This window comes from Temnothorax curvispinosus, unplaced genomic scaffold (genome assembly GCF_003070985.1).
Source record: "Temnothorax curvispinosus isolate PA1 unplaced genomic scaffold, ASM307098v1 QBEX01006657.1, whole genome shotgun sequence".
Classification (NCBI taxonomy): Eukaryota; Metazoa; Arthropoda; class Insecta; order Hymenoptera; family Formicidae; genus Temnothorax; species Temnothorax curvispinosus.
In genome coordinates this window covers 762,281-906,459 of record NW_020216437.1, presented here as the reverse complement: position 1 = coordinate 906,459, position 144,179 = coordinate 762,281, and the positions used below count along the sequence as shown (strand labels likewise).

The window sequence follows — 144,179 nt, the reverse complement described above, 5'->3', positions numbered from 1 at the left end:
CTCTATATCTTGATTTCAAATTTTTCCTCTAACAACATATCTAATGGTGATTAACATACGTAAGTCTTCAACAAAGCGATATCGTCTTCATCCAGTGCTGAAAATCGAGAAGACGAGCTTTTAGGAAATAAGAATCATGATAAAGTGAACAATAAAGAAAGTCGCGAAATGGAACTCACATTTTATCTCCTTTTCTTCCTTCTCCTCCTCGTTCTTCACCTTCCGCATATCTTCTCCTAAATGATCCGGCATCTTTCGCTTTTGTTAAATCGTCTTGTTTACCGCAAACCACACTTTTAACGTTCGTTATTCGTTAACAGTCCGGATTTTGTCGCACTTTTTTGGGGTTATGTTCTAATTACAAGATTACAAGCGAAATCGGGGAGAACCTGCGAAGCGACATCTGCAACCGAGTGCAACGAACGATCAAACTCTTTTCATCCTTGTAATGAGCAAATGGTAAATCTGAACTTACCGATAAGAAGTCAGTGATTGATAATTACCTCTGCGTTTCAGAGATGGCGCTTAAAGAAACTCCGAGAATGGAAAAAAGAAAGAAGAAAAGAGGAGAAAGAAACGGGCCATTTTCTTATGTGGTCAATGTGTCGCTTCAGTGAAGATTTTTTCTAATTTGTGCGTGTTAAATAATATTGTTACGTAAAATATACAGCTGCTCGAGCGATATTGTTGCGTGAAGGAACGTTAAACCTGCCGCAGCGTACGTGACCACTACGTGACTCCGAGACCGACTGATGCGGCCGAGGTACGTCCTGTTTTGTTTTATGTGTTTGTGATTTCCCGGGAAAAAAATTTTCATGTAATAATTGTATATAAAATATGTCCATGTATGTTTTCTTTCTCTTATACAGGGTGCGATCCACCAGACGCTTTAAACGCTTCAGAGTATCATTTTGTCCTTGTTTAACATTTGATAAACAAGGATGAAATGTTTCCATTGTTTCAAAGAGCGTTTTGGAGCACCAAGTGGATCGCACCTATAATCTTTGTTCGTAGAGATAAGAACTATAAGAAAAATTTAAAAAATATATAACTATAAAGGAAAATGTTTGCATTGCTTTTTTTTTTACAAAAAAGTGAAGTTCGAGGAAATGAGAAAATATTGTCTATATGTAATTATATATGTATATAAAATATGATTATATATAGAACATTGTATAATCAGTTATTTAGTCATTCAAGTTGTCGCGTCTCCGTTTGTTTCTTTTATAATAATAAATAAATAAATAAATATATGTGTATATAATATTTTTTAACTTAATTAAAATTTTACTGTGTGTGGCGATTAGAAAAGATGTGCACCAGAGTCCCTCTAATCAGAGTCTGGCCAACTTGTAGTTCTTGCAAAATTCTGCGAAAGTATGACAGAGATTATATATAAGAGAAAGAAAACATACATATCTTATAATTATATATATATAATTTTTTCCCGGGTTGCCTCAATTTTTCGTGTTTAATTTACTATTCTCTGCGTATCACGCACATGTTTGTTTAATTTATTATTAATTAGCGTTATAAGTTTAAAAAGGGGGAAAAACAGGTAAAGATTTGAAAATAAATAACAGCACACATGCGTTGGATTAAGTCGATATTTATTGCTGTCGAATTAAAATTGAAAAATTGAAATTAGAAGCGTCAGTTGTTGACGGATTGCACACTCCGTCACGTTTATAAAATCGAAATGCTACTCGCTCTTGCATGCTTGTTCAATTTCTCTCCCCCTCCTCTCTCTCTCTAATCTTTGCGTTTCGCGCGATAATCGGTCCGATCGAACCTTTCAAAGGAAGTGCAGAACCGCCCAAGTCACGCCGCATGCGCCGGGCGGACAGTCCTTGACCGGGATGATGCGTGGAAGAATGCGAAGTAACGAAAGAGAGGCCGAGATGTGCGTACAATAATACTTTCACCTGCACTCGTCCCACCCTGTTTTGCTCGTTATGATTCATTTGAGGTGCATTTGTGCACACCTCAATCACGATGCGCAATATTTCTTCTTTTTTCTTTTTCGTATATTTTTTATTTTACTGAGAAAAAAATTTCTTCATTGATACTTGGAAAGTTAAATAATAATTTATAATCTTATAGTCTTTAAGAAGTAGAACTCGAACGGTAAGAGACAGATAGAAATTCAAGATAAGAGAGTTTCTCGATGGTGAAGCAATAATACGTGATGGAAGAAATATGAATTTCCTCTGCTTTTAATTTCTGTGGATTCACCGATGACGAATCCATATGTTCGCTACATCATAAACGCACCTTCGCACAAGCGCTCGCTGCAGGCGTGGTGCACGCGAACTTCAACCGTATGCGCTCTCTCATCCTCTCGTGTTGCATATTAGAGAGGTCAGGGTACCTGTAGCCTCGTTATTGCAAACCTTTTACGTCGCGATTTGTTTTCGACCTGTCCGGCTTTCGACAAAATTTTTCATCTAGGCGTGAAAAATCAATCAATGCACGGAATTTTTTCGCGAAAACAATCGACGAAACTTATGGATTCCATAAAATTGCATTTTTCCTTTAAATCGGTTATAAATCAATTAAAATCCATTTTTCATAAAATATAAAATGTATAAATAAACATAATTTAATGCAATCTGTGCGTATACATACATTTGTTGTATATATAATATAATAAAATTATATATTACATTATTTTCTGTAAACCATATTAATTGTCGCGTCACAAGTTTGAATCTAAAAAATGAGAAGAATATTAAAGTCTCACGAGAAAACGAGTATGAAGATTGTATGCGCGGCGTGAAAGGTTCAAATGTTTCAGTTGATTTCGCTGTGGATTTTTAAACCGCCGTTGGCGGAGTTGAACTTCACATACCGCCTTCACTCGCGATCATAAAGGTAATAGCGAAAATTTACGCTCCGCGTGCACCATTCCGACTGAGATAAAAGTTAATAATTTTATCGTTAATGATTTTACGAGGGTTTGCCACCCATCACAGCGTTTAATTACATTTAATTACGATAAGCGTGTTATCGCGATCTCGTAGAGGAGCAATCGAGATATAATGACCTTTAACGAAATATTTTCACGTTCATTGATAACATACGATCGTGCGTTTCTTTCTCGCGCAACGCTATAAAGTATTATAAATACACAAAGCGGTAGCACCTCCTTGAAAAGTATAATCGCACGTTACAACTAATTACGGTTATTAGATCCCAAGTTTTGCGGCAAATTATAGACAAGTAAGTGCTCGTACCTCGCACGAGATGATGCAACGGCGTTATACACAGCGGCGTTACATATGCCTGTAAAACTGGCATGTAACATTTTCTCGCCGTCGATGTAAGTATGTCACTGTGTCAGGTCAGGCGGACGAAAAGCGATTTCGAAGCTGTCGCTTCTTTAAACTGGATCGCGTCCCAAATGAATTCTGAATCGCCCGCGCGACTCCGCTCTGTTGCTCCGAATGAAAATTTGCGTAATATATGTCATCACCAGCCAACGTGGGTGGAGATTGACATTAAAGCGTTCCTTCCTTTGCTGGAACCACAATCTCATTATTATTCCACGTCATCCGCCATTTTTCGTGGGAACGCGGTACGACGAACGGATGGGTGCATGCAGCTCGCCATAAAAATCTCCCCATCAGAATGCGAAACATTCGCGCGGCGCATGACTCTTCCCACGAAGAATCATCTTTAAATAACAATTGAGTACACGATCCAGCGAATAACTTCTTTCGGATTGCGCACGTAAAGCCGTCATAAAGTTACATTTGAGGAAAATGAAGAGACGATGAATCGACATTCTTTTCAATGCCAAGACGAACGCAACGAGCAGGAAGGGCGGAGAAATAAATTCGAGGGCAAATAGAAACAATATGTATATTGATTTATTGCGTAACGGCAGTTATATTTCTTATATAGGGATCGATACTGTTTTGTTATCCACCATACTGTGTCCTATGTACACGTATCACTTCGCATTAGAGGCTGGGGAGGGAAAAAAATGACTCAAAGCCGTCACATGTATCGATATCTAGCCGAGCCTCCCTCCAACGAGTTCGTTGGACCGTGCTGGTCGTGGAGGATTTTGCGGATCTCATACGGTGAAACTAGAATCTTCGGAATGGATTGGGATTGTACGTCTGTCCGCCGAATCTCTGCTGGAAGGGTTGTCGGTCGTACTTTTCGTCATCGGGCCCAGGCGGATTTGCCGCGAGCGCTCTTCTGATAGCTTCCGGGATGGGGGGCGGTGTGGGAAGGTGGGCACCCTCAGCGTGGAAACCATTCTCATCGGCCGTATACTGAATGGTGATCGGGGTTCCGTCGGGCGCTTGGTAAGAATAGCTGCCCTGGACCACCTATATGAATCGATTAAGAGATAGATGCGATAATTAGAATTTGAAAAAAATGTCTTTATGTTTCGATCGATTATAATTGTAAAGTTGCAATTTTGGCCGGAGTTTTCTACGAACTTGAGAAAATTAAACAGTTTCTCAAGTTCTTGAGAAGTTGAATTCGACCGCTGTGCATCAGTGAAACAATTCTTTAATTAAAGACTAAAGAATGGAAAAAATGAAAATTTTTGCTGGTAGAAAAAATGTAGCAGAAAAATTATTATAATAAATAGTGAAAATAATAATAGCAAAGCTGATTAACTACTGAAGAAGAAAGGAAGTGAAGTTTGATTGAAATTATAGTGTGGAGAAATGAGATTTGCATATTACATAATACACATACGTAATTAATTTCTATTAGATGATGTAACACTCATAACATCTGGCGATATACAAATTAAGGAATTTAACGGAAATTCCTAATAAAATCCGAAAAAAATAAGTTTTCTATATATTGCAAATTTTCATATAAATATAAATTCTTAAAAAAAATGCATCAATGATATTAATTCTTTACACGACATTAGTAACCCTAAAATATTATTAAAGCATAACAGTATGTAATAAATGTGTTCAGAACTTAATGATTATACAGAGTAGTAACTAATTATAAAAAATTTATAAAATTTTAATTAAACCTTTAGTTTAATTTTTGATAAACTTAAAAGTAAAGTACTTCGTAAAAGTAAAGAATCAAAAGTTTCTCTCTCTCTCTCTCTCTCTCTCTCTCTCTCTCTTCTCGTATATGGCTTTACAAATAAATCTTTTGAAACTAAATTAGATGTGTTAGAACAATACGGATTATACAAAACAACAATATGGAATAATTGTTTTACCTCCGTTTGACCCTGAGGCCCAGCTTGAGGGTATCCCCTTTCAGAGACTGAAATTCCGTTCTCGGTTTCATAGCCGAAGGTGTAAGATCCGTCCGGTGATGTATCCTTGTGCTGGCTTCGAATGCCTATGAACGGCTTTGCGGCAGACCTACGGTAAAAAGTTGAAACCGTATCATTTCGCGTAGCCTTGAATTCTAAACGGTTTCATTTATAACGCAAAAGTTGTGTGCGTGCGTGCTTGAGTCTTGCGTCTCCGTTTATATTTATTCCAATGCTAAACAGCTATTAGCTCAGAAATCGGAAGCAGTAGCAAAGAAACAATATTAAAGATCAGTTTTACTTAATTATAATTTGTAACGATACCTTTTTTTAAGAAATATAAATCTGTAAAATTTACCATTTATGCAGTTATTGATTTCAGATTTATCAATTCTTTTTTACGATTAACGAGACGTATTATAACCTAGTAATTTTATATGAATACAATTCTTGACGTATATTAATTTACTGTAATTTCGTAGCGAAAATTTATGATAACTGATAACAGTATATTTTAAACAAACGATTTTGGGATAAGATTATCATAAAGAAATAAAGACTTTAGCGGCTTATCGTATACAAATTTCATACGTGTATTGCGGTTGCGTGTATTGCGGTTGCGGCTGCGGCTGCGGCTGATAGGGCCTCGGCGTTGGTCTATATGCATTTTGGCTGGGAAAGCCGCGGTACGATCCAAATTGTCCGAAGACGCAGCCGAAGATGGCAAAAGCCAAGATCTGTAATCATACTGTTTTTATCCGAACCAACACACAAAAATAATTGAAAATATATAGATATTTTTATATTTATTTATAAAATAACATTTATTTTATAAATATAAAAATATATTTTTCATACATTAATACGTTTGTAAAGCTAAAGATTGAAGTGTTCCTAAGGACTTGATGTGATTCTAATTTTCGAACGTTATATAATTACAAAAACTCGCGCATTCGCGATATATTTTTCTCGTATCGTTATTTGAGATTTAGAAGCATCACATTTCCCAACATTCGTCCAAGTCAGAAACTCATCATTTAGGAGGTTTATTAATTGAAATGCTTGTTCCATCGCGTAATTTCACGTAAAATTACCACCAACTGCGGAATGTTTTACTACCGAAGTACGATTCTTGCGCAACGCAATCAGAATCGCGATTTAGCAAAGAAAAGACATTCTTTTCGTCCACTAATACGTTCACCGATTATCGCGCGTCCACCAATGAATATAAAAAAAATAAGGAAGTTAAAAGAAGAAAAAGAACACAAAAAGCGAACGTGATCGCGGAAGGAGAACGAACGAACGATATCCAGAAGATCGTCGGCGATTTCGACGAGGTAGATCACTCACTAGATACTGCATGACGACGACGACGATTGTCGGCGGTTCGTGTACGGCTTTGTCGATTTGAACGAGATCGAATCTGTGATCCCGTGCCGCGAGCACCACCGTCATTTATATGAAGACGCCCAAGAGGATCTTCCCTTCCCATTCTCCCGATTTCTGCGTAGAATCGCTCGTTCGTTCGCTTGCTCGTGCTCGGGAGAGGAGCATTCTCCTCCGTCGGGGATCCCTCGTTCGCCCTCGCATCCTCGCCCCACCTCGCAACCCCAAACGTGCATGCAGCACGGCATCCCAGCGGCCGGCGGCTGCTCCTTACGTGATCGAACGGGTTGTCGACGTGCCACCGCCGCTGCCGCCGATCGTTCGCGCGAATTCGATTCAACCAGCGAGCCAATTAATTTGTTGGTATTCGCGAATGCCCACGCCAGCTACTGTTTTCAGTTTAATAGAGTCATTCGTTAACGTATCGTTAGCGTTGTCGCTATGAGACGACGATGTGGGTGTCATTGTATGTAACGCGATGATATTGGGTGATAAATATGTACAGTTTCATACTCTTTGCGTATTCTCGATGAAGGCTACTGCTCATTTGTCAGCAGCTGTTTAAATAGTTTGTTAAACAAGCAACATTTTTATAGCCGGATCTTCGATTTAATTTCCTAATCGTAAGCGTTACTTCTGCAATAGAAGATTTAGGCTGCTGATTATCGTGCATCTATACTTTTATCGAAAGAGATTACATAAAGACGAATATCGAGTTCATTAAATTTAGTTACTAATCATGTGAAAATATCACACAAAGTTTATAAATAATGTATAGAGCATTCGCCTTTGTAAATGTAAAAGGAATATAGGCGGGGAGTAGCGTTTTCTCTTGATCGTATCACGGCGACTCCCAATAAATTTAAATGTTATGCCGCTCATGACAGTTAGTATTGTGCGCATTTGCATTAAAGAAATGCGGGACACGGGTACGCTGTGCATATGTGTTTAAATCCCACGCGACCGCGCCGGGGACAACATCGACTGACGACACAGATGCGACGAGCGTCCAATTCGAGTTCGAGATCATCGAACGGGCGCGACCGACGTAATCGGCAGCGATGATTTCATTTTTCTTGTATTTGTCACGTGGCTCTCGCTCCTCGCGGCGAAATCCTGAATATGTAATCGCATTGCCGACATTGTCCTCCGATTACTTTCAAAACGATTAATAAGCGTATTCACCTATCGATTCGTGCGCGTGATGGCCCGCAATCGATGCCTGCATCTATACAACAGACTTGCGTGTGGCAACGCAACTACAAAATGGACAAATCAGAAACAATGCACCATAAGATACCCATTCATGCACCTGATTTCGTCACGTGTATCGGGAGCGTTACGTAATAACGACTAGATTACCGATATGCCCCGCGAGAAATCTGACGCGCTCAGATTCTCCCTCGCAACCTTGAGAATTCACATCTCCTCTTTACACATAACGTAAATTCTTTGATCCCAGAAAAAGAAACAATAGCACTTTGCATAGACAGTCGATCTTCATGAATACTGCAGTAATAACTATAGGAAAATTAATATCTAAAGAATTTATATATTAAAAATTAAATAATGTTCATCCTGCATGGATGGTTTTAGTCTTCTTTATTATTATATTATACATTATTTGGTAAACTATGCACTATGTGTACAGAAAACAATCTCTCTTTTGTTTTATAAACACCCGTTTGGTCTCTTCTCTACCGCCATCGCTAGTCGTTTATTTTTCACGCGAGTATTTCATCTTTTCTATACGTCCGTCGAAATTCCGAAGAGTCACGAAGTGTGATTAGTGTGATTACTCCCAAAGCAGTGCATTCTGCAAACGCTTCCATCCGTGCAGAGATCGCAGCGTGCATAATTGCTCGCGAAGTCGTAATATCTCCTAAATAAGACCGCAATCCGCGATTCGACTCGATGCACACGCGATTCGCCAGCCGGCGAATCGATGCAGACATAAATCAAATCGTCGTGCAAGAGTTGATGCGATGCATACGTGATATGGACGCCGCGCTTATCCGCGGCAACGCACAATGTAATGTGTCGACCGATGCTCGCGGAAAGCGGCTATTCATCATTTTCCACCGACTATTATCGTCCGCCTAACCGGTTGAAAAGTGCATCGTTACCTACCGATTTGTTCTGTCATCTAAACGGGGGTAAATGTCAACTTATATCATCACTGCGACGACTAATCTCTTGCAGTCGAGTACTGTAGTACATTTACCGCATTCAATATTGGTATTCTACGAGACATTAATTGATCTATATATTATAACAAAATCGAACTCTCGTATCAATAAATTTGTAATAATAATAATCCAACATTCCAATCTATGTATATGTATATATTTTCTTCTCATCTGTGGTTTGTTACACATTAATTCTTCGATCGCTGCATAGTGTTTTATACATAAATATAATTCTAATTAAAGTTCGCCGCTGTACATCTTGATTGACGCAATTTATTTTTATGCAGACGTATACACTTATTTTCCCGGATGCATTTATTCTTTTAAGTAATCGCGCATCTTTATAAATAATAATACGGCAACGTCAAATTAACTAGCTCACTTTGTTGTCGCACTTGCAAAGTACGTGCGTACAAAGATGGATAATTCTAGCGTTCGTCGACTTTTGCGCAATACACGTAATATACGCCAGGCAGAAAAGGGACGGTGGAATCTAGGAATCTCCGAGATTATGCACGTCGGCAATTCTACCTGGTCCTTAGAGCCCGAGAGCTAGGAACGATACTAAGTGTTGTGTGTGTTACAAAGTAATATCTGCGCGCACAAGATAAAACTCTACTTCCTCCGGAGTTTAATGCGCGTTAGGTAAACTTGGCGCTCGCCAAGCGATTTTCCTTGCCGAGTACCGTACGGTAATACGCCGGTAATACGCGCGAGTGCACAGTGTATACACATATTGTAGTAAATAACACGTCGAAACCTGCGAAATGCCGTCGAGTAAGTGGTATTCACAATTTTCATTAAGCGCTCGCCGCTGGACGGGAGTAGCGTCCTCTTCTCCGGCTCCCTTTCGTCGTAAATACATCTGACTGCGCCGCATACCCCGGAGTGTGCAGTGCGAAATCATAAATTTGCACGTTCCCGCCGCGCGCTTTCGCACGCGGCGATTAATATCAGCCGGAACGTCGCCAGCACTCTATCGCGCGTGCTGATTTATCGGGCGTTAAAGTCCCTCGTATCCGTCATTTGTCACTGTAACGCAGCAGGAATATTACTCCCTTCAGACGTTATCTCTACGTATCTATTCGCTCTAACACTGTAAGATAGCAGCTGCGGATACCGCCAGTTTATTGCACAGTGCGTTGTGCATGAATTATCCTGTAGCAAGTAAAACGACGTCGAAGACGTAATGGATTGTCATTAATCGTTCATCGACCATAGACACGATTACATCGTGATTATTTTGCTCCGGCTGCACTGTTTCCTGTCTCTATTCCTAGACTTACCGTTATTGTATATTCTAATTCCTCGCGAATAATATTTTTCAAGATCATCTTTTACGAGTTCGAAAAAACTCGCTAGACATCCAGTTTCAGAGTCGTTTCAATAATTCATCAATAATTTCGAAATGATAAGGAACAGCTTCCTATATCTGCGTTCCCTTTATCTGGGAAACCTATATTTCCAAAACGAGTATTGTTTTAAATCTTTTATTATTATAGTGCGAGAAGACACTTAAAAAGACAGTAGCACTTTTCTAAAATTGTAAACTGTAAAATTAGCTAACGAATTTTGCTATTCCGAGAAAAAAATTAATAAATTAAGAACTTACAATTAGATGTGACAATTGAAATAAAACATAAATCGAAATTTCGAAATAAAACTGAATTTACTTTGTGTAAATCGTGCGGCAGTAGCAGACGACGAGTAGCGTATTAATGATCCATCTTGACCCGCGCGGAGGCGGTGTAGCGGAGCAATTTCAGCAGCCGACTGGAGATCGCAAAGCTCGGATCGGTTTGCACAATTCTCGGATAGGAGGATACTCGCCTGGGAGGACCCCGAAGGTATGCGCCTTCTCGAACACGCGCACGAGCGTCTTTGTGCCTCGCCGTATGATGACGAGGCATACCTAAGCTAACATAGCTAATAAAACCAGAAAGGTCAGACACGGGGTTCAAGTGGGTCTCGTACACCCCGAGGCGAGCAGGCCTCGGATCTGGAGCCATCCTGGATGAGATTTGTGACCGACGGGAGAGAGATCCTCCTCTCATCGAGACGTTCGAGCCTCGAGGCGATTCCGCGCCCAACCGCAAGTCCTCAACGACGAAATTCGCCGTTGTAGTATCTCACCTTCGGTTTCGATCCAATTCCGCTTCGTGATTCATTCGCCTACCGTGCTTGTCGTGCACTTCGCAATCCGCGTCTACCGAGCGAGTCGAATTTACTAGATGGAGAAAGAGAATGAGAGAGAAACAAGTTATACTTAAAGGTCAGTTGATTGACGAGTACTTCCTCCCTCTTAATAAACTTTCTCCTTTGGGATTTCGTTAGTTCTGCCAAATTATTAGAAATTCTGACATTTGAAATCGACGATTTTAATATCTGAATTTCTAATTTCCAGAGACTTTTCTCATACATATCTTCTTCACTTTTACTGCCAGAATTTCGGCACATCATAATCACGTAGGATACGACGAGTAATCTCTATTCGCAAATTTTTAACATTCTCTGTGCGATGCAAGATCTTTCGCTATGAGTGTTCATCTTCCCTTTATCGCGATCGCGTCCCATTGTGTTCAACACAATTAAATCTTCCTCCTCCCCCTTGTTCCGTCTTTCACCATCACGAAAGTCTTTCAAGGTCTCCGATGATCAGCACGAAGGGTGAAGTCGCATGTTTCTCGCGCCGATTTGTCGGAGAGCGCAATACATTATGTCGATGATGTCACGACATGACTGCGAGGATGTAGTTACGATCGTGGGCACATGACGAGGTGCTTATTAGGGATCGTTCCTATCGCGACTATATACCCGCGACTATACCCGGATCAATCCGCGAGCGCGAACGAATTGCGAAGCGTTGGCATTCGAAGCGTCTCCTTTCTTCGCTGTGCCATGCCCTTCCTTTCTTTCCGTTATAAATGACGAGCGAAGAAAGGAATTCATGCCGAGAGACTCGTGTCTAACTGTCATCGCGGAGATCCATCCATCATGATGATCCCACGACCAGAAACATTCGAGGAAACATTTTAATTCTCGATATTGGTCATTAATTAGCTGACTCCCGTTTCCGTATTTGTTTTTAAATATTTACTGATGCGTCATTCGTATTCAGGATGTTGCAAACATGCTATTTTTTTTCTTCGTTTTCTGTTTTTTCTATTTCTTCTATTATATTTTCTTGATTCAATTGCATTCAATAACATTTCTAACTCCAATTTTGCTGTTTTATCACATATAATTGTTTTGTTTTAAAATTCAAAATTTCTTAATTGCAAGAAAGAAAATCTATGGCAGAATACACATGTAAAAGGCGCGACTTTAATTAGCAAATTTATAGTAAAATAAAACCTTGATATATATCGTTAAACGTTAATTACGATATTGACGGAAATACGAGAACAATTATGAAATTCCTCGAAGTAAAAAGCAATGTATGCAGAATATATATTTATAACTTCATGGCTGACTAAAAGAAATCAAAGTAAAAAATTGAAATACGTTACATAAATCGAGACACGTTGAAAACAGTTCTGTTATTGAATATGAATACCATTATATATATATATGATTAGTTTCATTAGTGTGCAAATCTATAAGTTTAGTTCGTCCACGCACGTTAGATCGCAAATCCCGTCCTTCCTACGAGATTTTCTATTTTCCTACCAGCGAATACGCATTCGCAAGCGAGGACGAGCTGTCAACGTTGTTGTCAGAACAATAGTGGCGTATCGCTAAGTTTTCTTGCGCAAAAGCGCGATGACTGCGGACGATCGGCGACACACTGCGGTGCGATCGCGATTTTTGCGACAGGGTACGTCCGGTCCAGAAGTGTCCGATTCCTTGACCGACATCACTGGTGCGAGACTCGAGCCAAAACTTTTCACGATTGTATGCAAAATATCGATTTCGTGTATCGCGTGTTCTTGCGATAGTTACTAAAGTCCACTTCTTTCCGTGGCATCTTTCGGTCGCGCAGACCCGACAACCTCGTTAACGAGCGAGCGGTTTGCACCTCACGACTTGACAGGCAAACACACACGCACGATTTTAGCTGTTGTGATAACAGGGAGAACAACAATATGTGTTGTAATTTGTCATAGTTATAGACCACTCGTCAAATCGTAGTATAATACAAATAAACGTATAATGTAATCCTAAATATCGATTTTAAAATTACTGAAGTTGTAAACTGATATAATTTTGCAGAAAAAAGAGAACATGCTTTGAAAGCAATAATAATATACAATAAGATTTATTAGAAATATATGTATATGTTTATTGATATATGTAAACGTTTTTTACATCTATCAATTAATCAATATGTATCAATAAATTATAATTATTTTAAGTAGAAAGTTAGAGATTTATTAAATGTATCCAGCTCTTTAGAAATTCATTTCAATCATAATTAATCGACAACATTTATCCTTGGATGAATTGCATAATGATATGCGAACATAACTGTATAATTATAATCAATATTTATCTAAATATCTATCGCTCTTAAGTCGGCTTGCAGAGCATCTAAGAATTGCAACACGAGGGGACCTTTCGATCTCGATATTTAGAAATAAGCATAACAGTTGCACGCATGTGCGTGATCTTTAACTCGTTTATAATTCCGACTCTCAGAAATAATATTAAAGTTATTCGGAAATGCTTTTAAGGTTACTCGATATCAGACATAATAATTAATTAACCGCATTCTTCTTGAAAACGAGCAAATACAAAATTTTATTCGCACTCGCAATACGCTTCGCGTAAGTATGTAGTACACACGAGAGAATCCGATTGTTTTAACCGCGATAGTTAACCATCGCCATTAATAACTGTCAGCTGGTAATGACTAACTGTCAACTGCTGATTATAATTTTCAACAATACGTCACCCTCGCGCCGCGCCAGTCCACGTATTAAATAGTCTAAACTGACCTTTCGGTTTGCATGCACGTCGAGCTTGCGCGTCGAGCGAGCAACAATTTACACTCGCGGTATCACGTAATTTGACATCGGCTTCGTAAATCACAACAGGGTTGCCAAATTCATGGATCATTCATGTCTAGCGATCAGAAGGAATACCGCAATATTCGCCGTCCTGCTCTCGACCGGTATTTCAATTAGCGTCAATTAATTTCAGAAACGAAATCGAGCGGCTGACCTTTTCCAATAACTGCAAATGCAGTTCAACTTGCAAATGCAATTTGCGTCTCGATAAGTCGCTCGTATTGTGAAGACGTGCCTGCAATGTAGTTAAAATATGTACATCGTGCAACCATGCGAGCTAATTATCGACAATTATCGCGCGATCGTATCGCGTAAGCAATAAAATTTGACTAGAGTCTAAAATCTGCCAAAGGCTTCACGCTCTCGCATTTCTCGCAACTATACGCGATCAATTTACGACCCACCTGTTCCATATTTCCTAAGCTCTACCGTGTGACCATAGAAAGTTTCGGAGAACCACTAAATTCGATACCCCGTCATTTCCATCTCGCGGATAAACCGTGGAGTCTCGAGAGATGCGCTCGCTCGCTCGCTCGCTCGTTCACGCGTTGTGCAATGGACAGGAGACCGATGATTTGCTTTCACTGACTCACCTTTAACATGATATTACGATTACCATTAACATTAATCCGGATGGCATTTCCACGGCCGGTCGGTCCGCCTAAAATTTCGCGCTCGTGCTCGGGCGCGCGGCGATTAAAACCCACGCCGCGGCAATATAATCACCGTAAAACCGCGTTAAACGGCCATTTATCGGCGCGAGCCGTCGCCGAACGACGCGAGAATCGATTTTAATTAACAGTTGTTAGAGCCAGCGTCCTTTCGCGGCGACGATCGCCGCGGCTCGACAGCCGATAAATGAATCCGCGATCAATCGACGCGCAAAAAAGGTCGATGCGTGTACAAGTAATATAAGATTATTACTGTGTCCAACAATAAAGTACGTAATATGATACTTTCAATAGGGTAGACGTAATCCTAGAGGACTTCTGAGAGACGATCTCTAAGAAGGCGCTTTATGTTTGCCGACACGATAATCGGATAATTGCGCACATTCAATCTTCCAATCGTGGAATTTGTAATCTAAAATTGTTTGAAATTATGATATTTTAATGCGAGTACGCTCTTCCAGACAGAAAATTAATATACACTTGTTCGCTCGATCTTTTACAGTCTACAGATAAGCGCTTATGTCATGACGGTCATGACGGCACCGAGAAAGCGGTTCAGGCTCATTTGCCTAATTGCCATTATTTCGACGCGTACGTTGTTTCACCCTGGATCCATAATGATGCTGCCGAGATCCTCACGTGACCGTCGGCATCGCGTGCCACTTAATAACCGCTAACCAAAAACGGTTATCGCCAAAACGGGAAAGTTAAATGTTGCGTGGTGTCGAGAAGATTTTTTTACTCGGCGAACTCGGTTTTCGCCGGCTGAAAAGAGTTGAGAAAGACGTACTCTCGTCAAATCCAAAACGGGGCCTGGGAGGTACCATCCTTTCTCCTCCCCGCGCTCGTTCTGATGTAACGCGTTAAGCAATCCGCGACGTTTGCGATGTAGCGCGGCCGGGTCGTAAAGCATCCTTATGTAAACAAATCAATCCGATCCGAGCCACCGTGCGATCGGACTTCGCCGACTTCGACCCATGTCTTCGCGCGTAATCCTGAAAAATCGCCGAGCGATCTATCGAGCACATGGCGATCTGTAATTTATCCTAAGGTCGCAACATAGTCTCGAATCCATTCTCCGCTTATTATACAAGTACCGCTATTTCTGAAATATGATGCTGCGAGTTCAACATTTATCACACAACGTGAACAGTGAATAGCAAATAGCTCGCGCACGCGCGCGGTCATCGTTGTAAATAAACATTGTTATTGCTGAACAAAAGGATAGTATATCTTGCACATTAAAATAATTTATTATTGTACGTTGGTCATGCCCGGTTCGTTAAGAATCGTTAAAAGGCACAGGACAAGAATGAATCTTTAATGGATACCTCGGGGGCGCGTTATAATCATAGGTACGTGATTACGATATTCAGAATACATGGAGAAGCATGCGCAATTAAACGATTTAATAGCCATATAGCATTACAGCACAATTATGGTATGACATATTGTCGCATCGGGCACCTACACCGCGATTCTGTTCCCTCTTATCGTCTCCACCACTTTTCGCCGACCGGAGAATGTGGAGGAGCGAGACGCTCGCGAGGGATCATCGCTCGCAGGATACGCAGGATCTCGATCGCGTCAGTTGGACGTAATCTCTTCGTGTTAGGATCAAAGTAAAGCGAAGCGATACACTTCGTATTCGGCAAGTCTTCCAGAGACACGGAATATCGTTGATTAGTCGGCTAACCCTGAACAGTATAACAGAATTCTGATAATAGAATCTCAATTTTTCTTGAAATTATTACACATAAGAGATTGTTTTATCTAAAAAATTTTATACTGACAAAATTAATTTTCAAACTCCACGACATGATGTTTGTTGTTTTAAGGTACGTAAGAGTTCTTTTACTTTTGTATTTTCACATAAGTAACGTAACTTATACTGTTTAGGGTTTAAGGCACGTTCAGGCGACGAGCGAAATCCTCAAAGACGAGTACGAATTCCGGTTAATTGCGGCGCGCAATAATTATGCACCAATATAATTTTTTTACAAGTCTGTTATAAACGTAAGTTTTCAAGTCTCATCGTTACAGAGATAAAGAAATGATTCGATCTGCACCGCTCGGCGGTGCAATTAATATAAACTCCCGTAATATATTGATCTCTCTCGAATAAGGCACGGCGGTCTTGCGTAATTCATATTTAAGATACTATCGTGTCGCGTCTTATATAATAATGCTGAACTTCACTGAACATAGCATGTTGTGCATAGCACATGCAATATACAATAATTCTGTTCAACATTTTATTTTACCTCGAGCTTTGATGGCAGTCGTATTATCGGCCGTATGCATAAATTACACCTCCAGAACGGTCTTACAGCTTCTCGTGTCGCTGCACCATCGCGATTTCTTAAGATATTAATGTAAAACAAGTTGTGCTTCAATAGCAATCCCCGTTGCATTTCAAATAAAAATAAATTTAAAAAACGCGAAACATCCCAGAACTGCTAAAAATGTTTTCTTTTTTTTATTACTGTTACATGTGTTGATCGAAATTTCGTGATCATTAAGAACAAATAAAATTATTTACTTATTAAAAATACTTCTATGTCAATTAAAGAACAAAGAATTTATTTCTTTCATTCTTTTATTCTCACTTCGCTTGTACTCATCGATCTCACGTTCCGTCGACTCGCCTAATCGTGCCTCGTCTTGCACGAACAAAGTAGACACTAGTATTGCTCGACAAGCTGATCATCGATAAAACGATCATAGAGCCACCGTGCGATTAATAAATATCGATTTCCAGAAATGAAGAGCGCGTAACATTTTTCTGCTTTAACGTTTGTTCCGGAATTAATAGCCAAGATCGAATTATCCGCTTCGAACCATCCGCTTCGAAAAAATCTTTCATATATGAGTAATATGACAGAAGGATATCGTTGGTGTCCATGTCGATATATCGAAGCGTTGGGAGCAGTCCTAGCGTAGATATTTCTAATATCTCCTGTAGGGGTCTTCCTCTTCGGGATGAGCCGCATTGTGCGCCAGGGCACGTTGTATCTCTATCGGTATCGGCGGCGGTGTCGGCAGGTGCGCCCCACTCGCTACAAAGCCATTCTCATCGGCTGTGTAAGTGACCAGGATCGGGGTGCCGTCCGGGGCCGTGTAACTGTATTGACCTCTGACCGCCTCGATCTGGTTCGGCCCAATATTCTTCGGCTGTCCGGTCTCCGCTACGGAGATACCATTTTCCGTGTCGTAGCTGCAATAGAAGTAGATTGTTTAAACATATTGCAAACTACTTTTTATGAGAAGAGAGAAATATTGCGGTTTAATAAAATAAAAAATAAATAAAATAAATTTTAAGTTATAAATATGTGTTAAACTTTTGATATTAGTCCGCAAATAAGATTAACAAGATTTGCCTGAGATGGTTTATTTTTCGAACCGAAAATCTCAATATTTTATTTAAAAAAAAAAATTAGCGTGTGATTTCGTATGAGAATACATTTGTAAAATCTGAGTAAATCCAATTAAAGTCCATCATGAAACCGTTTAGAACGACAATCATCGGCTCTATGACTAACTCATTTCGTATCCATTTTCCCACCGACCTGCCATTGGGAAAACCAGTCAGAGGAAAGCGCTACCACCTTCGAGATGTTAGGTGGAGCCTGGCCGAGTCTCAATATCCTAGAGACAGGTGTCACGGGAGGGGCCCGAGTTAGGTGCGAACTCCAGGGTAGCGAGGATGGGTGAGGAAGGTGAGCGCGTAGGTGGGCAGGCAGGCAGAGGTAGGCAGGTAGGTCGATTGTAATTGTTCAATTGCGCAATTATTGCGAGCTGTGCAGCCGAGTGGCGCGCGTACGATTAACATCAAAGCCAATTATGTATCCTTCCTTCGGCCGAGACGGGTTCACGGTTTTTGCGATTTCGATTAAGGCGACTCTGGTCGCCCAAGTAGCGCCTGGAGAACCGTCTGGTGACTTGACCCGCGCGTAAATGGTCCGCGACCTCGGCACGCCCGAACGATTATCTTAAATGACTTAAATGATACAGTCACACAAAGTCCCGGAGTTAGAAAGCGTCGAAAGATAATTGATTATTACGGAGGTATGTCGGCTCGTCGGAAAACTATTTGTGAGGACCATTGAGCTTGAATGAAATATTAGGTCGCCCAGGAATGAGTGCCCAATAATGCGGAATGGATGTTGCAACGGTAATCGCAGGATTTTAGTCTCTAAAGTCGATTGTTGCGTTCGTTAATTGCATGCAACGCGAGATGCGCCGTGTAGATTTAGCGCGATGTAAATATCACGACGCGAGAGATGATCGCATCACCTAATAGATAATTCGATAATCACCGACCTATACAATCTCGTCGCGTTTGACTAATTATAGCGAATTATACGATCTATGTTAGAAAGTCAGAGTGGGGTGAAAATACTTCGACACCTCTTTGAGATGGTCGACTTTTCTTACGGACTCTCGTGTAGAATTTTGCATAATCATTGATCCCAGTCTAGTCCGATAATTATCCGATAATTCAAGATAATATTTCAGGTAAAGAGAGAGAGAGAAAGAGAGTGTGCACATGTTGCGGAACTAACGTAATAATTATTGATGCTTACATTTCGTGCAGAGTTCTGCAAGCTTGAATATGTTGTAAGCCTGTAATAATTATCATTCGAGCTATGACTAATCATTTTACGCGCAACTCCATCTCCATTACCTATTTAAATAAATGAATAAGTAAATATTTAACGTTTCTATACTATTGAATCAAATTTGATGTTAATTAAGTTTAATCAGCTTTTTTTCATCGTGCGTGATGATCTTGCCATATTTGCATTATATCGAAATATTTTTCTCGTTAGGAAACGTAGTTTTTCTACTGTTGAACGCGGGAATATAAAATTTTTCTGAAAAAGTTTTCACTTTCAGATATCTTAATCTCAAACGATTTCTATAATCGTCTCGCAAATTGAGTTGTACACATGACAAGCAATTATGAAAATTAATTGCTTGTAATAAAATATGATAAAATCAGATAAATTTTATCGCATTCTTAAGAGAGTCGTAAAAGAATTAAGCTAATCGGAAATTTCTTTATTATTATTGAATCGCATCAACTTTATACACGATAACATAAATTCGCAATGCACGCGTGATTACTGCACCGGCATACGAGTCTGCATATTTTTTTTCGTGTGTCTAATTACGGTTAATAGAGCATACCGTACTCAGAAACATTCCCAAGCGACCGCGTAAGATTATTGGCCTTCGCACGATTCAAATTTTCTTTCTCTTCTCATTTGAACGCTATTTCCGCCGTACACATCGCGAGATTCGAGAATTGCTTGGGTGGGCGGGCAATAAAAATAACTGCAAACCTGACTAATAAACGTTGCGCGAGCACGATCGACATAATTGCAACGTTCAAACTCCTTTTTTGGATGGTAAAAGGATGTCGGCACTATCAAGATTAAAAAATAGCAGCTAAACAATGCTTATATAGATACGTACTACTGAGAAATGACTCGGCGCATCCCACATTTTTTCAGACAATCATATCGATTCTTCTCGATCAACTATATACATTTTATCCTTAACGTAGTACTTATGGCATATATATTTCTGGAAACAAAACTTTTTTATTAATAAAGTAATCTTCCTTTGAAGAGGATCAATTTATGTCAAAATTCCATTGATAACTGATAAATTATATTACTAATTGCTTTATATAAGGCAAGAAAGTTTTTAATGCTCTTTTTCTTTTAAAATGATATTTTTAATTATGTATTATTTTCTTAGTTTTATCATATATGAAGAAAATGTCAGAAACTTGGGGGATAGTATATAAACATTTGTTGAGAAATAATATACAAGTTCTAATCATCAAAACGCGTCACCACTTTCGTACGTTTCCGGTGCATTAACTACACTTCCTTCCTGCCTATTAATCACTCCTCGATGAAAACGCAGCACGATGGAAGGAGAAGAAAAAACGGACGGTCACGCCGAGCGTGTTAACTTCGCGATTGCATCGACCGAATGGCGCGAGCGTGTTTTCATACATTCGAGGGCATCCGCGGTTCCTCGAGCGTGTCGAGATCGTTCTCTCGACGGCGACGTAACGTACGTATACACTTCGGCGCCGGGACGATCTCACCTGTAAGAATACGATCCGTCCGGCGAGGAGTCTTGCGTTTGTCGCAGTATGGCGTAGAAAGGCCGGCCGTAGTAATTGGGATTGTAATATTGCGTCGGTTGTGGATATGGAGTCGTGAACCTGCTGTTGAGCTGTGCGTATGCCATCGTCGTCAGACCGAGCAGCAATATCTGCGAAAATGATTGATTGGTGCAATATCAGTTAGAAATTAACATATCGAGCAATATTTTCCTAGTGTAGTGTACAGAAATTATTTAACGGTCCAGAAGTTTCCCAATATTGGAATAATTATATAATTATACTAACTGATAACAGTAACTTACTCCTAATTTACTTTCTATTGAGTCATTTTATAGAATTAACGAATAATAGATAATGCAGTTGTTGCAATTGCGACTGTTATTGTGCACCTGTACTTAAAACATTCAACTGCCATTCGATATTATTAGATTAGCCACGACGAACTGCGACAAGTCACGCGGAATTATATAACCTTACGTATTACTTATGCAAAAGGGCCTGCTAGATAGGTAGGTTGAGATGGGTAGGCAGTTCGGCACGCAGGAAAATTTCGATTCACCGCAAGAGCCGGCGCGGTTATGAATAATTATATGTTATTCCATGCGTCATAATCCCCGTCTCACGCTCGTCGGCGACTTCCTCCATTGTGTACTGAAAGCCGAGGAGAGTCAAGTGATTTGCGACACAGCGCGTAATATTTTTCACGCGGGCTAACGAGTAAAACAAATGCTTACAATAAGCATAACAGGTACTGGAATCAATTTGTGTAATAGTGCGCGCATAAGGGTGCCGTCTTCTCGACGTGTCTCATTATCAGTCCGATCGTATAATACAATTATACCGAGAAAACATTTATGCGATACGAATGCTGGATTTGCGCGATATCGCGTCGCAATTGTAACAAACAATCGCAAAGGTCATCATTTTTCCAAGAATACTATGGTCATCGTTTTGCGCGCGCCAAACGGAAATAACGAAATCGACTCCGATAAAATCGTCTTCGTTGCAACCGATACGTTCGTAGAAACTTATCCGACCCGAATAAAATGTGAATTTATATAAATTTGCACAAGCGCAAGCGATTGGCTAATCCGTACGTTCGCCGTTCATGACAAATCTTCCACTATCGTAAAGTTTCTCTGTATCTAATTGCCACAATTTCGTCGTGCTCGATCAACCTTTCAGTATTAGGGATTTTAGACATAGTCCTAGTTTAACAAGAGATTTATATTAAAAAATTGATCTTGTTATGTTTGTCTCCTTCTAGCTAAGTGTAACATAATATCAGACTCCTTGTCCTGATAAAGTAAACTGCAGTATTCGCGATACGTTGGTATTAATAATGTTTCAAGACACAGTGGTAAACTTCTAAACAATTTTCAATTTGAAATGAGACGCGATTAATCGAAGTCATTCTCCTGTTCTTATAAGTTCCTCCCAATTTTTAGTATTTGCTTGGAAAACGGCGGATCAATCGCGAACGTGTGGAGAAAATTAACAAGATCACACTCACGAGGATATTCATGACGATTTTTGGCGTATTCCGAAAATCAGACGACGATTCCTCGATCTCCTATTATCGGCGAATCGGTGCGCACTTGCGTGGCAGCGAATAATCACACTGTGTGCGAGACACACTCAGATCTTCCGAAAAATCACGTACGAAACTCTTGGGCTAACTGCAGTTAAAGACACAAGAGCTTAGGTGGTCACGGTGAGGCTTTATAGTCACCGAGACGATCTGCTTGTGCCCCCTTTTTGCCCCGCCATCGACCGTTTTCTGGAGGTTGAAGGGGAGTATAAATCTTGGACGTTACTCGCGTAATCCGCTAACGAAGCAAAGGGTGGTGGATGGTGGTCGGGGCTTTCTGGTTAGACGATAGGTAGGTGGTAACCGATGGTTCCCCTCGCGTGCACTCGCGCCTCGTGTCTCCCGTGCATCCGCGTGCGCATCTGCGCCCACACGTATCGCGGTATCCTCCGCAGGTGTGTGTACGCGCGCAAGCTTATTAAATTATACACACGCCAGCACTCGCGGAACAGATACAGACAACAAAGCAGTCAGAAGCTGGAAGGCGCCGCGAGAAACGTACGTCAAACGCGAAACCCGAAATCACGGTGTGTCTATCCTAGAAAGCATGGTTCGTGCGTAAAAAGACATTAAAAAGCGACGAAGTACTCGAAATATATTTGTACAAGTAGAATATTAAGGGTGCGATTTATAGGCAAAATAATTATTCTAACAGTTACATGCTGAAATGCAGAACGAGATGGTACTTATCTATTCGGATATTTGTGTCAACTACAGGTGTTCGCAATATCATCCATCCCAGGCACGGGTATATATTGAGCACACGTAATACGTGTCGCCTATTATAGCTATTGCTTACAACTCGCACTTACAATTAGCATTACGCTTTTTCTCGCGGTTCTCACACGCCTCGCGCGTATCTATATCGCTTAGGAGGTCGAGATGCTTAAACGCATGCCATTTCTCTATGAATTGAATTCATTGCATATATTAGCATGGTTCTTTTGCTCGCGCAAGAGCTGCTTATACCATTCTCGTGTGATGTATGCACATGCATATCACTTGTCACGGCGCGTGAAATATACGTCTGTGCAGTTTTTACTCTTCCCTATGCAAACAATAATAAAAACATTGAAGAAGTGATAAAGCACGACGGCAAGTCACATTCTTGCATAAGAGACGTTTGCCTCGAAACTTTCCGCACATAAATAATAACCTAATATTTTATTCATATATATTTTTCAATTTTTATTTATATACATATATATATTATACATATATATAATAAAACTTAATATGCACATATTAAGTTTGCTTGTAACGGAAGATCCATATTAATAAAGCGAAAGATGCATATAAGATAATTTACGATACAAATTAAAGTTCGATAGTATTTTTTTTTATACGATCAACTCAAACAAAATTTCAATTGAGGTGTGCTCAAACTTAGAACCTATCACGCAATTACTTCTATACATGTAGTTATACAGCTCGATCTCTGCTATAGTTAGCTCTCTGCAACTCCTACATCCGCATCGCATCTAATGCGAATTGGGCTAATTCGCGCTTGTAGACTCATCCTTGCTCACTGGGGTGGAACCACATGCACGTATATCCACACGTGTACGTGTGCGCGCGTGTGTCACGCCCACGTACACGCTACGAATCCGCGCGGTGAGATTGAACTTAACGAGGATGCATTGCTCGTCGCCGGGAGAACCGTCATCATCTCGCGTCTCGTAACGTCTCGTATAATGCGCGCGCGTCGGGCATCGCCTCGGGATTCAGGATCGCCGCCGCCGGATTCGCCGCGGATCATCGCAGGGCGTATTCCTTTCACTGCAACGAGCCGATGCAACGCGATTCGCCGCGCCGCGCATCGTCGCGTCGATCCTTGCGACATACCCCGGGCGTAACACCTTAGCACATCCTTCGGTCCTTCGAACGATCAGGATCGCTTGGCGATGACTTCTTCAGGAAGAGACCTTCCTGGTCACTCGGGCTCAGTTGTGCTGCATGGTGTGTCGCCAAAATAAATTAATTGTTTGACATATCATCACTGGAGTGAGATTACACAAGCGTCCATAAATATGATTCAATAATAATAAAAATGAAACGACAGTAATATGAGTGATATCCTGATACCGCATATTTGAGCATTAATATTAACATAATACAGCTTATGATAATATTATATATAGCTACATGTTATATAATTAATTATTAATTGACTGTATTACTATATTTGATATAACTTTTACATACAAGATATTATAATTCGTATGGTGTATAATATTTTCTCTTTTATTTTACCTTTTTCCTTAATTGCATGATTTAACGTAGCGATTTTTCCTTCGAAAAAGTTCATCGATCTGGGATTAGAACGTTGAGTTCACTCGATCTATTGGTCCATCATAATGTCTATTAAAACTGGGTCGCACCCTACACCTACTCCAGCTCGTAGAAGGCAAAAGATTTTAAAACGAAATAACAAATGTATGAACATAATTACGTGTTTGTTCTGCATTCTCTGGAGATCTCATGGATAAGTTACGCGTGGGTACCTTGCGACTGAGTATAACTGAGTATCTTGCGACGCATAACTAATAAATAATTATAAGAAAATAATCGCTTAATAAATATTGCATACGTGACTTCTGCAATGCGCCGTCGATAATCAAAAGATATCGCTATTATGCTAAAAGATTTATTTTCTTTTGTATTCTATTAATTAAAAAGGCGTTATAACATATAACAATCTTAAGAGACAAATATCTATCAATTTTACTTCATTATTCAAAAGTTCAATGTTTAACAATATAAATAAAACATATTGTGTCCCGATTATTAATTATTTCTATATTTTATAGTACGTTTTATATAATCTTTTTACATAATTCTCACATATTGCATTAACAAACTCACCTACACTTCGAGCAAGCTGAAAGCAGGATGCATCAGGATATAATAGTGAATCTTCGTGATATTTCTCGAGCAAGAAATCGTGTATTAACGCGTTCTTATCCCTTGATTTGTCAGAATATCTCTCCCATCTCCGGGATGAGCCGAGATACATATCTCTTTGTACAAAAGGGGGTACGTAAAAATGCGGCTGAGGAACAAACATGCGGTTGAACAAAGACATGACAAGCACAAGACGGCGACTGGAATGAGTCGATGCTGCACGTTTGACAGGTGGTATTTAAACTAGAATAGGAGAAGAAGAATCGCGCACGTCGTTCGTATTTTCCCAAACACGTTGGTATAACGATGGTATTTGCAGTTTCGCCATTAAATCTCACCGTGTCGGGCTTGCAATACACGCGCGCGCGCGTAGGTGTAACGGAGACAACGTACAAGTCAATTCCGCGGGATTTGTGTTAACTTTTTTTTATCAGCGATATCTCTAATTACACACGGGACATCGGCGGAAACATAAATGCCCGTGGAACGTAGGCGAAACCGCGGGATTGCGAACACCCTTTGCTAGTGTTTTCCGCGAAAATCGAGAAAACACTATAATCATGTATGTATTGTGCAAATCTTGCAATAATTGTGAACAATTGCAAAAACAGAGAGTATGTAGATAGCAAAATTATCAAATCTTTTCTTCTATTTCATAAAAGGATTTTAATATGCTGAATATGTTAGAATCAAATAGATATTAGAATTGATAAAATCCGAACACTTAGAAAATATTTGTAATTTGCTTCAATTTTTTCGATCTAAATTGATTATTAATTTATTTTCAAAATTAAACTAATTTTTACATTCTTAATTCTGTATAATATTAATATTAACTTAGATGTTACCTGTGTGACATTTCAAACATGTATTTTCGCATGCATTTAAACAACATCTCTTATCGTCAATTACAATTATCTGCTAACTCACGCTGCAATAAAATGCGGACCTGCATCGCATTCTAGGGCAACCCCGGCCAAACAATGACGGCCTTTTTATTTACAAGCTCAAGCACATCTTAGGATGAATCCTATCTTATTGACGCCGAACGAGCCCACCCTTTCTTTTGTCTCAGTGCTTAGCATTAGCGAGCGAGAATTGTTGCATTGTTTAGTGTACCATGAAGAGGATTACGCTCGCAATTCACTCCGTGAATTACGGCATCAATCTCGCTTCTCGATAAAACAATTTGTATCTCTGTGGAAAATGAGATATACGCATCATAAACTCACTCCTCGCCTACGATTGCCGTCATGTTGAAAAATTTATTATGCGCGTGCATATGACTCTGAATATAAATGATTATATATAAATTATTATTTAAAATAGTTCTTTTTGAAAATCCTAGTTATCACTTATATATACAAGTTAGATCATTTTCTCTCTGTTTCCAATGAAAATTGCATTGAGGTGATATTTAATGTGACGCTCGTGAGAAATTTTCGCAAAAGCTTAGCTATTATCAGACGCGCGTCTGACATTTGATTCGTTGAGTAGAACATTGGGTGGCTTCCAGTCGGGACATTTCGACAACGCGTTATTCGCGATACGACGCGCCTCTTCCTCGCCTAACTCTGGCCCGAGAGCGCAGAAAGGTGTTACCGGAGAGAGCCTCAACAAAAGGCGGCGCCTTGACATTAAAAACTGCTCTTCCCGCGAGAAACGCTGGCTTTATTGTGCGGCCGCGGACGCGAACGATGGAGCGCCAGAACAAGAGCCAGATGAAGAGAATAACCTGCCAGTTATGCCGCTGCGGGGTTACCCAAGAGGAGGTATAACCCGCCCGCGGATTTACATCTCCGATTCCTGAAAGGGACGCGTTCCTTACCGAGGCCGAAACATCTCCGCGTCTTGCTCGTGGCGCGCAGCATCTTGCTCCTATCAGGCACGAAATCTTAAACCCGTTGCGCCATTATTCGTTCTTCTCCATCGGTCATGGTCCCACTTTGCAATCTTCGACCCAAATCTATTCAATTAAGTTTCTGTGTGATAAGGTCCTCTTAGAATTTAAATTTTTTAGGCATAAATTTCATAAAATGCAGCACGGTCGTGGATCTGATTTTCATTTTAGAAAAACTTTAAAATGGAGAATCTCTTTTTGATTTTCGACGAAAAATTTCACGGCGGATTTCGCAATGGCACTTATAGGAACCATGTAAGAGTACATGATGAACACGTAATCTAACAAGACTGGGAGATAGAGCAAGACGTAATCCACCAGTTACGCGGGATTACTCAAGAAACACGCCCTCCGATCTACACTCCGTTCATTCGTACTCTGACTTAAAAAGCTATTATAGACCATTTCTCCCTAGACAATTGTAGGAATCTATCCTCGCTGCTCGCGTACCTGATAATTCTAGTTATGAGCCGCATACGTTGTTCCAGTAATCACTATCTCAGGCGCATCTGAATCACACTCGCTCTAGCACTGACTGAACGATAGAACACGAAGAACTGGAAGCTAAAGGAAATGTTTAATTCTTTCTCAGCAAAGATTCTGGTTTGCTTTTCAGTCTTTTCACGCTACAAACGTAACAAATATTTAAAACGATTTTATTAATTATTGTAAAACAAACCTCGATCAAATATTTTAGAAACGAGTCGAAAAGATTAATAATTTTCCACGCAAATAAATTATTTTGCAGTAATATTGAATCCATAAATTTCGGTCTAGAAGACGATGGAAAGTTCATAACAACTAACGATTGAAAATTATGGCTTGAAGGTACATAGTACCTGATGGCGGTTCAATCGTATATTACGCAAAATCGATCTCTCTTCCGACTCGGACGTGAGACCGCCGTCATGCCGTCGCTATCGTGACGTCCAGTATTTATAATACGTAATGAAATATAATCAGGTAATAACGCGCGATTTGGTAATGGCGTAAATTCGCGCCTGCCGCTAAAGAAAGGCCCATCAATATAATCTGCCCTCGATATGATCTTCAATTACCGCTTTATACAGACCCTTCTCCTTTCTATCTGAAGGATTTCGACCATCAGATCTCTCGCGATCTTCCCTCGTGAATCCTTTGACTTTATCCCGCTCGCGCTATTATGAAATGAGCCATCTATTAACGGAATGAAACTTGGAGATTATTTTTACACCGAAGACGCTATTTTATTGCTCAGCAATTTTAGCAGCCACTCTGATGTGTTTATGCGTTTTGTGATTTTGAAATCAAATAGATTCGAAGTCGTAATTGATTCATATAGTTAGGTAGTTTAGATAAGTATTAATAGATTTAGTAGATTTAGTATTAGTATAGATGTCTAATATAAGTGGTTCCAAAAACATATAGTAGCGTAGTTGTCATTTATACTAAAGGCAGAACTACATTTTAAAGTTTAAACATAATTGTATTGAGTAGAATATCTGCTCGTAAATTTAGCATAAATTAATGAAAAATTATTCTCTCTCGTGGGTTTATTAACAAAGATAATAATCTTTGTTAATAAACCCACGAGAGAAAATAATTTTTCATTAATTTAATCTTATAATCTTTATGAAAAATTTAGACTAATGATTATTTAATATAATAAATAATCCATAAATTTAGCGCTTCTATATATTATCCTACATATCTTTCACTCGTGTCAGCGTTGATTTATTTAAACGCATTCACGATATTAAGCCGATAATGTAACGCTATTGTAATCGAGTGATAATAAGAATAAGATGCGAGCGATCACGTTCATCGATCCCGATAGAAGTCTTCGCGCACGACGGTAAATAGCCCCTCGATTATGAGAGAGGGTTACTCAACTCGCTCGGCATAATCTGTCGTTAACTCTTGAAAGAGTTTCATCTCGAGTCGGCCATCGCGGATTTCTTCTTTCTTCCACATTGTACGGCGCGATACATCGCGATCGACGCATCTGCGCCCACCGACATGTGTCTTTACTTGTTCCCGCGGTCGTGCCTATCAGGACCGCCCACTGAGGATCCAATGATTAAAGACGCTCGTCTCGATATCCGCGCACGAGAACGAGCAGGGAATTCCTTTCCTCTCGAGCCAGCCAGCGCTTATTATCGCCAATCACTTTTGTTCCCGCGGAGAATCTCAAAGACCAACTCAGTTTTCTCGTTCGTTCGCGAAAAAGAAATCGCCCGGCATTCGTTAATTAACATACTGCGCTAAGAGAAACATCGGTTGATCACGGTAGTAATGGCGGCCTTTTGAAATGATCGTTCGCGGTTAACCATATTAATTAATTTTTAAGACTCGCGATTTCGCGATCCTGCACGTTTGAACGTGATGTGTATGTTTACTGCTTTCGATTATGTCAAGTAAAATAATAAATATACCAGATAACACATATTTTAATATGTATTTAAAAACTTCTCGGTAAGTATCATCGTATTCAATTTGATTACGTTACGATTCAGTGTGTGTGTGTGTGTGCGCGCGCGCGATAAAAGTAATAAATACAATAAGAGCTTGCAAAATTATAACTTTCTTGAAATATTTGAAACGAATTTATCAATGGTAAAAAAGGTTATTATGCATAATAACTTTGCAATTAAACATTATGGTTGCAATAAAAATAACGTAGGAAAATCCTTATACGTTTTTAAAATGTTTTTATAAATCGCTTATTTGTCATGTAACTTGTACAAAAATACAAATAAATATTTTTTGAAAGTTGTTAAAAAATTTGAGAATAAAAAGAAATAATTATTATTATTATTTCGTTGACAGTTAATAGCAAAAAATCGTTGACTATAATATAGCAATACATAATAATTATTTATTGTTCAATTAAAGATACTTTTCTCATCAACGATTATTTCTTCAGCCATAAAAATTTTCAATTATTGAATTATTATTCAATTATCGGTTCATCTAATATCGATTAATAGCGATATAGTTTGCACGTTACGCTCGTGAATCGCGTTACTGGTAATAGGATCGAGATAGCTGGCGGGATAAGAATCTCAATGGATGATTTCCCACCTTTGCGTGCCATCATGAGATGGACGTCACACGGAAAACAGAGTATTATCGAACATCGCGATCTCGCCCGTTGTTTCCTACGCAACATTACACTAGTATCTAACGATGCACGCCAGTATAAGCGCAAAAAATTGTTGCGATTTTATTAACGAACGATGCGCGCCGTAATGGTCGTGAGATTTCCTAGAAAATATCTTCCATGTTGATTGAAATGATGCCGCGATACGGCCGAGAATTTTACAGGGGAATTTTATTACGTCGCGCTCGAAAATTACATCTTAATCGTCGGATCGACGTTAATCAGCGCTAATTGCACTCCTCACGCGAGGACAATAAACGATGGCTGTTGTATAAACGATACTACTACAATTAATCACGCTATTATTGTTGCTATTAAAACGATGCTATTTTTGTTATCGGAGATCTATTACAGGATGAAGTTTTCAAAATGTGGACACTGGCATTCTTTACCGAACATTACATTGCATTCAATTCTTGCAATATATCTTCAAACACAGGAAACTCTGTTCAGCGTAAGCACAATGTAGCTTTCTTGATGCCTCTATTCACAGCTTACAACCGCGTAACAATAGATCCATAAATCATACCATAATTCATCGAGCGCGCTATGATATACTCTATAGCCTTGATTATAATTTTGGGCGATAATGAATTTTGCCGTCATTCTCTCGATAACATTAATATTTATCGTCCGCGCCTACATCTTTTCCTTCGTCGCACGGATCTACCGCGTTTCCTCGTCCCGATTCCAAGGCAGTCGCATAGCGATACGCAAAATGTAACGTTAGTTCCTTGAAAGACGCTAATTTCCTGAGAGGAATCGCGAAAACGACTCTCCGAGCTCACGTAGGTCATATCTTTTACCTGATCGCAGCATCCGCAGCCATTTCTATTCACTCCACACCTCCACAAATAGAAACTCCGGTCGTGTCGTCGAAATTGCTAAACTGGCATGGTGGTGTAACGCGGCTGTGTACTCGTTGCGTAAGAATAAATGCCAGGGTCTCCTGGCCGGAAATATCTGGCGCGTATACATGAGAAAACATCGTAAAATATCCCGTCACAACCTTCTTACAGAATCCGCGGAATCCGTGTGACCTAGAGAGTTACGATATTATAAATTAAAAGTAGCGTGTCTGCGAGAAGAATGCGACGAATTGATTAGTGCACGAAATCAAATTAAAATCAATATCTTTATAGATATCCCTCTCTCCTTCTTATATACAATATTATACCTAAATATAATTCTAGATGAAGGCAATTGTGACTGTCTACAAACATTACATAACTAATTATTTTATCATGCTAATTAATTTCTGTCTTACTATAGTTGAAGAAATGTATCTCTAAAAATAGCACCTTTACTAAAATATTCGTATACCTAAAAATAACACGTTTTGTTACCTTGGGCAATAAGTTGTGGTGGATTTATCGGGTCGGCAAATGAAAATACGCCGGGTTTTTTTTTATATTTATATAATTAAACACTTTATATCTACAGTTTGTGGCTCGAGAGGTAGGCGCTTTGTCCGAAGATGTTGCTAAATGTTATCGATCGTTTATTGTTGGTTTTCGGGCTGCGGATGGGCTAGAACGTACGCGACGGCCTTCTGGATCAGCTCGGGCACCTGTGGAGCGACCGGCAGATGGGAACCCTGCGGATGGAAGCCGTTCTCGTCGGCCGTGTACTGGAGGGCGATAGGGGTGCCGTCGGGAGCGGTGTACTGATACTGGCCTTGGGCAATGACCGCAGGATCGCCCTTAGGTCCAACGGGCTGCGGCGAGCCTTGCTCGGAAGCGGCAATTCCGTTCTCTGTCTCATAAGCGTAACTGTAGGATCCTTCCGGCGAGCTGTCCTGCGCGTATTTCAGAATGGCCACCGGCTGCTGCTGCAGCTGCTGTGGGTGTTGGGCCAGAGCAACAGCGACTAAAGCAAGGGTCACAATCTGAAATAGAAATCAAAATTGAACATAGGTACAATGAGACAAGTGGTGATAATAATTTTCTTTATCATCTCTTAAAGATATGAGATAAAGACGTGACTATGACTTTATTTCTGCTTATTATTAGTAGTTGTAAAGAATTTTTATCGATAATTCTAAACGTTGAATCTATACCGAGATAAAATAAGAAATGTAAAACAAGATCAGCGATTTGTAATATCATTATTTAGTTATATTATTAATTAACAAGCATGCAAAATATGCCAATTAAAAAACGGACTTCCATTGTTTAAGAATCAATGGTGTTATATGTCGATTATGTAAATTCAATGTAATTGGCCGGAAAGTATAAGAGGCAAAAAATTGCTACTTTGCGCGCAAAATTATGCGCTGCAAAAAAAAGATTACAGGTTTCGTAGCAAATCCGTGAAAAGAAGATTGGATATCATCGAGAGATAAAGGAGTTAATAGTTCGTTTATAGGCAAATAATTAAAGGTCCCCTGTTTCCCAACGCGTCTAATCACCATTAATTTATTGCGTTTAATCTGTTATTGCAGTTAACACTTTATTCTTCCCTCGATTAGTTAGCCAAACATTAATTAGATCACAGAATCGTAACAAGTTGTTTTCGCAATAGTCGGAGAAGATTGAAACGAATGGGGAAATCCAGGAATTATTCCGAATGATTAGAGTAGCGTTGATAAATCTAAAAAAAGAAACTAAAAATTTCATAGTTTCTTTTTAATTATATGTCGAAATATGTGCAGATTATACTAACAAATATTAATCAAATTAAGTTAGTCAAAGAAAATAAAAATTTTGAAAATTTACGCTAGAAAGAGAGATACACAGATTCAATTAGAATTTTATTAATATTAGTAATAATATTAAATATAGACCAGATATTAATTTTTTACGATTTTAAATTTCCTTATAAGTAGCAGAATTAAAGATAAGGTGAAGACAAATGCAAAACTCACGAGAAATTTCATTTTGAAGTGCGGGTAACTCGAATCCGTTGATCCAATGGAGGAGCGCGATGAGATTTCGAGTGTGATCGCCATGAGAGCCCGAATGCGCTTTTATACGAAACCGTAGACCCCACTTTCCCTGATCGTAATGGTACCCAAAAACGAGAAAAAGCCAGGGTTCTGTCCAGCCACGGCGGTAAGAGACGACAAAGAGAAAGAGGGGAAGAGCGAGAGAGAAGACCCCGACTGAAATAGAATCTTCTGCCAAAAGTAATCTCAAGTCGACTTGACCTTTCCACGCGACGCCTAAATCGATCGGTTGCATAATAGTCGAGAAACCTGTTGACATTGTATTACTTGTTCGCGCGTCGTCTTCAAGAACTCAACGTTCACGTGGCGTAGTGCATGCAATGCGGGCGAAATGCAAACGAATCTCAATAACGATAATGCCCCGAGCATGCATCGCAATTTAGAAAGTTTTGGTCCACGCGATTTGGAAATTCAGATATTTCTTCAAAATTTCTAAATTGTACTCGAACATGAGTTAAGAAACATCTTGTGCATTTAGTAATTTCATCAAACAAACCACAAACCAATACAGTTGGATATATTTAATTTGCTTAGGCTTCAAAGGTGAATTTCTCCTTTAGAAATGCCGACTATTATTTTGCTATTCAATTATTAGAGTTTGAAAAATTTTAGGAAATGCGTGTCACTCTCTAAGAGACATCTTATTTGCAAAACAAACGATCGCGTGTGCATTTTCTTTATATCTTCTCGATGAACCTAGATACATTACTAGACATATTACTCTGACAAATAGGAAGGAAATGCGCTCCGTTGATCCACGATTTACTGATTGTTTGCGAACCGGTGGCTCGAGCACCAAATCTTACGTTCTATGCTTTACGAGTCTCTTTTGCTTAAAATTTTTAATCAATTACGAATTATATATCAAAAAATATATATAATAAAAAATATATATTTAAAACAATTACATCTATCAAACAGTTACCTGAATTTTTGCCAATCGTATAAATTTAATATAAATTAATTTTAATATGAATAGTGTATAAAATTTGACGTTATATTCTTTTGAAATAAACTTTCGAAATAAATATAGTTAAGAATAAATCGGCTTGAAATTAATTAAAGGTGGAAACGAAAAGAATAATTTGGGAATTATATCTCTGTGTTGTGGCAAATTGCAAAATTATTAAAAGATGGCATCATGGCAGTAAAATTAATGCCGATATGTCTGAGTCATAAAATCATAATCGAGAATGATTAATCGCGGGAGGAGATACATGAACGCTGCGGGAGACTTTAATGCCCGTGCTTTCCCTCCCTGTGTCTGTCTCTTTGTCGGCGCATGGCCGCGACTCCTCCCACTCGCCCATTTACATGTTTTCGAGCGAAATCCACGTGAACAAGGTTGCGTGAACCACGTGAACAAATTATTCAGACGTGTACAGCGAATATTACGCCCCACATGCAAAAATTGATGGGCCAAAAAAAAAGATAACGTTATATCTTGTAAAACGCAAATCGATTCGGTGTTACTAAAGTTTTATCTGAAATTGTTGTAGCGAACGATGAATATGGAATACATGTATACGTAATAAATTTTTTAAATACCATCTTTTTTCTATATTAAGCTTGGAATCTCCTGCCAGCCGATAATTCGTACGGGAGATGAATCCAAGGTGCGTCCGCACGAGCCGGCCTTACGACATCGACCTTGCTTAAAAACGAATGTCTTACACCTAGGCACAGAAGGCCAACCGTCTTTTTTCCTATAGCACGAAAAGAGGAGACGAATTTCTCACAGCACTCAAGAACAATTATTGCGATTGCAGCTTACCCGTTGATGAACGAGCATCAGAGGAATGGACGCGCCGCCGAAGCAGAAAACGAAGATAAAACGCAGTTGGAGTCCTTGTGCTTCCTTCGGTATTACACGCGCGTTACGTCTTCCACGATGGCCATTACTCAAGCAAATTGTTTCTGAATGATAGTGCTCGGCCACTCTTGCGTCAGAATTTTCTGAATGAAACTTGGATCTATTCCTGATCCTATGAATGAACGCAATCAAATTCATTACCCGACGCATATAAATCATCACAATGTTTGGTATCAAATCCGATCACACGATCATAATAACAACCGTAATAATGGTACAGTGCATTGGTACCATCCATCATCCATCGGATTGATTTAATCCAATTTTTATATTAAGTCTTATATTATTGACCCTCGCTTATCTTGTTTCTTCTATCGAATTTATTGGTAATGGATATGCATCTGCAATAAGTTAATATTGCTTTAAGCTGACGACGTTATTGCATTACGATGCTTCGTAGGCAATCACAGTCTATATCCGATGCTGCGTGAGAAAATACGTATAATTAATTCTCTCTTTGAGCTAGACAACGCAGTGTGAACAAACGTCTACCATAAATGCCGTTGTGACGGCTTAATTATGTGTGATGACAGATTGCTATAATGTCAGAATTTCTTGAATCAATCTCTATCTTGTTAAGCTACCGTGTGGTATTCCTCGCAGCTTATTTTCGATGGAACAAAGTGATGCCAATCAATGTCCGTGCTGAGAGTTTAACCACTCGGCAGCAAACCAACGTTAGCAGTGCCGTAATCGATATCTGCACAACTACTTCATATATAGCCTACAGCCTATAGTGTTATATAACCATAGAGAACGGTGTGTTTCTGAATATATTATATTCCTCCTTCAATTTTAAAATATATAATTCTGTCGTACAAATTTTTATCAGTTAATCGCAACTATTGCAGTAAAGATCTTTAACAAATTACTTTGCTAATCAACAAATTATAAAACGATATTTATTCATATCTATTAATTAATTAATTTTACTTCAATTTTTTATATGTAAGAACCTTAAATATCATTGGGTATTAAATATCATTGTTGTAATTGATGTTAAATATGTTAAGTATTTATAAGTGTGTTAAATAAAAGGTGGAAATGATAAGACCATCATCGCATGATTCTCAATGTTAAAGTAAATCGTACAGAAAATTATTCATGCAGAAGTGACATTGTCTTCTTCTTGCTATTATGAAAATAGATAGCATCGTCATTGGCTGTATGCTGGAACAAATACAAAAAATATTTTTTACTCATTAATCATGCATTCTAATACTTTGTCTTCGCGGATGTCATGGATATTTGTATGAAATTCATCCCGTTAAAAATGCATTAAACCTTGCTTACAAATGCATCTAATTATAATAAATATGCTTTTGTACAATGAAGAAGAGATACAAATCAGTGGCTGACACAATTATGACACAAAAGATTAAATTAGTCTCGTAATGAAATTGTGAGGCAGTTTTGAGTATTTATAAAAAGATGAAACGATCGTCCGCGGTATTCAATGATAGCTTCTAGGCTAAAATTTGTGAATGAATTGCTCTATCACATCTATAGGGGGTTTCAGAATTAAATGTTTTAACTTCAAAATATGAATTTAGGTCCTCAGAATAAGTAAAAAAAACTCCTCTAAAGATATGTCTGTGCAAACCTTTTATTTATGAGATATTAACATCTAGATAAAGTTGAGATATTAACATCTAAAGTTACGAATAAGAATGATCATTAAGTTTTACTAAATAACTTTTCACAGAACTTTTCGTGAAAATTGTAAAATTACGATTAACTTGATTTAAATACCAATTACAATAAATTCTTTTTTGCTGAGAATCTTGTAATTGTATTTATTGAAAATAAGTACAATTAAAATGTGAATAACGTGCTGCTGAGAGAGTTCTACTATTGTCTACTAATAGCATTAGTACTTAATAGCGCAATAGACATTTCAATCTATCACTTCACGCGTAAGCTTTATCTACAAATCGTTGGCCGGTCAGCGATTAAATCTTCCCGAATTCTTAACAGATGCTAATCTTATCAATCTTGCTATCCTTGCGACCGGCTTCTTGGAGGCCGTAATAAAATTCACATGTGTCATCACGCAATAATCTTTATATGATCGTAAATGTGAATTAAATGAATAACGCTATATAAACTATTATGATTTATATAGCGTTATATATATTTATTTATTAACATTTTTCTTTAATTAAATCTTTAATTTGTAACTAATATTGCAATTTCTTTGTTAAGAAATGTGATATAAATTTAAATAAAGGTAGACTACACATTTTGTACGATATATATGCTCTTGCACAAATAATAGTATCTTATTTTATATGTATTTTATTACACGATATATATGTATTTGTTCTCTATAATTACTATTTACTTTTATCAATTTTTAATTTGCAAGATTTTATTATCTAGAGATTCGGATTAATTTTATCTTTTACTGCATCAAATCTTTTAGTACGTAATATAATGTGTTCTGAAAAATTTATGATATACCTATATAATATTCATTTAATTGTTATAAACTAGTATATTAATGATAATCTTTTTAATTGTGTGGAAATATGAAATCTTACACAGAATGGAATCTTAGTAGCAATTGCCTTTGATGAATAAATTGCACTTTGACATGAGAGAAGTTTGTAAGGTGCGTCCTGTTCTCATGAAGCGTTTTATAGAAATAAAATAGCATGATTTTGACGAAGCTCGCGTCATAATCTAGCGTATAATTTGTTTGCATGCTTATAAATCTCTGACAACGTGCCTGATGTTCATCATTGTATGTGATCGCGTTAGAAAACTTTGAATTAAGTAAGGCAGTGATGCGCAGTTGGTCGAAGATGGTACATCATCGCATTACGCATTTATGCATCATCAAATTAAAATCATCCTGAATAAAAAGTATTTCCGCTATTTACGTTATGTGTTCACGTAACGTTAAATCCTCCGTACTTTCAACGAATCTAATTATTTTGTTATCAACAAAAAGCGTTTCACCACACGCGTTATTAAGTCTCTAATCATGCAACTGAGATAAGTATCTCAGTGAAAGCTCTCTTGTTATTGTTTGCATAATATAGTTGGCACCGAATAAAAACGAGGAATGAAATAATTATTGCTCAGACGGAGGAACTCCGTTGAGAACCGTCGCGTTAAACTTCAAAGTATCATCAGACGTCAATCAACAATCGTTTTAGCGTAAAATCGCGTGATATGGCATAAGGTGATTGAAGTACCAATTATATATTTGCAAGATGTAAAATCTATAGTAGAGCTCACGACTTTATATACGAGACTTTATGACAGCCATTAAATGATTGACCTGTATGCACTTAATAAGCGAAACCCGTAATTTTTCTCCTTTTAACGAAGATGCACTTGCATCTCATGGCTACTCGTTTCCTGTACTTGCATTTGCTATTTTTTGTGAAATATAATTAATTTTTATCCTAGTAAATAATTACATTAGAAAAGAGTAAAAGTTTTTTTTAATCAAAATAATTGCTTCGTCATTATCCGACATTTGGATGCTATTTTTCATCACATTCCATATGATGAGTCACACCCATCCAAATGTCATAATATGCGATTTCATCGTATTACCAGCTGTTTGCGGAAATTTTCTTAAGAACAAACAAGAAAAAGTATAAAAATGAGAACTATCATTTATAAATTAAATTTTAACATTAAATTACATATAATTAATATCCTCATTAAGATACATGGCTCCTTTTAAAAAAAATCTTGTATTTAAGACAAGACAAGCATTTCTAATATATTTTATGTATAATATTATATAATATTATGCATAAAAATATAGAAATTGAAACAAATTGAGCTTTTAAATTAATTTTTATGAGCATATTGGTAATTATAATCAAGTATATCATATATATTATAATACAATCAAAATTTGCAACCTTTTTCATGAACCAACTGTAGATCATTTTGGAACGCCCTTCCATGGCGATCGAAGCAGTTAGATCTTCGTTCGATTTAATGATAAAATGGATATCTGAATTATCCATAGACAGTATTCTTTTGTTATCTTGTATTAAAAGATAAAAGATATATCAAATCTTCTTTTTTTTATATTCAGAAATTTATTAGACGACCTTAAAAAACCTTAATAGATTATTGCGCCACACTTAATAACGAATTATTTGTTTTATAATCATAATAAAATCCCTCTATAGTTATACACATCTGCCGCATGATTGTCAATACACGAAGCATGATCGGGTTGCATAGAAACAGGGGACATTAAGACAATCTTGATTGTAAAGTACTTCAAAGAAAAACTCTTGATTTAAAAAAATCTAAATTATAGTGTACTTTAGATACTCTTCAAAATAAAAAGTTAATGTATAATATTTACGATATAAATTAACATAAAATAAAAAATTAAGGCATTTATAAATTTCTTAAATTGCATAAATACGATGCATATACAATATCACTAGTAATATATTCGGTAATAATGATGGATTATGGGAATTAATGAGTATGATTTAATCAAACTCTGCGAGAACCATAACTTCGAAATTTCGGAAGATATGAATAATGAGAATATAAGTCTTTATATAGAAATTATTAATGATAAATCAATTATTATCGGATTTACAGACTTCGCGGTTTTTCTTCACTCTTCTCAAGAGATTCTTAATTATATTTCTTAATTATATTTGAGATTCTTAATTATATTTGTGATTTCTTTAATAACTTTGCCGGTCTTTGCACCTCTGCCGGTAGGCAGCATAGACCAGCGTAGACCTCGCTTTACAACTTAAATACATGCTAAGGCTGCGGTCCGATTCGCGCTCACAGCGCTGAAAGCATCGTTCTTTACAACGCTGTGTTTTTAAAGGTTTAAAGGTTTAAAGGTTTTCAAAGGTTTTTACAAAGACATATCCGCAAGAAAATATCAAAATTTGGAAAAGGCCCTATTGTAAATAATTACCAAATATTCGCATTTATATTTAAAATTTTACGAGTGTACCTATGCTTAAAACTCCAGGCTTTTAAAATATATATATAAAGAAATTGATTTTTTTAGCCCAACAAAGTAGAATACTCCCTTAAGAAAGCGTACAGGGATTTTCTCTTTAAACTCGTGCCGCGTCGGCTGATTGCCCGGTACGCGCCAACCAATTGTTGAACTCGTGTCGGACAGCTGGTGGGAATATCGTACGAGCGAGCGAGCGAGCGAGCGTACACACTACACAGCAACAATCAGTTCACACCGTACGCTCGGCGCGAAAGGCACGGCTGTGGTATGTGGTAGCGCGCGACACAAGTGACAGAAATTGCACGCGTGTGCGTACGCGTGAGTGACTTTCGTCTCGTTTCCCCTTTTTTTATTTTCTTTTTTTTTTATGATCCAGAAAACGCGACGAGAGAAACGGTCCAGGCGGAGTCGAACGATGTCGCGAGATTGATTCGACAAACCAACTATCAGCCGGTGCGCGCCTCGGTAGATTCTGTTAAGTTCAACGTCCTGTTCCCTTCCTATCTCCCTTTTCTTCTCTTTTCCTTCCTTTATGGTTAATTACCTAGACATACCCTGTAGGTGACATTTTATATCTCACAATCAACACTCACTCCGCATTTCGAAAATATTTTCGAAAGTACTTCGTAAGTATCTTATCTTTATGATAATGCAAGTATGCAACTCTTGTCATTTGGTACAGAATGTCAACATCGTATCAGGTCTTATGGATAAATATCCTGTATTGTCCTATTGTTGTTTAAAATTTTTTTGGAGATTTTAATTTATTTTTAATTTAACATTATAAGGTATAAATCTGTATTAAAATATTGCTTTCTTTGTTGAAATTATCGTTCATCAAACTCCAGACGGACGATGATTGACATTTGCGCCAGATTAATCCACGGTTAATCAGAATCACGTTGCATCCACATGCTTGATAAATTGCTTTAAACATAATTTAATTATGGACTGGTTGTGAGGAAGATATTGTGTTGGAGCAGCGATGTTTATTTATAGTTCAAATAGTACTAACAATGAAAACCTAATTACAGTACGAAATATACGAATGTAATTCAACAATTTAGACAAAAGAATGAAGAGAACACTTTGTGCTTTTCTTTTTTTAGTTAAATAACCTCTCCAAAGTTAATTAAAGAAAAAATAGTGGATGTGTACGCGCTGTTCTGTGTCTTGGAACTGTGACTTGATAAACACTTCTTGTTTAACAACCTATCTGTCATACGAATATCTTAATTCAATATTACTCCCGTTGCACACTATTTATTTGCGTTTTGTCTTATGCATGATGAAGAAAAAATTATAATATAAATCATTAAGGAAAAATTCCACATGAATAATATAAAAGAAATAGTGCCTGGCTTATTTAAACAGTTAACATTTTGATCTGATTTTTAATACGCCATTATGTTAGACATCGGACGATTAATATTTATAGTAAGATTATATAAACAGGTGGGTCCATATTCATCTTCTTTTATACAATGCTATCAAACGATGATAAAGGCTACGGTCAACGTGACGCTACAAATGCTTTGGAGCGTTCTTCTTCTCTTTCTTTCTTTATTGAAAGAAAAGAGAAGAGGAATGCTTCGAAGCATTTGTAGCGTCACGTTGACCGTAGCCAAAGACAACTAAAAATGATAAAGATATACTAATATAAGACAGGTGTCGTTTAATTATTTTATGTGTTAAAACATAAAGCACACCATTATTTCTATTATCTCTATTTTCATCATATCGTAAGATATACAACGATAACATATGATCACCTGATCGCTTCTTTGTTAGCTTCTAATTGCCTCATACAGATAACCTTGTCAAATAAAAGAAAAATTAAAATAGATTGATTTTATCTATGTAGTTGATAAAATTCCTAATTGCTATTTGAACAGATTGACCTTAGCGTAATAGATCAAATACGGATTACAAATCAAAGCATATAGGTTTATCTATAGCAAGTAACATTCCAAATGAAAATGGGAGTAAGTAAATTTTTTTGGATAAAATTCCGAGTTGGAGTTAAACCAGATCAATTTCTTATCTATCTATTGAATAAAATTCTAAGTCGTAATATATTTAAATTTCCGTGGATTGCAGATAAATAATGATAATTTTATGTAACTAAAAATAAAAAGATACAGATAGCATCATGTATGTCACGATCTTTACGTAATTACGAGCGTCAATTGTCACGTTCATATACGTACGTGACCTTATCTATATTGCACTAAATTAGCATTGACTGCATCCGCAATACATGCGGAATGTTCTCAAAAAGGATGCGTGTGAATATGCGGATAACATCGACACGTGTTAATTACGAGAGTCATTCGGCAATTCTTCCATGCACGCTCACGAACAAGCTTCCTATTCAGACAGGCACGTAAAAAGCAGAGAGACAGAAAAAAAATTTTTATCGCAAACGAATTCTTTCACCGTAGATAGTGGGAAATAATAAATTGCCTCTGCCATATAATTTCGTTGCGGAAATTTTGCCGATCTCGTTAATAAAAATCAAATTGTCATTTAATTCGACCAAAAAGATAAAGTACTTCTTTTTACCGTACGTATAGTAAATAGTAATTTATTTCACATTTGGATTATAGCGTCTTTTAACGTTTCGTAATCATTTATCTATGGTAGGAAAATGCAATATTGAAATTGGAGTCTTGGAGACATGAGGAAATATCTAATACAATTGTATCTTTATCGTATGTATACGTAAATACTGCATATTATTACATCTGTCACGTGTAGTCTGGAATTTTAAATAGAGAAATTCAGGAATCAGGAAGCTCTATCTGGCCATTATATCGCATATTCGAGGTTTGCATACAAAAGAAACGGCTGTAACATTTATAGATAAAAATCTATAACAAATTTCATTATTTTACTGTACGATTAGCAAAGGTAAAAAACTGTTGATAATTTGCAGCTGCATTATATTATACTTTTATAAAATGAAATGAGTATATTAAATATATTAGATTTTTAGATGTTTTATAATTAGACATTGGAGAAAGAGAGAAGAGATAATATAACATAAAGGAATTATGTTATAGAAACAAAATTAACGATAGCGCTCTATTTACAGAAATCTTTATCGACACTATCCAATTACGACATAACGAATGAGATCATTATTTATGTCTATCGCATACGCTATGAAGATCATTGACGCAAGAGTCACACATTTGCGAAATAATTTTTTTTTTTCTACAATCGCGACATCACTTTGGAGAAATCGTTCATTAAGCAATTCATAAAATCAGCTCATCAGTTTATGAAGCAATTGATAAAATTGTTTATTTTAACTCTTCCGATGTAACGCGATCTACAGTATACGTTATATATGCGACAGATTATATACGTTATGAGCTTTTACTTACTCGCGATGTTCGCGACATTCTCGTAAGAGTTTTTATGTGATCAGCTACTAATGAACAACTTTATAACAATAGCTCATTAACAAGTAATGATTATAAATCATTAATATGAATATATGATCGAAATATGATGCTAGCCGCAGTTATAGATAAAGACACGGTACTCTCAGACACAAATAAAAATCAATTTCATACATCGGGGTTGATCCTTTCGAGATTTAGACAATTTTTATTCGCGTGATAGAATTCTTAAATAATTCGGCAAAAATAAAATTAATTAGATATAATATTAACAAAATATCATACTCCAACAACGAAGTACTATTCAAATGACTCGACTGAATTTTAAGTATCACACGAGATGTGTGTATGTGTGTACTTGCTTAATAATTTCTGGGTATATATATAAAGCAATTCTGAGGGTCTCGCTTTTAAGTTACCGATGGCGATGGCACTTAGTGACGTCACGTTGAGAGAGAGCGAGGAGTTTAAGTAGGTTACCCGCGGACATGAGAGACGATTGGCTATTGGCCACGGAATATGGTCATGAACGAAACGTCGAATCGAGTTTGCTCGATGTCATACAACGAAAAAGAGGTCCCAGACTTATCGTCGGTTTATACCAATTTTTAGGTCACCCGCCCTCATCGCGCGCGCAATGTCGCGCGCGAGATAGTCGTGAATTCACGAGGGATAACGCGAGCCTTGGCAGCTGCTCGGTGTAGCTTGCTGCATCGCTAACTTGTCGAATCCCAACTTTTCTTACTTCATCGAACTATCGGCAAAAATGTTGTTTTTTAATATAATTAATAAAACAGATCAACTTGTATATTTATAAATTAAGTGATATGTTTATCATGGACGATAAGAACAACTTTTATCACTGAATCGTGGTATTTATGGGTCGAGCTTTTCTTAGATATTACTTTCCAAAGTGAAATATACATCTGATTGAGGGTCTGTCAGATGAAGATGTGATGAAAATAAGTGAGTCTTGTCAGACACTCGATAATAGTCGAGCATGAGGCAGGAAAAGACAACGCTCGCTCAACGTGATTTTACATTCAGGTCGCAGATGCTAAACGAAGAAGTGGATACTCTTCAGGGAGATCTTAATCTCATGTTTCTTTTCATTTGTCAAGTTCGCGAAAGAGACATATGTTTACATATATTTCCGGATTACGCAGCCTCCTCCTATAAATCATTACGCTTTCACTGGTGCTAATCGAAAGAGTACATTTCGTACAAAAATACTGACAAATCTACTTGAAATTTGCTCATTCATGTGATAAATGCAGATTCAATACAAATGAATATTCAGTATATAAGTTTCTTTATGTCACATAGCCGCCGAAAAGAAAACCATCTAACTTGCTGTAAAACAATATCGCTTTATATCGTTGAGACAATGTCAAACAAATAAATTCGAGGAATATTTATTTTAATCAATTAAGTGATATCAAACGCAAAATTCTTCTTCTCTCTCATTCGGCTGTCATCTGCAGACATTAAATCGCGAAACGAGATATTATATTTAAACTTTCGAAATTAAAAACGTTTAGATATGAATGAAACAGTCATTAAAAAGTTAAACACGCGTTGGTCAATCCCATGAATCTCGAGGTCGAGTCAGTCGAGTGCAATCTGTTATTATAGCATGGTCGCTGACGCGTCCAGTTTATTATTCTGTGAATACACGCACATACACAGACGTGAAACGTCTATTGTTCGCGGAGATGGTCGACGACATTAGCGTTACGTAATTGTGAAAATCTGTGAGAAGTTCTCTCCGAACGCTCTTTAAAATATTTAAAATCGCGTAAAAAATGCTTCTTATGAACATATTCTTTTTTAGGATAACGTTATTGTCGCAAATTATTTTCTGTTTTGAAAATGCCACTGTCTTTCGCAATTAACACGTCTGCCAGTGAGTTTTATGCCTTACCACGTAAGCCACAGTAGAATTTTTATAAGCATATCATGATAAAAAATAATATGAAAATAAATAAAGATATATTATCATGGGTAGTGTGTTGAATTATGCACTTTATATTTTTCGTTATTATCTAGCTATTTATGTTTAGATTTTATATTAAATATTTATTTTCTCACAAGTGTTTTAAAAAATTTCGATAAGCACCAATAACCAGTAATCACTAGTGTGTCACTGAAAAAAGTTATGCGTCGGTCACCAATCGTTAATTATTATTAAATTATATATTTAATCAATAAAACATTAATAATTTTTTATTCGACCTAACTGTTATGTGACCAATAAAATAATCCGTTTAATGGTAATACTCTCAAAATATAACGGATGAAATTAGTATTGCACATCATCATTATAGTTGGATGTCAAGAAATTAAAAAAAAAAAAAAAAAAAAACCACAAAGTACAGAAATAAAAATTAGAATATTTAGAAAATTGAAACACTTAGGAAATACGTCAAAATTACTCAGCAACAAACGATAAACCAAGATAGCTGTTAAGTGGTTTTCCTAAGTGTTTCAATTTTCAAGACATAATTCTGTTTTTTATTTCTATGATTCTTTGTAATTTCTTTTTTTTTTTTAATTTTTTGACATCTAACTATGATGATGTATAATGCTAATTTTATCTGTTTTATTTTAAAATTATTATTGTTAGTTATTTATTGGCAAACCAACGTCTCATATTTAATTCAATAAAACATTAATATAATTTTGCAATCTTTTATTTATTTTTATTTCGTGATTTTATCTCTGCTGTATTTCTCTTAGGGAACAATATTCAAAGTTATCGGTCTTGCAGCTTGCATTTTTAAACGTCTAAAGATAATTTTAGAAATCTACTGCATATTTAAGAGAAACGATAACAACAGAATTAACATCATAATTACGAGAATTTTTACATCGATAAGATGTGCTAATGAGCATTGATAATGATAACAATGTTAAATAAAGCATGTGCAAAAATCGATGAAGAGATAATCTAGTTCAAGACCGCAGAAAATTCCACTTTCTGCGAATTACCTTTGTGAATGGTTTCGTACGATTTACAAGAGGAATATGAAAGAAAAGTGAAAGGTCGGGTGACGCTGTTTCGATACTCGCTTTTACCACCGGCACTTTTTGCCACTTGGAAGATGCAGCATTTTAATTATCCGCATACATAAGTATATCAAATTTTTTCCGCCGCGCTTGTTAAGTATCCACTAATTTTTATAGCTCATATAATTTTATCTACGACCGTACGTATGACGGATAAATGGGACGTAAATATGTAGAAAGTAAAGATTAATGTTGCTTTAATGTTTAATTTAAGAAAAAAGGGTTTTACGATCCCAGCAATGTGCTGGTTTATTTTCACTGTTCACCATTCGCCTCTCATGGGTTGTAATTATCTTTTTTCTGCCAGTTATAGTAATAAATCTCAGCTTAACCGCAATATGGCTTCATATATATTTCTATGTGCTTCTTTTACATAATAGCGTTCTATGTTATGTATTATTCTGTAAGTTTGCTTAACACATATTTACAATTTGCAAGTTTGTAGAATATATATCTTCAAACCCTGTCTTTCTCAATTGAGAATTAAATGTCAATAATTGTTAACGATAATAAATTATCTGTTATATGTATAAACTTCGATATTCAGCGAAAAGTGAGGAAAACGTCGTATTGCGACTAGTACAATGACATATTCAAATGAACAAAGCTGTGTGTTAAAAAAGAAATCGAAAAAATTCCATCGACTAAGGTCAACGGTAAGAAACATTGTTAACTGCACAGGTGCTCATTTACTGTATTCATCGAGGAAGTGATCTCATTAACGATTGAATGCCTTGAATTCAACAGAAAATGATGCAAATGTTAACTGAACTGTAATGATGTTTGAATAAAATGCTAATACAGCATTTAATCTCTTAAAATTACTCTTATAGAAATAAAATCTTTTTTAACTTATGCACAAAATGCCACTGTAGTTAAATTAATAATTTTATTGCTGTTGAAAGAATTTATGGTATTTAAATTAGATAAAAATGTTAGAAAGCCGGATGTGCTCTGAGAAAATTATTCGAACATCCGAGTTACGCTGCAGAAAATACTGTATGAGGGGTTTTCATCGTGCGGGAAGCTGTGAGTTCACGATGATTCAACGATTACCATGAACGATGTTGCGCGGATGTTTTTAAAATTAAGGGAAAGTTCGGCGAGAAGGAGGAGAAATGCATAATGTCGCTCTGGCGCGCCTTTGTCTGTCCGACTAGTATGCACTGCATTCACTTCTTGGTATTATAGCTTCTCTCCGAAGTCGTAACATTGTTTTATGTTTTTCAGCATTCTCCAATACGATGTTGTACCAAGGTCTTATCAATTCAGGTTCGCGTTGCAAAAATTAATAACGCAAGAATGAATATCGTGCAATTGCACATTTTCTGTAAGAATCGCCAAGCCATAAAACTACGACTTGTTATCAGACAAACGAAGCATTTACATGCTTATGATAAAAAATAAGTTTCAATTATGTAAAACGAACATCTTAGCTGTCCAAATATAAAACTTTCATTTATTACTATAAAAGTATCAATAAAAATTCGGAAATTCACGAGTTTTTTAAAGATATACAAATAAATCGTTTGATCAGGTTTTGACAAAGAAATATCAGACTTATGTCTTCGACTAAATCTTGAGCTAACTTGTATATAAACACCTTGCTATCATCGTAATAAATTGTAATAAATCATAATCTACAGGGAAAAAAAGTACCTGTCAGATATTTTCCCGTCGAGTCGCTCGAGAAACGTGACATTATCCGTTGTTAATTAAAATTTAGCGAGAAGCGCGTGCAAATCACCACGACAGCAGTCGACAGCAATGATCGAGCCAATGCGAATGCAATATGTTATTAAATGTCTCTACACGCGTTTTCTAGCCGGAAGCATAGTTTCTCGCGTCCCGATAGACTCTCAATGTCTCTATTCGCGATCTTTCCTGCCATTCTTTCTTCGAAGCGCCGGTGGTTTCACCTCTTTTCTTCGAGTTCTGCATAGAAATTTCTCCCGTGGAGATTTTTTAGTGCATCGCGACGCTCTCGCACATTTTAAAACGAAAAGAATTTAAGCAAGAGAAAATTTTATCCGATCGATTCGCAATTTAAAATGAGAAGTAGTTTCGAAAACCGAAAATATATTGATCAGACGATATTTTTTAATTAAAGAATGCTTAATTATATCTACGTTCACGATTCTCAGATATGCATGCACGATCGACTCTACATAAAATATAGATTATTTTTCTTCTGTCTAAATAAATCAGATGTATCCGTTTTATGTTGGATTCTTCGCGCGATACATTTCATTAAATCGCGTGTGTATCTTCCCAAACAGGAAACAACATTCTGTATCTTTTCCGTTTGCGTGCGAAGAGATAGAGATTCTTCTACCTGTATTCTTTACATCGAGCGCGGAAGTAAACACGTTGACGAAAGTTAAACACCGGCAACATCACTTCTCTCGGATGATATATTAATGCCGGCAGAAGTGTCGTGATTTTATCATCAATTTTTTAATTTTTTGTTTACAAGAAAGATAGCGTTTCGTTGATTCGCCTTTTGAGAAGTTTCGCATCGCACACTGTAAAAGGATTTTATAAATTATTACGATGAATTAAAAATGATGAAAATTAAGTGTAAAATTGTCTTCTTATTTAAAACTAAAAACAATTTTAGATAATCGTGGTTTTTTCCACATAACGTATATCTTGTTGGATAAAAATTCTTATTCATGTAACGACTTAAAGGAATTTTCTACTCGACAATTATTGCTATCACTCCTCGGTTAAATGGTATTGATAAATTAACACACGTGGATAACATTTGATAAAATATGTTCAAAGTAACTACGCTGTTGTTTGTAACAGACAATTATACAAAATAACAGTTTTGAACATAAAAATGATACTGATTGATATAGAAATGAGTTAAAGAACAATATTATTTTTTAAGGTATAGCAGAGACTGCCATTATCAAAGTATCAATTTTTTCATATTATTTTTCCATATTATATATCTTTCACATAAATATTTAGCACCGAAGAAAATAAAAATACGCGAAAATACAATTTAAACAAAAAATTCAAAATTTACTTAAAAATTATCTGATGATTCGCATTATCAGTGACGAAAGTGAATTGCTCATCACCGAAGTGTCTCACAAAACTAAAAAAAGAAGGCGACCTTGACAATGATGAAAGCCGGCCGCAACGCTTCCTGAACTTCCTCCGGCGAATTACAGCTCTATAAAGACAGAAATTATGCGCCGGCAACGAGCTTAACCATCAATGACGAAAGTGGATCCCTAATAACGTCATCGCATCACAATGATTCGGAAAGTGAAAAAGCGAACGATCGCTGGGAAGAAGGAAACCAGTGCGCCCATTGAATCGGCCGAAGAAACTAGAACTTTGTAAATGGAAAATCACAACCGCGCAATCGTCGTCAATCAGCTGATGACGAAAGTAGATCACATTCGTGTCACTACCCGGAATATCTTCATTTCCTACTAGGGACAAATATTGGCGACCGCCGGAAATCGTAACTCTGTTAAAAAGTAAATGGTGCGCGATTTTATGCGCATAATTTATCGATTATATACGATTAATGACGAAAGCGGACTACAGCGGATATTTTGATTTGGAAAATGAAAGAGACGAATAATATGAATGAGCCGTTCTAGATTTTTTGGAAGTATATTTCATGCGAAGTTCGAGTTTTTTAAATAAAATTTAATAATGTTACATCTACTGCGTGCATGCATGAAAAGGTTTTTTGGAATTCTACAATATCCGTTTTCCTTCATTCATTTCTCTTCTGCTAGACAGCAAAAATATCAATCGCGGCGCTTGATCGCAATTAGTTTCTTTTATTTTACGTCTAACAAGTTAGATTTTTCAATCTTCTCTGCTTTGTGAAAATTCGTCTCTGTTACAAGGCCATACATCCTAGAATTAAACCATTAAACCGATCCAATCTCATAATTCTATCTATATATATCTATCAATCTGTTAAAAACGCTGCTGAATCCTCAAAAGCATATCACAGTCGTCAGCTCCAGATCCGGATACGTTGCTCTCCGGCAAATTCCTTCGGTATTTCCTTGCACCAACTTTCATCCTCCGATCGAGGAGGAGAGCCTTCTCAACGGCATATGTGGCACAACGGCGTGGTTTCACGCGCTGTAAATTATCCGTGCGTGGCCATTTATGCCACGGCAATGTGCCTTCCTTCCCGAAACTCCGATCAAGCACCAGTTTGCGTCGCTCACGAGGGGAAATCATGAGACTGTGTGTCCAGCGCGTTCGCGCGGTGACAGTGACTTTCGTTTGTCGTAATATTGAGCAAAGGGGAAGGTCGCATATCCGCGATCATTAACATGCGGGAAAAGATGCCGGAAGCGTGTGCGTATCAACGCGCTAATCGCGCATGTCTATCTTCAGAAAGTATAATGCACTCGAATCGCCGGAAGCAGACAGAGGAAGCCGAAGCTCGCTTAGAAGTTTGAATAGTTTCTCAAGAAAGAGAAATTCCTTTTCAGTTTTAAGATGAAATCTTCCCACGATTCGCATTGTTAACATCGATTGCATACGTTAAACACAATATACGATTAATCTTCCAAATTGTTCAAAAAGTTTTTTGTTTATTTCGTCAAACTTTAATATATATTCATACATTTATATATTTATAACATATATATATTTTTTAAAAATGATTTTACATGAGGAAGGCGTAAAAACCCGTTGTATACGTTATGTATGTAAAATGCCCGATCCGAGTATGGCTTGATTCTTAAAGATCCACTCGCCTTTTTAAAAATTTCAAAATTTTCACGGTTGATTATTTATGCCATAATAATATTTATTTTTCTTCTCGTTTGAATGTAAATGTACAAGCTCGTACGGTATTTTGAATATTTTCAGAGAAAGGCGGTCAAAAAATATTCTACTGGGTCTTTCTATCTGGGCCTTTCTATCTGGGTCGTATTCGGGGGTATATATCTCGCATCAATATATAAATAAGAACGATGTAACACAGCTACGGCTTTGGAGACGATCAAACCTCGACGGATCGTCGACGAGAGATTTCTTCGTCATCGCGTGCGCGATTAGAGGGATGGAATCTCGCTTGTGTGGCAATGGGACAGGGTTTAAATTGATGATATGCTGCGACACGATCCTGCTTCCTTATATCTATGAAACCCGAGTACCAAAAGACACCGGTGTCGAATCGAAAGCTTGCGTCTGATATCGCGATGCATCGGACTGATGTGTGCCATGTGATACGATGGTACGATAAGTGAAGACTGTAATACTATATACACCACGTAGACATATAGAATGCAAACGTGTAGTTAAGTAAGATCGGTATAAGATTATATTATTTTATATAATTTTTACTGCATGTTTTATCAGTCTAGCTTGTACGCTATACCTACACACTTACGTAAGTTTGTACGCGACGAGCTTAAGTGAGTCTTCTTTCGTTGAGCCCCACGGTGGGTCAAATAACGGTCAGCCGCGTATTCCACTTGGCTAGCCTATGCTCGCACCTCGATTAACTGCGCCGACTTGTAATTTCAGCGTCGACGAAAATTTCACGAACGATCCTCGCGAGGTATCCTTCGTCTCAGAAGAAGATCCTCGAAGGGAGAAAAATTCTTAATTTAGCATAGCCTTTTTGAATGATAATCAAAGATCAGATGTGTATATCTCTATCATGATATATCCTTTTAATTTTGCAAGAAAATTCGCAATTAATATTTTAATTTAAAGAGTGTCGGCGAAATCAAAAGGACGTAGTCTTATAATATCTGCTTGAAAAAACTTGAAAGTCAAGATTCATTCATTCAAAAATATTGAACTACCTAAGTGACTGTTATTCTTGACATTTTTTTTCTTTACTTCCATAGCTATTTTATCACACAGATGGAAAGGTTAATGATAAACAAAAAAATAGGTAGATAAACAAAATAAATAAAACAGAAAACAGGGATATTTGGAAATGCAGCGCGCGCCGTTCGCCGTCCGCGGTTGCGTATGCAACTTTCGCCGAAACTGATCTCACTGACCCACTACAACCAACCGCCAATCCAGCGGATTGGAATAGGAGATTACCGCGGGCTCCGTGAAACTTAATTGAAACTGTAAAGTAAACTACACAGCTCGAAATTATAAAGCAGCAAGACAATCTTGGCTCCACATTTCTGACTTTTTCACCGTGAAAGTAACGCAATTGAAAATTTTCTAGGAATTATTACTACAATATTATGTAAAGAAGATATATGATAGTATTTATTTACACGAACAACAATATGATGTTTATAATGACATAATATAGTTATTTTTAGACAATAAAATAATATATGTTATTTTTATGAGTGTCTTTTTCACAATACTTTATAATCAGATTTCTAAAAGTCCTTAATCATGATTGTAAAACTGTAATTTTTGAGGTCATTAAATTAACACATCCTTTTTCATAGGGAAAAATTTTTAATGAGAAATAACTTTATAATAAAACATTGCATAGAGAGAAGTACAGATGCTGTGGGCACTGAGCCAGCCGCAAGATGTATCTCGCGCTCAAATGACACGTTTAGCCTTGACATGCACGTGCAACGTCTATACATACGACATATAACTCATCCCGCGTAATTCATTATAAACGTCCCTATGTCGACTCCAACTCATTTCCGCTTCAGCTATACTTCCAATGGATCGTAGTTCCGAATAATGAAAACAGTGATTCACAAAATCGCGTGACCCCGCCACAATAAATTGCTCGACGAAGCTCTCGGCGAATTACGCGTCATTTATCAAACTGCCTGGGCCCTATTTATCAATCGAGGCTTCGTGGGAAAAGTTTAAAATTAAATTAGTTTTATTGCCGTTAACTTTTCTTGCCGTCTCTATTTGATGGGCATCACAATGGATAGAACAGAAATGAATATAAAAATAGACGTAATTAGTTAAGTATTTATATTCATCTCTCTCTTTCTCCCTCTAATGATAACAACACGCATTTATCGATGTAACAGCGGTGAAATGAAAAATCTTGCGGTCAATCAAACGGACTTGGGTTTTTGCTGATCGAAATATCTCAATCATCTCCAGAAGAAACTTCCGTTACCAACATAGAATCCGCTAATACTGTAAACGAATTCTTACGGGAGAATCGAACGGGTTCCGTTAACTTCGGTGCGACGCGACGATGCTATACGCGTTCTGTCAATCCAAACGGGAATCATTATTATTTTCCACACATTCGAAGGACGCGGTCGTACCGCATCGCTGACCCACTTACAAGTAACAGTAACGGGCGTGACAAGGCCCCGCCGAGGCACACCGAAAAATTTCGTATGGTGCAACAGAGTACGGTATAGATCTCGGATACGTGTGCGGCGTCGAAAATAAATTATTATAATTTGTTTCTTCATATACGTGTTTTTCGCACGTTGCTCGTCGTAGCGCGACAAAAGAAATTAAAGACGGCACCTACGACCGTGAAAACGTCGCGTGGGTTTCCATCACGAGATTTCCTCGATCGCGTCGCGCAACGACGTGATTTTCGACGCCTCGTTTACCGCCGAGGAAAGTGCAAGTTACGCTCTGCCGAATGCAAATTCTTTTCCCAGTAATTGCGCGCATCTTTCGCGAATATACCCTCGCCGGACGATTAATTGTAGTTTTCAACGAATGGGTAGCCTAGCGGTGGACACATAACGTATAAGTATAACTATACAGGTGTGGTTTTCCTGCAAAATTGCCTGGAAATTTATGATTGAGTCTATTTTTCTTGAGTATTTGGATGCACACTGATACCGATACCAATTAAAGCAGAGATTCTGCGACATTTTTATAACCCGTAATTTTTCTACTCTTATTAATATTAAATGTTCTCAAATTAATTATATTATCGCGATGATAAAGAACAGTATTTCATATTTTTATACATTTTATATGTGACATTTACGAGTTATTAATTTTAAAATTATATATGCGTTTAAATCTTAAATTTGTACTTACTATGTTGTTGATAAATGTATAAAAATAGATTTCTTTCATATTTCATTATCTTATTTTTATTAATTCTATTTGGTTCGTATATGCATGTAATTATATTTTCTTAAATAATTAAAATGTGATATTTAAATATATTGATTTTTTATTGCATTTCTATATTTTATACTTTTTTATGATTGCAGGTAACAATACCAAAGAATACAAAATAGCATGCCAAATCAAGGCAGAATATCAAGTCGCATCTTTCTATTGTGCGTTTTCCTGACCAGTTCGACATGGATTGTTGTTGGTACGTGGCACGTCAAAAAAAGTTTTATTGAATAAAAAGTATGTCTGGCTATCTTTCTTTATGTATGAAATCTTTTTAACAATAGAATTGTCTCATGAAAGCATTAAATTGAAACTTATTCATGCACATTGAATACCGAAATAAGAAACGTCAAACAACTTACGTAACAAAAGCAGACAATAATAACAGTAAAAAATATGTTAACATTACCGCTTATGTAATATAGAAGATTAGAATGAGATGGACCGAACTTTACGGCGGTGCAAATTTTATGACGGATGATACGACGATTGGCGATTTAAGTCGAAAAATAGAGCGCGGTTCATCGAGCGCAACCTCGTAACCTCTTTTTACCGAGAAAGTATTTAGGATTTGCATGCAATTCGATCGATTATATCTACGGGAAATTATGTGACTTCCCTTGAACAACGGGTTACAGACTATTCCGAGCGTAACGGAGAAATTGCACGTTTTCGAAGCAAGATGCGTCGTGCCTTTCGTGCTTTATGGGAAAGATCGACACACTTTATCCAAACAATTCTGCAAGATCGCAAATGATCGATCGCGATTAATCGCAGCGTGAAAAATGAACATTTCCTTCCGCATGAAACGGTCCGATGAATCGCACCACGTGATTGCCCATTTATTTTTATGTACGCCCGCTAGAAAGTTTATAATGTTGCTCGAATGACGGAGAAAAGACTCTCGTCTTTTTTATATCATCAATCATTACACCAATTTCACTTCAGTCTTGAAATCCATAATTTATAATTTGCCAAATTTTTATTTTTTATGCCAGTCTATGCCGCAGAACTCACTGTATAAAGCTTTCGGAGATTTCTCCAATATATAAGTACAGAGTTTATAGCTGTAGCTTATATTAATCATGTATTATCTAAGAAAGAGAATTCAATTTCCGGTCGCATCCAAGCAAACTTGTAATTATTCGTATAACAAAGCTCGTTTCAGCTGCTAACAGGTAGTTACATTTCCGGCCGGTTTTTGCGCAACGATCATACTCTTTGTGAAATTGTAAAATTAACTTCGCGAGTGTCAAGTTACGCAATCCGTACAAATGATCCGCCGAAAATGAAGGACTGTCGTCGCCGACTGTCTGACTGCGAACGCAAGCGGTCGTTCACGTTTTAATTAAAGAAACGTTTCTTTCTGCTGGCTTTCGCAGGAAATCCCATTTGGTACAGGACGAAACGGGAAGCGGAGATAGCGTCGACCAACTGGACAGCACTCGCCGACGAATGGATCGCGGCGAAGGCCAGGGCCGCCGAAAGAATGGACGTAGCTCTGCTACCGTTCAACGACAGATTCCGGGAATTACCGCCTACGGCGGAGACCTTCGTCGTTAACGGCACGAGCGCGGAACAATTGGAACGGGTAAGAGAATTTCTTTCATTCGCGTTTGCACACAGCCGAGTCGCGAACAAGATTGCATCTGTGTAGTTCAACCGGAAATTTGCGTTGTCACTGTCGATTGCGCAAGATCCTACCTTCGTTATCAATCTATCGGAAACTTTCTCTGGCAAACGGTAAGCGCTACGAGAATTGTTTACTTTTTTCAGGTGAAAATTCGCTAAGAATTTATGTTAATAAGGTGCACAATATCTCATTGGCTTCGCGTTACAACATCACAGACATTCTATCTAAACTTTTGAAAGAAAGAAATTTTAACGATATTGTTGCAATCATTTGTAACTTATCTTCTTTGCTCATAAACCTATATTTTTATAATTTTTATATAAAACAAAATTTATAAATATTATGGATTTATAAACTTTCTAAATTTATTTCAACTTTATAAATTATTTATAAATTATATAAAGATTTATTTTGAAATTTTGCTAATCCATATATTGATTTATCATATAAAAAATCCTGGTTTCTTTTTTATAAGACAAATATACTAATATAACATATGTTAATTTTTTTTATATCATTATATCAATATATTATTCCATTGTAATTCTTTTTGTCATAAAAATTTTAAAGAATCAAGAAAAAGTGATGACAGCCGTTAAACACCCCGTACACATTGTATCTCCGCTACAAACATTGCATAAGCTTTAATGATTGGTATCAACGATGCGACTTACACCGTTCAATCTGTTTCTATTTCGCGTGACAGTAATTTAACGCCGGGAATAATCAGACCGTTATAAACGCACTCGATTATATTAGAATATTATAGGAAAAGTAGCATCTGTGTGTGTCGTCGTATCGTCGATTCGAGCTTGTTGTAATTTCACATAAAAACCTATATGAAATGTATTGTTTCATGAAATTATTATGAAATGCACGAATAAAATCGGAAAAATTTATGCGACATCGATGAGACGTAACGCAATCGTGAAACGAAAAGAAGACTATAAAAAGAAGGATCTCTATACGTTCGTTCTCACGATCGCTCCGCTTTTATAAGGAACGGGAAATTGGTTTGATCGATATATTTTCGCTCTTGCGTCCGTCTTAATCGATCACGTGCGCGTTTCTCCTTGATACATGAAATTAACGTAGAAATGTATTTATAACGTGTCGATGATGTATCATGTAATTCAACGCATCAAGAATTTCATCGTGAAATTTTTAGATTAGTGATTGAAACAGTGAATGGGCTACATTGGATGGACTAATTCATTAAAAAGAAATATTGCTACAAATACAAAAATCTCGCAGTTTACCCTGCAAAATCGGAGATTATCGTTTGCGTTCTTGCGATTGCGTTTGGTCTCGCCTTCTCTTTAGTCTCTTTTTTCCTTTTTCTTATCTCTCTCCTCGCCTGACATCCGATGGGAGACGCGACGATGTCGCCGCGACTCTCACTTTCAGTGCCAAAATACTTTCACCAAGACGATCACGGACAAACACCGTGGCGATGGCAAGTATGTATCTTCTATCCTTCCTATTCGTGTGTTTTACACGCAAACAGTGCGTAATACAGCGTCAATGACTTTCGTCCGCGAAAGTCGTGCGCGATCATCGATACTATTCGTCACCGCTTGCGTAAAAGAAAACGCCGGTGGGCACATCCGCAGAGCGCGCAGAGCTCCCTTCGATCTCGGAAGAGATGCACGCTCGATTATCTCGAGATCGCAGAAAGAAAGTCACGCGATCGAAGGCGTCGCGGGAAGCGACTGTTCTAATTCACTTTGATCCGTCTCTCACGTTATAAAACGATGCGACAGGGTGGATGCCCGCTGATTAAATTTTCAGTTCGTATTCCGTACATGTGATTGCAGTTAAATTACTCGCGGATGCTGTGGGACATGGAAACGGTCCAGCCGAACGGGCATCTATCTGGATTCGTGGACAAAGCTCTCAAGCTGCTAGACCTGAGGCAAGTGATGATGGAAGTTGAGACATCCGTCATGTCTAAAGTTTCTTGCACCGCTTGCAAAGTCGGCGCTAGTTTGCTGCAGCATTACATAAAGACCGGCAAGAGCGACGAGGAGATTATGGCTAGCATTTATCAATTCTGCGTGTCGCTCAACATACAAAGCCCCCGAGTTTGTCACGGAGTCACCATGCTGTTTGGGGTAAAGCTTGAATATATATATTCAATTGGCAAAATATTTTTATTAATTAACGAAGTATTTAAAACTAACAAATCTACGTCGTAGGGGGAGGTGATTTATGTGCTGAAACAGGTGAACATGGGTCCAGCGCAGATCTGCAGCTTCGTAATCGGCGATGCGTGCGAAGACCAGTTCAATCCGCTGCACGAATGGGAGGTAGCCTTCCCACCGGTCAAGAAACCGCCGATCAAGCCACCGATCCCGCCGCAGGAAGGCGCGCCAACGTTCAAGGTCCTGCATATATCTGACACGCACTACGATCCGTACTATCAGGAGGGTGCGAACGCCGAGTGCAACGAGCCGCTCTGCTGTCGGCTGACGAATGGCGCTCCGTTGACCGCGTCGGCCGCGGCTGGAAGATGGGGCGACTACAGAAAATGCGACACGCCCAAGAGAACGATCGACCATATGCTCAAGCACATCGCCGACACACATTCAGTGAGCAGCACGAACGATTAAACCCGTCGTCGCGCGACACTTAGAAGACGATGATGAGGAGGGAGGGGGAGACGCTCATTCCGGAGCAAATTTCGTGCCGCTCGAAAAACATTTTTAGCAAATATGACCGATAAACAATAGGGAAATAGTTGATTTACTGATTATGACATAGTCTCTTAACTTCGTTAATTTTAATTCAAGTTAATTCATCAATAATATAATTATTTCCTGCGCGTAAGAGAAGTTTTTTAGTTTTAATCATCTCCGGACATATTGCTTTACAGATTTTTCGATTCTTTAACTGTTTGATTTTTGATTCGTTCTATATTAGGAGAACGGGATAATTAGGAGAAAATTAGGAGAAAATTTCTCTTTAGCGTTGAAAAAATTTTTCAGGACATCGATTATATTTTGTGGACTGGAGACCTTCCGCCACATGATGTGTGGAATCAAACGAGAGAAGAAAATTTAAAAGTCTTGCGTGACACGGTCGCGCAGATGGTGGAGATGTTTCCAGGAATACCGATCTTTCCGGCCTTGGGAAATCACGAGAGCGCACCGGTCAATAGGTACATCCGCCACATGAATACAAACTCGCGTACTTTCACTTTTCTAGAAAATATCACCTCAGGTTACGATTAATTTGTGATATATATATCCAGATCTCACTCACAGACATAGCAGAGTGTTTTCTCTTAAGAGATTCTATCATATGGAGCAGATTTTAGTTTAAAAGAAGAAAGTTGACGCACATAAAATAGGACGCGAGAGAAAGGAAAGGGGAAAATAACTGAGCTGTCGTTAAATATTTCCTACTTGGCAATTAAATTAGTATTTTAAAACTAATTAGTCTTTTAATTTAAAATTACTTTAAGATTTTAAAGTGCTTGAAAGGACTCCAAGAAGTAGAAAGCATTCGATAATGGATTAACGCGATGTATAAAAAGACTTCTGTTATCTCATATTATTATCTCTATATTAATAACAGAAATAAATCTTTTTTTTTAATATAAAATGTAGATAAAATGTATTTTGGTGAAAAGGAGAGAATCACGAATTTTAGACGTATTTTACATATGTTTAGATCCTTTCTGAAATGATTCTACTGGGACTCAGTATCTATTTCCGTTCTTTTTAGCTTCCCACCTCCTTTCGTGCCTGAAGAGAATAGTATCTCGTGGTTGTACGACGAACTTGATAAACAGTGGCGACTTTGGCTACCGGCCGGTGTATCCCATACTGTACGTCGTGGCGCTTTTTATTCGGTCTTGGTTCGACCGGGTTTCAGGATTCTGTCTGTTAACATGAATTATTGTAATAACAAAAATTGGTGGCTACTGATCAACAGCACGGATCCGGTCAGCGAACTGCAGTGGCTCGTGTACGAGCTGCAGGGCGCGGAGATCAACGGTGAGAAGGTGCACATAATCGGGCATATACCTCCGGGACATTCAGATTGTCTCAAGGTGTGGTCGAGAAATTACTATCACATAATCAACCGGTTCGTATATACTTGATCGTTTATAAATCGCTATCGAGCTCCATGGTATTTGAATGACAAATGTTCTCCTTCCGCCTTTACCTAGCTATGAATCAACTATCACGGCACAATTCTTCGGGCACACGCATTACGACGAGTTCCAGTTATTCTATGATACATCAGACCTTGGTAGAGCGGTTAGCATCGCCTATGTTGGTCCTTCGGTCTCGCCATATTATGATCTCAATCCCGGCTACAGGATATATTACATTGATGGAGATCACGCCAAGACTACAAGAGTAAGTATAATAACGCTATTCATATACTTCCTCATGAGCATAATTAGCAGGATATATCTAGCGATCCAGCAACACTCTGTACGCTCGTGTCTTTAAGCGTTATTTATCATTTTCTAACTGACGCGCGGATTCCAGATGGTCGTCGATCACGAGAGCTGGGTCATGAATCTCAAGGAAGCGAATCTTTATGATTACCCGATCTGGCATAAGTTGTACAGCGCGCGGCAAGCCTACCAAATGGCGTCACTCTTGCCGAGGGACTGGGACTCGCTGATCGACAAGATGACTAACGAGCCAGCCCTCTTTGATCTCTATTACAAGTAATCCTGCTCGCATTATACGATGACTAATACCGTAATTTCTTAAAAGAAAATAATCGGAAATTTTTTGTAATATATATATTAACATAAAAATTTATTGTAACATAATAATATATGGCCCAATACTTAAATCGATCGGATTTTACTGAATAAAAATATGTATGAACGAAGATGCTTCAGGGCACTTTAGAAAGGAAACCTAAGGTTCGAGGTTCAATATCCTTCTTGAGAAAAGTAACATATATTTGCCTTTGTTCTTTGCAGACATTATTACAAAAACTCTCCAGTGCGACCGGCATGTAATGACGAGTGTCGCAAGAGATTGCTCTGCGATCTGCGCAGCGGAAGAAGCCACGACCGAAAGGCATTATGCCAGAGTTTGGAAGCGAGAATCGACGATGAAACGAAAACAGGCTGGCGTGCATGGATCTACAAGGGGCTCGCACTATCGTACGTAAAGGATTTCTGGCTTGAAATGTATTCCGGCAACGTTATGACTAACGAAGTCGGTTTAATCAACCGTCCGAATGAATATGTCGCGAATAATTCGCAAACTGATCCGCACTTGACTCTTTCTTAATTTTCAAAAATCTGATCTTTCTCTTACTTATAAAAGAAGAACTTATCTCAAACTGTGTAGTAGGTTTTTAACGATATGCTGAAAGTCTGCTTTTTCTGTTTCACACGCATTTTTCACACTAGTAAAACTTGTGCAACTTTGCGATAGCTTTAAACGGACTTGTAAAACAATAACTAAGAAGTTGAAGAAACTGTGCAATGATTTATGGTAAGGTGAAGGTCTTTATCTAACTGAATCTAATGACATTGAAATTTCACAATAAAATTAATAATAGATTAATAAAAGATTAATAATAAGAAGTCGTTTAACAGTCGTATGTTGTAAATACTGATACAAATAACCTAGCTTGGTTGCAGTTGTGCGGCGTTATGTTAACGAAATGCGAAGAAATATTAACAATATTTACATATTAATAATATTATGATAATAAATTGCTAGACTGATTAATTGATATCAATCAAGCGTATCAATATCCGTGTTACTTACGAGGAACATGTCACTGTCTGGAATCGATTTAATTTTCCTTCGCCCCAAATAAATGTTAAATCTAACAGACACGTATTTTTTATACATGCCCATTTTGAAGAAAAAGGTAAAACAACCCTTCAAAAGCCCCTTTCAAAGCTGACGCTTATATACAATTATCGTGAGATATATAAAAAAAAATGTTTTAGATAAAATTCTTATAGCTTTTTATGTACTTTACAACTGTATATTTTCCAAAAAAATCTAATGTTTTTCAATTTTTTAACTTTTTATTTATTTCTCAAACATTCAATTTTGTAAAATATGGATTAACATTAATAAAATAATAATAATAAATGAATAATAATTTTTAATTTTTATATGTAGAAGAAATATAATTTCAGCAAAATAATAATAAAAATAGGAACACTTTAAAAAATATTAGATTTTTGAAAAAACTAAATACATAGTTATAAAGTACGTAAAAAACCATAAAAGTTTTGTAACACATTTTTTCATGTATCTTACTATTTTTATGATAATTAATTATAATAAAATATAAGTATTAACTTTAGGGGATTTTATTTCATCTTGTAAAACTCAAAATGAACTTGTTTAAAAAATACATGTCTTTTAGATTTTTGCGTATAATTCACTTTATAGAGAATCAAAGGATCAAAGAGATTCGAAGAATTAAATTTCAGACAGTTGACATGTCCCTTGTTATTATAGATACAATCTATTTTTTTATACACATAGCAAACCTGATTGAATTTTCTTATCTACATTAGCTACGTTTTTCAATATTATTTTAGTGTAATTTGTTAAAAAAGACTTCTTTTCCGCTTATTAATTAATGTAACACGTAATCTGTAGTAAGAGACGATAGATTTTAACATGACAAAGAGACATTCGCTCAATAATGTATTTAGCAAATAGGTTTAAGTTTCGCTCAAAGAACTTAAAGAGCCTAACAAATAAATGTCGACCAACTGCATTTAGTAGCACCGAGATCGCTAATATTGCTTTACCTAAAATGCATGTATGTGAAATAAGTGTACATGTATCGCACTTGAAAGAGTTTTTGATAATTGATTAGACATATGAATCATCGTGTAACATTTGCATGAAAGATTGAAAACATTAATTTCTTCAACTGAGAAGCATGATGATAAAGGAAAATATTCAATATTTTTTCATATGTTTCAGAGCTTTCTTCGCGAAACATGTCGCGTCGTAATTCAAAATAACTGCATTTTTATGCAAGCTCCTTCGAGTGTCGACCATATAAAAATAAAAAGAAACAAGAAAATTTCTGTTACGAATTATATATTGTATATGAGATATTATGTAATTTTAATCGCGTGCCTTGTTGACTGAAACGTTATAAATATATTTTTCCTTAACATGACAATTTTGCCAATAAAACAAACATATATAGAAACGGTGTTGAGATTACCCAATCTAGATGTAGATATATACCTTTTAAACATTTGAATTAATTTCAGCATCGCTCAGAATCGCGCGTAATATTAATGAACAAGTTTCACAACATGCAAAAATGCTTTTCTTAGGAGCACTTAATCTGATAAGCGCACCGCGGCATTTAAGCTAGCTTTGTCCCGTCGAAAACGTCAATTACTTAATTTGTACATATCTAGAAATACAGTAAGCTTGTTTGGTGGCGGAGAGTAACAACCGATGACATTTCTATCTTCTACACTGCGCATTATAGTAAGTAGTACAAGTGTATATAAATTATAAATCACACTCATAAGTAATACCAGCCGCATAATTTCCGAGGCAGTAATTGTTTAAGCTATGAAAAATTATGCTGTATTTAATGTTGAATTGAATGACTTAACAAATTACTTCTGCGTGTAAATGAATTTTACTAATTTCAGTAATTACTCCGAATAGCCAGATATTTATCGAGAACAGATTTTGAAAGTGTCTGCCAAAAATTTTGTCGATAAGGTCAGCAGAAATATGACAGAATTAGATTTCTGTTGGCATTTTATCGACAAAATTTATAACAGACACTTTCATCCCGCATAAGAATACAAAATTACAAAAATTTTAAGTTTGATTTTTGCATTCTAGAAAACTTAAATCCAAGGATAATTTTATTGTATGCAATAAGAGCTGTGTCATTAATTTTTACTCGTTCGAAAAAGATAACTCGAGGTTTCTTATTAATGCGCGAGAAATCGCGAGAAATGATCTATTCCTTATGTTTATCAAATTTGGCAGCTAAAGTGACAAATATATAAATGTCATCGAAACTTCTTTTACAGAATGTCCGTGGTTATGGCCATCCCCAGGTTCGCGTACAATTTACCAAAGTACGTCTTAGGACTGGGTTAGAACAAGGAAACGGACGCCAAGTGCAAATGTATGACTCAACTTGTGATGTTAAATTATTAAAAATATTCAGGATGTCCTCGTCGCGTTCAAAACGCGAGTTTCGACGCCGTTGACAATTATATCCGTCGAAATTGAATACCGCGTTCGATTATTCAAATAACAATATTAATAAGATAAATTTTTACATTTTTATGAAAAGAATTGATCAATTTTACGAAACGAATTGAAAAATTGACCTATTATCTTTTAATAAAATAGGTGCGCAAAAAAGATTTAAGGAAATGCAAACCAAGGAAATAATATTTCATGATACTTATGATATTTAGATATTAAGCGTAATGAAGGTCGGAAATTTTTTCTCATTTGGAGAAACACGATTCAATCTAATATTAAAATACATCGACACAATTTCAATTTGTAATGTGCAAAATGCGCAAGAAAGTATTTTACGTGAATCATCGCGTTTTATCTATTCAGGAATGAAGATAATTATCGATTTCGTCGACAAATCTGGGTTCAATAAAATTGCACCGTCTTCAAGCTGTTCTGAATCCTCTAATGAGCTTTGTGTAACATATGTATGTAAATATATGCAAATCTTATGATTGCGCAGATCAGTTTTCTCTCTCGGTACTCGTTATAGTTGACAAATGGCTAATTAGTTTATCAAACGCACATGGTATCATCCCATTTACACGCATCAGTCAGATTGACTTCGGACAAACACCGATTAGCATAAAAGGCGAATTAGTTCGGCACAATTATTAATTTTCGCTTATAGCAAAATTGTTGATTACGAATTACATGATTCGTTGTTTCTAATCCTTCTTATCGTACAACAAAAAAATTAATAATTCTATTCACTTTAGTAAGATGTTATATATGTATTGCTTAACGAGTTATGTGATCGTCGACCAATGTGCATTTCTATCATAATGCAGATTAAACTTTAATCTTTAACTTTTTATCTTTTTCTAATTTTTGAAACTAGAAAAGAAAATAAAAAGTAAATTAAATCGAGATTAAAATTAATCTACATTCGTAGAAAAATGGACATGAGTCGCGACTGGAATTCGATCGACGACGCTTTTAGTAATCAAATCTCACGTTTACCGCTGTATACTTCATGTTTTTACAAATAACACTGTGTATGATGATACTTTATATACGAAAGAAATTAATTTACGGATCGCGGCCGCATTCGATCGCTAAACGTGGGGTATGATTGCGCGGACCTTGTAATATCCACGATTCGGAAACATTCAGAATGAACATGAACATGAACATTTACAAATCAAAACGCGCGAATGCTCTCAGTGTTCCTAATATTTTGATTGATCTGTGACCTAGTCCAGATAATGTGCGTCGACCATTTCGTTCATCGTTAGTATAGTGTAATATCGTGCGTTATCGAAATAGAGAAAATAGACTAACAAAAAGATGCTGGATTAAGTCATTTTTAAATTCGAGCAATCACAATTCATCGACGGAGATATAAACAGAGAGTGTTAATAAAGAAAAATGATTTTCATCTTAATAGACGTTCTACAAAATGAAACAAAAACATAAATGATAATATCCTGGATTGCAGAGAAATTACACGACGAATTTTATTGTATGTATAAAAGGAAAAGTTTTATTTATTCACAAATGGTTGTGTTTTCGCTGACGTTGTTGTTATGTATTAAATATATTTTGATATACCCCAGCCTTTTATTCCGTTTCACCTCCTCGCGATAATTTTTTCGAAATTATAATCTTTAATTGAACTGAATTCTTAAATTTCTACATCGAATACATATATAACCTTTGACTCATATTTATAATTTCTTAATGAAAATGTTATGTATTTTATAAATATTCATTTTAAATTAATTTTGAATGGAAACGAGAAAATACTATATAATAATAATAAGAGATAAACGAAAAAATCTGATACTAATTCAGATGTGTTCCATCCGAAACAATGATCTTTTCGTAAGCTTTTTTAATCTTTTTCGTCGTATTTACGACGTTACTCTAAATGCGACTACCTCATCTGGCTCATAGTTATAATTTCTTAACGAAAATCTTATGTATTTTATAAACCTTTATATACATTTTAAATTAATTTTGAATGGAAACGAGAAAATACTATATAATAATGATAAAAGAGATAAACGAAAAAATCTGATACGTTACTCGGTTACTGGATACATCGTCTAGTTTCGTCCTAAGTACGCGACTGAACGGAACGCAACTTGAAAAACTTCTTGCAAAAATCATCTTTTATAAATATTTTCTAATTCTTTTTCGCGTCGGCAGTGTCGACACATATTACAGCGTTCTCTGTTGGCGTATCGTGTAAGCGCTTCGCTGCAAACTCCGAATTGCTCCGAATCGGTGTCCACAGTCCACAACGATCTTTCAGGTTATATTTACCTGGATACATTAAAAACACACGTATGTACAATACCTACAAGCGAATATTTCCAACAAACGACGAACATTCACGTTATCCTAGTGCTCGCTTAAAAATGCAAAAAGAAAAAATCACATCTTTCTGAATGAAGATAGCAATAAATTTTTGTAAGATTCTTACAATGTTAAGTTCTGTGAAAGTCTGAGAATCTCACACTCTCTTTCGGTATTATTATCGCAGGATTTGGGTAATATTAACTCGCCATTAAGGAAAAAAAATTAAATTTTACAGTTTGCGAACATTAAACTGACTGTGAAGTTGTTAAAACGTGTTTCATCTTCCAAATAGGTAGTTAAAAGCGAGGAGCATTTAATAAGATCTCTCCCCCTAGAGGACAAAAATTGTATAAAATATTGGTGCTCATTGCTGCTAAAAAAGTTAGGTACACGAGGCGACAGAATGAATCATTTACATACGGTTTTACTCCTGTTCATTGTTGCGGTAAGTAAGACAGAAAATATTACTTTGCACATAATAAACTGATCATATACTGTCATATACCCAAATTCCTTTTCTTCAAAATATCTTGCGTTTTTCTTAACGCATTTAAAAGCAACGCAATTACGCAACATACATCTAAAGAATGAATCACTGTAATATCTGTCGCCATAACGTCAACGATTAATTTCGCAGATGGACATTTCCGTCGCAGAGTTTTCAGCGGACGATTGCAAGATGCTAGGATTCAATAAAGCCAACGTGCTCTGCTCGACTTGTGAACATTTTGCCAAATCTGATCTAGAAAAGATTTAGTACGTAAAAATCCACCCCATCAAATACTTTATTAGGAGTCTCCCGAGTGTATCATGTATAAATCTCTGTGTTCTAATTTCCAGTGCTACATGTAAGGAATGTTGCCTAAAGGACAACGATTACGATTTGTCTGGATCGAAACGCTATCCTAAGGCTGTCCTCGAAGTGTGCACGTGCAAATTCGGGCAATATCCGCAAATACAAGGTGCGATCAAATACTTTTGATATAAAACTCGAGAACTGATTGGTGCAATGTTGCAACACAAAAATTTGGCACAAGTTCATGATTAATACGCTTCTTTTTAGCCTTCATCAAAAGCGACCGACCGAAAAAATATAAGAACCTCAGCATAAAGTATGTAAGAGGTTTAGATCCGATCATCAAGTTGTACGACGCGGAAAATAAGGTTGAAGATGTACTCGACATACACAAGTGGGATACAGACTCTGTAGACGAATTTCTGTCGACCCATCTTTCTAAGGATTAATAAAATTAGGAAATATATTGCATTAATACATGATCGTTTCTATTGAATTCTTAATAAACTATTCCATTTAATATGAATATTACATATACAGTACATGTATGTGATTACGTCTTATCTTCTACTGTCATATGTGTTCATATCGTCTAACATTCCAATTACCGCTTCCACATCCTTTGTAACAGAACAGTATTGTAAACCACGATATATAATAGTGTTTTAATTTTTTCACATTCCTTTAGAGCATATTTTTAAAATAGATACAAAAAAAAACCTTCTTTCGTTAAAATGTCCTATCCTTATACAATGAGAGTGCACAGATCAATCGTGATCTGTCTTTATATATAGAAACATTTTTTTATTATGAAAATGATCGAGACACTCATACATACGATTAAAGCAAAATACAAAATTGTAAAGCTATAACACCACCACTTTCAGCATTCCTTTCAATGTATAAATATTACATTGAAAAATGTAACGTTTATGAACCCAGTGATCTTATAAAAGAAGAATTCGAATGTTAAGAAATAAAGAGAACTCGTTTATCTTTGTTTAGGAACATAATGAGGTCGCAAACTCTCTTGTAGCCTTTTATCATTAATATCAATACATGATATAAGAATATTCTTATGGAGAACAAACCACAGGTATCTATTAATATAATATAAATGAATATAAATTTGACATTATGTATTTCGATTGCGTATATCATCATATTAGATGCGTGCTTAGATTTCGACGGAGACATCTGTTCACCTTGTTCACCTTTTAAAACATCCTGCTTCTTGATATCGTATACAATATGCATGATTAATTTCCTCTAATTATATTCGCAATTACGTGCAATATCGAATAATTTTCATCGTTTACATGTACAGAGTGGTCCTGAAATCGTCGGTCAAAATCAGGGATTATTTTTATTTACAGAAGTTGTTGGAAATGTCCACCGTTAACTAAAACACACGCTTCCATCCGTCTAACCATTGACTGTCTAACACGCTCAAAGATTCTTGGCGTATTTCTTATAATTTCGCAGCTGTTGATAATGCAATCTCGGATGCGTTTTTGAACCAACGTTTATGGGAACTTTTTTCATCTTTATGACGAGCCCAATCCAATCCCTGATTTTGACCAACTATTTCAGAACCATACTGTATAACGTCAGCAATTGCAAAGTATCAGAGAAAAATTATCATGCTTGTAACTAAAAGACCATCATCATTTATACAAAAAATCTAAATCCCTCGCGCATACATACCCTCTTCTGATACATGGTGCTAATGAAATAGGTCGTTCATAGTTAAGAACTTTTAATTAAGAACTTACTATCATATATGTTCACATGTAATGTTAAACGCTAATATAGTGTGCAATATTAATAAATAACATTAATATTACACGCTTCAATGATAAAAATGTGTTCTATCCGTTATCATTAAAATGTATCTGAATATGAAACACGCAATTGAATTTCCCTTAGATCGACGTACTTTTCTCGCGTTTACTTTCATATTTTCGTAAATCGCGGTGTTACCTTATCGCCGTGACCTCCTGGCACGCGGACCACCGCGACCGCGCCCGAATCCGCGACCTCTAGACTGCTTCACTTGAGGGCTGCGATTTCGTTCTATCTTCGGCAAAGGCTTTTCCGGTTCCACATGTTCTTTTTCTTCCGCCTCGTCGACCAGATTACCCATCTCAGTATCGTTGTCATTGTCTATATCCGTCCACATTTCGTCGACTGGTGTTTTTGCATCTTTTGTGTTAGTGGCGTTTTCTTGTGTGTTAGCGGTAGTTTCCTTGTCATTTTCCTTCGCATTTTCCTCCGCCTCGCGATTTTCCTCCTCCTCCGATTCGGCGGCATCGGCTTCCAATGGATCATACTTCTCCTCTCCATCCGATCTCTTCGGTGCCACATTTGCATTATCAGCACTATTCTCTTGCTCTTTCGGCTTATCATTATCTTCATTTTCATCATGACTGATCTTACGACGTTTCCAATGTACATCGGATTCGTCTTTATCTTCGACATTTTTCTCATTCTATAAACGCAATACAAGAATTTTGGTAGATGCCAAGATTTTTAAAATAAGCTTTCTTTACAAGCGATTTTTTTAATCGCTTACCTCAGCTTGTTCAGTTTCTTTCGATTCTGCAGCTGGCGCACTTGATGTTAACGATTTTATCTCCGCTACAAAGTTCCGGTAGTGCGTAATGCTGCGTAAATGAGCATTCATATCTTCAGCTAAGAGCATAAACCTTCGGCAACGCTCGCAGTAAAACCCTTGGACTTCTTTGACCATAGATTTACCTAAATAAATATAATTTCTTATAAAGATAGCATAGATGTATAAAGAGAACGCGCAAATTTTTTTTTTTTTTTTATATAAATTAATTTTAGATAAATAAAACTTATAACTTGTCTTAAATAATCCATACCAATAAAGATCTGATTTTGACGGCAATATTTGTAAGACGGTATTTTGAATTTCTTCTCAGTTATATTTTCTATAATATCCGTGATGTATTCTTGTTCTTCTGAATCCTCCTCTTTTTCGTTCTTCGCGTCATGACAAACATCTTTCTCCTCGTCTTCCGCGGTGCGAACCTCAGCTTCTCCCTTTGCCAGTTTGTCTACAAAAACAATTTATGAATTTAAAAATCTCTTCAAATTTATCGAAATTATTTCGAAAACAAACATTTTCTTTCATTCTTCATTACCTTTCTTTTTATTTTTCCGTTGCTCCTCGCACTGAACGGCATTCTTCATATGAGCGGGTGTTAAACAGTGCTCATCGTATTCTATGCGAGACGGGAATTCTTTTAGACAAGGGAAGCAGCGGGGATGCAAAAAGGTTTTCAATTGTTGATGCTTCTCGCTCTTTCTATGCGTAGACAAGGTTCCGTAAAAGTTCAGATCGCACATCGTACAATATTCTCTCACGTTGAAATCTACAGACACCTGCAATCAAAAGATCATAAATAGATACAAATACTATTACTATGTATGTGCCTCCAACTCTTTTCTAGGAGACATGATTCTTACTTTTTTCCCGCGTCGTTTCGAGTTGTTCAAGCTAAGTTCACGCTGCTCCTCGGCAACTCGCAGCTCGTGTCTCATCAGATCGACCTTCAATTTGTACGACTCGTCCAACTTTTCCATCATCAGCTGATGCGCACGTCCACGTAGGTGATTTTCAAAGGACTGTGAAAAAATATAAAAAGTTAGATACTGCTCGGCGAGTATGTAGATTTATTAATTTCATCAATGATGAAATGCTTACAAATCCATCCCACATATGCTTATTGCAAATGTGACAAAACATATGGTTCATCGGAACTTCGGCGTAACGACTTTCAGCGTGTCTAACTTCCGATTTCTTGCCAGTCACTTTTGTGTTTTCTTTATCGGTTTTCTCAGACGCATCTTTCGCCTCCTTCGATGGAGAATCTTCCGCTGCGGACTTCTCTACCTTTTTCTCGCTATCTTCCATTTTTTCATCTTCTGTTTTCTCAACTTTTGCTTCTTCCGTGTTTTTCTCATCCTTCCAATCGCGCTTCTTATCCTCGGACTCGTCTACGTCATTGCTGTTCATCACAAATAATCTTAATCTAGGATAAAATTCATGTTCCAAGAAAAGTTTCGTAATCGATTTGAACAGTTGAGCATGTTAAACTTGCTATGAAATTTTAACTTCCAATTATAAATTTAACTATGTAGCTTGGCAAGTCATAGTATTCATGTCGATTCATACAAAATTTTGTTTGTGAATCAAAAAATTGTATCAATATTTATATAGAAGTGTATAGGAAGATGTAACTCATACATCTTATATTTGAGTGTAGGATAATATATTATCGCCGATTGGAACACTATACGTCAAAATGCGTTTTGGTGAATGTACAGGGAGAAGAAATTACGAAAAGTAACAGCAAAATTTTAGCACTTTGGCCAATATTTGTGAAATATAAGTTAAATCGCATTGACAGTATAGAATAAACATATAAAAAGAAAGAGATACAGATAAGAGATATATAGAAATTTCTGAGACTGGTACAACAAAACATATATTAGCTAATGTTAATAAACATATATAAAATATATGTATATGTATACATGTACTTAGGCAAATAGTTCGGAGAGACTGAGACTTACTGAAATTTGAAGAAACTATACCAATCACAGGTAATCGGGAGCTTACCTTTTCGGAACAGGCGGTTCTGCTTTTTCGCTATCAGAGGTCTTAACATCCTGCTGTTCCTTTTTGGCAGTCTGATTTTGTTTAGAGGCAGGAATTGGTTTAGAAGATTTATCGTTGCGATGTTGTATTTGGTTTCCGTTCATACGTTGACTGCCAGACTGGGGTGCACGAGATTGTTGTGCGGATGGGCCACGTCGCCCAGCGGGGCCATCTCGGGCTCGATTGCCCATCTAGTTAAGTAGTAGAGGTCAAACGACCAAAAGCATCATGAGAAGTATCTGATGTAACTGTGATTCTTCTCAAATCGAGACACTGGTTCTAGAAACCACTTTGGGATTTGAGGGAGAGAACAGTTCTACAGTCGATAAATGGAAGCAGGACGGAGTCGGTGAGATACCGAAGCTCTTTCTTCCATTTCCACACCAAGTATGGAAGGAAAGGGAGAAAACTGTAGAGTGCATCCCGATTTCGAGTTGAAAATCGCATCGTGTATATACAGGCACGATCGCAACGATCATAAGATACGATCATAATTATAAAAAGTAGATATAATTATTTTTGCCACTAAAAATATTTGAGTAAAAAACTCGGTGAACGCTAATGAACGTGAAGAAGAAGTTAAATCAAGTGAAATATGCAACTCGTGTATATAAGTGGTAGTAAGTAGTTTTGAATAAAGTGCAACCACGTTGATTTTAGTGTATCACATTAGCGGACAGAAGACTCTGGTTACGCAGATTGTAATGTGAGACAATGTTCAAATTCGGCCCTGCAAAAACCTTCAGTGAACTTCCAGTAGTAAATTGAGATTTACATTCTGAAATCAACACACGTGTTTCAACAGTGCTCTTTTAATGAAATATTTTTATGGACGATATCTAGAAGCCGTTTCAGGCAATGCTGATCCATCAACAAGAATTATTTATATCTTAGTGATTTCGTTGGCCGTGTCTAATCGAGTGAGCGATAATATCCTATTTAATCGATCGGCTCAAGAAGGGGAATTTGTAACGTTCCGAATAATTAAAGACAGTTTGTGTCCATGCGAGGAAGCGTGGACTACAGATTGTCATTTTATAACTCCTGTTTACGATACAGAAGAAGATCGTAAGCAAGTGTTAAAAGAATTGCTTTAAAGATTACCTTGGCTTAAAGATTACCTTTGAGAAAAAAAAGCATCGCGTATTCTATCGAAATTGCTTACCTTATTGTATGGCTGAGGACGTTGGTTCTTCATGGGATGCCGTGCCACACGATCGTTAAATCGTCCGGAGGAATAGTTCTGTTGATTAGGATAATTCGGTCCTGGTCCAGAATAATTATTTCCCAGACTCATTAGAGACGGCACCTGGATCAAAATGATGGGATTAAAAATCGAGTCCGGGGCATGAAAACAAAATTATCAAGCGGAGAATCGTCAAGCGATCCTCGTACCTGCGGCTGCGACTCTTGCTGACTGCGAAGTAGATTTGTAAGGAGGTTGCTGGCGATCGCTAGCTGTGCCTGCGGCGATGCCAGGGAGAGATTGTTGTTGGGCGTAGGTAGAATGCCTCTGCCAGGCATCATGCCACTCTCCCAAGGATTCATTCCACCCATGCCGCCGCTCCCGCTCATTCCGCCACCCATGTTACTTCCCATGCCGCTGTTATTGCCAACTCTGTTACCACCACCGCCTCCGGTATTACCACGATTGAAATTTCCTCGATTCCCGAAGGAATCCCTCTTCACTCCTCGATTAAATGACATTGTGCTTCTAATGCTGGACAAACATTTGGAAACAATTAATCTTGGATATCATCCTCACTAGGAAGCCAATTTATGTGGAACATTCCGCAATGGTTTTTGAAAAATTTAAATTCTTTGTGTTCATATTTTCTCTTTTCTTTCCCTTCTTTTTCAAATAATTATTTAAAAAATCTACGAGATATTAGAGCTCAACGTATCTTGAATTCTAAATAAATATACTTTGCAAGCACATCTTGTTTATATATAACACAAAATTGCATTAACAGAAGTTAGGAGTCTAAAATCTTGGTCTCAAGAGCAATGATAATAAAATAATACACACATCGGTGCGTGTATGTATGAGTATGGATGTGTTTGTGTTGTGTGTGTGCGCGTGTGCGTGCGTATGTATGTATGTGTGAAAAAACGAACGATTAAACGAAGCTCGTCTAATTAAAAATTCAGCATTGCAGTAGAGAAATTTTGCAATGTGGAGCAAGTAATGTGGAAAACGTAATAACAGGTGAAGCACGCGTAATACTATTATACTATTTTGTATCGAAAGCTCCGCGAAGCGACGTGGCGGATGACAAACGCTTGTCCATCACCGAAACTCGCAATCGCGAGCCGGACTTCCGCGATATAATTCGGTGACGTAGTCGACAAACGAGCCCTAATGTAGGATGTAGCGAGATACTAGTACATGTGCGTTACGGAGAAGTATCCAATTTCCTTACCAAAGCGGCGACGCTAAGCGTAATGTGGAGAGAAGCCGACGGGAAAGATCGGAGCAAACGAAACGAAACGCAAATGAATGCAGCGAACGATTGCAAATGGCGGACCTCGTCGATCACCGCGGCGCGAACCATGGAGTTGAGGAAGATCGTCGTGCCGTCATCGCAATTCTTTCAAACATGCTTATTGGCCACATGTGGTCGATTGGTCGATTGTGTATCTTTTGATACGAGGTGAAAATTACAAAAGTGAAAAAAATTACTAGAGTATCTATACGATTTTATTTGTCGAAAACTTAAATCTGTTCATTTTTGTAATTCTTTCATTTTGTTTCAAGATACACAATCAACTCCCCTGAATAAAGTATATATATTCTCGATAACTCCAACAATTGATGTCCATTTCTACCAATGCAGAATATATATATAACTTTAATCTCGATTTAATTTATTTAAAAATTTTTAAGAATTAGAAAAAGGTTAACAAGTAATTAAGTTAAATCGAGATTAAAGTTAATCTACATTTGTAGAAATAAACATCTGTTTAAATAATTTGAGAAATAAAAGTTAAGGCCCGTTTGGCACACGGAGAATTCACGCTGCATATCCAACGTATGTATGTATGTACACATGCCATGTCTGATATACGATAACCAATGAGAAGAACTTTCTATTAGGAATAAAAGAATCCCTAGAGAACACGCGTTCCCATTGGAACATCGCGCGTATGAACTCTCCAATTATCCGCGTAAATCTGAAATATATGCGCGTAAAAACCGAGCTAAATTAGGGCCAGTTTCACCATATCTCCGATTAATTGTAACCTAATAACTTTTGATTAAACTCACTTTTCGTCTCTTTCTAAAAAACAATTAGAAAAAGATAAAGAGTGAGTTTAATCGAAGATCAATCGACGTTGGTGAAACTGGCCCTTATGTCCATTTCTACCAATGTAGATTAACTTTATGTAATCTCGATTTAGTTGATTTGTTATCTTTTTCTAATTTTAAGAATTAGAAAAGGATAATAAGTGATTAAGTTAAACTGAGCATTGGAATCTACATTAGAAATTGACATTAAACGTTTAATAAACGTATTATACGACATATATTTCTATCTTAGATAAATCTACTATTTCAATTACACTCAATAAGCCAGATAACGCTATAAACAATACTTTAAAAGCACGACGGATTTTCTCGGTCCCTCGCATAAATAATAAAACTTTGAAGAATTAAATATCGATATCATCATTATATTATGTCATTATGTATTCATTTGTATTCTTAATGATATAAAAACGATTACAAAAAAACGACACGTCTGCACTCATATGTCATATCCTTCAGAGACATGACTAGCTGATTTCGCGCATTGTCCACGTGCTTCTTTTTTTTTTAAACTTGTTTGGACAGGACTTTACGTAAACAATTTTTCTATTTACGAAATCTTCGGGAACCTACGAGATAATTCAAACGATTCGACTATCGATCCGGTAAATTATTTTGCTTTCGAGCGCACGCAGCCACGCAGGCACGCCTGGCACGCACATGCCATGCGATCATTGCGATCCTGCGATCTGCGTCGTCTGTCACATTGTCGTGGCATCTTTCAAGCTTTCAACAGCATTAGCACGAGAAATTGTTTCTTCCCTGAGTTTGGCTCTTCTACAGTTCTAAATAATGACCACGTTGCACACCGACAAGGTAAAAAAAAGAAAGAGAACGGAAAAATAAAATAAAGTTCTTATTTTGTCGATCAAAGTCATGATCGAGCCGGTCTCCCTAACGGTTATCGCGAGACAAACAAGTATCTTTCGTAATTGTGCTTATTCATTCTCGTTATCGCTGCGCTAAGCACTGTTCAAGGTGCACAAGGTGCGTTCTTTCCACGACATTTATTCCCGGTTTAAAGCAAGTCCGGAAAAAATATTCTACGTTTAAAATTTCGAGACAGCTCGAGGAGGCTTTATAGAAATTTGTCGCGCGAGGTTTTCGTGGTTAAAAACGATGAATTATGTCCAATAAAATTATATTACGCGTTATAGAACCTTGACGTAGATATTGCTTTATTTTTGCGAGAAAACGAGAAGATCCGTTACACTTGTGGAAAAATAATTGCAGCCTTATTTTATTATTTTATTAATAGTAATCAAAGCAAATTTTTGTCTAAGATGGATGAAAATGTGACGCCAAAGCGGCCAGAGACGCCAGAATCGCTAGAGACACCAGAGTCGCCAGAGACAGAAGCACAGGACGTTTCTATTCAGGAATCTAATTGCAGTGAGAATTCCAAGGATCTTTCAATGGAATCTCCTCTGGAGGATGAACAGTGGTTAGATATACTTGGCAACGGTCAGCTGAAGAAGAGAGTTGTAAAGAAGGGCGAGCAAAATGTAAAGCCACAGAGAGGCGATATATGTACAGTAACGATTATGGGTGTACTTGACAGTGGTAAAGTGGTGGAAGAACATGTAGATAAGCAGATACAAACAGGAGACATGGAAGTGGTACAGGTATTATAACTGTCATTAGAATTTTGTCACTTATGTCGCAATTGTTATAGTATCTTGTTCATATAATAATGAGATTCAACGTGCAGGGATTAGATCTAACGATTGTATTGATGGAACTGGGTGAAATTGCTGTAGTTGTAGTCGATCCTAGATTTGCGTATGGCACACGTGGAACAGCATCTATACCATCTAACGCTACTATTACATACACGGTTGAATTGAAGGAAATAAAAGAGGAGCCTGAGATAGAAACTCTAAGCATTAATCAAAGGAGAGAAATAGGGTAATAGTTTTGTTTATGAGCCATATACGTGAAGATCACTTATTTTCTGCAGCCAAGTGCTGTTCAAAGATAAGGCTTTACGTGATTTATCTTTTTAACTTCTTTGCATCATGTTGTAATTTATTTCTTTACAGCAACAAGAAACGGGAACGTGGAAACTGGTTTTTTATGCGAAAAGACGTTAATCACGCGATACTATGTTATCGGAGAGCGTTACAATATCTACTCATAGACGATGATACAAGATGGAATAAAAATGAAGAAACAGAGACGGTTAGCGATACTGAACTGCAAGCTCTGTTAGATGATTGTGTAAAGGTGTATAACAATTTAGCAGCTGCACTAATTGAAACTGATGCCTACCACTCAGCTTTAGATAATGTAAACAAAGTTCTAAAGTATCAACCAAACAATACGAAAGCTCTGTACAGAAAAGGTAGTAAAAAATCTTGCCTAAAGTTTTTTTTTTTTTTTTATAAACCAACTTTTTTAAATATCCTTAATTCATACTTTATATGATAAAAGTACATATTTTTCTACATATATATGTATTATTTACAGGAAAAATATTCAAAATCCAAGGACACTATGGAAAGGCTTATCTAACTTTTCTTGAAGCACTAAAGATAAATCCAGAATTGTGGTCGGTAAAGTTAGAATTGGCGAGTTTAAAAGAAAAAATGGCAAAACAGAATGAGAAAGAAAAGTCTCTATATGCTAAAATGTTAGGTATAAATAAAGAATCTGATAAGCCGTCAAAGGATGTAAAGGTAGAAGATAAAAGTAAAATTGCTAAAGGAATACTATGGACTCTGCTTGGAGCATCTGCTGTTGTCGTTGGCATGCTTGTACACAGATTTGCATCGTGAGAAAGAAAAAAAAAGGAATAGAAAAGGCAAACCAGCTAAGAAGGTGCAAAATAAGTTGTATTTTTTGTGTTAATAACAGAATTATATAATTAAATATATTGTGAATTTTTATAATTATACAAATATTAAATTATATATTTTTAACAATATTTCTATATGTAAGTATATTTGAACCAATAAATGGTAAACATAAATTCAAAATCTTGCAAATAGTTATATGAAATAACTGTTTTATGATAGTTCAAACATATATACATATTTACATATTAGATTTTATAATATATTATTAAAAATTACAAAGTGCAGTTTTCTTTATTTTAATTATGTTTAGTATATTCTATTAAAGAAGTACACATTGTTAATTAAATATAAACGCATTATATCAAATTCTTGAGTTCTTCCGCAGTCTTTAAGAGACGTATCTAAATAATGCATATACAAATTAAAAATATCGTATATATGTATAAGTACGAGTTATTTTCATTTTACAGGTACATTGTTGAATAAAAAATATAATAGGAAAATAATCCAAGAGGGGAATTCTTAACTTTTAATTGGCTTAACTGACCGGAAGTTCAGCTGTATATAAAATCTACATCTGTATAAATAAAATAGTAACAATTGAATTTAAAAACTAATCTCAAGTGCTTAATAATTATTATTTTTATTTGTCAGTTAAATATAAATTAAATCTAGACTAATGTACGCATTATATAAATTTCACATTTGTTATTTTTTATTTATGTAAAATAATTTTGTATTTAATATAGATTAACTTAGTGTTTATTTTTATTTCTTAATAAAATTTGCAATGTTTGTATTTTAATGAAATAAATTTTATATGATATAACTCTGAAAATATTGAAATGTTTGCTTATTGTATGAGGTAATAAAAATTCTCTATTTTGAAAGAACATATATTTATTCATATTTAAAAATTAAAATAAAATGTTAAATTACATCTTATAAAAAATATATTTTATAAAATTTAATAACATATTCGTTGTTAACAAAAAATAAATAGATTCATATTTATTTTAATAAAATACGATGATATTTTAAATTTAAGCAACCGCAATGAAAGTTAAACAATATACATACATATTCTGCTATATAAATCTTTAAATATTAAGAAATGCTGGAAATTCATGAGTTAAATAATTTTCTATCGTTTCCATTTTACTATTATTGTTCACAAGCGGAAACGAGCCTTCAATATTTTCCAATGATATCTCCGAATAACTTGTATTGTCACAATACATTTGATCAGTGTTCAAAAGACTACTTTGAAATTCTATATCTTGATAATCCGGTAAATTCAATATTTCATTGCAATTTGCTTCAAACTGATCAACGAGTTCATTAGTAGGTAACAATTCCAAATTATTGGTGATTTCTACAGTAAGCACTTGTCCCGTATTTACATCTACTAATGAAAGAACTTGTGGGATAGAATCGACGGTAGATGAATTTGTAAGTTCCAACGACAAGTTAGGGCATTCGGGATTTTCTTCAGGATTTAATAATGGTTGTACTTGCAGTTGCGAATCAACTGCCTGTTTCTTTTCATTTGTGACTGAGCAATCTCTTTCTTTATTCTTTGAAATTGATTCGCATCCTTTTCCGGTTTTTATTTTATTAGTTTCTGATCTGTTTGGTTTTTCTGGTACTGGCACAAGATGACCATCTTTTGTTTTCATGAGCTTTACCACCTGTTTGAAACAGTATATGAATACATATCGTGTACAAAGTACAACAAGTAAGAGTTAATAGTATTCTTTTTTACCTTTTTCTTTTTTTCCAGTGTAATTCTGTGACAGGTTTCCATGTGACGAGTGAGGTGATGCGAGCGTTTGAATGCGGTGCTACATTGCATACAGGCAAACGGCCGATGCTGCTCGTGCGACAATTTATGTCTCTTCAGTAAGCTGTTTCTCTTAAACGCTTTGCCACATTCTTCGCAGATGAATTGTCGCTCCTTACTGTGAATGTAAAGTACATGATCCTTGAGAATGCTAACGCTGGTAAACGTCTTGCCGCAATGCTCGCACACGATATTCCGCTCTTCAACATGCAGTTGTTTATGCCTATCTAGATCCGTCCTTCTGGCACACTGAAACGTGCACCCATATATATTACAGGCGAATCGCTTTGCGCCCTTGTGAATGCGTCTGATGTGTTGATCCAGGGCTCTCTGTGTGAGCAATCTTTTCGAACAGATCGCACAGGAAAATATAGCCCTTACAGGTACATCCCTGTTGACTTTATTAAGATGTAACGCAGACTCCAAGTGTCGAAAATAGTCGTCTTTCTTTGCGAACGTGTGTCTACAATCGGCACAAAAATATGGCCCTGTAAAATAATATTATTAGATGATAAATAAATAAAAGAAAAATCTTGTTCATTATTAATACAATTTTAATATTTGTTACCATTTGTCGAATCTTGCTCGCTTAATTTTGGGCTGTGAACCACCTTGAAGTGTTCGTGCGCTTTCTTCTTCGACGCGAAAGTAATATCGCAGCGTGGACACTTGTAATTGTCATGATTCTGAATGTGGTACAGATACGTCTGCTCGATACTGAACGTTTGGAAACATTGCTGGCATTTGAATCGCCTCTTCTTACAGTATTTCTCCTCGTGCTCCTTTTCGTCTGTATCCGCGCTTATCATATCTCCGCATTCCGGACATACCTTACCGCCTTGATAACTGTGCTTCGCTCGATGACGGTTCAGAAGGGCACGTTTAGGAAAACTTTTCGGGCACACGTCGCATAAATGAGGATGCCTGACCACCCTTTCTCCGTGCGCGCGAAACAAGTGAACTTCTAAATGCTTTCGTCTGGCGAATTTGTCGTTACAGTGAGGACAATTATTTTTCTGATGACCCTCCAAATGACGATCCAAATGTCTTTTATATCTGAATGTCATTAGGCATTGCTCACACTTCTGCATCTGTTCGTTTCCATCTGACAACTCCAGATTACCGATTTTTATTTCACGTTTCAATTCGGATGTGATACTTTGATTTATACAACCGTCGTCTTTGTTGATGTTAGAATTTGAATCCATATTATTTCCTGCGTAAGGTTCGACAGAACAGTTGTAGTTCCCTATTTTCTTTCTTTCTAAATGTTGATCTTTATCAGATGTACAAAATTCATTACTATTAACAGTTATTGTTACATCATTCGATTCTTTGCTCGAGCAATTTGAAAAATTCGAAAAGTTCAGGCTCATCGTGTTGAAATGTTGACTCGAATGTGAAATACTAACATCGGTTGATCGGTCTTTCGTCTTTCCCTCTTTGCTCTTTGCAGACTCTTCGGCATTTTGCAGGAGGAGGCTTTCAATTTTCATGAAATCAATGCTATTCAAATTAACATCGTCCAGACCGTCGTCTCCCTGTAAACCAATGTCTGTGGCACTTGTGGGAGCGACCACCAGACCAACCTCAGAGTTCTTACTCTCGAGGCTGCCGATGCATTCTCTCAGATAATCATAGCTGTCCATCTCGCCATTCTCCGTGCCCACGTTCGGGACAGCATCCAGGGTCGAGTAATCCTGGGGAAAGGTGGATGAAATATACAATACGAAAACTGTTAGACGACATCCAACGCGACAATTGCGACGGTATATCTCATAAAAGTAACTTTAATAGTTCAATAGGCACCTCACCTGGCTGTCAAACAAACGTAGCGTCATCATTTCGGACCGTGAAGATTTAACCGATATTTGCACGAGAATGCGATTGTTTTATATGTAGTAGGAGATGTGCTACATTTAGCTTGTTAGTCGGTTGTAGAAGGATTATGCCGAATATCTCCGTGAAATTACGCCAATTCTTCAAAACATTCGTCGGGTAATCGCATGACGCATAACCTAAAAAGCGCTGTGCAAAAAGCCTAAAAATGTCCATATACTGCAGATATACATGTCGCGTATGCATATTGGAAATATGGATAATCGAACTATTTACTTTATTCGGGACGAAAAAGAAGATTTAAAAAAAATAATAGATAATTCTAATTAAATTGTTCAGCTACGATTTGCATAAGTAAGTTGTTAATCTACGAGATTGATGATATTCAAAAATAATCGCTTTTCGCGACAGATTTCAATCGAATAAATTTCGTGAAATACGCATTTCTTATTTTGTCATCGATACGCAAACATTGAATTTGTGCGATTATTAAATATTAAAGCATATATATTTATTTATTATGGCTTCTCTCAGATATCTTATGCTTGCGCCAAAGTTAAATCGAGGCAAATTGGGTATAAAATAGAGCAGAGATTTCTTGATAAAAAATTGAAAATAAAGATATATATTAATCAGAAATTAATTAGAAAGATGCTATATCGTTGAATCTAGATCGTCAATATATGCATTTTGCAGGATTTATATATTCGAAGAGTGCAATTTTATTTATAAACTTCGTCTTCATATATCTTATTCGGACATTCCATTTCGCAGTTATTCTAGACATATATATTATAATTCAAACAGCTGATAAAACGCATAACTATTTGAGAAAGTTATTAAAAATTTTTTATTATATATTTTATTTTTGGAAAAAATAGTTCGCAGTGGTCTAATTGAGTCACGTCGTAGTTATCGACCGAGGTGCGCGAAGTTATCGACGTGGCGCGGCGCAGCGCGCGGCGTTAACTTTCGAACTTCTCAATTGGCAGGCGTCGCGGACACGAAACGGATCGGCGCCGCGGCGTCGTGTGTAGGGTCGGCGTTGCGACGCGTTTAATTAGTGAGTAACAGCCCTAATTGACGTCGATATTTCAATATTTGACAATAACTCGATGCAAATATAGCGTTTGTATATCGGTGACACGCTTTGAGACGCGTATATATATTCGTGAGATTCCGATCGAAATTTGTCACGCGAGCGGCCGGCCGACAAAGCGACGACCGTACTTTCAAATATTTTCCATTTCACGGACGTTTATTTGATTCCAACGCGCATATTTATTTCCTCGCATTATTATACAAGATATTATGCAATAATCGCCATAAAATGCGAGAGTACGTTTGTAACTTAATTGTTCTTTGCGCGAAGCATCGAAAGAATACGCAAAAATACATAAATAAAGGCAGTAGGCCTGTTCCGTTTTAGGCCTGAACTTCTTGCACTTTCCTCTTTTTCTTTTCACGTTGGAGAGAAAAAGAGAAAGGATGAACTGTGCAAGAAATTCAGCTAAAACGATCAGGCCATTTCGAGACGCTACCCAACGCATACCCCCTTCCACCCTTCCCCAACGTAGCGTGAGCGGGTAGCGTCTCGAAATGGCAGTGGCACCACTGCATACAGGCTGCCACCCGCCATAGACGCGTCATCGCCGCGACGATGGTTGCTCCTGTCGCGTGAAGTTAACCGCGCGACTTTCGAATTTCCTGTACTCCGTACTCGAGACTCGTATCAACACGTTCGCGAGCGCGCCGAGTGAGCCGTGTAGGCCGTAGTTTCGCGCGCTTGTACTTTCCTCGCGTTAATACTCCGTCTCGACGAGAAATAATAAGGTACGCGTCGCGTGTCGGGAGTGCCGTGCAAAGTGCCGCGCGCCTGTCATGTTCGGTTAGTATACGCGCGCGATCGTAATTCACTTGTCTCGCGAGTGCCGTGTGTGATTCGTGTGAACGCCATGAAAGGAGACAGGGAGCGGAGTAAGGGCCAGGAGGGGAAGGAGGCCGGGGAGGCGTCGGGCGACGTCGGAGGAGCTACGGGGTGAGTGAATTTATCATTTGTTTATTTATTCTTGAAGAATTAGCCTGAGTAGTTGCGGTAACAGTCTAATCTCGTCCCGCTGGAATCGTCTTCCAATTGTATATGACAATATTGACATTATTGACAATGATCCGATCCGAGCTTGTTTCAATACCCGCAAGGTGGTGTATCAATGTCGAAGCAGGATCGTACCGATATTTGAACATGATCGATTATTATGTGATCATTCCTATTTAGAGTTTATTGAAGGATGTTTGAGGGCGATAAAATATTTTTTTTTCAAATGTTATATCTATAATATGAATAAAATCTTAATTCTCTTTAAAATTTTAATTGTTTTCCCCGGCGAAGACTGCTTTGCAATATCATTTATGTAATATGATGTGTATTACGTATAAAATATTTTACATTATTTTAAGACGCTTGAAAGATATTTAACAAAATATTTACAATATATGAAATGTTTTATTAAATATTAATTTATGTAATATTTTTTATCCAATTTTTTACGTAACTACATAATATTTTACCATGTTGAAGTTACAATTCTTTAGATCGTTTATATAAAAATTGGTGATATTTATTTATCAAACGTCATGCAATTCCTTCATTAAGCATCCGATCAATGAACGAATAAAGAAAGACAGTCATAAACATGGAACGTCGTTTACGTGAGAACGCGAGCGCATATTTTTGAGGAGAAAATACTCGATAGCCAGAAGGAGTGACAGAAATATATGTTCGGTTTATTTCATATGCACCATCGTGTATTTCACATTTAGCTATTAGAACTTTTTTTTTAAATATTGTAATTTTGAACGATACATTTACATATACGTCATAAACACATAAAGTTTTTACGCTGGGGATTAACTCTTTCGGCAGAGGTACTTTCGACTCAAGGCCAGACGGCCGAATTTCTCTTAAAATCTGCGACAGCTCGTATAATGTATATATTACATGTATATGCATATATTCGCCGCCACTTCGCATTCTGTGCTTTGTGAACATGCGTCTGAACTTCCTTACAAGGCAAAGACTCTTACAAGCTATGATATGTATCTTTTTTTTGTGTGCAGTTCACAAAATACTTCCTTAGTCCAGTTCCTTAGCCCGACTAATTAGATTAGTTAAGAGAAAGAAGATATTCAGGCAGAAATAGAAACTGTTGAGAAAATGTGTATACATATATATGTATATATACACATATATATATGCGCATATATACATACACACATAATACATGCCATCTGTGAAATTATATATACAGATTATAATATATAAAATATTCGTAGACAATTATAATGAATTATATAATATTGTTTTATATCTATATAAGGGAGGAGATATGTCTTACAACATATGCTATAAATAATTGTAATACGTGTTCAATATCTAGTAAGAAAATTTCTTTCTGCACGCTTGCGGATCGAATAATAAAATTTTAATTTAACATATTTATAATATTTGTAATTAATTTCATACAATGCAAATCTGATGGCACTGTACACGATTGGATAAAGACGAGTTTTATAATTGAAAATTTTTTAAGGTCTAAGATATCTCATATATCGAATGTTGATATTTTTCGGGAAATCATCCAGATTGTAGCGTTGATTGAATAAGACGTATAAATTATTACGACTAGCCATCAATCCGCATTGACAAATAATGTTACATCTGCAATTTAAGACGAGAAAAATTTACGCTTAAAATGAGTAAAAAGTCTTCATTGCAAGTTCATTATATACGTATGATAGAGCAGGGCGGATATGTGAATGTGCGTCATGTGTATGTATGTGTGTGCGTGTATTATGTGTGTCTGTATGTGTGTGTATATATATTATTTTATAAGTGTATAATATATATATATATATTATATATATATATACGCCTCTCGAGAAAATATATGAATATTGTGTAAATATATAGAGCTTAGGTATACACATACGGATCAAAGATAAAAATATAATTTCGATAAGATAATACATCTTGTAATTAACACTCATATTTTATAGAATTCTCTTAAATGCATTAGGCATTTCGTATGATATGTTTTGAGTTTTCTTACACAGGTAGATTAACGTTTCGGGAATAGTGGAGGAGAATCGAGAGATAGTGGAGGATTGATAATATACGTCTTCAGGGGACTCTCTTGACGATTATAGCACCAATGGTGTGGAAAGCAGCGGCTCGCTGAGAGCTTTTTCTTTTCAGTAATAAGACAAAGGACAGGACAGGTTACTACTGAGATTAGAGCATTTTTGCTGCCATTCTTATTTGCTGTTGTTGATATGTTGTTGCATGCGAACGCGATTTCGAAAAACACTTTTTAACACTGCGTCTCCCTCGATTACGCTTGAAACATCAATGCAATCGATCTCAAACGATTATTACTTAAACATTATACTTTCTCTGACGACAGATAACGATTAATATTATAATGAATTTTTTCACAGAGTAATATTTCACATAATATAGCCACAGACAATGTGTATCGTACATTTATTATTACGATTTCATTAACGTTAGTACAATTAATAGAGCGATTTCCGCGATATTACTACTCGACAGAGAGTGATTCCCGAGATTAATGTTTAACAGAGCGATTTCCGCGATTTTTTTTTTTTTTAATAACTTGTGTTTACTTTAATAACTTCCCCTCTTTGGTACTTGCTTTAGGATTTTATTTTCCTTTAAACGAACAATATACGCACATCTATATTTGCCACTAAGAGTTAAAGTGTCTCTTCTTTCCCATCGTCATTGTATATGTGTATATTTATATATAACGCTATATCTCTGAATATAAGATGCCGGAGAAAAACTTTTCTCTCTTTGATATGTATCGTTTACAGTGGATAATAATCCTTCTACATTCTAAAATATGTCGTTTTTCAACTCCACAATGTGACTTATTGTTAGATTACGAGTACAATATACACACCGACAGTGTGCCAAGTTCTTTTTAGAGAAGGGTAGGGATAAATGTATTCGACGTAGAGTCGAGTTAAACGTCTAAGTACGATTCCTAAGGGTAAACTCGAAACATCGACCGGATTATAAAGGTACTTGCGCCTTTTTCAGCTCTCTCTTCCACCAGTAGAAAATACTTCTCCGCCATTAAAACCGTCTGACTGACACCTCGCGTTTCTTACGACGTCCGCCGGACGACCGTTCATAAAATGGATAAAGAAAGATAAATATATCTGCGATCTGTGCGTTTGAATAATCAACGGGACGTGCAATGGCGGACTTATGGATAACCGGTTTCTCGGAGCATCATTAGAAACCTCTGACAGCTCTCCCAAATCGTTCGGCTGATTTATGACCGTTTGTGCTTGAATCCTTCATATTTCAGTAATAAAATGGAAAATATTTTCGTAAATATTATTTGGCTCTGGTAAAAATGTTATTTCGCTTATTTTATTTGAGCCTTAAATCCGCCATTGCAGAAGATTTCTCTCGTCACGTTCTGCTGGCATCCCGTCTTATTGGAATCTCTCGATCCCCGACTATAAGTCAACTTACAACTTACACCGCTTACAATGATAGCTCTGTTCCTTTTAGCTGCATTTTCTTCGTTTTATTATTCAAAATCGCGAAATACATTTTTCAAACGATATAGATGTTAAAATTTTCAAAAGAAGTCCAAAAGACATCTCAAATTTAAAGAATGTCTCTTTTAGAATTATTTGACTGTGTTTTTGATCTTGGGTTTTTATTTCAATATACGTTTTAACTCTCAGAAACTCTTCTCGCATATCATTTTCTCTTTATGGCTGCGTTCGCTTTGGGTGCTTTCGTGCTGAAAGCATCACTCCATCTTTTTTCAACATATAATGAGCAATAAAGATAGACTGACTTTCAGCTCGACAGCGCCCAAAGCGAACGCAGCCTATGTAAGATTATTTTCGTTACTATATCAATTTCGAAATTTTTATATAAATTTCGACTTTATATTACACATGAATATACATATATGAAAATGCAGCTCGAAAGCATAGCTTTTCATGCAATTTGATCATTATCATTCGCGGTATCGACATTGAAATTCTCGCATCGTTGAAAGATATCTCGTTGCGATGCAACGGCATCAGCGGTCGTGATCTATATTGTTTTACTGCTTCAGAAATTCTCGAAAGATAGATTTTGTCGAAATATCATAGCGAAAATATCGTTGATTAATAAAATAAGAATATAGTCAATGTTGACACTGCGACGATAACAAAGACTTCATTTCTTTGTGCACGCCTCTCATTTACTTTATCTTATTTCTATAACCTTCTATGACTTATCGCGAACAGTTAAGTGCTTTATTAATTTTTCTCTAATTCGAAAAAAAAGCTCAATCGGTAGACCGATACACAAACCTTCTCTCAAGCTCCTCGTATACCTTACCTCTATATCATTAAGAAACATCTTTGTCGAACAGCGCTCTTAAACATCAGCGCACTCTCCCTTATCACGACTACGCTAGCGTGTCCCTTATCCTTAGAGACCTATAAGACGGCTTACTATGATATGTGTTTATAGGTTTTTCAGTCGCGCTATATTCGAAGAAGAATCATCTTCGAAGTAACATCTCCCCGAGTAACATTTAATTTTGCCACTTTTGTCGCACGCTATCGCCATACTTCCCGGTGTATCGTGGCGTGGAGTAAAGTTAAGGACTAGGAAGAAGATCGAGATAATGTCGAATCGACAAACTTAGACCTAGGTATCTTCACAACGACTAAAGGAGGATTTGATTTTCTCGTAACTTATCTTATACTGTATACTTCCCATCCGTCGTGATGACGAGCGAGCGTTTAGGCGAACGGCATCCGTTTGTACAGGCGGTTGCCCTGTCCGGTGATCCGTTTCTCGCCGGAAGTGTATTGGATCACGGACTTTATCTGATCCGTCGCCACCGGGCCGATGCAAACCAGGGGGTCTTTGAAGTACGAGCAAACCTGTTCCGAAATATTTCCATAATTATTAGAATTATTAAACGAATTATTAAATTGTTCTACCTGGCAAAGTATATTAAAAGAAATTTATTTTGTGGATCATTTCTTTTATCACACAATTCCGCGCCAAAAAAAAAAATTATTTTGAATACATTTCTTGAAATACATTTTTCAGAATTTTAAACCTAATTATAACGCTTTGCAATTCAAATAATAGATAAATATTGTTACCTTTCTAGGAGTTTGCCGGTGTCGCCTTTGTAATTGGCAGCATAGTCCGCGGCTGATGTCACACTCGTTCGACATAGTGCACTCCTCATCTGTAAGTACATCACATTTGCACGATAGAATCTTTTTATAATCTTATAGAACTGTACATTCTATTTTTTGAAAGAGCAAAATATGTATGCTCGTCAACGCACTGTACAACTTGCTCGAAGTGGTTGGTGGTTGACACGATTTTGTTTCGCGTCCAGCCATCTCGGTACACATTAAGCCAGTTTCACAATCGCCATCCCGTCTGCAAAGCTCGCCTTGTTTCATGCCGAAATCGTAGATGCATGTTCCAACAACTGGAATATTACACTCGCGATTATCTTCTTATCGACAATACGACGAGAAATAGATTATTTTTTTTACTATATAATCTTTTATTTTTTGCTGATCAAGAAGTTTTAATTAATTAATAAGAAGAAACTTTTAATTGCGGGATGTTTTCTCTTTTGATTTACCTCCATCGATATTCACGCAAATGGAACCCGGGCAACAGTGGTCATTGTACGCGCATTTCCTTTCGTAGCAAGGTTCTTCCGTTGTTTCGATTCCTTCTCCGTACGCGCCACCGTATCCTTCCTGAAACGACTGCTTTATTTAAAATCTAAATGCTTGATTTAGGATCAAATACATTTAGTAATAAATTTTGAAATCGCGAAATAATTCGTCAGGAAAAACTACACTGAAAAAAACAATACTTAGATCCAAGAAAATATTTTTTTACATAGTGAAGCCAATGGCTTATTTATTTAATATAATCACATATTTATTTAAAATTAGATATTTTTACTTAATTTAAGTCAATGTCTCGTGGCATCTTGTCGCATCTTGTGGCCACAAGATATTTTTACTTAATTTAAGTAAAGATATCTCATTCTAAATAAATATGTGATTATATTAAGTAAATAAGCCATTGTGGTACTATGTGAAAAAATATTTTCTTGGATCTAAGTATTTTTTTTCAGTGTAAAAGTGGGGTAAAAAGAATTATTGTTTTCTCTTAAATTAATGCTAATAAAATATCGGTACATAGAATTGTTGACATTGTTGTTTTGTACTCTGTAAGGAATGGTAATTTATTTTTTCCCCGTTGATTTTAATTTACTTAATCAGCGATTATTTCTAACTATCTTACTCCTAATTTTGCTGAATCAGTGTTATCAATATGTATCGCGCGATGCTTTCCTTCGCAGAGAGATTAAGTATGAGTTGAATAATAATGCATCTGATGTTCTCTCGTAAGATTAGATTTATTTATATAATCTTGTTCAGAATATTTTGCAAGTTCACTTTTCTTCAAAGAAATTAATATATAAGCAACACAATGTTGCGAATATATAGGGAATACATAAGTAAGAAAATATTTACTATGTATAATTCTACATTTAATAATAAAAGGAATTATACACGCGACGAAAATAATTATCTGACTTAATCTCAAGTAAACAGAGTTGCAAATTGAAATGGCGCGGATATTATCGGGTTTGAGTAATCCGGAAGTTATAACCCCGCTGCAGTTGAAACGTAGTAAAAGTTTCTATAATAGTAACAGTAAATTTCGTACTTGAATATCGCGCTGCGGGCGCGATTCTATTCAATCTCCGGGTCGCAATCTTGCGGTTAATTTACGAGAAAAGCGAAGGAAAGCGAAAATAAACGTAGCCGCTGGAGAATTCTTCTCGCGGTTATGCAAGTGCAAGTGCACGCAACTCGAAAATGAAGTATCGATCGTGCGTGACCTGTACTGCAGCACGATGTTGCTAATTAAATCAAACAATAAAAAGTTCAAGTGGCGTCTAAAAAAACTCGGAAGGGCATCTAGGCAAACTAGAAGGTTGTTTAGATTTTTATCAGTCTGTGAGATAAATTATGTTTGAAGAGCGTCTAAGAGAGTAGAACATTTTTTAAACTTTTGTTTGGTTTTTCATGGAGTTTGAAGGATCTCTGATTCTGAAGGCTCAAGGAAAAACTTCTGAACTTTTATCTTTAATATCTAAGATATATTTAAAGCACATGAATTATAAAGATTAATGTCCATTTCTACCAATGCAGATTAACTTTAATCTTGGTTTAATTTAGTAATTTAAACCGAGATTAAAGTTCTTATTGGTAGAAATGGACATAAGACATTTTTTTAGACTTTTCTCTTTGATGCCTGGATTTTCAGGTCGGTAAAAAAGATTTCAAGAAATATCTCAATAAACTTTTGACGTTTATTTTTAACGCTTAAAAAATGTGTGAAGGACATTTGATAGATTGAGATGTATTTTACACATCCTTGCGGCGTCTTTATAAAGTATAATGATTGCGGGAGAATAGAAGTGTTATACATTTTCAAAGAAAAGCTTGTAATTTCTAGTACCTGTAGTAACCCAGGACGGTTCATGTAGCCTCCATGACCGCCGTAGCCGAGATTAGATAGCATTTCAGGGCTAAAGCGATTGAAGAGACCACCCCATGCCTCGACACCGATATACGCCGTGTTTGCTACAAGCACTAACGTTATCACCGCACACACCTTCATGCCGTTGGAGATGTACTAATCTTCGGCGCTCTGTAATCATCCGAGGAAGAAAGGGTGTTCATATCGCGTTAAAATCGATTTATCTGAGAGGTTCGTCGTAACCATACATTATTGAAAAGTGATTATTAATTTATTACGTATTATTGCGCAAATACTTAGAAATGCATTACTTATCTCAAAATAATCGGGAGGGAATGAATTTTTAAACCTGGAATTTATTAAAGTATATCTTCTAAGCGCGGAAAATTTATTGTATCGATTTAGCGATAAAATGTTCGCGAACATTTCAGAACGTTCTGAACTTTCTTTCTTAATTTACTACAAGATTCAGCAGAGAGAGATGAATTTCGTTTTTTTTTTATTATATGAATTCTTTACCATTTTAAAAATTTGATTAGCAGTAATGTGCTAAAATTAAAATCTAAAAGGCTCTACGTGAAACTAGATTATATTTATGATGGAGCTCACAGAGATAAGGATAAAAACAGAATATTTCAATTGCAAAACAGGACGAAGAGGAATTTGTTACCGTTTCGATTGGAATGAATTTCGCTTAATTTTCTTTCCATCGCGCGTCGTATCTCTCGCAAGTATATTTTATTTCCGTGTTGTTTATCTCAACTGTTTTTGTTGCAAGCAGCGATCCATAAGACGCAGTTAGCTGCCGTTAGCATCGAACCCGTTTCGCACGTTGGCTTATGCTTATCATATCAGATGCCGGTGATGTAATGCTTTTCTTGAAGCGATCTTTTCGCTATTGCTGATACAGTTTCATAATGCCAAAGCGATAAAAACATTCTTCATGCATGCAAGTCAGCGATGTTATTATTACTTATTTATTTCTTTCGTAATGTTATTTCTTTAATTTACTTCTTACATCGCACTATTAGTAAAGTTCACTAAGGTTCGCTTTTAGTAAGTTTTATTGCGACTCAGATGCATAATCTATACCGTATTAATTAAACAATTGATATTGAATATCTTTACTATATTTGGAAGCAATCGACTGTATTTGTTTAACTTGAATATTTATAATGATAATTATGATATGGTAGGCGTTTAGAGAAAATTGCTTCATTTATTATATCGTGACAGAAGATTAAATGCGCTCAATATTAAGTTGTTTATAAAAGATAGAAATACACATAACGAGTTACATTCATATTCTAGTCAAGGACTAAAAGCAATTTACAATAGCTCAGCGTATGATATGAATAATATGAATTACATTAGGTCAATACTAACATTAATCTCGAGTATATAATCAATAATTCTTGTTTCATCAATTTTCCTCTTATCTCTTTTTATCTACGGTGAAATTTATTTACAATATTTAATGCATGACATTTATATATAAATGGACTGTAGGTAAAATCAGTAAATCAGTAAATTTAACATAAATTTTAAAATAAGCTAAATTTAATTTCCGATTTCTATAGCTCAAATTATTTTTTAACGTACCAAACTAATTAAAAAAGATATTTAAACACTGTTTTATTTTAACTTTAAAGCTGTAAATCAATTAGTTTAATCCTATTTTGATTGTATTTTATTACTTTAACGGGAACTACTTTATCTAGAAAAAAACATCGAGAATGTCTCAAAAACAAGCTTCGAAAAATATAACATGCAGGACACTCTGGTGTCTCGTCCCAAACACCCACAATGTCTGACAGCATCATACTAAACATCTGAAGCACTCGTGGTGTTATCGAATTTAAGCCATGATTCACTTACAAAATGTTCTTGCGCCCTGGCTCAGCTTGCCTGGAACGCCTTCACACCTCGGCCGGGCAGGATTAGCTACCCCTCGATTCACACAAGCTCAACAAGTCCTCGATGGAGTTTGCTGGAGGACTGAGTCCGTGCTGTGCTCGCTTCGGCAATCTATACTTCTACGTCGTTCCGGTTACCGTCACACGGGCGCATATACACGGTGACGCATGCGCCACCCGCTGCCGGCCCGTTTTCTTCTCATTTTTTTTCATACCACCCGTTTGCGGCCTACGTGATATTTTGTTCATTCAGATCTTCTGCTTCATATCGAGCGAGATATAGTTGGCCGAAGGAGCTACTCGAATGAATTAACCACTCGAAGCTACTCGTATTGACAGATAACGCGCCGCATGCAGCGTCGGCAATGACGTGATCGAGTGCGACAATGCTGCAGTGGTATAATCATAATGAACCGATATGCACTCACTTTTCATTAAAAACCAGTTTTTGTTGGTATTTGATGGAAAATCTAGCAACTAATGCAATGTCCTTTTTGTTGCTTATGCGAAAGAGAAAAAAAAATCCACAGTTTTACATTACTTTGAAATCTGGCGACAAAACGTAATTTTTCTCAGACTCGCATGTACATATAGATTCATCCTTTTCGCTAATTATAATATCACGATCCTTTGAGATACCGCTTGTGTTGGCAAATACTTACAGAAATTGCGACATTCCGTAACATCCGGAGGAAAGAGCAATGCTCGTTCTGCGAAAAGGTCAGAGATAACGAGATAATCTCGTTCTCCAGTCGTGCGAGCTCAACTTTGTGGGGGAATTATCTATGTATCGCGGAATTTGTCTGGTTCTTAGTGCCCGCTGTTTTATTTATCTCAAGATGTATTTACAGCAACCGAGTATATTCTTCGCCTTGCGCGCCAGGACACGTTCTCCGAGCTTACCTTGTTCATTTTAGCTCACTCCTTCTCGCACTCCTTACATTGCCACTAGTTTCGTTCTCTTTTGACCGTATTGATCCAAGGTATCCTGATGTGCCCGCCGGGCGGTCGCTCCTGCTCCATATACCCGCTCATGAACCCCCGCGTACTCTTTCACATATGTTAGACGGTTACGAAGCAGAAATCGCAACAGACTTGCTTTTGTTTAATCCTTTCAAGTTTGATTTCATCAAGAGATCTGAATTTTGAAATGTCTTTATATAAACTTTTCATAGACTCTTGGGTTAGTTTTAAAAACACTGAAGTAATTTTTATTGCTTAAAATCCTTAATGAAAATACTGATAAATAATGTTTTTCTTCCATTTTGAGGAATTTAAGAAAAGGTTATTCAAACCGTTAATGTAAACTACAATTACTTTATTACCAGTTTTCTTATAGATCTTACTAACTTACGTCGCCGTCGTTTACAGATAATTATAAATTACGATCAATAATTTGAAATTGTACAATATCCTTTACTCCTTCAACTTTAATCTTTCTTGTAACTAACAATTGACCTTGAATTCTAATTGCGACGTTATTCTTCCTTTTTCCTGAAAAGGGCATTCAGTGAACATTTTCGCGGAGGAGGAGAACGAGTCGGTAGACGCGCGCAAATCTTTGCAGCGACGCAGAAGGTCGCAAATACATTGACCGTCCGTCTACGATGCAACCACCTGTGCGACGAAATGCCAGAGTACGCAGGCGAGCGTACTCGAGGTGCATACACGCGTCCTCGCGAGTGCACCGGGTCGCGCCGCGTGTATGTGTATGTACCTACGGTACGTACGTACCATTAAATCGCCTCACTTCTTTCCGCTTTGACGTTTCGCGGCGTAACTTCGAACGTTACTTTGGCCTTGCGTGCCGTGGATAACAGGTCCCAGACTTCTAAGAAATTTCGTGTCCACTATGACGGAATATAAATGTACATTGTCTCGCATCGTAGAAGCACGCGCATGGACACTCATTTGGTGATCCCAATCACTTACGTGAAATTTTTTCTCCGCCGAGGTCAGCCAACACGCCATTCAATGATCCTTTGAGCTACCGCGCCCTTTCCTCTAAACGGAAATATAACATTAGCCCCGCTCGTATATAATTTACACACCTACAGAATTTTTGTTTAATCCAATTAATTTAAGACGTCAAATAATTTTATATTATATCTAGGGAAATTTTTTATTAAATAATATTTTTTAGTATAATTTATCAATTTAATTTTAATTTCTGTCTGAAAAATTTTTTATGTTGTAATGCCCATTTATTATTTCTTGTTTTAAATTTTATCAATGTTCTGTTCAAATATTTATGAATTAACGGTTTGCATTCTGCGTGCCAGTGATGTTTCAAATGGAATTAAAAAACGCAGTTTATTTTTTGCAATTGACCTACATGATTCTAATTATTTCGTAATTTAATCGTAATTTCTTATCTCGCGAGGTTTACAAAGAGAATTAACATCAGTTGTAATGAAATAATAACGTTAACCGTACTTACGAGAAGCTTCTTCCATCCTGAATAGAATAACCGTATTTTACGCGTAGCTGACGTAATAAAGAGTGCGTATTCACAAAGATCCTAATCGGTAGCACGACATTTCGTTCCCCCTCATCACATAAGCTGCGTACTTTGCTATTATTTCCCCATTTATTACATTAAGCACAGAATTAATAATCAGTGTAACGAGATGACAAGGGGTTGCTCCAAGATTAACCTAAAGATATCTTAGATAGATATATTTTATCTTTCGAAATAAAAAGCTACAGATATTATATATAAAGTCTTATTTATACATATAATAATACGCGACCAAAGTTTTGTAGAGCGTAAGAATTATTCTTTCAGGAAATTGTAGAGAATCTCTCGCTGGTGGCGTATAGTGATATTTTAATTTTGAAGTAACCTCCGACGGTAGAATGCGTACATTGTAGAATTAGTGCCGTAGGCAGGTGCCTCGCGATTTATACGATAACATTTGAAGATTTTTATCGGTGCCACGACCTTTCATCAGTTCAAACACGTGCCAAATGAGCGACAGAAAGATAGGATGCACCGGAAGCAAGCGACGTTATCACCGCGATGACGTTGCTCATATGTAATGATGATAAGTATATTAAAAGTTCTCGATCGATTTGGCGAACATTTGTCGCTATTTTTAGTGGGAGTATCACCTCGTAGATTGCGGCGCGTAATATTCATGGCGACGTGACGTCAAATAGTCATTGATGTCTTTTATTTCCGTGCGCGGAGTGTTGGTGGTGAATAAAATAGCCACATATGTTGTTATCGTATAAAAATGTATTTAATAAATAACATCTAACAATGAAATAAATAGGGCTTGTAGCTCGTCTTTATGCACTTATGTATGTATCAACGGAGTTGGCGCGAATATTTGCGGAGCAGGCAGAGATAAAAAATATGAAGGGAATGTTTGCGGTTTTTTAAATTCACTCGTGTTATATATGTATATATGCGCGATAATTCAAAATTCATGCACGTGTCTTTGATAACGAGTTATTATTGGTACTAATTTGGAAAGTATAATTAATTTGGAGTCTATTTTTCCTTGATCTGTTTAGGAGCTAGGAGCAAATAATTTCTAAGTTATTAATTATTATTAACTATAAGAAACTTTTGTTAAAGATTTTTGATAAAGAAAAGTCGGTTTCAAAGTTGGTAAAAGGAGTTCGCTATATATTATATATAGAGAGTATTGACGCAAATCGTGAATTATTTGTCGTTCATCTGTTTCTTCGATTGTGGAAGAAAGTTAAGGAATCGACAGGAATCTGTCCAGGTCGAGTGATAACGATTTAGGACTTCTCAGAGTCTGAACCCACTTTAATGCTGACTCAGCATAATACGTATACACCACGCATAAAGACGAGTTTAAACATTGATACGCATAAATGCAACATCGAGCACTGGTCGTGCACCGAGAAGCAGTGTTTTGCCGCAGACAATTCCGTGTAGAATTCTATTTCGAAATTTAAATAACTTGAGACTCAAGTTGGTGTACTTGTCTCTCTTCATTCTTTTCCTTTTCTTCCTCTCTCTTTCTTTTCCTTTACCGTGTAGTAGAAGTTTGCTCGGTATAAGTTGCTGCTTATGCAAGTGTTACTTCTTGCGCTAATGGAAAACATGAAATATAACGGATGCAGAAGAGAACGGGGCGTCTCGTTATTATTCAGAAATCGATATAGCCTTCTGACATTCAAGTACGGTTACATCTGCGATTGTGTTACTTAATTGAGTTTCATACGCTATATCTCGAGGGGAAATAAATTAGGTTTTCTTTGTACATTTATACAGAATGGCATCCGGTGCCGCTCGCGTAATTACGCGAGAACGTGAGATGACGATTGCGGCCCAGCTTCTCAAACTCCGGTGATGCTGTGCAGCCAGGGCTTGAAGTAAGTCGTCCTCATGTACACACCCGGTAGATACGGGGCCGCACATTTAATGCCGTGAGAAACGGTCCCGACTAGGAACCATCTGCCGTCTGGTCGTTCCATCACTAGCGGGCCACCACTGTCACCCTGAGGAAAATCATTAACTGTTGGCTATAATTGTTTGTGCAACACCTATTTTCGATATTAACGTTGCGGGATGCCAGATATTTATTGCAGCATCGGTGGCAAACAAATTGAACAAAAATTAATCGCCAAAGTATTGAAGATTTCCTTTTAAAACAAAAAAATAAATATTTCGCAACAAAATAATGATAAAAACAAACAAAATTAAAAATAAAAAGCAGATAAATATTATTAAGAATGCTGATATGAATATTCCATCTGCGATCGATAGAGCAATTGCTACTTAGCGTAGGATTAAAATGTAGTGCTGATAAGGGCGTTTGACATTTCTCTCCAGAATGAAAAATAAGACCTACAATAGGATGATGAGTAGATTACAAATGATAATACTGATATATACTAATATATTAAAGCTTCGCACGTGCAACCGACAAAGTAATCATATTATTTGCCGTAAGGCAAAGATCAAAGAGCTACCGCTAACAGCTGGAACAGTTGATAGAGCTAATGGAATACGATAGGGAGCAACTTATCCGATTACCTCGCAAGAATCCTTCTGGCCATTAGCGTATCCCGCACAGAGGAAGCTATCCAAAATCAATTTCGCATGATCGGCGGTTTGGAACATCTCCTGGCAAACCGAGTTCTCCATTATGGGCACTTGGACCTCCTGCAGCACCGACGGCACACCACCATCTGTCGAATGTAACGATACCGTTAGTGGAACCTTGACAGCGAATTGACGGCGTGAAAAGAAAGTCACAATAGAACCGCGAATAGAATTCGGGCGCGTAGGAGGCTGCGCGAGAGTCATCGTGAAAGTTGTTACTCTGCTCTCGTCACGGTAACTCGTCCCATTTCGTACTTTCTAGTCTTGCGGGAAATTTACCGCATGAATGACATACACAAAAGCGCTCGCAATTTATAAATTGGGTGAACGAAAATCGATACTCACTGTATTTAAGCCGGCCCCAGCCAGTGACCGTCGCCATTCGGCCGGTGAAGTCGATGCCGTCCTCCGGCATACAGATCGGGACGATGTGCTCGTCAAACTGCACCGGTGACTCCAGCTCCAGCAGCGCTAGGTCATTCTCGAATGTCGCTGGATCGTAGCCGCGGTTCACGATGACACGGCGAACGTTTTTCGTTATGCTGCGCTTCGGCTCTAATTCACCCGAAATGTCGAATTCGCCGAACACCGCGACCAAGGAAGCTAGAAATCTACAAACGATAGAATAATGCGATATTTGCATTTTTTTATTTGACATTAGTTTCTACAAAGTATTCTGTTATTTGATTCAATACCGGTTCCGGTTAAGAAATTGATAAAAATTGAAATCACAAGTCTAAATATTAAATCTTTATATTTTCATATTCTTTACGAAGCCAAAATAATAATAGGAGTTGAAAATTATTGCTTTAGAGAGAAAGAGGAAGAGAGAGAGAGAGAGAGAGAGAGAGAGAGAGATTTATATAGAGTTAATAATATGCTATAAACATAAATAAATAATTTAGATTTTATTACCTTCGGTGAAACTAAAATATATTTTTATAACTTACCCTGGTTGACAATGGGCTGCTGTCATCACATATTTATCAGTGATAAGTACACCTCCGCATTTATTCTTCGTGAACAAGCCGAGCCAGGTCGCCTCGCGAACCAAGACCTGCCATGGCCATTCTCCAAACTGCGCGCCTTTTCCGCCGACTATTTTTCCCGATCTCGAGACCAATGGTCTCACGCCGCATTCTGTTATCGCAATAAGTGTTATGTTGACCGTAATAACAGTCGTGACGATTGCGACTAATAATACTCATTTTCGTAAAGGATTTGAAACAGAGTTATATAAGGTTTAGTGAAAAAGTAGAAAAGAAACGTGATTCCGATTTAGATGTTCGGATCTTTTATTTGTAGAAGTTTTTACAAGGACTTTGCAAACTTTTCGACTGCTCACTTACGAGTCCGAAAGTCTGGCGCGGCATCCGTTTCTGCAACGCTGCTTTCAGTCGCGTTCAGACTCTGTTCTTCCAGTGGAATCGCTTGCGTGCTGGTGGACGGCGTAGTCGTGGGTCTCCTGGTTGGTTTCGGACGTTTCGTCGTTACTTGGGGCCTTTTCGTCGTGACGTTCTGCGATGCGTTTGGTTTAGGTCTCGGAGTGGTTACTTTAGTGGGACGCGCTGGCTTCTCGGACGTCGGTGGTTTCTGAGTGGGACGAGTAGGCCTTCTCGTTGTCGCGGATGGTCTCTTCGTCGTCGCCGACGATGACGGCGACAACGGTCTAGTTGTGGGCTTTCGCGTAGGTCTTTTTGTCGTAGTGTTTCCACTGGTCGGTCTTCTCGTTACGGTAGAAGATGTTGTTGGAGTCTCTACGGTGCTATTTCGAGTGTAGACCACTTCTTGTAAATTCTAAAGAAATACGAAGAATCGGGAAAGAAGAACAAATTACACAAACTCCAATATGTGTTAGAAATAAAATGTTTATCTCAAATTGTCGCTTTTTATATTATTCGAGCAAAAATAATGCATAAAATGTGTAAAAACTTTCAAAAGCAAAAAGAGAATGAAGAGAGTCAAGAATAACAACCTCTCAACGTTCCAGTTGAGTATAAAAGTAATGAGACGCTAATGTAAACTGTGTTTACATCCACTCGTGACGCTCAACGCGCTGAAAGTTAAGTTTCGTTCGTGTAAAACTCAAAGCAATCTAAAACTTCGTCAAAGAGCGCGGAGCGTAAAACTCTAGCTGGTAAAAACAAATTATCTTGTTACCTGGAAGGTACCCTGCAGCGATTGGACGAGATTTTCAACGAAAGCGTCCACCTTGTTCGTCAGCACATCGTCCTCGACGAATGTGGGCGTCGGTATATCGTGCTCGCTGATCAACTCGATATCCGGGTAGCCGGTGTTGTTATATGTCTCGACGATTGTCGGCTTCTCTTGTTGCGAGACCGGCATAGAGATGTTGAGATTCGGATTTCGCACTGGCGGGAAGTTGATGAGGTCGTCCGGCGCCGCAGTTTCATCATCATAAAATGCAGCGGTGGTAGCTTCGTTTACGGTATCCTTGAATATAAGACTGTTAATCGGTGTCAGATTATTGTTCGACCAAGTGACGCCGGACGTCGCCGGTTTCAGATTGAACGCCGGCTTGCTCGACCACGATGAGACCGTGGTCCAGATTACGGGCCTCTTCGTGCTCGGCCGAATTTTCGTGTTTGAGGTTTCTGCCGCGATCGCCTCGGTGCTGACATCGACTATCGGTTTCGCGCTGGTGCCGTCCTTTAGGTTAACGCTAATATAGCTAGTGGAGACCACGTTGTTATTGGCGACGTTGGAAATGACGGTGCTGATGTTGTGAGTTATGGTAGTAGACACGCTGGGCTTCTTGGTGATTAACGTAGGTCTAACGGGAGTGGTTTTAATCGAAATTGGAGCGGGCTTGGTGGTTGTAGCCGAAGGCTTTCTCGTGATAGGTTTCTGAGTAATTTGCGTGGTATAGCTCGTTCCAAGCGGGCCGAGGACTATCACCGTTGGCGCCGGAGGGTTCGTCGTAGGTCGGTTGTTGATGAAACTGCTGCTGGAAGCGCCGGAGTAGGTTTGCGTGGATGGCCGTGAACCGTATGAGCCGCTCGAGGTCGGACGATGCGACGTGTAAGTCGTCTCGGTGGGTACGAGCTCGTAGTTGTAGTACGTCGAGGAAGGTTTGGGCTGCAGGGAACCAGGTTTATAAAAACTGTACGGGAAAGTCGACGATACGGGCGTTGTAGGTCGATAATTCGAGGAACTGACTTTGACGTGGGTGGGCTTCGAGGTCTCGTCGATACTCACCCAGGCCTGAACCGGCGAAGAATTTGGAACCGGTAGAGTCACCGATACGTCCGAGTTCGGCGTAGTGTCGTTTAAGATAGAGATTATGTGATTAATGGCAATCTCCTCTTTATCGAGAACATCATCCTTCTTCTTGTTGCCCGATGGTAGATCGTATATAATGGTCGGTACCTTCACCAGATCATCTTCGATACTCGAAGAGGTCATTGGCGTAGTAACTTCGACTTTCATTGAATCCGTCGCCATTTTCGTAGACATTTTCTTCTCGATTGTGTTCGTCTTCTCGATTGTGCTTGTCGATGGCGTGCTAGGTAAATCGCTCGTAAGCTTCTGTACATTGGTGTACAGCTGAGTCACCACGGGCATATTTGTTATCACGGGTGTCGATTTGGGAGCTTGCGACGTGGACGTTAACTCCATCGTGGAAGGCTGCTCCGAGAATTTGATCCATATACTTCCATCTTGCACGTCCTCATCGATCGGCATTTCAGTGGAGGAAGGTCGGAAGATCTCCGGATTGTTGATCTCCTCGAGCAGCGTGCCGTTCTCATTTAATAATATCGTCTCTGGATCGCTGTGATTGTTTTGGCTCAGTCCTTGCGAGAACAATGCCGGAAGCTGATCGACTGGATCTGCTATTTGCAGAATCTGATTGGGATTTAACAACGTAGTGATCGGATTCGCTGCCGGTGGGTGATCTTGATGATCTTGGATATCGTTATTAGAATCTGAATGCGTCAACAATCCTGGCAATCTCAAGTCATCGATGATGTCTTGCTGACCCAGAAGAACCGGGAAGTCTTGGGCCAAGTGACTTACGTCCGCCTGTTGGGGCAATTGTGTTTTTTCGGCATTGTTCGTCGTATCGGACGACGATAGTGTCGACGAAGAGCCTTGATTCGAACTAGAGATCTTCGTGTATATCGTTTCGCCGCCGCTCGAGACATTCGGCTTATCGCCGGTCGACGACGTGCCGGTTTTCGTTGTCTCGCCACTTGGCGGTACCGACATGCCAACCGGCGTACCGTCTGGATTCAGCAGAATAGGTATGTCAGGTACGTGGTCGATTTGATGCAGATTGAGAAGCGCCTCGGTACCGGGCGAATCATTGCCTCCGTTCGTCGAGCTCTTCGGCGGTAATTGGCAGCACGCACCGAAGAGGAAGCCGTCCATGCAGGCGCCGACGACCTCGCCGTTACGCCTTGTGCATTCGTAATTAAACATGCATATCGCCGGTTCGCTCGACTTGATGCGCGACGGCAACGACGGCCGGCACGCCTTCGGTACTATCGTGTAGCCGCCAAACAGCTTTCTGCCTAAAAGATAATTAGTAAGATTAATGCTAATTGTAAGATTTACGATTTTCCTCTTCGTTTCGTGTAGAATTAATTTGAAATTTGAGAAAAGATTAAAAAATTAAAAAGCGTATTTTATATAAAGATATTACACGATATTTTTATACATTTGACCGCTTATTTTACGTGCATATACATAATATTAGAAAATTTTCGCAATTTCTGAAGCAGTATTAAAAAGAGATAATTTTTATAAAATAAATTATTATTGTAGCGTGTTGTGAAGAAGAGGCACCCAAAGTCCGCTCCGTTTGGTATTTGGGTTGTGGAAGAGTACCGCGTTCACGTAGCTCGAGACATTGCCCCAAATTTCGGTTTACCCTTGAAGAGAAATCGAATATCGGATCGAGGATTTATTGGTTGCGATATGCAACCCGTAGTACAGACGTTAAATAACTAAGTTTTAGCGTCGGCCAAAAATATATGGACGTCGTTTATCATGCAACGTTTCCGTTTTAGCCACCGATGTTGCAATAGAACGACCGAGGCAAGAAGAGTATAAATAGATATCGCGTATAGACATTGATTCGTTTAAGAAAGGAGAACGAAAGGAAGGTTATTTCTTAAAAAAAAAAGGTATTTGCCTTTTTTCGTTAATCCCCATGATATATAGATTTGATGATAACATCTTTCCTCTTGCTTGTCTCGTTACTCTTTAGCACGCGAGAGAAAATATGAATCAGCGTCAATATTGAGTTAATATCGGGATACGGGGCGAGAAAACGTCGGTTACAAGATGCACGCCTGCTTGGGCGTGTGTTGTGTTTGCACATACGCGGCTATCTTTTCCGGTTATGCTTAGCTGACCAAAGCATAGACGAGCAGGCATGTAGGCTCCGCCGCACGTGCCTTCTATAACACGCTTGCACACTGCCGATATATGATGACCTACTCCGCGATCCGTCCGCGATGCTTGTCTGGATACTCGCGGCCGGCGTTCCAGATTTTTGCTATGCGCCGACTCTCGCGTCTCCACCTAATATTTATCAGTCTCGGTATGCTGCATTCGCTCGCCGTTTCCAAACAGCACGTATCCCAAAGAACACAAACGCCTAAAACTCGTCATAGAATCGTCTGAAAGACGTCCTACATTTCTCGAATATCTTCTAAGATATATCCTTTAGGCGTATATCCTCTCTCGGACTTTTGCGTTGTCATATGAGGAAATTATATAAAATAAATATTAATGCGATAAATATAAAAAGTAATGAAAATAATATATGTATAAAATAACAATACGAAACAAAAATTTTGAGCTCTCTATTTGCTAAACAAGGTGTACGAAAATAATATGTAATGACGATATCAATTAAGTTATGGCAGAATGAGAAAGTTTGAGTTCTTTCTCTAATTAGGAACTTGAAAAATTAAATTCATTAATTATTTCTACATGCCACTTTGGTACGCAAATATGTTCTCGCGCAAAAATTTGTATATTTTTTGCGGCGTCTGTCACGATTGCGAGCTACTTAACTTTCTTTTCTACGCGACGCGGAAAAGAGGAAAGGACAATTTGCAATTTAGATTAGCCGCGGGATTGTGTGCATAACGTCGCGAAATACGGGTTGACTACGTGATCCGCGGAAACGCGATTATGTCCATTCTGGAGCACGTATCGCGTCAGTGAATACTCTGAGCATTCTTTATGAAGATAAAGTATAACAAAACGCATGTTGCTTGAATAATCATCGCGAGACGTGACGTAATAGCGAGCATTAAACGTTCGTTGTCGATATTATATAGGTATAACAGAAGTTCGCTTAAATCGGGAGAGTTTCGCATTGAATATGCACGATACCCACAAAAACTTCGTAGCGAGCTTTGTGAATTATTTATGCGAATTAAATCGAATGCATCGCGTTGCTGCGCGAGCATTTTCTAAGATCCACATTATGTCGTGCTGGTTTATTCAGAAATTATGCCTTATAGAAAAAAGGGAGTATTAATGTAGTCAGTTTATTGATCTCGATTAATAGCCAGATTGCGAGAAAATATACACCTTAGAAAAGATTAAAGTGTTAAACGCTATAAAGATGATACACAATTACTTGTGAGGTATGTGTTGCGTGTAATCTTCCATTTATTCTACCGTAGCGTACCACAACTATATAGAATATATGTTGAGGACAATATATATGTCGGGGACAAATAGTAGTAATAATTAACCTGTTACGGTTAAACTTTGTAGCTCCTGCATCCATTTCCCACGCGTATTTCCGCGTTGACGTCGTACAACGCGTATTTGGAAATAGATAAGACAAAAGCAGTTAGAATAACACAGGTATCATTAATATAGGTATACATATAAGTTGATACTATTAAAAAGTTTGTTCTTTTATATTATTTATATCTATGTGAATTTTCTATGATGACTTGAAGTCTTACAGTAATTACTAATAATTGATATAATTAAGCTCGACAATCGTTATGGGCGTTCCAAATAAATAAATAGGTATTTATTATCCTCTCCATATTCTAAGATTCCATTTTGTGCATTTATCGATAAATAATTCGAGGAATTTTTATTTCAATTTCTTCATTAAATCTGTCATTCTTATAATTATCTTAAGTTTTGCTTATTAAATTTTATAAGCATTATTTATGTGTCAGATGCTCAATAAGAAAGCGTTTCGACTTTTGATGGATCCCATATAGATTGATATGACAGATTGAAAGTACAGCGAGTAGGAATTTCACGCGCTGCGAGAAATGTCATCCATTTTCATAAATTGTTATAGAGCTGTAAATATTACCGCGAATGTCGCACGAGCCACAAACTCTCTTGACACAAATCAACGCGCGAAAGTGGAGAAAGGTGAATTTCTGATATATAGGGCAAAGTCATTGCACGTACGCTAATGAGCATTAAAATGCAGTTGCACGTTTGATATATACAGGCTTGTAAGAATAATTTCGAACCGGGAGAGAGCGTCTTTCGGACGTGCGACGTTGAAAACCTGACGTATTAGATGACATTCCAAAATTCGCCGTCAATAAAGAAGAGTGTCCTAGAATCATCGTCTCTCTTTTCAATTGCGTTTAATGCGAAGCTTGAAGTCAATCTTTTTCTTGCCAGTAGTCTTGTATGGAGAATTATCGTCTCACTTTTTAAAAAATTTCCAATATTAAATACGTTAACATTTAAATTATAATTTAATTTCTATTAAATTTAAATTTTATTTAACTTACTTCAGTTATATTAATTAAAACGATATATTTGTTTATAGGTTTAAGTTCGAGGTTTCAGTTTTCAAAATTGTTTATTATACATATATTAAATAATTACGTTTAATAATGTGATATTACTGTCGTTAAAATAACTGCCACGTTTTGAGGTTTATTCTTCATAAATATATCGATAACATGTATAATTAAGTGAATATAGAATAAGTTCTATATTCATAGAACAAACAATTTTATTTCTATGAATATAGAATACTTATTCGACAACGTGTGCCGCTTGAAAGCCGTATCTCTTAAAATTTTCATATATTTCACACAAACAGACTCAAAGAAACATCTCTCTCGCGGTTTTCGAGATAACGCGCGAGGCTCTTGTAAGTAGGATGTGTCAATATTTGCCGTGCCAAAAATTCGTAAAAACGCGACACGTTAAAACGTGAAACAGTGACGCGCGGCTTTTCTCCGACGACCCTTGACCTTCCTCTCACGCTCGCCGGAAGGGACCGAAAGCGGCGTACATACGTGAGACATCGATATTCGCGCAGCTCGGCATAAAATCGAATTTCACCTCGTCTGCACGCTCAACGCGCGACCGGAATAAATGGCATATAGCGAAAAGCTTCCTTCTCGGCTCCACCTCTCTGTTGTTGATTTTGCTCAAAGAAAGATGGAAAGTAGAATTTGGTGTCAGTAATGACCGCCGACTTTAACGTATCATTTTGTATACGAGCCACGTTGCATGTTAATGAGAATGCAATATGCGAGAACGATTTGTAAAAGTAGAAAATCTGAGTTTGCCTCGTTTTCGCGTTACTCGCGCATTCATTATTTTTTAACGTAGTGAAGGAAAAAGATTTACCATGTGGAAAAAGATGTGTTTGAAAAATTATGCAAGTTATGTAGGTTACCTTATCTTTGCGTTAAGCAGATTACCATTTTAATTTTAATTTTTTAAATTAGTATGGAAGAGAAAGATACGTTGATAAAATTTGTCCGTCAAGTTAGGAAATGTTTAAATCTAGCCATATTTGTTAAAGTGAACATACGAATGCAAATGATATTCGCCGTAATTACCTTCATTTCGAGGCGTCCAAGCGTGAGAAAAAACGCATGTGAGAGTAAGGAAGATGAACAGCAGACAGACACCTTTCTCAGCAACCATCTATAATGAAAAAATATTTTTCGAAAATATACTTATTAAAGAAAAGACATATACAATTCGTTTCGAAAGATTTAGTCGTATATCAAGCAATTAAACAGATTTAAAATTAAAAAATTCTTATCAAACTTAAAGATAGCTCTGCTTTAAGACAACGTTAATTTATTTATAAAGGCGGCCCTTGGCACCAGCTCAACGACGATCTTAAAGTATCCTTCAGTTTTAAACATGACTTTGAGACATAAGAAGTGACGCAAAAGATATGCGCTTATATCCACAAGAAAAAGCAGATGTAAGTTACAATTTTCTTTGCAGGTGCAAACTTGCTTATCCTATCCATTAAACGTGCATTATGTTTCTCAGCTAGAAAATTTCTCCTCTCTTAGGATGACATAAATGAATTCAAGATACAAAATAAGTGACAGATAGCATTTTTATACAGAAGATATTTATTTGACCATTTATATCACTTCTCCCTTTTCAAGTATCGAGCAATTTATGAAGATAATATCTAATGCCGAATAGAAACAGTCTTAGGTTTAATCGTTCAGCATGATCGTTTGGCAGCCATAATTTTTCAGATCTGATTACCAGATCTACATATCGGTACATATATTTGTCCCTCGTAACGGTACAAGGATATCAGGCTCTCGCACGTATGCTAAAAAAAAACTGGTAGTCGTAAGATGACTCCCATCGCGTATTCTCTCAATTGATTTTATTTTGCGAAATGCTAATATTTTACAGCAATTTATATGCATTAAATAACATTTATTATTAAATCATTTATACCAATCTATTTTCCAAAACTCAAAAGGTTGAAGGGAATAATATTATAGATAACGTAGATAATTATCATTCACACAAAATGGATATTGATTACAATACTAAAACCGACGATAATGAAGCGTGCAATATTACGTCAAATGGAATTGTAAATTAGAATAATATTAAATTTAATTTAATAACAATGAATATATAACATTTGAAAACGAATATCACATATTTATCTTCAAATATATTCGTGCCAATTTTATTGAAAATTATTTTAAAATATTTTCATTGCGAGATAAAATATGATTTATTCTCGGTTCGTGTAGCGTGCTATTTTAAATTATAGTTATTGATTCACGAATAGACGAATCCAATGTAATGCTGATAATGTAATGCTCACAATGGATGAATATACAAAGGGTTAACCAATATTTCGCAAACATGGATCAATGCTCCTTCTATATCGTAGGTGTATGCTTGCACACACAAAAAAAAACGCAAGCAGTATATGTATATAACTATGAGTAGCTCTATTAATAATTTTTGCAAGAAGTAAAAGGTCAAAAAAGGTTTACGGACGCCATTATACTTTATAAAAATATAAATTTGTAGCTAATTTAATCCAGGAACAATAAGGATAAAAATATAATTAACCGGCATTGAACGAGATAAAGGTAATTCGTATTGCCAAAATTTTTAACGGAACAAAGACCGTGTCTTTTAGTTCGTTTTGCCCCAAGTTCATATTCGAAGATCCCTCGAAATCCTACGAGATGGTATATACGCGCATCTTTCACGCGAATCGTCAAACGTATGAGGAGCAAATGGACCTATGTATCTCTTCCTTCTCGGAGAGGTTCACGTTTGCTCACAAGCAAACACGGGCGCGCGCGTACGTGCGAGACGACGGGGATCCGCTGCATGCGTGTATCTGCAAAATCCCGTTACAGTCAGTCACACAGGCCCGATGTACGATAGCCGCGGACGAGGCGGAGGAACGGGAACGAGGTATCGGAGGAACCTGAAGGTAAAGTCGATGGAGATCTTCGGCGAAGAGTATAGAGGCCTTGATGGGCGAGACGAGGAGAAGAACGGAGGAGACGACGAGAAGCAAAGATACGAGCGTCGGGCGAGTCGCTTTAACGCAGGTTCACCATCAAGACACTGGTGACCCAGTTACCAATTCGCCGACATTCTGTCCCATTCCCACTGCGGTCTTGTTAGCCCATTATAAAGTCCAGTGTGCAACGTGTATACAGATTATCCTCATTCATTTATGTCAAGTTAGCAGTGAACTTGCAATATATATATCTGCGGATTTAGGATTTGGAATTTCTATCCAGTTTTTGGATTTCCAAATTTTTTAACAAATTTCAAATATATCTCAAACTTTAAAAATAGCTACTGGATCAAAAAGAGACGCGACGACATCAAAACTGATGTTTATTAAGCTCGGTGGGGATAAATTGTAACGACGGGGATTTTACATAGCGATTGCTTGGCCAAATGATGGTTTTGACATAAGCTATGGTAATGATTTCGTCTACATATGGCCCGGTCGTGCCGCTCTGATTTTTAATGCGATCCGTTAAAGTGAACTGTTGTTCCACACAGGCATGATGAGAGTTGATATGACTATTAATATTCGCGCCTGTTAACCTAAAAACTACGTAACATCCGGTCGATTTATACGACGTCGATTAAATGTACCATGATTATGCTAATTTCGTTAAATACTGGACAATTATGTTAATTACATTAAACATACCGGAGTTGTATTATGCGACTCGCATTCGCATTTTAAATTATGCCGTTTAATTCGCTTCGGTAAAATACATATCTGAAATAAATATTTTGAAACAAATTATTTACGTTAAAAATTCAATGAAACATTTTACGACACGATAATTTTATCAATCGAGAGAAAATTATAAAGATAATGATATACACTCCCCCATTTTACTTTTACACGTGTATTAAGAACGTTTACAACGCAAAAACGATCGTAATAAATTATAAGTACGTAATGACTACATTAACATAATCCATAATCCATAATATATGAGATACTTTATTTAACTATTATGTTATTAAGCGTAAGGTTAAACACACACTTCATCATGCACAGCTACCTTGATTCAGGGTCGATTGAATGATGATAACGTTGGTATATCGCGTAATAGTTGCACGTTACGCGAGTTACATCGTGAGAACGTTACACGTTACGCTGTTAACACACAAGTGCGATCCTTTCGTACGCCCTACGTACGGCCGTGAATACGCGGAAGTCACTTTCGTTGTAAGTGTTTCGTTTTCGCGTAACATTTTCCGGTCGTTGTCGGCGATTATACCAATCATCTCGAGAATTCAACGCATTTACTCCCAATAGCTTCCTCGCTTCCTGGCTTCACTTTTAGTCTCATCTTTTTTTTATACTAAACAGTATTGTTAGTTATACGCGCATATACACATGATATATATTTTTATTATTTATGTAAAATGTATGTACATAAAATACACATATACATAAGATTTCTCGTTGCTCACGTCCGCGTTTTCGTTGCTACGTTTATTGATCGCCGACAGTGCAAAACCGCGACGTTGCATTCCCGCGAACATTACTTTCTGGGCTATCTGTTGCGGCGATCAATGGTAAACGAGTCCTCTCTCGGCATGCTTTACTGCCGGCAGAGGTGTACACGGGTGAATCGAAAAAATGTTCGCGGGAAAACACGGCACAGGATCTCATGTTCGCCGCGAGAGTCCTACACGCTCGTCACACAGATCCTCGCCGAGAGGATTCTTCGCCAACCTCGACCTCCGGCGAGGCGCGAGTCAACAGAATCGAAAATTCTTCCGCGTTCATTGGCCGTCCGTCAATGCCGAGCTGTATCGTGAATGCGTACGGCGCCGTGCATATGCCGCGAGATATACACATGTACAGAACCTCGGAGAAAGCTTAGTTTGATGTGATTGGATCTTGATTATTGGATCTGGGTGACCCGATTGCCTCGACGGGGGCTTCCTCGTCCTCGACAACCTGTCGTGAAGATCCTCAACGATTGATGTTACTATTAACGATCGATCATATGTGCGTGGGTGATTGATGACGTTGAAACGTCCATTAAAGCGTTAATTTAACGTTAAAGGTCACGGCGCGGCGGAGAGAAGAAAGATCCATAACCCTTATTTCAGCTTATTATAACTTTATTAATATAATTGGAGATCTTTATAATACCGTTAGCGTTTTTTGAACTTTGTCTTGAAAGAAATTTTACAAATAAAAGATTTTTTTTCTCACGAGCTAAAGAAAGATTTGGACACGATTCAACCTCGTTTCCGCGATTTGTTTTTCGCGAATAAACACGATTTGAATTAATTCAACAGATCGGAACATCTTTGGCCTCTATTTTCTCTCCGCGAGTGCAAGCACGAGCGTCAATTATCGAGACGGTGGTGATTAGCTAAATAATCTGAGAAAGTAGGGAACCCGTGCCATTCGAATGGAACACAGAAGTCCGCGAAATGACCGCGCGAAACTAGACCTAGGACGAAGATGCAGACGGTCGCTGCTTTCACTCGATCGTTTAAGACAATTCGAGCGCGATCGTTCGTGCAAAACCGACCGATTCCTTCTGTGCTCGTTTCAACACGGAAGGCTCAATATCCGACCGCTTCGTACGAAACATCGAAAGTGATTGCCGATATTGTACGTTAACGTGCTAACATCGATAGCACGAAAAGCCGCGTAATCGTTTGCGGTTTAATCGGTGCGCGATTTTGTTACAAAGAGACTTTTTATTTTAAGGTAGAAGGTTTGTTTTTAATAGAATTTTTATATATTTAAATTTTAATGAATAAATCAGTGGTTTTACAGGTTAAAATTAGTTCATCTGCTTGTATATATATAATCTCACGATTCATAACTTTTAAAGCGTAATTTTATAAATGTAATTTTTTACCAGATTTACTGCGTTAATTTCTATGCTAATTATAGAGTCTATTATTAAAATCAAAGAGTTTGAAATGTTTTGTAGGTATATGAAAGCCGTGATTGCCGTGAAGAGATGTTAAGATATCCAAGTAGAAGAATCGTGATTTATGTATTTAAAAAAATTAGTGGGTTAATTTAATTCTTTTTCCACATATCTGCATTAGGAAAAAATTTCTGTTTGCGTATGAATTAACTTCAAAAAACGCCACGTATTACGAATGCAAATTTTTTTCTGCGAATTCACCGGTAAAAGGCATAGAAGCGTTAAATACGCGAATGAGTCTACATAATTGGAAAGAGTGACGACGAACTGTCGAAGCCTCGACAACCGTTACGACCCGTCACTACATATCTAACTCAGGTATACATCGAACGTGCGTAAAAGATGTACGCGTTAGACACTGCTAAGGGTCAAGGTGAGGAATTTTTTTTCCTGCAGTCAAGGAGCATCTCGTCAGCGAGAGAATCATAGGACCTTTTAAGAGTGAAAATATCTCAATCGATTTATTAATTTCACAAAACATTCGTCTATGATTTCTTTATGATCTCTTTTCTTAGATTTCGCGCGCGTGTGTGGAGCCCTTAGTTAAATGAAGAGTATTCATATATAACAAAGAATAAAAGAGGACAGCAAAAAGGACGTGTGAAGAATATAATAAGGTGGAGAAGTAAAAAGAACGTTGACGTCTTTTACTTAATTATTCTGACAACTTGGTAATTTTTTACCGAGCATAACTGTGTTTACGGCGTACGCCAGGCTTAAGATTCGCCAGCTTTATGCGTGACCGTTGCTGTGTACACGCGCGCGAAACTGGCAACGTAAAACTGGAAGCGTAATTCGCGCGGTGCTGACTTCTCGTGACTCAGGTGTGTGCGTTTCACGGTCAGGTGCATCTCACCGCGCGTCTCGTCTGCCGGCGAACGAGGGCAGGTCCGCGCGGTATGCCATGCCAGGTCGCCGATACCTGTTACTTGCGTCATCGATTTGTGTGCCGCAGCTCTTCCTGGCAACTTTCGGCGTCTAGCTCGTGCAGACGCGTCGTGTCGGTCGCGCGCACGTTTAATGACGCGTGGACGAAGGATACGGGAGGAAAAGAAGTTATACAAGACGAGAGATCGAAATACCACGATGCAACGGGGCATGCCGAATGGTCTTCCACGTTGTGTATCGGAATGCGTCGTTTTAACATCGAAAACCCGGCTTTCTCCCGTTTCTACGGTCAAATTACTATCCGCGTGATTACGCTGATTTACGCGCGATCTTGATGGTTTTGGCAGACAGTTCAATCCCTGGCGCCGATTTTATTGCCTCGCGTTAAACTTTCTCCCACGAAAACAAATTTTTCGTAAACTGATGAGACAAATGCCGAATCATATTTTTTAAATACTTATACATCATAAGTTTAATTCAATTTTATGAGTGATTTTGCGATAACACGTTTATGTCACATTTCAATTTTAGAACAGGTGGATCGATTAACGAAGTACTCGAATTGTTATATTGCTAACAATATTAGTTAAAATTAATTTCTTTATTTAATAAAGCTGATTGTTATATGAAAATCAGCGATTATCAGAAATTTACCTACATGTATTCTACATATACATGATGCAGTTAAAAAATTACTGTGAGTGAACAAAAAGATTAAAAAAAAAAATAATAATTTGAGAGTGTTAAAAAGTTGATACATATATTTAATGCATATGAAACAAAACCAGAAACGTGAATTATTCCATTAAGAAATTCAATATTGGATTCAAATTTTAATTGTATAAAATATGCGATTTAAATATTTAAAAAAACCTAATATGATCTTTTACTCATTAATTTTTTTAAGAGACACCCGTGTTGCACATGTCTCCTTCTTTTTCTTTCTCATTTCCTAATAATTTATATTATTAGAGATTCAATGTAATTTACATTGTGCTAAATACAGGAATTCGTTAAAAGCTCCCGAGTCGAGTAATGCATCACGAAGATGGAGTAATTCCTCGAGTTGGCACACGAGGGAAATTATCTCGTGCTCGTTCCACCAGCCGCACCATCGATCAAACAACCCCTTAAGGGCTGAGCCACTTACCGTGCAGCGCATTAACCTTGGGTGCAACCGAGAGGGCACGTTAAGCGCGTCTCATAACGTCGTTTTAATTCCGGCAGACGACGGGTCCGCTCTTCCGGTCTGCTTCCGCGCGAGAGAGGAAACGCGACCTTGCCCTTGTCGTGGTCGGATCGTCCCTTCTGCGTGCCTTTCCGTTCGAGAGAGATCACTGATCCCTCCGATCACTTCTTCACTGAACTTGCTCTCGTCTTGCAAGTCGATTCGTCGGCATGAATCGCGCGCTACGCCTGCGATCGAATTTCGAACCGGTGCACCGACCTCGCGTGTCTCGAGTCTCTCTTATCGCGCGCGTTGCACTCGTCGATCGTCAGCCCATAGGCGGCATCGGCGAAACCAGGACTCGTTCTCGCGGGACTAGCTATACCGAAACCGATCGCACTTGGAAATCTTCTCTGTGACTCTTACGCGCTCGCACCAATCTATACCGCGCGATCGTCCATCCGTCTAGCAAACGGGATGGTACCTGTCTGGCCGTCGTACCTTGTGCCACGGCATGTGTTGCTGGAATCGCATGGCTAAGTCATAAGCGGCGCCTTCGACGAAGATCGGTGGTGGTGGCCGGTCTGATGGTGGAAGTCGTTTATGGTGGTGGCAACGCAACGTTCGACGGAAGCCCGGATCAGTGAAGAAGGGGGGGACCGTTTCATGGAGTACAGAAGTCGTTGAATGCGAGAGGGACTCGCGGAGGGGGAGGGCCATCGGGGAGAAAGACAGAGAGAGGGAACCAGGAGAAACCAAAGTGGGTCAGTGGCCAGGTCACGTGGAGAAGAACGGGGCCCAACGTGCAGGACGGCGACACACTGTCCTACTCATCCACCGGTCGCTCTTGGCCGCTCCAGGTTCTGTCTGTCCATTCAGGAAACCATTCGCTTCGCGATACCATCGTGAAAATGAGATGCGATCCTACTCGCTACTCTTCCCGGAGAAGAGAAGGAAATCTTCGATGGAAAATCCAAATAAGAGCGCGATGACAGCGTATAGTCAGCTGATAACGTCGCGACAAGGCTGCGCAGTTCATCAACCGTGCTGTTCTGTGCTGCGTTAACATTTGTACTGACATTTACGATTCTCAAAAAATTGTTGCTTTACAACAAGGGCAGCAAATTGAGAAAATGAATTGAAATTGAGCAATTTAGACAATACCGTTTTTAAAGACAAATGTCGCTAAAAAGATGGTTACATAATATCACTACCTATTCGATGCCGTGCGTGGAAATTTATTCTACAAGTGCTTTCTTGCAGAAACAATTAAATAAGTTTCATGCCTCTAGGGTTCGTTCTATAGAAAATACGTTTCTAACGGTGGAGTTAGAATTCTAGTTGTAACATTTGTTCTTGTCTCTCGCGAAATGATAATCGTTAAGATATCGCTTATGCAAAATGCTCCAGACTTCCCGCATCTCGTTTCTCGCATCTCATCTAATTATTTTTCAACGAAAATTATGGGCGACAGTCTTTGCGACAAGTAGTCGTCCATCTGATATTTCTATAATAATATCAGTAAAAGGGACTTTACGTATTTTAATTAAAAAAAGGGAGCAATGTGATATATATTGCTTTTGAGAGTGGTCTGAAAAAGATAAACGAGTTTTCCTTATTACATTTAAAAAAGTTCCAGAGCACTTTGTCTTCGTCGTAACAGCAATTAATTTCTTTATTAAGAAGATATAGAGCGAAGAAGCAAGTCATAATGTAAACACAATTTTTTCTGGCGTATTACAATGTTATTAGCGGTTTTAAGTAAGTAATTAATACACCGGTAACATCCGTAATCCATGTCGCATATATTATAAAACAGTTTTAAAAGAGATTTGTTACATTATTTTGTCAGAAATGTCAAATCTTTTTAATGTATATTTTATCTCTCAAAAGAGTCAATTTTAAGAATTTATGAAAATCGGATTATTCCAAATTCCATTCTAAACCGCATAAAAAGCTATTTTCTGAAGTGCTCAACTTAAGTTTTTGGCAGAAAAATAACTCTTTGTCATGCATGCGTGTCTAAAACTAATCTTAAAAATGTAGCAATTAATTTTCCGCTTCCTTGCAACCAACAGTTTAATATATCTGCAATTTTTCTCTTTGTACGCACGCAAAGATCTCACATCAGCGGCTAATAATAAACGTCCAATTTCCGGTGTCTGCGCGTCTTTGGTTTCTCTCACCGAGTAAGTGTTCCTACTTCCAGATACAAGAGGATAATTACAATAGAGTGCTGTAACGAGTTGTATTACGCGATAAATACAACTCGCATAGCGCGTCTGTCGTCTGCTTGATATAAAGTTCTGTCCTACTAATGATATTATCTCATTACCGTTAATGACATACACTTAACGGAATGCGGATTATTGGATGAAAATCCTGAATATATGTGTGTATGCATAATGTATGTATATACAATATATATACTTTCATACGTATATCATCGCAGTAAAATGGTTATTAATTAACGCATCAATTATATCGTGTATCAGAAATCATATATTTCCTATTTTTAATCAAAGTAACTTTCGCAAGTATATTCGCGGAAAGGATGAGAGAAAATATGACATTCAGGCCGGAGAGTAGTCTGAAGTACATTTTTATCACACGTCGCAATATCGGGAAAAGTATGAAACTCGCGTACATCAAGAGACACGGCAGTGTCTCGCGCCAATCTTTATTACCGTGATAATGGTGCCGCGAACTGATGCACGCGGAAATTGCAATATTGCCTGATTCCGATTACTTTCGAGCTTTCAGCGTGCGCATACACCGCGCGAAGCCGACGACATAATGCGATGAGATCACAATGCCAGCAAATTTGCATTGCTAAAGCCATGTTTTGTGGATCGTCAAATATTTATCGAGTAATAAATCTAAAAAGGTGGAGGAGAGGACAGATTGTATACCATTTAACGAGAACATATATATAATGTTTAATTTTTTATTTAACATAATTTTAATAATATATATTACTATAATAAATCTATATTCTATATATATAAAAGTGTTTAATAATTCCAAAACGACAAATTATATGTATATTATTTGTTGTTTTGGAATTATTAAACTCTTCCATATGTGCACGCGCGTATTGCGACAAAATAGCTATTGATTTTACATTATATAATACAATATATAATGGGTTATATTAAATAATTAATGGATTAATTAATTACCTCGTGTATCAGAAATCGTCTTTCTAAATTTTTATATTATTTTCAAATGTACATATTGTTCCGCTGTTTATTGAAATATTCCACTTGCAAAGGAAATAGGTTACTCGTAATCCTATTTGTGTAATCGGAGCGAGACGAAACGTTCGACAAGGTACGCCACAGCTTTCGCGGATAGCAATTCGCTACTTGGAATTTTAATTAACATACTGTAGCTGAATTTCACTTCATTTCAGAATCAGATCGTCGTGGCCGTGTCGATTTTATGTTTAATTTATGACTAATACCTATGTCGGATCTTATTTTTTACACACGCGCGATTACATTATTTATATATTGTATAATTTAGAATAATAAAGAAGTGAGAATAATTATTATATATAGCAATTAATAAACTGAATATCTATTTGAAGTTTTTTACTATCATCCAAAATTTTTAAAAGATATTTAGAAGCTAAAATATTTTTTTTTAAATAAATTAATAGCTATTAATAATGTCGCTTTATCTGTGCGTCAAAAGCATATAAATTGATACATTAATATCTATTTAGTTTTTAATGATGTTTTGAAAACACATATTACCATAACATTAACAGCATTCATAAATGTTTATTTACACCCTCATCAAATATTTTATCTTCAGCATAATTGAACGCCGTTATCAATATTACAGTCCTGATAAGTATTAGATGATAGCCGTAGTTAGATCCTAATAGAATTTGATTAGAGTTCACTGTAGGAAATATAATTAATAGAAATCAACAATATTTCAAAGCAATGACAACGCGCCGCACCGTCATCGTGGACGCGCATCAATAATTGACGATTGTATCCTATAATTCGTACGAGATGGTGAAACCACGAAACCATTTGCTTCCCGTATAATCATGGTGAAATTATGACGAGTCTCGAAGAATCCATGTATGGCTCTCTCAAACGCAGCCTTGCAACGCAGGAATGCGTAATTGATAACGGTCTCGGTTCTCATAGCTCTTTCACTTCAGGTACTGTTTTGTATTAATGCTCGGCCATGCATTCGAATAATATCGCGAAGCCCAACTTCCTCACGTTGTCATTGAACTTATTTTTCGTTCGAAATGACGTTGCAAACTTCATAATTTTTCAAATAACTTTGCAGACAGTCGAAATTTGGAAAACATCGTACATAAGATTAAAAAGAGTAAAGTATACAATACGTATATAAAGTATCGATCTGCTAATAGTTTCAAAATAACTTTGAAATACAGTATTATACAACAATCGATCCTTAGTATTTTTATATTGATTATGTGTTATTTAAGTTTTATTATTATAATATTTATAATGAAATAAAAAGATCCTATATAAAAATAGTGTGAGCTTGATCCAAATTTGCGATAAAATATATTACAAAGGGCAAGGTTCCATATTTTATTTTCATATATGAATATAAAGTTTTTGTATCAAAAAGTGCTTGTTTACTTCAGTGCTCCAAATCGCTCTGACTGAAGTAAATACGCCAAGTTTTGCAGTTTTTTCCTTTTTCTCTTTCTCTCCACACACATACATGTTTTACACCATTTCAATATGTTTAATATTGAACAAATCTTAATATTAATTTTATTATAGTTAAGCATTTATTTGCATCTAAAATTGTAAAATTAGGGTTAATCTTGATATTAATATCGATTACCAAAATACAATAATTGCGTGTATGCGAAACGAAACGATCACGCGATCATTATTTTTCAATTAAGGCAATTTTGGGAACAAAACTTTACGATCACGCAACGTTCCCGGGTGTGTGATAGGCCCAAACGGTACTTTCGTTTCACTCGGTGACTTTCGACTGTGAGAGAATTCCAGAAAGATGACATCTCATCTAGCGTTCCTCTTCACGCATACGGAAATAATCTCGAAGACCAGCGCGCGCGAGATCCCATCGAATAATCATTATCATCGAAATCAACTTCCGTCTAAGAAGGCTAAGAATACGCCTTCTTAGAGAGTATACGAGAAGTTCAGTCCTTGATCGTGAACGTGATTGATTCGAAGTAGGTCAGGACCTGTATCTTTTGGTGCCCGTGCCGTCGACGACTGAATGGAATCTCATTTATATCACAGGCACACAGGTGCGCCAAACGAGTGGCTCGTTACGGCGTGTTTTATCTGCATAGGATACACGGTAAATTACCGGGCTTTGAGGTTTTTCATTTCCTTGTCCGTTAACGCCAGTATTAAGGCGCATAGTAAACATACATTAATTAGCTCAACTACGTTAGCCAAGTTTGGGCAGATACGATTAATCTTTAATGCCTAACGTTATGCATTACTGACGCGAGTTATTAACGATCAATTTGTTATAATTGATCCGTCGGCTAGTGAAACTACGAATTATCGAGTGATTCTCGCCGGCCGATGTGGACGATTCTTTTCTCTCCATAACGTGACGCATGCTGCAAGATCGAGCACACAAGCATTGACCGTGATCGTGACTTTCGGTAAGTGGGTTAAGGCCCGTGGCCTTAACTCTGTATAAATGTATTTTATAGAACCGAAAAGAAATGTAGAAAGTAACACGACGTAACGTTTATTATCGCTGAAACTCGATGCCTTCATCGCACCTCGTATGCAGCATACGAGGATGTAACAATGGCAATGAAACGGGGTACATGAGCCGCGCATTATATTAACTTTGCCTTTCTGGTAATTTACATGATAACGAGACACCGATGGTGCCAGTTCGAAGCACTAATAGATTCGAAACCGCTATTGTGTCCTATAAATTATTATACCTCAGCTGGCGTGCATCAGTTATGCGCTGATTAATAACGCTATAAATTATAGCGGACGCTTTAGTAAAGTATACTTGAATTTATTTATTATCTAATCTGCATCTCGAAGTCATGTATGGGCCACGATCTCACGATCATTTTCGGTAAATATGAGATATAGCACGTCTAGTGGAAAAAAGCTCCTGCAAGATATGCTATTTTCCAATTACAAATGACAGGCTGTGTGATAGATGCCATATAATTTTAACAAGACACCCTCGCTCTTCTAGTTACTCGAGTGTCCAAGTTAATTCGCGGTTTATACGCGGACTCGAATGACAAGTTTCTCAGTAGAAAATTGTCCTGAGAAGAGGCATCGAAAGCCGCTAGTTTCTGAACGGCTATCAGCGAAATATCCGGAAAAAGACTATATACACCGCCGACATAAATCCCAATTAAACCGCCTCACACGCGCCGGTCAGAGACACCTGTAACCGATCCGACCAGATCCGAGCTACGATATAAGCTACAAGTGCGACGGGAGGTGGTATTCTCTTGGCGGTAGAGCTACTACATGCCGCGCGCACGACACCTCGCAACGCCATAAATTCCCGGCGATCGTTACAGCGCCTAATCCCAGGGAAGGATCCGAAACATTTGGGTCGCGACGCCATGACCAGAGAGGGGAAACAATCGATGATCATGACCCAGGACACGGTTGGAAAACTGGGTCAGGATTGCTCCGTGCCCTTTCACATGACGTGATCGTTTATTTTTCTTCGCACAGATTGCTCGCGGCAGATTCTCATAAACGGGCCAAAAGTTCCGCGTTTTTCTTTCTCATACATATCACTATTTTTATAATTTACATTTCTTCTCTAGACTCTTCTATAGCTTTTTCTCGTGAAAAGCCGAAAGAAATGCGTCCTCTCACATTATTTTTACTTACTTATCGCTTATCACCTAGCAATCGTCTTTTATCGGCTTCTAACATTTATTTTTAAATCGAGACATTCTCTGAGGCACTTAAAGCTCATCAGGACTCATCAACAATGAGAAGAACAAGGAATTAAACATAGAGATAATTCATAGTCGCATCTTACTTTGAAATAAAATGCAATTATGAATTCTTTCTATATTTCATTCCTTGTTCCTTATTCTTTTCATTGTGCATGGACCCCTCATAAGTTATCGCTTCGAAGTCGTGTTGCTTTAAAAAGTTCGAAAGTCGCTTTTTCGACGTTTTCGATGAATATCATCGAATTTTCGAGTGTCATCCCGGACGCATACCACGTCGTCAAATCCCCGCGACGTCATCGAGAATCCCACCAAGGTCAGACCGTGACCCTGCGCCACGGCTACGCCAGGTCGCGCTGATCCTGAAGAAAATCCGTTGATCGATCACACGGCACAGCGGCACAGCGGCGCAGCGACGTCGCCGTCGTAGCGCCGACGCACTTCGCGCTCCCAGGCGCCCGCTATCTCGCTGGTGCCATCGGCAAGCACCACGACCAGAAGCAATCGTCCGTTTCCCGCAACCTTTGCTATTTTTACACGGCGGATTGGTCACCCGTGATCACGCTAGTCGCCACGCGCGGCTCAAATCACCGTTAGGCCGATCGAAAATTTACTTTCTTCTCTCCAGACAAGAAGCAAATTTATGAGGTTTTAATCTGAGATTCTTAAAGCACATTTTCGTCCATCTACATGTATCTCTTATTTTTATAGGCATTTACAGAATGCGATTAGAATTTAGTAATATCCTACAGATTGTTTCTTAGTCACAATCGCGTATCTTTTTTTTCGTGTTAATGTGCTAATTTAATTTGATTTTTTTCAATAATCATTAAATATAAAAGTATACCATATTACCAATAATTTTTTATGAACTATAGATTCTTATATGTGATAAAAAGTGTACGATAAACGCACATAAAGATCAGTAAAGTGCTATGGTGGAACGGTTACGTTTCCTGTAATTTTTTTCTCGAAATATGCAGGTCATCTTAATCTCGAGTCAGAATTGAACCGCGATGCCTTTTTTTTAGTTTGACGAGAAATTGAGAGCGGTGCGACGAGCAATGATAAGGTGCAACTTATGATTACTCGGTGTCGAGGAAACATATATACTTTCAAGTAAATAACATGATTGCGCGATTAGCGGAGTTCCTTTTAATTTGTTGCGAGTCTTTGAAAAAACTCGTGACAACGCACTTCACTGTTACACTTCAGTGTTCCGTTCTCAGCCGCTTTATTCTCCATGTAGCTAATTTTCATTTTTGCAACAACAGGTAATTTACATTTTTCCTTCTGAGTTTCTGTTTGCGATACCGGTGTTACTTACGACGTTGTAATTAACCTACGAGGTTGTGTTGAGCTACCGTCAATGGTAAATTGCAAATTTTTCACGCTTTACATTTTAAAAATACACAAAACCAAATTATACCCGTAAAGTCAGTATTATACGTACAATATTCATATTAAAAGTTTCAGTATAAAAAATTAAAATGGACAAACTAATGATCAATAAAATACAATAAAAAATTTTTCTCTGTACAAATTTCATTAATTACATTATATCGTAAAATAAGGAAAATTATGGATTAAGAAACCTAGGCTATTTCTTCTCGATATATCCGAGTTATAGCTGTCTAAACACACATTTCTAATACCGCGATCGAATACCGCCGTACATCCCGATCAGCGAGATGTCGACGTCGCTATCAATCGGCAGGCTCGAATACAACTTTTACGTACGTCTCACAGTAAATCCGCAGCATGAGAGACGCACGCGAGAGAGGCGAGATCCCCGCGAATGTAAATCCGCGTGTCTCAGACTTACCCGTTGTCCCGATTAGGGGAATAAAACCTTTCGACTTACGACAGCGCGGCGTTATTATTCCTTGTCGATTTGCATCGACGACGCGACGCGACGCGTCGGGTGAAGGTCGACGTGACGGTTTGCCGACAGGTACACGCGGCATAAAAGTACACCGGCAGTTTCGTGACTGCATAAGGAAAAGGCGGAGTATAGCTGTGTATACGTGTATGTGTGTGGCTTTCTCCAAAGCCACTTAACCCGATCCAGTAACATCCATCCACCGGGCCCGTCACGCCTGTGACATTTTCAGTAGTTCAACATCGGCCATAATAATCGGGGAAAATCTCGCGTTCGCCCTCGTGCGTCAGATAATTACCTTCCGATCGTCGAGTGCTAAGTGAGACTCTGTATTGCAGCATTATCTCGACCCCCGACAATGTTGACAAGCATTGTTTGACCTCGCCTATGACGCAGTACTAATATTAATTTATGTACAATAATGTACTAATATTAATATGTATATGCAAAAAGCTCCTTTAATTTATTCATCACGGTATTTCCGAATAAATTCACCGATAAATTTGTAGGAATATCGAGGAATATAGCCTGTAGTATGTTATTATATTAACAAGCGCTAACGTTTCTTGTGAACATTCTAAAAGAGATTTCAAGTACCCATGTAATTATAACAAGTATCTTTTATCACAAGTTTGAAAGATGTTTAACGTATCCAAAATTAAAAGTAACAAAGTAAGATGAAGATAAGTTCGAAGAGCTTTTCAAGAACGTTGTAGTTTAGTAACACCCGGAGATAATCCCGGAGATTCCTTATTTTTTAAAGCAAGTTTGTTAATGCCAAGTTTAATTATTACAGACATTGACCTATATTTTTAGATATTTACTCTTCAATTTTTCAATGCCAATATCAAACGCTTATCTAATAGATTCGAAGCTATTCACCAGTTTAGGTTGTGTTGTGTGACTAGGCATATCTGGCGATATCAGTGCGCGTTAGTTAATTCAGTAATCATAATAATTTACTTATTTTCCGTGTAGAACCAATAATTAGGAGCATTAAAGCCGGAAGTGACAAGTATATAGATGGAATGAAGGCAGCATTCCGGAAGCTCCGAATCTAAAAAGGACATGAGAGAGCGTGGAGAGAAAAGTAATAAGTGTAGATTGATAAACGCGGAACACTCATCATTGCGAATAAAAAAATTGGATGTCAAAAGAAACTTACAGCAATGTGTTTAGAAATTGACATTTTCTTTGCGCGCGTGTAAGACGTATATAACGGATCTCGAAAAAAAAAAATCTAATAAATTCAATTGACGCATCCATCAGTCTCGAGCAACATGGATGGTTGGATTCCATTACGACATTGTGCCGGGAAAAAGTTGTTCACATAAATCGCTTTCGAGCGCAAACATTATTTTAACAAGCTTATTTTGCCGTGCACTCGAGTCAGAGCGTGCCAATGAAATCACGAGAAAGGAGAAGAGAGAGAGTCACATTCCGAAAGAATTGTACTGCCGTATAAATCGCTTTGCGACGATTGTGTGTTTACCTCATTAGATATATAATTTAAAAACCGCGATTCTCTCTTTTTCTTTTTAGGCATCTAGGCCATTTCGTACTTTTGATCGGAGAATACAAAGCGTGGTTATTTATTCCTGTGGAAATTTCTCATAATGGCAAATAATAAAACGAAAGTTTCTTTCACAATTATAAAATTTTTTGATTGTTACATTTTGCTTTAATTAGAAATTTCAAAAAATTTCATAGCAATTATTATTTAAATAGCAATTTTAATTAACAAATTAAAACATATTATTATAAAGTAGAAAAAATATTTTTGTCAGCAATTTTTCTCTGTGGCAGTTACGATTAATGATCGATATTAATTAACAGACGCGAAAGGTCTTACCTATGGATATTTATAAATAAATCGAGCTTTTTGCATAGAGAAATGCACTGGTAAATCGGTCATAACTCTGTCTGAAACTCATTACTATGGCAAATATAGTGAGAAAAATAATATAGAAAGAATCTCTTTTTACTTAGAGCCCGAGAGTTACAATGGAACTTTTCTCTCTCTTTCTCTTCTATTTACGTTGAGTAAAACAACAAGCTTTTCAATCTCGATTCTCATTAATGCTGCTTGTTCGCTTTGTTATTTCACGTCCATCGTAGCTATATATACAGAGTGTACTAGAAATACTATGCACTTTTTACTTTTCTATAAATTATGTGTAACGAGTTTTCCTTACAGCAAACTTGCGAATTAAAACTTTATTAAAGCCCACTTGAAAGAGCAAGTTCTTTTTACAATTTGCAATGACAATTTAACTCTCTACGACATCTTTCTACGTGATAATGTTATGTGCAATGAAAAGACGGATGGGTTTGAATAATATCGCGTATTTTCGTTTGTAATTATGAAAGAATTTTTCTTCGTACATTTATCCACTAGAATGATATTCGAATACATATTTTATGGCATTTTAACTTTGTTGACATATACTCTCAATAAGAAAATGACGAAAAAAGGTTTTTTTACCTTGTGTACTTTCATTTTTAGCTCCATGGGATAAAGTGCTTGGAACAGATTTTCGCCGCTGCAATATTTTCTCTCGTATATTTACATTCTCGCGAACGAATCTCACGAATCGAGGAATTCGAGTTTGTTCTGCTACATTTAATTTGAAATCGGTTTTACAATCATACGGGCACCAGCGACGTGTGAAATACAGCTGCAACGACAATGTATATCGTATGAATGTATATCGTAATCGGTATCTGCCATAATTGCTTGCTAAATGCATTTGTCTAGACAAAGCAACGATAGCGGTTAGATGCTCTGAGACTACGTCTATCGAATTTTAACTGTATCTGAGAAATGCTTCACGGCTGATCGGCCGATATCTTTTACACGAGGAGGAAAGCCAATTCTTCCGGACACGAGCTCGATCTTTAACGATTGGCAATATACCGTTAGCATCGGGGAAAATTTATGGCCGCCAAGGATGCTAACTCCGTGCGATGCATGCATTTAGCACTCTAATATCCAGCGTGAGAAACACTACGAATAAAGATGTAAATCGAATCTGTTATGTGAAAATTCTTGCTTTCTGTGTAGACGTAGTTTTTATTCGTAGCTTGATCTAGTATACTATAGCATTTTTATATCTATAGAATATATATAAATTTAATTCATCCTGGTTGTAAATTTTAATTTTGGCTTCGATTGTTCTTGTTTTGACAGAGCTTTGCGGCAATCTAATAAGGAAAAGTGTCGTTGTATCTCAACGCGAAAGGGAGGTAAACGAATATATCTCGAATTTTCGTATGATATAAATTTTAACAATGTTTTCGTGTCAAACACTCGCGGCGTCGTATTGCGATCTCACCTCGTTAGAAGTTTATCGAGTGCCGCTCATTAAAGCGGCGAACTCAATTTTGCAAAATTCTACCGCTCGTCTGTCACCCGTTTGCGCTGGCGCTCAGCTCGAGAGGTGGGCGTTTGCGACGCGTGGGCGAAATTCAAAATCATGAGCTTCCTCAGTGCGCAAATATCAAACGCCCACACGATGCTTCGTAATGCAACGTGGGGATGCCCTGACGATGACGTAAGAGAGGAATATAATGCACGCGGCACACACAAAGGAAAGGGAAAAAAGGGGATGGTAGGGGCATGATCCAGACAGCTCGGTAGTTTTTTTTTTGTGGATGCGAACGATCGCTTTTTAATGCACGTTTGATAAGTACAGAAACGGATGTGGCGACGAGAGATGAAAAGTAGGTGTAGGTGTTAGAACCTGCCGCGCGTACCACGTCACAATCCGATCGATACCGAATATTTACATATACTTACAACGGAATCACGTTATTCCGATTGCAGTTACCTTGCGCTGCGACATTTGTCGATACCTTTAATTGACAGGAAACGTTCCCTACGCGATAACGAGAAAGCGGCACGTGATATGTATATTTGAGTAATCGGACATGTAGAACCGCATTAAATTGTTGACATAATCGCGCGAGGTGTTTCTGAATAATTAAGGCGCTCTGGCAAATGTCGTTAAAAAGCACGGTACAGAAAATATCTCTTCATAAATCCCATCTGAAACACGTGCGCGATTAAATTACACGCATACACGCACGCGTGTCGTACATATGTATATATAATATAGTCTATGCATTTATAGATATAGATTTTTTTTATAAATTAAATTAAATAATATCTCGTTACATGTATCTCGATACATGTATACGGTACTAGTGCATTTGTCTGCCTGATTCTTTCGATTCGATCTAATTCAACTCACAATTTACGTAAAATCTATTCTCTAGATTAAAATGTATGTAATGAGTCGCTTGAGACGGCTCACAAACGAGCCATTGAGATTAATGAGCACGTTTTTACCATTAGCGCATCGTCAATTCGTTTTCACTTGAGACTATACTCAAGTAAGTACGAAGTGAAGTGCTCGTCATAGAAAGGAAGAGAATTTATGTCGGGCGATTTCCCTTCGTTTCTTCCCAGGATCAGTCGGGATAACTGGATATTCATGAGTTTCGAAGAATGTACTGAAATTCCCATTGGAATTTGCTGGGAATTACTATGTAAATTTATAACGAGCGGAACTGCGTGTGATTGACGTCGACATGGAATATTAAATCCCACTAACAGTTGCAATTCGATTATCGCAAGATATTGGTAATAAATTGTTTCATAAACAATTAACAAATGATGCATATACGTCATGCATATACATTATTTATTTTTCCGGTTCTTATCTTTTAAAATAATCGACAATTTTATGTAATCTGAGAAGTTTGAAAACGATCTTTCTTTGATGCAGTGATTTTGGAATACTTGTTCATTCTTCGCTCGGCTATATTGCATATTTGAATTTATAAATATATAAACAGATAAATATTCCTGTATACGACGGATCTACGTAAATCACGCAATTTTTGCGTTTAAAAAATATTCAGAGAGCTGACGAAGAGTTTAATACTTTTTTTTCATCGATAGGCAAAGCTATAAAAAATATGGATTTTTACAAGTCATATATCCATGACGGTGTTTATGTTTTTGCTTCAAATATTTGTTGGTGATACCAATGAATGTTTGTTATACCGCGTAACGAAATTTACGTAAACACTTTTTGCGCAGACTGTGATTCAAAAACTTATTCTACTATATTTTTTTATGTATAAATACATATTTAGAAAATATGTAAATTCTGAATCACAGTAGCTTCACGATCGTTTTAAATGGTAGATGAGAAGATATATAAAATATTAAATTATAAACATTTTTGTAGACATCGAATACAAATTTCGATCCAAAACGAATTAAATAATTTTTTTGCTAAACTTATATATTATATTAAATATATTGTGTTTTAATTTACATTATTTTAATTTATTTGAATTCAAAATTAAAAATTATTTTTGAAAATGTGTGTGTGATTGAGTTCTAGCTGAGATTCAACACACAAATTAGCGTATTTTTGTCTATTAGTAAATTAGTAACATATCCAATATTTTTTTTTTAAATTTATCAATTAGCGTAATCACATGCATTTTTATATGCATTTAATAAATCAGGCTTTGAGCAAACTGAACACATTAGAAAAAAATAATCAATATATGTTTGGTAAAAGGAAAAAACTTGAAAAATTAGTGCTGAACAGCATTTGTAGATATCTAAAAGAATAATTTACTTTAAAAAAGTGATTCCGTGTCCTGGAATTAACTATTTTAAATCGATTCTAGATAAATGAATCTAAGTTGATCGAAAATTTCGATCCTTTGTCACAAAATCCGATGTGCTTATCACTGATATTCACAGTGTCTCCGATATCGCAAATCGATACCGCCCTTTGTCCCTTTACCGTATCGTTGTAACACGTTGGATTTGCCCGGGAAATCGCGTGTACATACGTCGCGGCTTCACACGCGAAAATCGAATCAGTGGCTCCACATGTCGTCCAAGTTCGCAACACGCGCACAGATCTCTGTGAATCTCCACTGGGATCTTTTACTTTTTTTTCTACTAAATTGCACTTGGCTCACAGCTCCGGCAGATGGTGCCGTCCGTCCGCTTGGCGATCGTTACAAACGTCCGTAGGAGTCGACGCGACGTGAAAGCGCGAATTTCGAGAGCGCGGAGCACGCTCTTTCGCCGAGACGCTCAGAATTGCAGGATCTGATTGATCCATTCGCGAAACTCCGAGATACGCGTGTAAACGCCGGGCTGATTGGGCGCGGCGCAACCGATTCCCCAGCTTATGATCCCGGCAAGGACCCATCGCTTGTCTCGCGCTCTTTGGATGACCATCGGACCGCCGCTATCACCCTGACGAGAGTAGAAAAAGTGACAAGTTAGAATATATTAAGGAATGAATTTTCCTAGATAACTATAATGTTTAAAGTTGTAAAAGGCGTTTCAATCTTCTAGAGATATTTAAAAATATTTTTACTTTGACATAGCAATATGTGACCGTCAGAATTACCCGTATCGAAAGATATAAATTATATCCCAGTAGCGGTACTTATATATTTAATTGTTATTCTAAATCTTGAAGAATTTAAACGAGAGAGCAAACGACGATTTTCTTGATTTAAACTTGAGTTAAAGCAAGAAACGAGAACTGACCTCGCAAGAGTCGAACCCGCCGTTTCTCCAACCGGCGCAGATAAATATGTGCGGAATGTGCTCGATGTAACCCGCGTTTCTGTACATCGCTTCGCATACGCTATTATTGATAACCGGTACTGCAACCTCCTGTAACACGGATGGTAGTGGCCCCTCTGCAAAGATAGATAAAAATATTCTCAAGCATCCGCGCGATAATTTTAATAACAGTACTTCGTTAAAATACAAATTTACAATTTTAGTACTGATTAACGCGTGTCGGATTAATTACGAGAATATAAAATGCAAGTCGTGTTGTTGTTGATTTTTTAATTAATTATGAATCTGCATTTTAATACCGTCGTAAAGTCTGCCCCAGCCAGTAACGTAGGCGGTACGACCAACATAGGTTTCATCGTCGTCGGGCAGGCAAATCGGGAGGACGTTTGGTTGGAACGGCAGAAGAGGCTCGTAGAATCGCAATAGAGCGAGATCGTACTCGAAGGTACGCGCATCAAATTGTGGGTGGCTCGCCACAATTTGCACTCTTCTTTCTTGATATCCGTACGGCTCGTCTTCGTTCGACAAATCGTGTTCACCGATCCTTAACAATAGGTCGCTAGGTGGAACGCTGCAAAATATATATCAGTGTTTTATAACTTCCATCCGGAAACGAAATTATTTGGTTAGTGACAATCTTCCGTTACGTCTCAAATAATACTGTATCACTAAGAATGTTGAAAAAGTTAAAAAGAATTCTGGAAAAGACATTGGAACGCAATGATGACAATATGTATAGTAAAATTCAGAAAAAAATCTCGGAATTCTGATTTTTCTAAGCGTAACATGTGTGAGACTTCTTATGATGCTTTAGGACGACCATCCACGCGATGGTCTTGGTCGCTTCTCAAATATAAGTACCAGATGAGAAAATATTTATACAGGCGGAGATAATCTCTTTTCATCGCGCGGGAATATCATAAGCGCGTGCGTGTTGTCACGAGGACAGGCTTCGCGCTGCAACGTTAAAGAACGCCGCGGATGGTTGAGATGATCGTGCGAGTGGGAGACAACTTGATTATGAGTGTCGCAGCCATGGCAAACACTTACCTTTCGACGCAGTGCGCCGCGGTAATAGCCCAGTTCTCGTTCAACAATGCCGCGCCGCATTTGTGTAGATACGTCTGCGATCGCCATTGACGTAATGAGATCTGCAAGGAAATCCGCCACGTGAGTAAATCAATCGCCGTACGTCGCATCGTACGACGATCGATCTATGTACACATTTATCTCTAGTACGTAATAAAATGACTGTTGTTGTTAACGCGAAAGACCGTCATCACGATCATGTCTTCCTTCATATTTAAAATGATTTATTATTGCAATTGTGTTCGTTCACCAGACGATGGATTGAGTGACGATGAATATTTATTTGTGATAGTCTTACAAAAATCAAATTTTACTATACTTCTTTTTAAATAATTTTTTAAATAACAGATCTAACATTAATTACTTTCGAGTAATCATCAGATTTGATTTAAATAAAACGTGACGGATAAGCATTCCAAAAGAACTGAATTATACACAACTATTTAGACAAGGTGAGCAAATAAAATGACAACGTGGCAAACGAATCGGTAGAGCGATCTGCGTAAATAGCAATTTCAATAATTATTTCGAGATGCTCACCTGCCAAGGCCATTTTCCGAAGGAGCTTCGATCACCACCGACGATCTTGGGCTCCGGGAACAGTCTTCGTCCGCACACTGCAAGAATAAACATTGTCGAGTTAAATCGCATCAGACCCAATTGGACGGTCATGTTGGAGAACGGACGCGCTGCGTTTGTTCGACTGGATGAACCGGTACCGTTGCGCGGATGCGTCGCTCACATAATTCTTTTGTCTGCCCGTAGGCGAAATTAGAATTTTTGTATCGGCAATATTGCCTGCTTACTTGTGTGCGACACTCGGCGCGCATCGTATTGATTACGGGAAATTACTGGCGTTAAAATTTATGACTATACTACCATTATTTAAATTAAGTTGTACTATTGATTATGCAACTTAGATGATGGCAGCTTAGATAAATGGCATATAAAGTGGTCGTTAATCCACAAATTATAGTGTTTGCTATATTGTATAAGTAATTACACGCAATGCGATTATAATTATTTAAACAAAATATAAACAGAAAATTATGTAGTGGTTTTAAAAACTGATTTATTTGAATTATAAAAAATATGCAGAAGACTGTGGAACTGTCTCGATAACTGAAAATTGCAAAAACTTAACAGATGCTACGATGTGAAAATATTTTGCAAGAAAATCGCGAAATTCTACACGGACATAAATCTTTTTCTTGTCACAATTGTCTTTTGCTTGTAAAATGTACACGTGCGATTTATGCGTTAGAATTAATAGAGATGTCTGCCTTATCAAACGAGAAGTTTAATATTACCGCGAGGAGAAGATGAAAGCGTCACTGTGCGACCAGAAGTTGGATTCATCTTCAGGGTTTAACTGGAGCAAAATCGAATGGAATAACGTGAATTCCGACAGTGACCCGAATCCAGTTCCGCATTTCACCCGTCATTTTGTTTTTAGTCCCGAGACTAGTTCTAGTCGAGTAACGATTCGTTCCGGTCACCCAGTCTGGGAACGATCTAATTTCTTTTATTCATGCATGCTCTCGTCGTAATATTACATCGTAATTCATTCAGCATTTAGGTATTAACCTTGTTTGTAGTCTGACATATTGAGGGTCTCCATCGGTACCGGAAGTTCCGAGTCGATCGTAACGCTGGCGATCGTTGACAGCAAAGTGATCACCGTCGGTGTCTTCGTGGTGTCGGGGATAATAGTGCTCTCTGTTATCGGTTTGGCTGAAAATCCGAAGGATACCAGTTAATCAAGCATTGTTACATCCCGCGTGAAAAAAAAGAGCCATATAATTGTCTATAAAAAATTCGTATAAAATTGAAATTGCGTACTATTGCAAGGAGCTTCAATAGAAGGTAATTCTGAAACAGAGTGTTGTTGCAACACTCAAATTTATTGAGAACTTCCAGTTGATTTCTGTATTTCTGACTTCTTAGAAGATATTCCTTCCAAGTTGTTGCTCGTTTGCATGATTACGTTTGCCAACTCTTGAAAGTTCTTCGATCGCGAGCAAACTCGCGAACCACGGAGTATTTCCAAAGGCTACAATTAATATGCCTTACCAGAAGTCAAAGACTGTATAGTGGATTCCGCAACCGGTTCGGTCGTCGACTCTTGAGTCTGCGGTAACATTTCGGTGGTGGGCGACTGAATCATTATCCAACCATCCGGAGTCGTTATCGGCGACCAATCAGTTTCCGCTTGCTCTGCGAAGCGAACAAACGTAATAAGTACCAAACCTAATTAAATTTTAATTAATTGCAAATTTATGAACTAGAGAGCTATATGATTCTTTTCTAGGGGAACCAGAAATAGATAACTTATCGCATTAGGTATAATTCGAGACGCACTAAATTATCAAAATTAGATAAAAGCTCATCCAGCAGGATACTCCATTGAACATGTATCGAAAAGAAAAAAATCAGGAGGAATTTTTTCTTCAAGTTCGTGGACCTGCGTTTCTCAGAAAATGTTAGTTAGTTTCGGACAGATATACTATGCTGATTCGAGGCTGCGCGAACCGGTTTGATTCTTTAATTTAGGGTGGTCGAGAGAAGAGCGAATTCGTTCCGTTTTTTTCTCTTGCAAGGCGAATCATAGTTATTAGAAGATAATTCGAAGTCTTGCTCGCACGACGAGAGAGATACAGATACTAGTAAGGGAGAGATGACCGTAATTGCGTCGGCGGAGAGCACGGGATGGCCGGTTTGTGAACCGTTACGACATTCTATCCCGACGATGTATCAAAGTGCTATTGGAGCAACGGCATGATCCACATAGCGTCTCTACACGATTATCTTTTCTAGGGTCCGAGGATCGACCTTGGCTCGCATCCACGATAAGTTCGGCTCATTCGGGTAGAATAAAGTAACCGTTTATCGAATGAACGCATAACGCGGGACGGATTACCTACTTATGTAGCTCGGCGTAACTCACTTTTGCGCTGCATGTAATCAAGATGCAATTATATCGGTTAAAGAGGTGTGACGTCCTCTTGAGCTTGGCGTGCGATATTCAATCGAAATAATTGTGTCGAATCTTATTAAAATCTTATTAAAATAAACGTATACTTTGGAAACAGAGAAAAATATTTTTTTGAATCTTGAGCTTGTGATATTAAAATTTGAAGTAGAAAGATGTAAACTTATAAATAAATATTGCAAAAGACAAAGAACGGATAAATATAAAGAGGAAAAGTTCTTTATAGATATAATTTTATATTTAAAGTAAACTTCATAAATTGTGAATCTAATCTTGATTTTTTAAGCCTTATAATACTCGAAAAAGATATTTTAGTTTATATTTGATTCTCTTTACTCAGTAATGAATTTTCATAGAATATTAAGTCCCTTTACACTTGGCAATAGCCAGTCGCGAATTTTACATATGCTCCCTTCGTCGGCATCGATCGACCCTTCGAGGAATTATCAGAAACGTGATTAGCAATCTTATTCGTTTTGCGTCTGTATGCTAACCAGTGAAATCGAAGAAAACAGACATTCACTGTGTAACGTGACGCCCTTGCCGTCAGTAGGAAATCATGATAGCGATCCACGTTGTATAGTACGGCACGCAGCATGCATCAAAACGCTGGGAATAGCGAAAGCCTTTGATTACTGTATAAATTCAATGTCTTTTGCTTTCGCTTCTCGTTTCAAATCGATGATATTAATAGGTAAAAGTTCAAGATTTTCTTGCTTTCAATGTGGTGAGAACCAACGTTCAAAAAATTAACATGTTTTGATTAATATCACAATTAATTTAATATTATAGGTAAAAGGAGATATTTTGATCATGCAATTACAAGTGATTTATAATATTCTGATATAGAAGATAAGAAAGAAATTTGATAATATTTTATTCACCTGATGATGTAGCTACCGTTGAAGTTGACGTTGACGAAGACGTTTCGTTGGACGCCTTAGTCGAAACTTCATCGGAGTTGGAGCTCCACGTCACTAGTCCGGGCGAATATGTAGTCAACGGGATCTCCTCAAGGGTGTGATTAACATTCTGACCCTTCGTAGGAGGTACGTGGGTCGAGGTGCTCTCGTTTCTAACGGTAAACGTGGATATCGAACTCGAGATACTTGTGGTGACCTCCACAATGCTGGACGTGTTTACAGGAACCTTCGTCAAAGGAGTTGGTTTTGTAGTGCTGGGTTTTGGTTTCGTAACTTCAATCGTTGAACTGACAGTTGACGTCAACGGTCTCGTTCTCTCCGTGGTTGTCGTGATGGTGGTGTATTCGGGTTTGGTGGTCTTCGTTGTAGTACTAGTGATCTTAGTGGGTTTCAATCTCGTCGTGGTCAACGACGATGGTTTGGTCGTGGTCGATTTCGTGATCGTTGTTCTAGCCGTTGTCGATCTAGCGGTGGTTGTCCTGATCGTCGATGGCTTCGTTGTTGTTTTCGAGGTTGTCTTCGGTGTCGTTGTTTTTGTGATAGACACTTTTTGATCCGGACTCTTCGTCGTAATGGTGGTCTTCTGACTGCTCGAGCTCGTAACTGCCGTCGTTGCAGTCGACGGTCTAATCCCAGTGGAGGCTAAAGTACTCTCCGTTGCTCGATTGACTATGCTGGAAGATCCAATGCTGCTGAACGATCCGGAGGTTGAGTAAGGCCTGGTCGTTATCGGCAAAGTCGTGCCAAAGCTGGAATTCGTGAGAGGCTTCGAAGAGGTTGACGGTCTCTTCGTCAATGTACTGGGTTTCTTCGTAGTCACCACTGGACGTTTCGATGTCACAGTGGTGGTAACAGTGCTAGGCCTCTTAGTGCTAGGCTTTCTCGTGGACGTCTGAGTCAACGGTTTGACCGACGTTGTATTTCTCGGTGGGAATCTCGTCGAAGGCACCACTTTTTGCGTGGTGGTCGCGAGCACGTTCTTTATCGTAGTCGTGGTCGATTCGTATTGAATAATCGGCCTACGAGTAGTCGAGGAAAGTGGTTTCTGGGATGTCTGCACTGTTGGTCTCTGCGCTGTTGTCGTGGAAACAACAACAGGTTTCTTCGTAGTCGTTTTCGAAGATGTCGTGATGGTCGTCAGTTTTGTTAGATTTACGGTGCTGGGTCGTAAGGTATAGGCCAAAGTGGACGGTTTCGTAGGTTGTCTCGGTGTACTTGGTGATATACTTGACAGAATATTTACAGTACTGTTGGTTTTCTTCAACAAGGCTTCCGTGCTAGGTCCGGCAGCGTTTTGCACGGTTTGGAATGTCGAGAGGCGAGTAGTCTGCGTGGTCGTTTCTATCGTCGTGATCGTTGGCTTCTTTGTCACGAATTTCGTGGTGTCTCTCATCGTACTTGCCGAAGTTAGCGTGCTTTGCGTATTCAAGAATGCAGACGTTGTCTATAAAATTATGAAATTATGAAATTAATTATTAATGTAGACGCAATATGATTCGTAAATTAATCTTCTAAAAGCAAGGTGGTCTAATAGAATTAAATTATTTTTAATTAATTTATTAAATAAAAAATTAATCCATTTGCAATCGTTTTCTATAAAGGAAATTAAAATTTTATGTATTGTGATACAGAATGCGGCATATATTATTAGAAAATACATTATTTAAATAAAGATTATCATATATATGAATTTTGAACGTTAATAAAAATAAACATTTTTATTCGGCCAGATTTGGTTTAATATACCAGTTCACGAAATGTGTATTCAAAAAATTGCAAGATTTCCGCGGGTTATATTCTTACACACATTACATGCTGATCATTAAGCTTTAACGAGCAACTTTCTTTCTTTAATCCATAAATCAATTGTGAGATCACGCGAGTTACTGTGCCTACTTCTCGATGATCTCACGCAGAGAAAGTTATTATAACATATCTGAAAGAAAAAATCTTGTCTCGTTCTTTCTCGCATATCATAATCCAAGCTACTTCACTTTTTACCATTATACTTACTGCTGTGAAAAAACTGATTTCTTTTCCTAAAATTAAAATTTACGAGAGATGAAATGAAATTACCGTAATCACGTACTATCTTAAATAAAAAAAAACTTGAGTCATTTTTTTATCAGTACACATCTGCTTTATGGAATACCAAGTTCGCTGCGGTTGATTTGACAGAGTAATAATTGCGAAGGACGTTACTTCGATCCCATCGAACTGTCGCGTCTCTAGGAACTTCAAGCTGTCACACACGCTCATTTCTACTGACGCATGGCGAAACGTGCTAAGCCGACTCGCTGCTTCATTAGCGATCGTCTACTTGCCGTGATTTGCGAAGCCACGACTGGTTTCTTTTCATCGGTCGGCTTGGGCCTCGCGAAGTACTCCGGTATGCCGCTGCTCCCGATAGGCCTGTGGGTCGTGATGAACGGCCTTGGTGGCGACGGACCGTCGTCGATGCTATTGTCCTGCGGGAAGATGTCCGGCTCGTCGTCAATCTTGCAGCAGCTACCGAAGTAGAAGCGATCGATGCAGGTGCCAAGATGCGTGCCATTAGCCTTCGCACAGGTAAACGCGAACATGCACACACCGGTCTCACCGCTTCTGCGTGACACGCAGGGCAAGTGTCTGATGTTTCTTCCCGTGCCTGCAAGAACGAAGGAACAGCCGTCATTACATTTATCAGTGACAAGTCGATTTCCGACCAAAACCTGAACGTCTTTTTTTATTTTAAACACGTCGCTTAAAAAATGTTATTTATATTATTTTCTTATATGTTGACGTTGTTTCTGCAACGCCACCGGCACTTAATTCTTGATTTATGTGTTAGAAATTGTATTAATATCTTTTTACACAATATTCTTCTCTCTCATCTAATGCCTCGTAAAGATAATTCGCCGGAACTTGCCGTCGCGATACCTCATGACGATACGCGATTCTCTCATGCGATAGACAGGATTCTTCCATTCGGGAGATTATCTCACACGTTAATGCGAAAGTAAAGACTCCTTTACCGCGAGGAGAAAAACTCCCGTGAAATAAAACGTTGCGAAGTGATGCCTCGAGATGGAATTCCCCCTTTCCCCCTTGAATGGTCGTCAACGGTGGTTAGATAAACGCTTCCGTGTTCTCTGATCTCCTCCGAAGTGTATATCAACCTTCACCCGGTGTCTATAACTGTTTATTCACGATGTACGTTCCACATTCCCGCCCGTAACACTTCGCTCTCGTATCGTCGACGTATCTGCTTATAATTCTCTCCTATAATGATCTTGCCGACCGTTCAACTGCGATCCCTATAAACCATGGGTGATGGGATACGCAGGACAGCGTAAACGGCGCATAATTGCGAAACTGAATCACGAAAAGAAAATACATTGAAAGTATGATGGATAGCTCTGGTGCGGCGAGATCATGACAAGCGACAATGTCAAACGGACGAGTAAAGTGATAACTGTGATATATTAATACAGAAGTTATTAGCTTGTTGACAATATTTATCGAACTCGTTATAAGTTTACCAATATCATCTGTTGAATGTATCGGATCTTAAAACAGTTGTTGCCTTCGGTAAAAAATTAAAGATCATGTGCATTAATCGGATAACAGGAATCTTTTCTGGGTCTTTAGTGCATTGTGCGTCGACCGAACGGAAAGTGGATAAACAAACAGCTGTCACGTCAAATTTAAAAAGTCGAGAATATCAGAGGCGTATAACGGAATGACAGAAGTCTGCTTTGACAATGATTCATACGGTCGTGCGATACAGTTAGCCACAAAAGAGCAGCGCGTGTCAGAGGAAGATAAAGAATCTTGCTCTTCGCTCCGAAATAACACGTGAATTTTCAGATAAAAATAGATAATATCGTTGTATCAAGATTGCAAAGAATAGTAGTAACATTGTAGTAATGACTTAATTGAACCAATTTCTCAAAGAATGAGGTAAAACGTGTAAAGTTCATCAGTATGATTCAAGCGAAAGCCGAAGAAGGAAAATGTCTTAGCGCGCAATTTGCGTGCAACTAACGCCGTCTTTGACTCTTAAAAATCCTGACGGGATCGTAAATTTCATTGGGAATGGCCTCCAACTTGGATTCTCTCGCAATCACGATTTTATATCAACGATTGATTGTAAAACGCTAATGCGTGTACGGGGCATGCCGCATTATATCGGGGAACGAATTGATGTCAGGCGAGGCGAAGCATCTCGGTACCGTTAAGTTTCAATGTATGAGCTAGTTGCCCGACCCAAAAGTGGGTCACAGTCATAGCCTAATGTAACAGCCCGTTTCCCTCTAAGACACCTCACAATCTCTTGCTCTGCCTCTGACTTTTTTTCTCTCTCTTTTTCTCCCTCTTTTCTCTCTTTCTCTTTTTTTTTCTCTCTCTTTCTCTCTTACTCTTTCTCTTTCTCCCCGAGGTCTTTGGCCCAACGAAATCGCCATGTACATTCCAGGGTGCTCCGGCTTGGTATGATTAAACGGGCATACTTGACCCGAGATGCTTGGATGGACCAGGCGCGTTCTCGGTATAAACATGGAAAACCTGCGTATTCCCGGTATACTCTGTGTATATCGCGCCAAAGAAAGTGACAGATCACTTAACATGATGAACGCGAGCCTTCACGTTGTCAAATAGCGCGCTACGTACGTTGAGTTTAGACGAGACTGCGGAGGGAGAATTAAGATAGAGAGTTATGATATAAAATAGAAATTCGAGATGTCCATCACGAAATTAAATGTCTGATTGAGGTTTGCGCTTTATTTTAATTCGGCAAATCGGGCAACGCGCGAATTAATCAGCGGTAGCAAGGTTGACAGTTACAACCAGACTGACCGTAGTTTCCGTACTCCAAACTACGACGGGTCGTTAAAGCGTCATGGTTTTTCCGCGACTGTTTACTTTCTTTTGCCGGCCTGTCGGGTTGACGGACGTTTTGTGGCTAGTGAAAATCAACCGTAAAATTGTTTGCGGTCCCAGGCGCTGACGCTACCGGGTCAGTCGGTCAGTCTCGCTCGTCCAAAAAGTCCTGCGCGCCCAAGTCACCTTTCCGCGCGTAGAAAATGTATGCTGGCGGAAGTGACGCGTTAGTTAGTCACCAGCACATGAAAGAAAGTTGGCGACGCTTTTGTATAGCTGGCGGAATTTCAAGCGGTACCACGCCATACGGCAGTGCGTAAGCGTGTGTGCGTGCGCGTGCACGCCTACACAATCGAGCGCAAAGAATTTCACTCGCGGCATAGCTCATTGTAGGAAAGTGTTTTATCTGATCGCGACAGACATCACACGGAAGTGTCGCAGAACGAAGATTCGGTCGTTGTGAAAGTGATCCATATCACCGTCATACAATTGTCATGCAATTGCATTATCGCAGCTGCAAAAATGACGTTGTAAAATTAAGTTTATATAAGAGTTGATTGTAATGCGTATGCGTGCTTTAATTGGAAGCAATAAAGTATGGAAGACAATGATCGGGTTATCTTGCGAATTCCTGCCGCCCAATGGGAACGATCACGCGAAAATCGACGGAATCGGCAGGTGACGGGTACGGAAAAATCACTGTAAGTAGTGTAAGTCACGCGGCTCGATGACCGTGGTTGACCCACTTCTACAGAAAACTGACCAGTCCGCCCACGTTCCGTTCGAACACGAATTCAAGATAGGTTCAATGCCGCTGTACGACGGAGAGCAAACGCTTACGCACACGCATAGATCGGACCTCGCTGTGCCGGTTACTGGTATTTGTGTACCGATCCGTTACTCAGCTGACACACGGGGAAAATGCAACGAGCGTGAAAGAGCCAGCGGGACGAGCAGAGATATGTCGCCGGTCTGTAGGAATCGACTTAAGATTCCTGTCACAACTAGATCGATGTTTTAAGTTGTTAAATGTTTGCATTGCAATTCTAGAAAAACTGTTAGAAATGTTGATAGAAAATAATTTCTTTATGTTATAAGAAATTCCCAAACAAATGCAAGACAATTTTTTTCAAATTAAAACCGATAAACACTGCGGTTTGCAATGCTTACGTTGAGTGAGATTTTTGTTCGAAAATATGATATAAAAAGATATTAGCGACGTAAATTTGTATCTCAAAATATCGATGTAAGCAAATTGCCGACAATATGGATTAGCAACTTTAAACTGTCTAATATCGCCTGCAATCGATGATTAGATATAAGAAGCATAATTTTGAAAGAACGCGGCGAGATTATTTTGGTCGATTAATTCGGTTACGTTCCCGATTATATAGCTACTCATAATTAAAGCTACTCATAATCGGAGGTCGACACGCTGGAGGTACCATGCAATTTCCGTAAGACGACGTAACGGCAACTTAATCAGCGAATTACGATTATTAGACACCGTGTATTACAGAGAAACTTTCCCAACTGCACCGATGCTATCTGGAAGAAAACTATTGATATCCTTCCCGCGAATAATAGAGCGATCTAAAGTACTTACTTCCTGGTTGAAATTGAGGAACATAGATCGGGCTGGCAATAACAACGGTGTAGATCAACACGTTGCCAATGATAACGGCGGCCCAGGCCTGTTTCCGCCGGTCGCACATCTGAAACACAGACGAAAAACCGGAAGAAATTAGATTTTATTTTTAGAAAGGCTAATCTTTTTCTTCTGACATCTTTATTATCGCTATTTGCATCTCTCTTTCGTGTTATCGGTTATTGCATTGCTATTTCGTGAAGTAGCAAGAACAATAAAATAAAGTAAGGTAATCCACAAGATTATAATTCCTTATTTCAATGATTTGATCTTTATCTTTGACGAACATAATTAATGATTCATCCCCCCAAAACTTGCAAAGCAGACCCGTTTATGTGCAATTCAGACAATGCCGTGACCGTGACATTCGCGGCACGACGATAAATCTGGGAAGATTCTCACGAAGAACGGACGGGGTGAAGAACTGACTCTCCGTCTGGACGTAATTACATGATGTAATTGCATTTGATTATAGCGAGACGTCAGTATGACTACGCTCATGACTACGCTTTAACGCTCATTCTCATAGCGACTCGCAGACGGCTCGTTTCAATTCGCCACCGGATGCTGCTTAGACGAACCACTTTCGACCGGCGTATCATTTACATCACTTATAATTACGGCGATAATTTCGGTGTGGATTAATGCCCTCGATGTCAGAGTGATATTCAAACACTCGACAAATCGTCTCGTTACACAGGGGTGCAACATATCTGTCTTTCACAAGAAATAGAGCAAACAAACGGAAACACGTTAAACTGCAGGTGCATATCGCAGGCGCCAAGCATACCAAGTAAAATGGTTTCATGATGCAGAACTAAACACGAACGTTATGTAATTAATTGTGATTAATTGATTATTAAACACGATTTCCTCAGTAACGGCACATTCACATTCTGTTACTATCCTCAGAGTTGTAAAAACTGTTAACGAATAAATGATAAGGCGGAACCAATTGCTCATCGCGCGTGAAATTATATCTGGATTTAATTAGTTCAGGATTCATGTTTTTGTTTATCCGCGTAACACATTTGAAATGTGAGTAGCTATATGTGTCCAACAGATTTTCCGAATCTGATTGAGAGTTAAATTGAAAATAAATAGTTATTTCATGGAGCACGATTAATTGTCACATTGTTTGATCTTTTTATAATTAGATAAGATTTGTTCAATCGTCCAGAATGCTAGTAGAAAAAAAAATTCGGTAAAATAACTGATTGTAAGCTGCACAATAAAGTTTAATAATTTCCAAATGGCACGAGACAGTGTTGCTTAATTTTTACACATTTTAGACTTAATGAGAGATGCCGGTTCGGTCAATGACCGAATTGCGAAAAATATTTGTTTCGGAAATGCATTCGGCAAGTCTGTCATCAACAAACAGAAGAAACAGAAGAAGAAAACATTTTTCCGATCTATCGGAAAAAGTATTCTTCAGGTGATTCGTTTCTGGATCACGAGATCGACATCGAGATTTCGTTTTCAATCTCTAAATCCTAGGATTTCGCATCTTCCTCTTCTTGGCTGTCATCTCAGGATATTAATCATTTACAAAGTCATCAGCTATATGGTTATTTGATAAACGTAGTCGTGCAATCGGCGAGAGCCGGGTTACAGTTATTCGGAGGCAGGAATTTGGATGTAACGTTATACTTCGCCGAGCTCGAATCACGTAACAGTGAACGGCGATCATCTGTCGATGAACAAATCAATTTGCGCGTGTATTCCTTTATACATTGAAATCGATTGACCGTATTATTTACAACGGATTATTATTACATAATTTATAATTATGAATTTAACGAGCTTAATTTTCTAAAAAATCGCTGTTATATCTATAATTTAATTTATTTATATATTCTTAAATATTCAAAAAATTTTTATATTCTGCGAGAAAAAACTCCAACGCGTATTTATATATTTTTTTTATATTTAACATATTTTGTACTTATATTTTATATTTTTTTTATTCAATACTCTCACTAGATATAATGTAATTACACTTATAAATAATTTTATAGAATGTAATATTCTATAAATCTTATTGTGGTGACGAGAAATTACAGAATTTAATTATAGAAAACGATTGCTCAATCGTATTCAGGATCGAGCATTTTTATATAGAATCACCGGTCTATCGCTGGCAAGAGAAAATGCAGTGACTTCATCCAGTGTACAGTTCGCCACATCTTGAGAGAAAGAGAGAGGAAATAATAAAAACCGTTACAGTTATTTACAGGCAGGAATTTGGGTGGATAAAGTAACAAATAAATGTCGACGTGAGTTGGCTTGTGGCTCAGTGGTTAGGTCACTGATCCTCTCACTCGGTTTTTAAAATACTCGACGACTCGACAACGGTTTATACCTTGTGGTCGACGCATTTCTAATTAGTGGAAATGCGGCTTTTCTTCACTCGAAGTCTGAGTACACGATGCCCGTGCTAATTGACTAGAACAAAGCCTACATAATTCGACATAATGCTAGACGAGTTTCAATTGATTCGTTGAATAATGCTTGATTGTTAAATGTGTGTGGACTTTCTCCTTCTAAGTTAAATAATTTGCTTTGTCGAAAGTCATAACATGCACATAATTATATTTTACAAGACAAGGGATTATTTAAAAAAATAGACTCAATTTAATAATTTTTGCGATTTTATGGTAACATTTGTAATATAATGTAAAGTATCGAATATTATTACTTTTATCCCTTTGGTTTCCATTTTTACTTTTACCGTAACTTTTAGGATATACAGTACCTCATCACATGAGTCT

The 144,179-nt window shown here is 37.6% G+C and overlaps 12 protein-coding genes across 22 annotated transcripts in view; 3 read left to right on the top strand and 9 right to left on the bottom strand.

Moving 5' to 3' along the window:
- The window catches only part of LOC112456159 (26S proteasome regulatory subunit 7), a 2,012-nt gene extending 1,647 nt beyond the window's left edge, over positions 1–365 (bottom strand). The window contains exons 1-2 of the mRNA XM_025018532.1: positions 180–365; positions 60–97 (exon numbers count right to left, since the gene is read on the bottom strand). Of these exons, the coding sequence (XP_024874300.1) occupies positions 60–97; positions 180–252 (111 nt within the window). The 5' untranslated portion in view covers positions 253–365. The remainder of the gene's footprint in view (positions 1–59; positions 98–179) is intronic.
- A 3,485-nt stretch (positions 366–3,850) lies between these two features.
- On the bottom strand, positions 3,851–6,709 carry LOC112456162 (endocuticle structural glycoprotein SgAbd-2-like). The gene is made up of 4 exons (XM_025018535.1): positions 6,605–6,709; positions 5,846–5,991; positions 5,216–5,363; positions 3,851–4,343 (listed from the first exon to the last, which is right to left on the bottom strand). The coding sequence occupies exons 1-4, from the start codon at positions 6,707–6,709 to the stop codon at positions 4,095–4,097; spliced, it is 648 nt and encodes a 215-aa protein (XP_024874303.1). The 3' UTR covers positions 3,851–4,094.
- Positions 6,710–16,570: 9,861 nt separating this feature from the next.
- On the bottom strand, positions 16,571–22,549 carry LOC112456184 (endocuticle structural glycoprotein SgAbd-2-like). The gene is made up of 3 exons (XM_025018566.1): positions 22,171–22,549; positions 20,637–20,806; positions 16,571–17,726 (listed from the first exon to the last, which is right to left on the bottom strand). Exons 1-3 carry the CDS (start codon positions 22,180–22,182, stop codon positions 17,459–17,461), a joined length of 450 nt encoding a protein of 149 aa, XP_024874334.1. The 5' UTR covers positions 22,183–22,549; the 3' UTR covers positions 16,571–17,458.
- A 9,117-nt stretch (positions 22,550–31,666) lies between these two features.
- LOC112456209 (endocuticle structural glycoprotein SgAbd-8-like) lies at positions 31,667–35,000 on the bottom strand. 2 transcript variants are annotated; one of them, XM_025018612.1, is made up of 3 exons: positions 34,916–35,000; positions 34,690–34,847; positions 31,667–32,082 (listed from the first exon to the last, which is right to left on the bottom strand). In XM_025018612.1, exons 2-3 carry the CDS (start codon positions 34,690–34,692, stop codon positions 31,696–31,698), a joined length of 390 nt encoding a protein of 129 aa, XP_024874380.1. In that variant the 5' UTR covers positions 34,693–34,847; positions 34,916–35,000; the 3' UTR covers positions 31,667–31,695. The 2 variants fall into 2 exon arrangements, with proteins under 2 accessions (XP_024874380.1, XP_024874379.1); XM_025018611.1 differs by lacking the exons at positions 34,690–34,847; positions 34,916–35,000 and adding an exon at positions 33,061–33,222.
- Positions 35,001–40,233: 5,233 nt separating this feature from the next.
- LOC112456147 (sphingomyelin phosphodiesterase) lies at positions 40,234–65,964 on the top strand. 5 transcript variants are annotated; one of them, XM_025018514.1, is made up of 12 exons: positions 40,234–40,615; positions 54,619–54,725; positions 55,909–56,117; positions 57,977–58,273; positions 58,358–58,750; positions 59,147–59,319; positions 59,889–60,251; positions 60,337–60,529; positions 60,665–60,849; positions 61,114–61,299; positions 63,556–63,628; positions 64,192–65,964. In XM_025018514.1, exons 2-11 carry the CDS (start codon positions 54,647–54,649, stop codon positions 63,587–63,589), a joined length of 2,112 nt encoding a protein of 703 aa, XP_024874282.1. In that variant the 5' UTR covers positions 40,234–40,615; positions 54,619–54,646; the 3' UTR covers positions 63,590–63,628; positions 64,192–65,964. The 5 variants fall into 5 exon arrangements, with proteins under 5 accessions (XP_024874282.1, XP_024874281.1, XP_024874283.1 ...); XM_025018513.1 differs by lacking the exon at positions 63,556–63,628; XM_025018515.1 differs by lacking the exons at positions 63,556–63,628; positions 64,192–65,964 and adding an exon at positions 63,104–63,549.
- A 574-nt stretch (positions 65,965–66,538) lies between these two features.
- LOC112456125 (selenoprotein F) lies at positions 66,539–67,991 on the top strand. Of its 3 annotated transcripts, none has more exons than XM_025018459.1 (5): positions 66,539–66,671; positions 67,011–67,163; positions 67,356–67,474; positions 67,559–67,680; positions 67,782–67,991. In XM_025018459.1, exons 2-5 carry the CDS (start codon positions 67,122–67,124, stop codon positions 67,961–67,963), a joined length of 465 nt encoding a protein of 154 aa, XP_024874227.1. In that variant the 5' UTR covers positions 66,539–66,671; positions 67,011–67,121; the 3' UTR covers positions 67,964–67,991. The 3 variants fall into 3 exon arrangements, with proteins under 3 accessions (XP_024874227.1, XP_024874226.1, XP_024874225.1); XM_025018458.1 differs by having other exon boundaries at positions 66,610–66,703; XM_025018457.1 differs by lacking the exon at positions 66,539–66,671 and adding an exon at positions 66,710–66,829.
- Positions 67,992–68,010: 19 nt separating this feature from the next.
- Positions 68,011–74,743, bottom strand: LOC112456124 (zinc finger protein on ecdysone puffs-like). Its single transcript, XM_025018456.1, has 10 exons — positions 74,628–74,743; positions 73,600–73,924; positions 73,370–73,513; positions 72,166–72,395; positions 71,248–71,551; positions 71,010–71,168; positions 70,685–70,925; positions 70,403–70,597; positions 70,090–70,274; positions 68,011–70,005 (listed from the first exon to the last, which is right to left on the bottom strand). Exons 2-10 carry the CDS (start codon positions 73,909–73,911, stop codon positions 69,499–69,501), a joined length of 2,277 nt encoding a protein of 758 aa, XP_024874224.1. The 5' UTR covers positions 73,912–73,924; positions 74,628–74,743; the 3' UTR covers positions 68,011–69,498.
- A 1,262-nt stretch (positions 74,744–76,005) lies between these two features.
- LOC112456143 (peptidyl-prolyl cis-trans isomerase FKBP8-like) lies at positions 76,006–78,947 on the top strand. 2 transcript variants are annotated; one of them, XM_025018496.1, is made up of 6 exons: positions 76,006–76,330; positions 76,798–77,139; positions 77,226–77,422; positions 77,557–77,858; positions 77,984–78,334; positions 78,783–78,947. In XM_025018496.1, exons 1-5 carry the CDS (start codon positions 76,307–76,309, stop codon positions 78,289–78,291), a joined length of 1,173 nt encoding a protein of 390 aa, XP_024874264.1. In that variant the 5' UTR covers positions 76,006–76,306; the 3' UTR covers positions 78,292–78,334; positions 78,783–78,947. The 2 variants fall into 2 exon arrangements, with proteins under 2 accessions (XP_024874264.1, XP_024874265.1); XM_025018497.1 differs by lacking the exon at positions 76,006–76,330 and adding an exon at positions 76,417–76,501.
- Positions 78,948–79,324: 377 nt separating this feature from the next.
- LOC112456149 (zinc finger protein 354A-like) lies at positions 79,325–82,246 on the bottom strand. The gene is made up of 4 exons (XM_025018516.1): positions 81,970–82,246; positions 80,724–81,855; positions 80,078–80,643; positions 79,325–80,003 (listed from the first exon to the last, which is right to left on the bottom strand). The coding sequence occupies exons 1-4, from the start codon at positions 81,997–81,999 to the stop codon at positions 79,413–79,415; spliced, it is 2,319 nt and encodes a 772-aa protein (XP_024874284.1). The 5' UTR covers positions 82,000–82,246; the 3' UTR covers positions 79,325–79,412.
- Positions 82,247–85,980: 3,734 nt separating this feature from the next.
- On the bottom strand, positions 85,981–93,662 carry LOC112456126 (ITG-like peptide). 2 transcript variants are annotated; one of them, XM_025018460.1, is made up of 6 exons: positions 93,519–93,662; positions 91,620–91,811; positions 89,716–89,845; positions 89,407–89,556; positions 89,216–89,304; positions 85,981–88,987 (listed from the first exon to the last, which is right to left on the bottom strand). In XM_025018460.1, exons 2-6 carry the CDS (start codon positions 91,779–91,781, stop codon positions 88,844–88,846), a joined length of 675 nt encoding a protein of 224 aa, XP_024874228.1. In that variant the 5' UTR covers positions 91,782–91,811; positions 93,519–93,662; the 3' UTR covers positions 85,981–88,843. The 2 variants fall into 2 exon arrangements, with proteins under 2 accessions (XP_024874228.1, XP_024874229.1); XM_025018461.1 differs by having other exon boundaries at positions 88,844–88,987; positions 89,716–89,836; positions 93,519–93,661.
- Positions 93,663–96,822: 3,160 nt separating this feature from the next.
- On the bottom strand, positions 96,823–114,927 carry LOC112456221 (mucin-5AC). Of its 2 annotated transcripts, XM_025018632.1 has the most exons (9): positions 114,411–114,927; positions 107,477–107,564; positions 101,865–103,180; positions 100,806–101,744; positions 99,995–100,442; positions 99,596–99,785; positions 98,991–99,256; positions 98,577–98,731; positions 96,823–98,038 (listed from the first exon to the last, which is right to left on the bottom strand). In XM_025018632.1, exons 1-9 carry the CDS (start codon positions 114,420–114,422, stop codon positions 97,877–97,879), a joined length of 3,576 nt encoding a protein of 1,191 aa, XP_024874400.1. In that variant the 5' UTR covers positions 114,423–114,927; the 3' UTR covers positions 96,823–97,876. The 2 variants fall into 2 exon arrangements, with proteins under 2 accessions (XP_024874400.1, XP_024874399.1); XM_025018631.1 differs by having other exon boundaries at positions 100,806–103,180.
- Positions 114,928–128,605: 13,678 nt separating this feature from the next.
- The window catches only part of LOC112456214 (serine proteinase stubble), an 18,069-nt gene continuing 2,495 nt past the window's right edge, over positions 128,606–144,179 (bottom strand). Inside the window, exons 2-11 of the mRNA XM_025018621.1 lie at positions 141,364–141,472; positions 137,222–137,544; positions 134,859–136,341; positions 133,056–133,199; positions 132,570–132,716; positions 131,523–131,599; positions 130,944–131,044; positions 130,193–130,464; positions 129,855–130,009; positions 128,606–129,554 (exon numbers count right to left, since the gene is read on the bottom strand). Coding sequence (XP_024874389.1) covers positions 129,390–129,554; positions 129,855–130,009; positions 130,193–130,464; positions 130,944–131,044; positions 131,523–131,599; positions 132,570–132,716; positions 133,056–133,199; positions 134,859–136,341; positions 137,222–137,544; positions 141,364–141,472 — 2,976 coding nt within the window. The 3' untranslated portion in view covers positions 128,606–129,389. The remainder of the gene's footprint in view (positions 129,555–129,854; positions 130,010–130,192; positions 130,465–130,943; positions 131,045–131,522; positions 131,600–132,569; positions 132,717–133,055; positions 133,200–134,858; positions 136,342–137,221; positions 137,545–141,363; positions 141,473–144,179) is intronic.

What these genes read in the sequence shown, in the direction of transcription:
- LOC112456162 (XM_025018535.1), bottom strand. Translation starts at nt 6,709, where the DNA reads ATGACGGTGGTGCTCGCGGCACGGGATCACAGATTCGATCTCGTTCAA. An exon ending in TCGTCGTCATGCAGTATCTA is followed by an intron (nt 5,992 to 6,604) that starts GTGAGTGATCTA and finishes GTATGATTACAG; the next exon opens with ATCTTGGCTTTTGCCATCTT. An exon ending in GGCCTCAGGGTCAAACGGAG is followed by an intron (nt 4,344 to 5,215) that starts GTAAAACAATTA and finishes CGATTCATATAG; the next exon opens with GTGGTCCAGGGCAGCTATTC.
- LOC112456184 (XM_025018566.1), bottom strand. An exon ending in GACGGATCGTATTCTTACAG is followed by an intron (nt 17,727 to 20,636) that starts GTGAGATCGTCC and finishes CTTCTATTGCAG; the next exon opens with CTACGACACGGAAAATGGTA.
- LOC112456209 (XM_025018611.1), bottom strand. Translation starts at nt 33,144, where the DNA reads ATGGCGATCACACTCGAAATCTCATCGCGCTCCTCCATTGGATCAACG. An exon ending in ACTTCAAAATGAAATTTCTC is followed by an intron (nt 32,083 to 33,060) that starts GTGAGTTTTGCA and finishes TTTCTATTTCAG; the next exon opens with ATTGTGACCCTTGCTTTAGT.
- LOC112456147 (XM_025018511.1), top strand. Translation starts at nt 54,647, where the DNA reads ATGCCAAATCAAGGCAGAATATCAAGTCGCATCTTTCTATTGTGCGTT. An exon ending in TTCGACATGGATTGTTGTTG is followed by an intron (nt 54,726 to 55,908) that starts GTACGTGGCACG and finishes TGGCTTTCGCAG; the next exon opens with GAAATCCCATTTGGTACAGG. An exon ending in CTCTTTGATCTCTATTACAA is followed by an intron (nt 60,850 to 61,113) that starts GTAATCCTGCTC and finishes TGTTCTTTGCAG; the next exon opens with ACATTATTACAAAAACTCTC.
- LOC112456125 (XM_025018459.1), top strand. Translation starts at nt 67,122, where the DNA reads ATGAATCATTTACATACGGTTTTACTCCTGTTCATTGTTGCG. An exon ending in TCTGATCTAGAAAAGATTTA is followed by an intron (nt 67,475 to 67,558) that starts GTACGTAAAAAT and finishes TCTAATTTCCAG; the next exon opens with TGCTACATGTAAGGAATGTT. An exon ending in GCAATATCCGCAAATACAAG is followed by an intron (nt 67,681 to 67,781) that starts GTGCGATCAAAT and finishes GCTTCTTTTTAG; the next exon opens with CCTTCATCAAAAGCGACCGA.
- LOC112456124 (XM_025018456.1), bottom strand. Translation starts at nt 73,911, where the DNA reads ATGTCATTTAATCGAGGAGTGAAGAGGGATTCCTTCGGGAATCGAGGA. An exon ending in GAACCGCCTGTTCCGAAAAG is followed by an intron (nt 71,552 to 72,165) that starts GTAAGCTCCCGA and finishes TGTGATGAACAG; the next exon opens with CAATGACGTAGACGAGTCCG. An exon ending in CGAAACGACGCGGGAAAAAA is followed by an intron (nt 70,926 to 71,009) that starts GTAAGAATCATG and finishes TTTTGATTGCAG; the next exon opens with GTGTCTGTAGATTTCAACGT.
- LOC112456143 (XM_025018496.1), top strand. Translation starts at nt 76,307, where the DNA reads ATGACCACGTTGCACACCGACAAG. An exon ending in AATCAAAGGAGAGAAATAGG is followed by an intron (nt 77,423 to 77,556) that starts GTAATAGTTTTG and finishes ATTTCTTTACAG; the next exon opens with CAACAAGAAACGGGAACGTG. An exon ending in GAAAGCTCTGTACAGAAAAG is followed by an intron (nt 77,859 to 77,983) that starts GTAGTAAAAAAT and finishes TATTATTTACAG; the next exon opens with GAAAAATATTCAAAATCCAA.
- LOC112456149 (XM_025018516.1), bottom strand. Translation starts at nt 81,999, where the DNA reads ATGATGACGCTACGTTTGTTTGACAGCCAG. An exon ending in TACGTTTGTTTGACAGCCAG is followed by an intron (nt 81,856 to 81,969) that starts GTGAGGTGCCTA and finishes ACCTTTCCCCAG; the next exon opens with GATTACTCGACCCTGGATGC. An exon ending in CACTGGAAAAAAAGAAAAAG is followed by an intron (nt 80,004 to 80,077) that starts GTAAAAAAGAAT and finishes TGTTTCAAACAG; the next exon opens with GTGGTAAAGCTCATGAAAAC.
- LOC112456126 (XM_025018460.1), bottom strand. Translation starts at nt 91,781, where the DNA reads ATGAAGGTGTGTGCGGTGATAACGTTAGTGCTTGTAGCAAACACGGCG. An exon ending in ACCGTCCTGGGTTACTACAG is followed by an intron (nt 89,846 to 91,619) that starts GTACTAGAAATT and finishes TAAATAAAGCAG; the next exon opens with TCGTTTCAGGAAGGATACGG. An exon ending in TTGCGTGAATATCGATGGAG is followed by an intron (nt 89,557 to 89,715) that starts GTAAATCAAAAG and finishes GTAATATTCCAG; the next exon opens with TTGTTGGAACATGCATCTAC.
- LOC112456221 (XM_025018631.1), bottom strand. An exon ending in TTGGACGCCTCGAAATGAAG is followed by an intron (nt 103,181 to 107,476) that starts GTAATTACGGCG and finishes ATTATCTTTTAG; the next exon opens with GCAGAAAGCTGTTTGGCGGC. An exon ending in CGCTGCAGGGTACCTTCCAG is followed by an intron (nt 100,443 to 100,805) that starts GTAACAAGATAA and finishes GTATTTCTTTAG; the next exon opens with AATTTACAAGAAGTGGTCTA.